This window comes from Pseudophryne corroboree, chromosome 12 (genome assembly GCF_028390025.1).
Source record: "Pseudophryne corroboree isolate aPseCor3 chromosome 12, aPseCor3.hap2, whole genome shotgun sequence".
NCBI classification, from domain to species: domain Eukaryota; kingdom Metazoa; phylum Chordata; class Amphibia; order Anura; family Myobatrachidae; genus Pseudophryne; species Pseudophryne corroboree.
The window spans coordinates 172,275,004-172,417,958 of NC_086455.1; the positions used below are offsets into that span (position 1 = coordinate 172,275,004).

Genomic DNA, 142,955 nt, shown 5'->3' on the forward strand with positions numbered 1-142,955 from the left:
TCAGCATGACGCTGGGGCCTCTCAAGCGGACTCGGGGACAGTGGGGGGCCGTCTCAAAAATTACAGCGCGCAGTGGGCTCACTCGCAGGTAGACCCCTGGATCCTGCAGATAATATCTCAGGGGTACAGGTTGGAATTAGAGACGGATCCTCCTCATCGTTTCCTGAAGTCTGCCTTACCAACCGTCTCTTCCGAAAGGGAGAGGGTGTTGGAAGCCATTCACAAGCTGTACGCTCAGCAGGTGATAGTCAAAGTACCCCTATTACAACAAGGAAAGGGGTATTATTCCACTCTATTTGTGGTACCGAAGCCGGATGGCTCGGTAAGGCCTATTCTAAATCTGAAGTCCTTGAACCTCTACATAAAAAAGTTCAAGTTCAAGATGGAGTCACTCAGAGCAGTGATAGCGAACCTGGAAGAAGGGGACTTTATGGTATCCTTGGACATCAAGGATGCGTATCTACACGTTCCGATTTACCCCGCACACCAGGGGTACCTCAGGTTCATTGTTCAAAACTGTCACTATCAGTTTCAGACGCTGCCGTTCGGATTGTCCACGGCGCCTCGGGTCTTTACCAAGGTAATGGCCGAGATGATGATTCTTCTTCGAAGAAAAGGCGTATTAGTTATCCCATACTTGGACGATCTCCTAATAAGGGCAAGGTCCAGAGAACAGCTGGAGACAGCTTTAGCACTATCTCAAGAGGTGCTAAAACAACACGGGTGGATTCTGAATATTCCAAAATCCCATTTAATCCCGACAACTCGTCTGCTGTTCCTAGGAATGATTCTGGACACGGTTCAGAAAAAGGTTTTCCTTCCAGAGGAAAAAACCAAGGAGTTATCCGATCTGGTCAGGAACCTCCTAAAACCAGGAAAAGTGTCAGTACATCAATGCACAAGAGTCCTGGGAAAAATGGTGGCTTCTTACGAAGCAATTCCATTCGGCAGATTCCATGCAAGAATATTCCAAAGGGATCTGTTGGACAAATGGTCAGGGTCGCATCTGCAGATGCACCTGCGAATAACCCTGTCACCAAAGACAAGGGTGTCACTTCTGTGGTGGTTGCAGAAGGCTCACCTATTAGAAGGCCGCAGATTCGGCATTCAGGATTGGATCCTGGTGACCACGGACGCCAGCCTGAGAGGCTGGGGAGCAGTCACACAAGGAAGAAATTTCCAGGGAGTATGGACGAGTCTGGAAAAGTCTCTTCACATAAACATTCTGGAACTAAGAGCAATCTACAATGCTCTAAGCCAGGCGGAACTTCTCCTGCAAGGAAAGCCGGTGTTGATTCAGTCGGACAACATAACGGCGGTCGCCCATGTAAACAGGCAGGGCGGCACAAGAAGCAGGAGTGCAATGGCAGAAGCTGCCAAGATTCTTCGCTGGGCGGAGAATCACGTGATAGCACTGTCAGCAGTGTTCATCCCGGGCGTGGACAACTGGGAAGCAGACTTCCTCAGCAGACACGATCTTCATCCGGGAGAGTGGGGTCTACATCCAGAAGTCTTCAACATGTTAATAGACCGTTGGGAAAGACCAATTGTAGACATGATGGCGTCTCGCCTCAACAAGAAACTGGACAAATATTGCGCCAGGTCAAGAGATCCACAGGCAATAGCTGTGGACGCACTGGTAACTCCTTGGGTGTACCAGTCAGTGTATGTGTTTCCTCCTCTGCCGCTCATACCAAAGGTATTGAAGATCATACGGCAAAGAAGAGTAAGAACAATACTAGTGGTTCCGGATTGGCCGAGAAGGACTTGGTATCCGGAACTTCAAGAGATGCTCACGGACGAACCGTGGCCTCTACCTCTGAGAAGGGACCTGCTACAGCAGGGTCCCTGTCTTTTTCAAGACTTACCGCGGCTGCGTTTGACGGCATGGCGGTTGAACGCCAGATCCTAAAAGGGAAAGGCATTCCAGAAGAAGTCATTCCTACCTTGATTAAGGCACGGAAGGAAGTCACCGTGAAACATTATCACCGCATTTGGCGAAAATATGTAGCGTGGTGCGAGGATCGGAGGGTTCCGACGGAGGAATTCCAACTGGGTCGTTTCCTACATTTCCTGCACTCAGGATTATCTATGGGTCTCAAATTGGGATCCATTAAGGTTCAAATTTCGGCCCTGTCAATATTCTTCCAAAAAGAATTGGCCTCTGTCCCTGAGGTCCAGACTTTTGTCAAGGGAGTACTGCATATACAGCCTCCTGTGGTGCCTCCGGTGGCACCGTGGGATCTAAATGTAGTTTTAGATTTCCTCAAATCCCATTGGTTTGAACCATTGAAAAAGGTGGATTTGAAATATCTCACATTGAAAGTGACTATGTTACTAGCCCTGGCCTCTGCCAGGAGAGTATCTGAATTGGCGGCTTTATCTTATAAAAGTCCTTATCTAATCTTCCATTCGGATAGGGCAGAACTGCGGACTCGTCCGCATTTTCTCCCTAAAGTGGTATCAGCATTTCATCTGAACCAACCTATTGTGGTGCCTGCGGCCACTAGCGACTTGGAGGACTCCAAGTTGTTGGACGTTGTCAGAGCCTTAAAAATATACATTGCAAGGACGGCTGGAGTCAGAAAATCTGACTCGCTGTTTATATTGTATGCACCCAACAAGTTGGGCGCACCTGCTTCTAAGCAGTCGATTGCTCGTTGGATTTGTAACACAATTCAACTTGCACATTCTGTGGCAGGCCTGCCACAGCCTAAAACTGTAAAAGCCCACTCCACAAGGAAGGTGGGCTCATCTTGGGCGGCTGCCCGAGGGGTCTCGGCATTACAACTCTGCCGAGCAGCTACGTGGTCGGGGGAGAACACGTTTGTAAAATTTTACAAATTTGATACCCTGGCAAAGGAGGACCTGGAGTTCTCTCATTCGGTGCTGCAGAGTCATCCGCACTCTCCCGCCCGTTTGGGAGCTTTGGTATAATCCCCATGGTCCTTTCAGGAACCCCAGCATCCACTTAGGACGATAGAGAAAATAAGAATTTACTTACCGATAATTCTATTTCTCGGAGTCCGTAGTGGATGCTGGGCGCCCATCCCAAGTGCGGATTATCTGCAATACTTGTACATAGTTATTGTTAACTAATTCGGGTTATTGTTAAGGAGCCATCTTTAAGAGGCCCTTTCTGTTGTCATACTGTTAACTGGGTTTAGATCACAAGTTGTACGGTGTGATTGGTGTGGCTGGTATGAGTCTTACCCGGGATTCAAAATGCCTCCCTTATTGTGTATGCTCGTCCGGGCACAGTACCTAACTGGAGTCTGGAGGAGGGTCATAGGGGGAGGAGCCAGTGCACACCACCTGACCTAGTAAAGCTTTACTTTTTTGTGCCCTGTCTCCTGCGGAGCCGCTATTCCCCATGGTCCTTTCAGGAACCCCAGCATCCACTACGGACTCCGAGAAATAGAATTATCGGTAAGTAAATTCTTATTTTTTTGCGTGTGTACTTAAATTGTAATTCATTGTAGTGAGCACCATTTTTTCACTGACTGCGTGACTACGGTATGATAAACCGATCAGTCACGCACAGTCGGAGCTAGAACCCGCTGTTCTTCTGTGTAATGATTCACGGATCTGAGACGTTGTACATAAGTATCATACTGTATTTATTTCTGCTTTCTTTGTGGGTAAGGTGCAAATATTCTAGAACCAAACTGTTCCCCACGCGGTGGAAGCTGGCGCATTCTCATGACAATGCACCCGATGGATTCACAACAACGCCATCAATGGCATCCTCTACTTAGTGCAGGAAGAAGCGGCTTGTCCACCCCAGGCTGCGGTGTCCACCTACACTTTTTTGGGGGGGGGGGGGGGGGCTGGGGGGAGGGTTACACCACAGACTTGTAAATCTGGAAACACTGTTGAAACACATTTTAAATTATTAATCGTCAAACGGTAAGATGAGTTTTAGCCCGTTTTCTAGTGCGGCAGCTCAGGGAGGGCGTACGTTTTGCATATACTGATCAGGGTAACGCTGGTTGGATCATACGAGATGACCTTCCTACACAGCTGAACAAACTATCATCATGAATTATTAATGCTCCAGTTATCGGACTTTACATTTAGGGATGAGCATGAGTTTTACATCCAGTGTGATTGATGTATTGCAAGTCCTGAAATAAACTTTCACTCAATGCAATTCCTATAGAATGCAAAGCACAATAGCCGGTAGGCTTTGTACAGTGAGAAGACGGCTCTGTCCAGGGGTAAGCGGCTTTTGGCTACAGTTGTCTCGGAATGACACCTCCTGTCAGTAACTAGCAAAGGGGATGACGGGGGATGTAGTGCAGCTGACGTACAGAAGGCTGCTTACCTGTGGCTTGGACTATGCATGTTGTATAATAGGGTGTTTACATATTTTACATTGAATTTATACTGGAGTGTATGATATTCCATTATGTCGGAATGAAACCATTTTATGCTTACAATTTGCTACGGGGTTACAGGATAAGAGTGACATGCAATACTTGTAGAGTAAGTATAAAATAGCTACAGAAGGGTTAAACATGGCGTGTTGTGATTTAGACGTGTTTGTAAGTAAACTTATTGCTTGTTCTCTTTTCTACTTTACTCGTGATGAATGTCCTCTGCTTAGCGAGCCTGCTTAGTCACTATTTTCTTTTCTTTTTTTACTTTGTTTATATTTTACTGTAAAATATAGTGGAAGCTGAATTTGTGATCTTACATAATTAAATATATTCTTTATACATGAATAAATGCGTCTTATTTTTTACTAATTTAAATAGTTAATTCCATCTGGTTTCTTTCCCTCGTACAGTAACATCGGTGGCATTGTCCATCGGTGTTTTATGCAAATGGCGTTTTATATTGGGGAGAGGGGGAACACCTGCCACAGATGCCAATCATGCAATCTAGTGTCACTGTGTGTTATACAGCCACCTAGGCAGATGTCCTGTGGGGCCTCCTTAGGTTTGTGTGCACCTTTTTATTTCTTTGGTAAATTGATACACCTCTTGAAATCTCCCATCTCGCATGTAATCTGGCTTTGCAATACATAACATGAGCATGAATGAGCACCCGTAGGAAACCGATGCAAGTACGGGGAGAATATACAAACTCCACACAGTTAGGGCCGTGGTGGGAATTGAACCCATGACCTCAGTACTGTGAGGCAGTAATGGGCAATGTGAGAGTAAATGATGGATGTGTGATGGCGATCTGATGATGTAATTGCAGATAGTGATCGTGTGAATGGTGTAGGTGTGGGTATTAAATACTGAGGTTGGTCTCTGGGCATTGTAGCATCCAATGATTGTGGCTTGGCACACAAACTCCCCACACTTTTGTAATTACGCTGAACTGATCGGTTCAGTTCCTTTCATTCCTATCAGAGTGACTTTGGTCAGGGATGTGAGGGACAAACAACACTGGTTAGAGGAAAACGTATTACTGCTGCATGTAGCGTGATGGGCTATATAGAGATAGAAGGGCAGTGCAGTATGCGAGTCCTAGTGATTTCGGCATAGGAGAGGTCTATTTAGAACGGGGTGAGCTCGGGAAATATCACCGCGATACAGAAGTCTATTAACATTTAGCAGTTAGGTGTTTTTAGCATCAAAAGAGTTTCTTATGTTTCACAAACATTTTACTGACAATTCCAAATCCTAATGGTATCTTCAAAGCCAAACCTGTTCCAGGAATCACTTTGGGAATATTATAAGCATTCATATGGTGCCTACAGCCACTGGCCAAATAACTAAGATCACCAGGCAATTTTATGCAAAGTTACTATGCCGCAGATAACAGTGACGCAGGATGTCCGGGTCTGTATAAGAACAGAAAGGCGCAGGTAGGTAGAGAATAATGGGTAAATGACGCAATCTGATGGACTTTGAACAGGGAATGATTGTTAGCACTGGCTGCAGTGGTGCGAGCATTACCTAAACGGCTGCGCGGGTGAATTGTTCAAGGGCAGCAGTTGTTGACGCGTACACAGAGGGGACCAGCAGACCGGAAACTGGGTCTGAGCGGAAAGTCTGTGGTCATAGGTGGCTCATACGGCAGAGCCGATGCTTCATAGGCAGCTGGGCCCTTTGGCGAAAAATGGACTACCAGCCTCAAAGCTGCCAACTGCAAAACAAACTAATTCTAGGCGCATGGAATATCTGATCTGGCTGTGAACCAGGCAAAATAATCCTTTTAGCTGATGACCTTGAGAAATACAACATAGATGTGGCTGCAATAACAGAAGCTAGAATTCCTAGTCAAGGAAAATGAGCTGTTCACAATTCCAAATGCACAACAAGCTTTAATGTGTATTACTCAGGTGGAGATAATTTTACTAGAGTCGCTTTCCTGCTACTTTCCAAACTAAAGAAGTTTGTCACCTGTTTCCAGGCAATATCAGACCGTATTGCCATTCTAGAACTTCCTGCAACTGTGCCCGTGGCCTTAATTGGAGTCTGTGCGCCAACGGAGCAAGGTAATGATCAAGACAAAGATAATATTCAATGAGGAACCGCCGACATTTTTAGACCAGTACCAATAATGAAATCGTATAACCATAGTATGTTGCGCCCTGACTGGCTGGGTTGGGAAAGAACACTAGGCACATATGGATGTGGTCCTCTAAATGATAATGGTCTTCGCTTTGGTTGCCAACCACATCTTGACATATGTAACGCCTGATTCCAACACTCACAAACCATCTCTTAACATGGTTCTCTAATAATGGAGGAGACAAAAGTATGCTGGATTATTTCCTCATCCAAAAACTGTTTCAGATTGCCTTCCATGACGTGAGAGCAATGCGTGGAGCATCAACTGAATCAGATCATAATTTTAGGTTGAGCAAAGCTAAAATTTCACCTAAAAAAGCCAAACTCCTTGAAACCCTCACCAATTTTAGTCTTTAACATCTTAAAAGACCTCAATACCCAGGTGAACTATCACATTCTGCTCAAAAACAAGTTCACACTCTTATCACCTAATGATGGTGTAAACCACAGCTGGGCTGACTCAAAAATGGTCCCTCAGACAGACATGCTCAATTAAATGGAGCAAGATTAAACCAAGGATCTCTAACAGTACCTTAGACTTCATGGAAGAATGTGTGCAAGTGAAAAACATTAACCATAAAATATCTGTGCCTGAATTTAAAAAAACAACTCAAAGCGGATAGACACACTTGGTGGTAAGGAAAATACCAAGCAATGGAAGAGGCCAGTAGAAAGCATGATTCACGGCTGCTTTACGGGATATTACGCAGCTGCAATGAAAAATTTAGAGCCTCCGCTACAAACCTACAAAGATCTAAATGGCCAGCATATTAAATTAATGAGCGGCAACGTTAAAAGATGGCAAAAACACTTCAAATTGCTCCAGGCCTGAAAACGTAGACCCGAGTTATTTGGAAAATTATGACTTTCAGTATTGTAGTGACATAACGGATAACACGCCAAATGCTGACTAAATTTAGACAAGAAATTAAAAAGCTGAAGAATGGAAAAGCACCAGGCACTGATAACATCCCAGCATATGGTTTAAAAGCTGGAGGAGAGGTAATGACCTATATGCAATTGCCTGGAAAGACTGCTGCGTGCCAGAAGACTCCGAAGATGCCATAATTCCCACTCACAAAAAGGTGACCCTACAAACTAAAAGCTACAGAGGGATAAGGTTACTAACCCCATCCAGCTAAATATTATCAATTCTACACTCAAGGCTACTAAAAACAACACGAGAAAGCAACGGTAGAGGACAAGCTGGATTTAGGCCCAGTAGAAGATCCAGTGGCCATATTTTTGTTCGGGCAAATACTTGAATCATGTCTACAATCAAAGAGAACCTTTTTTCTAGTTTTTGTTAACTTTAAATGTGCCTTTGACAGTGTCGGCCGAGAATTTGTTTGGTGTGCCCTCAAGGCGGAGAATATTCCACATCACAAGGTGCTTCTAGCTCTCCACAATAAAGGATCAAACAAAGTTAAATATGCGTGGCCAAATGTCCTAACCGTTCACAACTGGCATCAAGCAACGTTGTGTAGTATTGTCCATGCTCTTCAACATAGCTATGGACTGGATTTTTTTCTAATTGAAATGGGCCTCCTTTACTGGCATGCATACATCCCTCACAGATCTAGTCTATGCCGATGATATTGTCTTCCTAGCTGAAAACGTACAGGGTGCCCAAAACATCCTAAATACACTCCGCACAAATGCAGCAAAACTTGGCTTACAAATAAATGCGGGGAAAAAACAAGTACATTGTTACTGCAACTACGCCTGTGCAGCTAATCCTAGACGGAAACCTCATGGAACAAGTGGATACCTTTTTTATATACCTGGGTTCAGGTGGTTTATATATCAGTGCTCAACCGATAACTGCTACAAGCGACATCACGCGTCGTATAGGTTGTGACACAGCTGCTTTTGCATCTCTGAAAAAATTCTTCTGAAACCACCAGGACATTTCATTGCCAAAACAATTAAGGTATTCAACGCATTGGTTAGAGCAATATTACTTTATGGTTCAGAATCAAGGACCATCATTAAAGACAGCGAAACAAGGTTGGAACGGTTCCTCATGAGGTGTTTACGAAATATACTACAAGTAAAAATAAGAGATGGCTGGTGAAATGAAAACATCCGAAATCTATGCCTAGACCACCCCCACATCTGAATACTATATTAAAAGTAGCATTTAAAGCAGGGCTGGCCAAACCGGTCCTCGAAATCTACCAAGAGGTCATGTTTTCCAGGCCTCCTGGAGATCTGTAGAATTGTCAGTTAGGAATGAATGCAGCACATCTTAATTTAGTAATGACTACACCTGTGCACCAGCTAGGTGGTCTGGAAAATGTGAACTGTTGGTAGATCTTGACGACTGGTTTGGCCAGCCCTGGTTTAAAGTGTTTCAGACATATCTGCATAATGGAGCCTAAAAGAATACCATAGCAGGGCCTAAATAAAACACACCCGGGTGGATGGAAAACATGAGTAAAGCAGATTGCCCAAGACCGTCAACCGTTGTACTTCTGTATTATTATTAGCGATTCCCGGCCTTTGGCTGTCACAGTGCCAGCAAACCCTACCAACGCTAATGGCAATTAAGTGTAAAGTCATAAGTGGTTACTGGAGGCCTAGGCGGATAGACTCCATTGCTATCTGCTGCAAACAGGGTGAGACGTCCCAAGTTTGCTCAGGAACAGAGGAATTATTTGTGGTCCATTCCAATCAGGATGCAGGAGAAGACATAGCACTGATACAGCCCTAGTATGTGTGCTTAATGATGTTCTAATGACAAGAGGCAGATGTGACCGTTGAATCTTAATCCTTCTGAATCTCTCTGCAGCATTTGATACCATGGACTGAGGGATTCCTGTGGACTAGATGGCACAGTCCTAAGCTGGTTCAAATCCATTCTCATGGGCAGGTCACAGGGTTTATTTTGGAGTATGCTTATCCGTCACCAGTACCACTCCCATGTGGTGTCCCACAGGGATCTATGCTATCCCCCATGCTTTTTACAGTATACATGCTACCAATGGATGAGATTATCAGACGCCTGGTCTATCACTGCGATGCAGATGATACATAACTGTACCTGTCCTTTGCTCCAGGTACTGAGATCCCTATAACAAGTGTAAGTGGCTGTCATGCTGAGCTCCAGGAGTGGATGAGTGCCAGTTTGATGCAACTGAACCCTGATTAAAAAAAAGGTCCTTATGATAAGTCACAGGAGAAGGCTGCTGCATGGCCAACCAACTGGATTTAAGCTTGAGGTTCAGAACTACAAGACACGGAACATGTGCAGAATCTTGGTGTCGTGTTGGATGGTCGCAACTGACACTTAAACATCAGATATCGGCCACAATCACATCCTGATTCTTTCATCAGAACATAGCCAGAATCAAGCACTTCAATCCCTCAGAAGGTCTACCTAGACTACTGCAATGCCCTCTACCTGAGTCTCCCAGCAGAAGAATTGCACCGCTTGCAAAATTCAACTGTCCGTCTATTAACCAGCCAGCCCCGTTCCAGCCACATAACACCCATTTTCTGCTCCCTACACTGGCTGCAAGATGGCGAATCATTATCAAGACTGACTTATTTCCTTTCATGACCAGGGCCCAATGTACCTGAAGCAGCTTCTGCTTCCATATTCCCCCACTCGCTTACTGTGATCTGTAGATGAAGGACTATCAGCAGGGCATAGAATCTCCCTGAATTTAGCTGGGAAGGGGGGGGGTCGAGCTCTCAGCTTTGTGGCTCCGACTCTATGGAACTCTCCTCCCTGCACAGTGCCAGAGGCCTCCACTCTAGAAGCCTTCAAAAGTAGACTCAAGACTTCCCTACAGTATTTACTCAGCATTTCACTAATATTTATAGAGGCAGATGTAAGGCACTGGGAGTCCTATTAGAAGAAAAGTGCTGTATAAATAACTATACAGTAAGTAATTGGAATGGGGTCATGTGGTTTGATGAGTCACATGATGATATGGATCCTCACATGGTAATCTCTTCAGGCTGGCGGCGGCAACGTTATGGAGATGGAGTAATCGCATCTGGGCTAATATTCCCCAGGAAACATACCCACAGTTGGCAGAACCTACGGCTAGATAAATGCAAGCCATGTTAATGGCAAATGGTGGCCCAATAAAATGAGATTTATGGTAAGAACTTACCGTTGTTAAATCTTTCTGCGAGGTACACTGGGCTCCACAGGGAATGACATTGGGGTGTAGAGTAGGATCTTAATCTGAGGCACCAACAGGCTAAAAGCTTTGACCTTCTTCCTAGAACGCATAGCGCTGCCTCCTCTATAGCCCTGCCTACGTGCACAGGAGCTCAGTTTTTGTTAACCAGTCCAATGCAGTAGCAGGCAAGAGAGACGACAACCGTTAGTAGCCACATACACCACACACGAAAGGAGAAGGTGTCAGCGGCTAATGCCTTACCAACCCAAAGAAGCCAAGTGTGTTAGCGTGGGCGCCCTGTGGAGCTCAGTGTACCTCGCAGAAAGAGATTTAACAACAGTAAGTTCTTACCATAAATCTCATTTTCTGCTGCGGGGTACACTGGGCTCCATAGGGAATAACATTGGGGATGTCCTAAAGCAGTTCATTATGGGAGGGGGACGCACTGTAGCGGGCACAAGAACCCGACGTCCAAAGGAAGCATCCTGGGAGGCGGAAGTATCGAAGGCATAGAACCTTGTGAACGTGTTCACTGAGGACCACATAGCCTCCTTGCACAATTGTTCAAGGGTCGCACCACGGCGGACTGCCTAAGAAGGTCCAACAGACTGAGCAGAATGGGCCTTAATGGTAGCAGGAGATGGAAGGCCAGCCTGTACATAAGCATGTGCAATTACCATTCTAATCCATCTGGCCAGGGTCTGCTTGTGAGCAGGCCACCACGTTTGTGAAAACCAAACAGTACAAAGAGAAAATCAGACTTCCGAAGGGAAGCAGTTCTCTTCACATAGATACGGAGAGTCCGTACCACATCCAAAGACCGCTCTTTGGAAGACAATTCAGGAGAGGCAAAGGCCGGAACCACAATCTCCTGATTAAGGTGGAAAGAAGACACCACCTTAGGTAAAGACCCTGGACGTGTTCTAAGAACCGATCACGGTGAAAAATCCGATATGGTGACCTACAAGACAAGGCACCCAAATCCAACACCCGTCTAGCAGAGGCAATAGCCACCAGAAACAGAACCTTAAGAGAAAGCCACTTAAGGTCTGCAGATACAAGAGGCTCAAACGGAGACCCTTGCAACGCCTCCAGAACCGCCGACAAGTCCCAAGGAGCCACAGGTGGGACATAGGGTGGTTGAATCCGCAACACACCCCGATTGAACATATGCACATCAGGTAAAGTCGCAATTTTTCTCTGGAACCAAACCGACAAGGCAGAAATATGAACCTTGATGGAGGCCAGACGAAGGCCTAAGTCCAGGCCCTGTTGTAGAAAGTCCAAAAAGTTGGCCGTACTAAACTTGTAAGCGTCATAATTGTTAGATGCGCACCAAGCACCAAAGTAAGAATTCCAGACCCTATGCTAAATCCGAGCAGAAGCCGGTTTCTGGGCCTTCAACATGGTTTGAATGACCGCCTCAGAAAATCTTTTGGCCCTCGATGGAAACTTCAAGAGCCACGCCGTCAAAGCCAAATGGGCTGAATCCTGATTATACTCAGGGGCCCTGAACGAGGAGATCTGGACGCTGTGGAACTAGAAGGAAACGCTCTATCGAGAGACCCTGAAGGTCTGAGAACCAATGCCATCTGGGCCACGTGGGAGCGATCAAAATTAGAATTCTTCCTTCTTGCTTGAACTTCCTTATTACTCTGGACAGGAGTGACACTGGAGGGAACACATATGGCAGCTGAAAGTTCCATGGAAATGCCAGTGCTTCCACGAACACTGCTTGAGGATCCATTGTCCTTGCTCGAAAGACCGGAACCTTGTGATTGTGTCGAGACGCAATCAGGTCCACATCTGGAAGGCCCCACCTGTCCACGAGAAGTTGAAACACTTCTGGATGGAGGCTCCATTCTCCGGCGTGTACACCCTGACAACTGAGAGTCCGCTTCCCAGTTTAGGACCCCTGGAATGAACACTGCCGCTATGGCAGGCAGATGGCGTTCCGCCCACTGAAGAATCCTTGATACTTCCCTCATTGCCATGCGGCTTCGGGTGCCGCCTTGATGATTTATGTATGCCACCGTGGTGGCACTGTCCGACTGTACTTGAACAGGTCTGTTCTCTATTAAATGCTGGGCCAGGTTCAGACCATTGAATACTGCCCGCAGTTCCAGAATGTTTATCGGGAGGAGAGACTCCTCCTTGGTCCACCGACCCTGAAGGGAGTGTTGCTCCAACACCACACCCCAACCTCTCAGACTGGCATCAGTCGTCAGAAGGACCCAGCTGGAGATCCAGAAGAGACGATCCCTGTTCAATCGTTGGTCCTGAAGCCACCAGCTCAGCGACAGACGGACCGGAGACAAGGAGATCATTTGAGACCTGAGCCGGTGAGGCAGGCCATCCCACTTGGCAAGAATCAGCTTCTGCAGAGAGCGGGAATGGAATTGAGCGTACTCCACCATGTCAAAAGCCGACACCATGAGACCTAGTACTTGCATTGCCGAATGCATCGACACTTGCAGACGAGATAGGAAGCATCGAATCCTGTCCTGAAGCTTCAGGACCTTCTCCTGAGACAAGAACAACCGCTGGTTGTGAGTGTCCAACAACACCCCCAGGTGCACCATGCTCTGAGCAGGGACCAGGGACGATTTCTTGCAGTTGATGAGCCACCCGTGGGCTTGCAGAAACCAGATTGTCAGATCCAGATGGCGTAGGAGAATTTCTGGGGAATTTTGCCAGGATCAACAAGTCGTCCAGATACGGTAGGATCCTGACCCCTTGACGGCGGAGTACAGCCGTCATGACCTTGGTGAAAACTCCTGGAGCTGTGGTCAAACAAAAAGGTAACACCTGAAATTGGTAATAGAGGTTGCCAACTGCAAACCTCAGGTATTGCTGATGCGATATTGCAATAGGAATATGCAGGTAAGCATCCTGTATGTCCAGGGAGACCATATAATCCCCAGGTTCCAAGGCCAGAACAATAGAGCAAAGAGTTTCCATACGAAACTTGGAGACCCTCACAAATTTGTTCAAGGACTTGAGGTTGTGAATGGGTCGGGAAGACCTATTCGGTTTCGGGACTAGGAACAGCGGTGAATAGTACCCCTTGCCTCTCTGAGCCAGAGGCACCTGTATTACCACTCCTGTGGCCAGGAGGGACTGTACCAGCGAATGAAGAGTTTTTGCCTTCACCTGATCCGAATGGACGTCTGTCAGGCAAAATCGATGAGGGGGACGATTTCTGAAGGATACGGCGTATCCTCGAGTGACGACTTCCCGTACCCAGGCAGCGGAAATGGTCTTAAACCATTCCTGGGTATACCCTAGAAGTCGGCCTCCCACCCTGGGATCCCCCAGAGGCAGGCCTGCCCCATCATGTGACAGGCTTGTCGGTCTTGGAAGCAGGCTGACGGGCAGCCCAGGCCCGTTTGGGCTTATTAGGTTTGGAAGTGAGAGCCTGTTTTGGGTACGCCTGACCCTTTGCTTTCCCTGAAGGATGAAAGGTGCGAAAGGAAGTACTCTTAGCCTTCGATACCGAAGGGGCAGTACTAGGTAGACATGCTGTTTTAGCAGAAGCTAAGTCAGCCACTATCTTGTTGAGGTCCTCTCTGAAAAGGAATGTCTCCCTTAAAAGGGAGTACCTCCAGGGTTTTCTTAGAGTCCAGATCCACTGACCAGGACCGCAGCCAGAGAATCTAGCGCGCCAGTATGGACGTAGTAGAAGCCTTGGCTGCCAGAATACCGGCATCAGAAGCCGCCTCCTTAACGTAATGAGAGCCTGTGAGAATATATACGATAGACATTGTCTAGCATTATGAGAAGTGTTGGAAGACATCTCTGCTTCCAACTCCTGAGCCCACGCTTCAATAGCCTCTGCAGCCCATGTCCCTGCAATAGTGAGTCGATGCACAGCACCTGCTAGGGTGTAAATCGCCTTTAAACAACCCTCCAAACGCTTATCCGTCGGTTCTTTCAGAGACGTGACGGTAGTTACAGGCAGAGCAGAGGAAACCACCAGCTGTGCCACCTGCGAATCCACTGGCGGGGGTGTCTCCCAATTTTTACTAAGTTCCGCCGCGAGGGGATAGCGAGCCAGCATCTTCCAGTCAGGTGTGAATTTCTTTCCTGGATTTTCCCAGGATTCCTGACATATGTCAACTAAATGGTCAGAATGAGCTGAAACTTGTTTAACCACTTTCTGACGTTTAAACTTGTCCAGTTTATTAGGGGTAGCATCTGGCTCTGGGTCATCAGTAATTTGAAGAATTATCCTGATAGCCTCCAACAAGTCAGGAACATCCACCTGTGAAACAGATTCCCCATCAGAAGCGTCAGGATCAGAATTTGTGGGGTCAGTATATACGCCATCCTCATCCGACGAGGTGTATGGGACGTTGGTGGATTGTGAGGAAGTAATTGCCCGCTTAGAGGACCCCGTGGTCTTGGTCGGGCAAGGGTTAGATTTCTGTTTAGTCGGTGATTGGTTCAATTGCTGTAACTGAGAGGACAGTTGATCTGCCCATGACTGATTAACCGCAGGGACCATAAGCGGTTGTACCAGCACAGGAGATCCCATAGGGGGCGCAAGTCTAGTTACTAGCATACTCAATAGGGTTGGAAAAGTAGCCCAAGGCGGGTCATTTTGATCCCCCGTTGCTACGGTCCCACTGGGGGGGTAAGGAACCCCCAGAACCCTCAGCTGCTATATTCTCCTCAAACGTGTCTGCAGCGTCACCACCACGCAATGTGGGATCAGCCCCAGCTCTGTCGCCCCTTGTAGCTGACACATCTGAAAGCTCAATGCAAGGCAACCCAGTACAATATCAGCAGCACAATACCTGACAAGAACCCCCTGTGTAGTGTATCGGCACAAACGGAGAGTTCCAGAGGTATATGGTGACTAAAAATCACAGAGAAAAAATAGGATTTTGGTTACCTACCGGTAAATCCTTTTCTTGTAGTCCGTAGAGGATGCTGGGGTCCATATTAGTACCATGGGGTATAGACGGGTCCACCAGGAGCCATTGGCACTTTAAGAGTTTAATAGTGTGGGCTGGCTCCTCCCTCTATGCCCCTCCTACCAGACTCAGTCTAGAAACTATGCCCGAGGAAACAACATACTTCGAGAGAAGGAATTAAACAAATAGTGGCAAGATTCATACCAGCTCACACAAACAAGAGAATCCGGCCAACATGCCGGAACAACTCCAGCAACAGCTGAAACAGTAAATAACGCAGAACTTTTACCTATGAACCAGGTAACACAACCATAAAACCAATGCAGGAAAGCAAAGCGCTGGGTGGGCGCCCAGCATCCTCTACGGACTCGAGAAAAGGATTTACCGGTAGGTAACCAAAATCCTATTTTCTCTTATTTCCTAGAGGATGCTGGGGTCCATATTAGTACCATGGGGATGTACCAAAGCTCCCAGTATGGGAGGAAGAGCGCGGAGGCTCCTGCAACACTGCTTGACCAAACTTTAGGTCATCAGTGGCCAAAGTATCGAACTTGTAAAACTTGGCAAACGTGTTTGACCCAGACAAAGTAGCTGCTCGGCAGAGTTGTACCGCCGAGACACCCCGGGCAGCCGCCCAGGATGAGCCCACTTTACGAGTAGAGTGGGCCTTTACCGATTTCGGACATGGCAATCCTGCCATGGAATAAGCATGCTGGATAGTGAACCTGATCCAGCGTGAAATCGACTGCTTAGAAGCAGGACATCCAATTTTCTTTGGATCATAGAGGTCAAACGGAGTCACTTTTCCTGTGACGAGCCATCCTTGTCACGTAAATCTTCAAAGTCCTCACTACATCCAAGGCCTTTGAAGTAAGTGAGGTGTCAGTAGCCACTGGCACCACAATAGGTTGGTTGATATGGAAAGCCGAAACAACCTTAGGCAGGAACTGGGGACGAGTCCTAAGTTCCGCCCCCAATTCTGACACAAGTCGGGCAGAAGCCAAGGTCAACAAGGTGACTGCCTTCCACGTGAGAAACTTGAGATCAGCCTCCTGTAAAGGCTCAAACCAAGCAGATTGCAGGAACTGCAACACCACATCAAGATCCCATGAAGCCGTAGGCGCCACAAAGGGAGGCTGGATGTGCGGAACCCCTTTCAAAAAGGTCTGAACTTCAGGAAGAGCAGCCAATTGTTTTTGGGAGAAGATGGACAAAGCAGAGATCTGGACCTTGATGGAGCCCAGCCTCAGTCCCACATCCACCCCTGCTTGTAGGAAAAGGAGAAAACGTCCAAGTTGAAACTCCACCACCGGAAACTTCTTGGCCTCCCACCAAGAAACATATTTCTTCCAAAGGCGATGGTAATTCTTAGATGTTACCCTGTTCCTAGCCCGTATCAGGGTAGGAATGACTTCACTCGGAATACCTTTCCGAGCTAATATCTGGCTTTCAAGCGCCATGCCGTCAAACGCAGTCACGCTAAGTCACCAAACACCGCACACTACTACCACATCACACACCACCACATACTGCACACTACCGCAACATCACTTGCTGTCATATGCTGCACACTACCACACCAAACCCCGCCACACGCTGTACACTACTACCACATGCTGCACACTACCACACACTGCACACTACATCACAAACTACCACACGCATGCCCACTACCACATGGCCACACGCTGCATACTACTACCACATCACATGTTACACACTACAACACACACAACGCCACACGCTGCACACTACCACATCACACACCACCACATGCTGCCCACTACCATACCACACTGCACACTACCACATCACATACCGCCACAATATTGACACTACCACATCACCACATCATTCATTGCACACTACAATATCATATACCATCACACTCTGCACCCTACCACATCAAACACCGCACACTACTAGCAAATAACACACCGCCAGCAGTATCCCCCGCACTGTAGTTACACGTCTCTATGGTGACACGAACCCCGCATCCCGCACCCTGCCGGCAACCGCAATGACCCCGCTTCTGCCCTCAGTCATCATGGCGTCACACGTCTCGTATCATGTGATCTAATAGGGGTCACCTGACAGCATGTGCGCGGCCCATATTGCCACGTGACTTACCCTGGCTCTTCTATTGGCTAATGCGCAGCCGGCACTTCGTGACGTAAGCTGGAGGGGCGTGGCCTGCGGGGAGACACATAAACATGGAGGTGATCTTTCATGAGAAAGTAAGTTGTGAGCTGGGAGGCCGGATAGTGGCGGGGCCGGTGCCCGGGGGCGTCCGGGTGTATGGCTGAGGCAAGCGGGAGTGCCCGGGGGTGTGTCTGACCCCACCTGAGGTATGGGGTGTATCCGGGTGTGTGTGTGTCTGACCCCCACCTAATGTATAGGGTGTATCCGGGTGTGTGTGTCTCACCCCACCTAATGTATAGGGTGTATCCGGGTGTGTGTGTGTGTGTCTCTCACCCCCACCTGAGGTATGGGGTGTATCCGGGTGTGTGTGTGTCTCTCACCCCCACCTGAGGTATGGGGTGTATCCGGGTGTGTGTGTGTGTGTGTGTGTGTGTGTCTCACCCCCACCTAATGTATAGGGTGTATCCGGGTGTGTGTGTGTCTCTCACCCCCACCTGAGGTATGGGGTGTATCCGGGTGTGTGTGTGTCTCTCACCCCCACCTGAGGTATGGGGTGTATCCGGGTGTGTGTGTGTGTGTGTGTGTGTGTGTGTGTGTGTGTGTGTGTGTGTGTGTGTGTGTCTCACCCCCACCTAATGTATAGGGTGTATCCGGGTGTGTGTGTGTGTGTCTCACCCCCACCTAATGTATAGGGTGTATCCGGGTGTGTGTGTGTGTCTCACCCCACCTAATGTATAGGGTGTATCCGGGTGTGTGTGTGTCTGTGTGTGTCTCACCCCCACCTGAGGTATGGGGTGTATCCGGGTGTGTGTGTGTGTCTCTCGCCCCCACCTGAGGTATGGGGTGTATCCGGGTGTGTGTGTGTGTGTATGTGTCTCTCACCCCCACCTGAGGTATGGGGTGTATCCGGGTGTGTGTGTGTCTCTCACCCCCACCTGAGGTATGGGGTGTATCCGGGTGTGTGTGTGTGTCTCACCCCCACCTAATGTATAGGGTGTATCCGGGTGTGTGTGTGTGTGTGTGTGTCTGTCTCACCCCACCTAATGTATAGGGTGTATCCGGGTGTGTGTGTGTGTGTGTGTGTGTGTGTCTCTCACCCCCACCTGAGGTATGGGGTGTATCCGGGTGTGTGTGTCTTTCACCCCCACCTGAGGTATGGGGTGTATCCGGGTGTGTGTGTGTCTGACCCCCACCTAATGTATAGGGTGTATCCGTGTGTGTGTGTGTGTGTGTGTGTGTGTCTGACCCCCACCTAATGTATAGGGTGTATCCGGGTGTGTGTGTGTCTGACCCCCACCTAATGTATAGGGTGTATCCGGGGGTGTGTGTGTCTGACCCCCACCTAATGTATAGGGTGTATCCGGGGGTGTGTGTGTGTCTCTCACCCCCACCTGAGGTATGGGGTGTATCCGTGTCTCTCACCCCCACCTGAGGTATGGGGTGTATCCGGGGGTGTGTGTGTGTCTGACCCCCACCTAATGTATAGGGTGTATCCGGGTGTGTGTGTGTGTCTCTCACCCCCACCTGAGGTATGGGGTGTATCCGGGTGTGTGTGTGTGTCTCACCCCCACCTAATGTATAGGGTGTATCCGGGTGTGTGTGTGTCTCACCCCACCTAATGTATAGGGTGTATCCGGGTGTGTGTGTGTCTCTCACCCCCACCTGAGGTATGGGGTGTATCCGGGTGTGTGTGTGTGTCTCTCACCCCCACCTGAGGTATGGGGTGTATCCGGGTGTGTGTGTGTGTCTGACCCCCACCTAATGTATAGGGTGTATCCGGGTGTGTGTGTGTGTGTGTGTCTCACCCCCACCTGAGGTATGGGGTGTATCCGGGTGTGTGTGTGTCTCTCACCCCCACCTGAGGTATGGGGTGTATCCGGGTATGTGTCTCACCCCCACCTAATGTATAGGGTGTATCCGGGTGTGTGTGTGTGTGTGTCTCACACCCTATACATTAGGTGGGGGTATCTGGGTGTGTGTGTCTCACCCCACCTAATGTATAGGGTGTATCCGTGTGTGTCTCTCTCACCCTCACCTGAGGTATGGGGTGTATCCGTGTGTGTGTGTCTCTCACCCTCACCTGAGGTATGGGGTGTATCCGTGTGTGTGTGTGTGTGTCTCTCACCCCCACCTGAGGTATGGGGTATATCCGGGGGTGTGTGTGTGTCTCACCCCCACCTGAGGTATGGGGTGTATCCGGGTGTGTGTGTGTGTGTCTCACCCCACCGAATGTATAGGGTGTGTTTGTGTGTGTCTCACCCCACCTGAGGTATGGGGTGTATCCGGGTGTGTGTGTGTGTCTGACCCCCACCTGGGGTATGGGGTATATCCGGGGGGTGGGGGGGTGTCTGACCCCACCTCAGGTATGGGATGTATCCGGTTGTATGTGTGCCTGACTCCGTCTGAGGTATGGGGTGTATCTGTGTTTGACTCCGCCTGAGGTATGGGGCTGTACCGGATGTGCTCCTGAGGTACAGTATAAGATGTATCTGGGTGTAGCCGGGTGTGTGTATCTGACCCCACCTGAGGTATAGAGTGTACGTGTGAGGTATGGGGTTGTATCGGGGTGTACGTATGAGGTATAGAGTGTATGTGTGAGGTATGGGGTTGTACGTATGAGGTATAGGGTGTATAATATCAGGGCGTACGCCTGAGGCACGGGGCTGTACCGGGGCGTACGCCTGAGGTATGGGAGTACACAGGTTTAGGTGGGGGACTGGGACTGCTGCCATCTTCTTGTTACATGTATGACAGGTGTACGTGTCACATGACGGGCCTGTTCCTTCTCCTGTCTTCCAGCAAGAGGGCTCCCTGTGCGCCCAGCACTGCCTCAACAACCTGCTGCAGGGGGAGTACTTCAGCCCTGTGGAATTATCCTCCATAGCGATGCAGCTGGATGAGCAGGAGCGGATGCGGATGGCGGAGGGGGGGCTGACCAGCGAGGAGTACAGGACCTTCATGCAGGTAAGGGGAAACCTGTTCCAGGTGCTGTGTCAGGGAACTCTGGGTATGACGTTACACATACAGGCAGAGGGTCCTGCTGGGCATGGCTGTGTGTCCTGGCAGTATTCATGCTAGTGATCTGTCCCTGTGTGGTGCTAACACAGTATCTCACACTCTGCGGGACACAATATAACTCGCGTCTTGTTACTATTACTGTGGCAGCGGGGTCTGCTTTACTCACGCATTGCATGCTCTGCTGTGTTCTGCATTGCATGCTCTGCTGTGTTCTGCATTGCATGCTCTGCTGTGTTCGCCCGCAGCCTAGCCCTGGCCGCCTCCCCTCCTCCCGCAGCTTAGCCCCGGCCACCCCTCCCATAGCTTAGCCCCGGCCACCAACCCCCCCCCCCCCCCCTCCCACAGCCTATCCCTGGCCACCTCCCGCAGCCTATCCCTGCCCCCCTTCCCCCCCCCCCCCCCCTCCAGCAGACTAGCCCTGGCCTCCCCGCCCCCCCAGTCTAGCCTTGGTCCCCTCCCCCCCTCTCGCAGCCTAGCCCTGCGCCCCCCCCCCCCCATCCTCTCGCTGCCTAGCCCTGGCCTCCTCCACCCCTCTCGCAGCCTAGCCCTGGCCTCCTCTCCTCTAACCCCCCCCCCCCCCCCCCCCTCTCTCGCAGCCTAGCCCTGGCCTCCTCCTCCTCCCCCCCACTCCCACAGCCTAGCCCTGGCCTCCTGCCCCCCTTTTGCCCCGCAGCCTAGCCCTGGCCGTTTCCCATCTCCCCCCTCCTGCAGCCTAGCCCTGGCCGCCTCCCCTTACAGTAAATTCACCATGTTTTGCTTCCTTTTGATCTTTAATACACTGAGAAATAATTATGTGGCAGCGTGCCTGTCTGGAGAATATTTTTTAGTGTAACGTCTTATTTTCATTGTTTGGTTTGTGTTCCCTATTGTAATGCTTATAGAGTGCAGTTTATAGAGTGCAGCTTATAGAGTGCAGCGCGAAGGAGCTTTTATGTTGTGACTCGTCCCATTGAGCACATTTTTATTCTAACCCCAACATATTTGATAAGAAAAACATGGTAGAATTACATAAACATCTGAACTAGCCCCAGATTGTCGACACTGGCCATACTGAAACTGATAAAATGTCGACCTGCAAACAATGCCAGCAATCGGCTATGTTGTCTGTTCCGGTGGTAAGTACCCTAAATATAACCCAGTGGCTGCAGCTGATGTCCCGGCGTTTGCAGCTGCAGGTTGCGGCGTTTGCTGCAGTAAGTTCCTGACCCTAAACCTGATGTTGGCATTTTGAAAAAATGTCAGCACTTGTTGATATTTGCAATGTCAACAGTGTGATTACGTCGGCACTTCAGAAGTCAGCATCTCAGCCGATTGATATTTCTGTAATGCCAGTATTGTACTGTCGACACGAATGCCAACATTGTGTCCGTTGACATCTCGTGACCACATCCCGTTTTACCGACCCTTTAGCTTCATGTGTTTGTCTCTTGTGTTATATAATTACTGTGCTTCCGTCTGTCACCATTGCAGCAGCCGTCTGGGAACATGGATGACAGCGGGTTCTTTTCTATCCAGGTGAGTGATTATCACAGATTTATAATGCTGGTCGGTGGGGTACGTAATCCTGGCAGTCTGGATCCCGACACACAGAATCCTGACCCCTTGCCGTAGCCTCGCCCTGACCCGTCTTCCCCCTGCCGCGGCCTCGCCCTGACCCGTCTTCCCCCTGCCTCGCCCTGACCCGTCTTCCCCCTGCCGCGGCCTCGCCCTGACCCGTCTTCCCCCTGCCGCGGCCTCGCCCTGACCCGTCTTCCCCCTGCCGCGGCCTCGCCCTGACCCGTCTTCCCCCTGCCGCGGCCTCGCCCTGACCCGTCTTCCCCCTGCCGCGGCCTCGCCCTGACCCGTCTTCCCCCTGCCGCGGCCTCGCCCTGACCCGTCTTCCCCCTGCCGCGGCCTCGTCCTGACCCGTCTTCCCCCTGCCGCGGCCTCGCCCTGACCCGTCTTCCCCCTGCCGCGGCCTCGCCCTGACCCGTCTTCCCCCTGCCGCGGCCTCGCCCTGACCCGTCTTCCCCCTGCCGCGGCCTCGCTCTGACCCGTCTTCCCCCTGCCGCGGCCTCGCCCTGACCCGTCTTCCCGCGGCCTCGCCCTGACCCGTCTTCCCGCGGCCTCGCCCTGACCCGTCTTCCCCCTGCCGCGGCCTCGCCCTGACCCGTCTTCCCCCTGCCGCGGCCTCGCCCTGACCCGTCTTCCCCCTGCCTCGCCCTGACCCGTCTTCCCCCTGCCTCGCCCTGACCCGTCTTCCCCCTGCCTCGCCCTGACCCGTCTTCCCCCTGCCTCGCCCTGACCCGTCTTCCCCCTGCCTCGCCCTGACCCGTCTTCCCCCTGCCTCGCCCTGACCCGTCTTCCCCCTGCCTCGCCCTGACCCGTCTTCCCCCCTGCCTCGCCCTGACCCGTCTTCCCCCCTGCCTCGCCCTGACCCGTCCTTCCCCCTGCCTCGCCCTGACCCGTCTTCCCCCTGCCTCGCCCTGACCCGTCTTCCCCCTGCCTCGCCCTGACCCGTCTTCCCCCTGCCTCGCCCTGACCCGTCTTCCCCCTGCCTCGCCCTGACCCGTCTTCCCCCTGCCTCGCCCTGACCCGTCTTCCCCCTGCCTCGCCCTGACCCGTCTTCCCCCTGCCTCGCCCTGACCCCGTCTTCCCCCTGCCTCGCCCTGACCCGTCTTCCCCCTGCCTCGCCCCTGACCCGTCTTCCCCCTGCCTCGCCCTGACCCGTCTTCCCCCTGCCTCGCCCTGACCCGTCTTCCCCCTGCCTCGCCCTGACCCGTCTTCCCCCTGCCTCGCCCTGACCCGTCTTCCCCCTGCCTCGCCCTGACCCGTCTTCCCCCTGCCTCGCCCTGACCCGTCTTCCCCCTGCCTCGCCCTGACCCGTCTTCCCCCTGCCTCGCCCTGACCCGTCTTCCCCCTGCCTCGCCCTGACCCCGTCTTCCCCCTGCCTCGCCCTGACCCGTCTTCCCCCTGCCTCGCCCTGACCCCGTCTTCCCCCTGCCTCGCCCTGACCCGTCTTCCCCCTGCCTCGCCCTGACCCGTCTTCCCCCCCTGCCTCGCCCTGACCCGTCTTCCCCCTGCCTCGCCCTGACCCGTCTTCCCCCCTGCCTCGCCCTGACCCGTCTTCCCCCTGCCTCGCCCTGACCCGTCTTCCCCCTGCCTCGCCCTGACCCGTCTTCCCCCTGCCTCGCCCTGACCCGTCTTCCCCCTGCCTCGCCCTGACCCGTCTTCCCCCTGCCTCGCCCTGACCCGTCTTCCCCCTGCCTCGCCCTGACCCGTCTTCCCCCTGCCTCGCCCTGACCCCGTCTTCCCCCTGCCTCGCCCTGACCCGTCTTCCCCCTGCCTCGCCCTGACCCGTCTTCCCCCTGCCTCGCCCTGACCCGTCTTCCCCCTGCCTCGCCCTGACCCGTCTTCCCCCTGCCTCGCCCTGACCCGTCTTCCCCCTGCCTCGCCCTGACCCGTCTTCCCCCTGCCTCGCCCTGACCCGTCTTCCCCCTGCCTCGCCCTGACCCGTCTTCCCCCCTGCCTCGCCCTGACCCGTCTTCCCCCCTGCCTCGCCCTGACCCGTCTTCCCCCTGCCTCGCCCTGACCCGTCTTCCCCCTGCCTCGCCCTGACCCGTCTTCCCCCTGCCTCGCCCTGACCCGTCTTCCCCCTGCCTCGCCCTGACCCGTCTTCCCCCCTGCCTCGCCCTGACCCGTCTTCCCCCTGCCTCGCCCTGACCCGTCTTCCCCCTGCCTCGCCCTGACCCGTCTTCCCCCTGCCTCGCCCTGACCCGTCTTCCCCCTGCCTCGCCCTGACCCGTCTTCCCCCTGCCTCGCCCTGACCCGTCTTCCCCCTGCCTCGCCCTGACCCGTCTTCCCCCTGCCTCGCCCCTGACCCGTCTTCCCCCTGCCTCGCCCTGACCCGTCTTCCCCCTGCCTCGCCCTGACCCCGTCTTCCCCCTGCCTCGCCCTGACCCGTCTTCCCCCTGCCTCGCCCTGACCCGTCTTCCCCCTGCCTCGCCCTGACCCCGTCTTCCCCCTGCCTCGCCCTGACCCGTCTTCCCCCCTGCCTCGCCCTGACCCGTCTTCCCCCTGCCTCGCCCTGACCCGTCTTCCCCCCTGCCTCGCCCTGACCCGTCTTCCCCCTGCCTCGCCCTGACCCGTCTTCCCCCTGCCTCGCCCTGACCCGTCTTCCCCCCTGCCTCGCCCTGACCCGTCTTCCCCCCTGCCTCGCCCTGACCCGTCTTCCCCCCTGCCTCGGCCCTGACCCGTCTTCCCCCGGCCTCGCCCTGACCCGTCTTCCCCCGGCCTCGCCCTGACCCGTCTTCCCCCGGCCTCGCCCTGACCCGTCTTCCCCCGGCCCCTGACCCTTCTCCCCCGGCCCTGGCCCTGACCCCTCTCCCCCTGCCGCGGCCTCGCCCTGACCCGTCTTCCCCCTGCCGCGGCCTGACCCCTCTCCCCCTGCCGCGGCCTCTGGCCCTGACCCCTCTCCCCCTGCCGCGGCCTCGCCCTGGACCCGTCTTCCCCCGGCCTCGCCCTGACCCGTCTTCCCCCGGCCTCGCCCTGACCCGTCTTCCCCCGGCCCTGACCCTTCTCCCCCCGGCCCTGACCCGTCTTCCCCCGGCCCCTGACCCTTCTCCCCCCGGCCCTGACCCTTCTCCCCCGGCCCTGACCCTTCTCCCCCGGCCCTGACCCTTCTCCCCCGGCCCTGGCCCTGACCCCTCTCCCCCTGCCGCGGCCTCGCCCTGACCCCTCTCCCCCTGCCGCGGCCTCGCCCTGACCCTTCTCCCCCTGCCGCGGCCTCGCCCTGACCCCGTCTTCCCCCTGCCGCGGCTTCCCCCCTGCCGCGGCCTGACCCCTCTCCCCCTGCCGCGGCCTCGGCCTGACCCCTCTCCCCCTGCCGCGGCCTCGCCCTGACCCCTCTCCCCCTGCCGCGGCCTCGCCCTGACCCTTCTCCCCCTGCCGCGGCCTCGGCCCTGACCCCTCTCCCCCTGCCGCGGCCTCGCCCTGACCCCTCTCCCCCTGCCTCGCCCTGACCCCCTCTCCCCCCTGCCTCGCCCTGACCCCTCTCCCCCTGCCGCGGCCCTGACCCTTCTCCCCCGGCCCTGGCCCTGACCCCTCTCCCCCCTGCCGCGGCCTCGCCCCTGACCCTTCTCCCCCCTGCCGTGGCCTCGCCCTGACCCTTCTCCCCCTGACCCTTCTCCCCCTGCCGTAGCCTCGCCCTGATCCTTCTCCCCCTGCCGCGGCCTCGCCCTGACCCTTCTCCCGCGGCCTCGGCCCTGACCCTTCTCCCCCCTGCCTCGGCCCTGACCCTTCTCCCCCTGCCTCGGCCCTGACCCTTCTCCCCCTGCCGCGGCCCTGACCCTTCTCCCCCCTGCCGCGGCCCTGACCCTTCTCCCCCCTGCCGCGGCCCTGACCCTTCTCCCCCTGACCGCGGCCTCGGCCCCGGACCCCTTCTCCCCCTGACCGCGGCCTCGGCCCGGACCCTTCTCCCCCTGACCGCGGCCTCGGCCCTGACCGCGGCCTCGCCCTCCCCCTAGTGCCTAAACCCATTTTTTACTGTTGGGATTCTGTCTGTTGATCTTGTGACTGCCAGGATCTGATGGCATCCCATGCTGGCAACCTGTAATACAGATGACCCTCTGGGGCTTCACCCCGCAGATGATGATGATTGTGTCCCCACTGTGTTCCCTGTACAGGTTATAAGTGACGCGTTGAGAGTGTGGGGGTTAGAGCTGATTCTATTCAACAGTCCGGAGTATCAGACCCTCGGCATAGACCCTATGTAAGATCTGTGTGTTGTACTGTGGCGTTCTTGTTATATATAGTGACGGTTTAGTTGAGCAAGTGACCTGGTATTAAGGTGACTGTGAAGAATCCAGAAAGATTAGGATGATTGTGATAAAATGTCAGATTTGTTTTCTTTTTATTTCCAGAAATGAGCGCGCCTTTATCTGTAATTATAAGGAGCACTGGTTTACAGTGAGGAAGCTGGGAAAACAGGTACGTTACTGTCTGAGCAATCGTTACATAGAACAAGTGTTATCATGTGATGTCAGCACTTAGAGTGTGGTGAAATGTTTCATCTTACTGGACAAAGAAAAAGGGGGAAACCCCATGTCCTGTACTCATTCTATTGGTGGTACTAGGAGCAGGTCTGGGGTTCCACGTTCTGCAGTGTTTCCGGCTTTATAAAATGTCATTATGTCTCTATTTTCTGCAAAACCTTTATGTTCCGTGCGTGTCTTAAGCTCCACGTCGTCTTAGTGGAGGAATGTGGTCCTCTGTGAAGCAGTCATGTGGGAACAACACGTGAAGGCAACGTTTCAGAACACACTTAGGGGTCAATCCAATTAAGTGCGAGTCTGCATATTACCAGTGGAGCTTACAATCTATTTTCCCTACCACATGTACACGCACACACATTCACACTAGGGTTAATTTTGTCGCGAGCCAATTAACCTACCAGTATATGATTGGACTGTGGGAGGAAAGCGGAGGCAAGCACGTGGAGAATATACAAACTCCACACAGTTGGGGCCATGGTGGGAATGGAACCCATGACCTCAGAGCTGTGCGGCAAAGAGGCTAACCACTACACCATCCGAATACGACTCGCAGACAAGGATTTGCAGATCCCATTAGAAATGCTTTTTCATGGTACTCAGGGTGTGTGTGGGATTGGGGGGGGGGGGGGGGGGGGTTGCTTTCTGGATCTCAGGGAAGTGACAATTAGTGGGCATAAGGATAGCGCTAGACGTCTTCAGAAGGTGTCCAATAACTGATTTGTGCATTTTTTTTAAACAGTAAAAGGAATGTAAAAATGATTACGAGTTTTGTTTAATTACAAAGGAATGAATGGAAAATGCAATAATAAAAACAAAAAAAAAGAGTAAAAGGTGCTTTTTGGGCGATTTTTAAGGAAAAAAGAAAATGTTAAATAAAAATAAATGATCCGATGCAGTTATTTTTTTTGTTCAAATAAATGCTTTCATTCAATTTTTGGTGTATGATCTAATGAAAAAGTTAGTCCTAGGGGGGAGGTTAGCAAGAGGTTCTGGAGCAGGTCCGACATTTTAACATTTAAATAATGATTTTCCTTTACTTTTCACACCGTCAGGAGTGCACATGAAAAAATGTGAATTTCCTCTGATAGAAGCAATGTGAGTTTGGAATTGGATTGCAAATGCAGCTCACACCTAATTGGATTGACTCGAAAGTGTTCTTTCTTCATGGTGGCGTAACATGTTATAGCATGCTGGTTAAAATATACATTTATACCGTCTGAAACAAGACCCTGAGCGTTGCTTTTATCTGGATTTATCTATGCTTCCTGTATGTCAGGGCTTATTTATACATTGGCAGATGTTGCATCAAAGTTAATGAATTAAAAATGTAGGAACATGAGGAGTGAGATTTGTTATGTGATATTGATATATTTGTTTGTCCACCCCCTCCGTCCCCCCACATTCCGTATAACTTTTGCAGTGGTTCAACTTGAATTCCCTGCTAACAGGCCCGGAGCTGATCTCGGACACCTACCTCGCACTCTTCCTGGCTCAGCTGCAACAGGAAGGTATTTTTAGGTCTCATGGTTTGTTTGTTTTTAATACAATTTTCACTGTCCGTATGGTCTTTTTCTTCTTCTTAACCATTGGGGGGGGGGGGGGGGGGGGGGAGGCAGGCAGGCAGGCAGGCAGGCACATTATCTCCAAGCAGTATAGAGTAAAACCTAAGCCATTGTATTAATTACATGACTGGAGGATGCATGCATCTAGAAAGGATATGCTATGTGGCCAAGCTAAATGTTAAGCTAGATACACGCTCTCTGCAGCGGGGTACACAGGTATTCCACAGGGAATAACATCGGGGTGTAGAGTTGGATCTTGATCCGAGGCACCAACAGGCTAAAGCTTTGACTGTTCCCAGAATGCACTGCACCACCTCCTCTATAACCCCGCCTCCAGGCACTGGAGCCCTGTTTGTAAGTTGGTGCCTGCAGTGCAGGTCACTAACAGGTAGGGCTGCGCCAGGAAGCCCTGAAAAGAGCTTTTTAAGAAGACTACAAGGGCTGCAGCACTGTTTATGTCAGTCTGCCGTACTGTGCTGCGGCTCCAAAACCTCCCCAGCAGCGCTGCATACTCCCACAGCCGGGTTCCCGGGTGCTTGCAGCGGAAGCGCACCGGTAATCAGGCACACCACCGCTGACGCTCTCCAGGATCGCGTAGCTGCACATCAGGGAGGAGGTAAGAGGGTCCCCCAGGTGGGACCCGCCGGTTAATTGCGGTCCCAGGAGACGGATCGTGCCACTAGCGTGGACACTGTACTGAACAGGGACCCCACTATATCCACCAGGGCAAGGGAGCACAGGTCGGATTTACTAAAGTACGTTTAATATAGCCTCCACAGTACCCGGTGGTGAGGACCGGCAGATGGGATAAGGCGCTGACCTGTAGCCCCGCCCCCAGCTCCGGGCGCCATCTACTGCTGGTGTTCCTGCCCTGGAGCTGCATTTCACTCTCCCTCACTCCCTGAAGAGATTTTGGCGCCATTCCATAGCTGGGCTGATCTCCAGGGCTCTGTCTCCTCTGTAATGCCGCCTGCTTCATCAGTGCTGTACATTTACAGACCGATACGATGTGGTATATTTCCTGTGTTTTTCAGTCCCCTTATACCGCTTAAATCCTCTGTTCTGTGTCCTGTATTTCCTGTCACATTACATAGAGGATTATTTGCAGGTTTTGTGTTTGTCCTGCTATATTGTACTGATACGCCCTAAGGCTACATTCCTTATAATGTCTGCTACACAGGGCGGGAAATCCGCGGACACTTCTGCATCCTGCAGTGCTGGCACCACAGATTTACCTGAGGGAGAAGTTTTAGCTGCTGGTTAAGGGGCACCCAGTCAACCTGCAGCACCTGTGGCTAATCAGGACCCACCTTGGGCAGCGTTCTCAAGTATGCCGACTACACTTGTGATACTTCTTACGCCTCCTGTGGGACCTCATGTGCCATTACAGCCACATATTGTCCCCATAGTTAATCCGCCCTGGGTGGATGCACTGTCTACCCAATTACAACAATTAAATCAATCTTTGGTTAGGCAAAAGGTCTACCCCACGCCCCTCTGGGGCCAAGGGGTCATCTAAAAGGGCCATTTCTTCCTCACAATCCACTAATATTTCGGGTAATTCCTCCGATGAGGATGGAGAATATACTGATCCGTCAGACACTGATGCAGCTGCTTCTGATGAGGAGTCTACAATGCAGGTTGATGTTCCTGACCTAGTGGAGGCTATTAAGCTAATTCTTCAAATAGATGATGAGATCGAGCCCACTTCTGCGTCTAAGAAACCTGGTAAGTTCAAACGTCAGAAGGTTGCTAAAGTAGTCTTACCACATTCTGACCATTTAATTGACATATGTCAGGAATCCTGGTCATCTCCAGGAAAGATGTTTTCCCTGTCTAAAAAGATGCTAGCTCGTTATCCTATCCCTGCGGAGTTGAGTAACAAGTGGGGAAACTCCACCGCCGGTGGACTCTCATGTTGCCCGTCTTGTGGTGTCCTCTACTCTGTCTGTCACCACTGTCACCTCACTGAAGGAACTGACAGATAAGCGTGTGGAGGGATGCCTGAAGTCTATTTACACTCTTACCGGTGCTGTACATAGACCCACTATGGCTGCCTCTTGGGCGGCAAAAGGAATTGAAGCCTGGGTTCAGGCAATTGAGGATGAGCTGCCTCAGGATTTTTCGGACACTGCCAGACAATATCTGTCGTATATTACCACAGCCTCCCACTAGATTGAGGAGGCGGCCTCTGACGTAGGTGTTATGGCGGCCAAGGCGTCTACTATGTCTATCCTGGCTCGTCGTATTATGTGGTTAAGGTCCTGAAAGGTGGACCTGGACTCTAAGAAGACCTTGGAGGTGCTCCCTTTTAAGGGAGACATCCTATTTGGGGAGGATCTGAACAAGGTTGTGACTGACTTAGCGTCTGCTAAGACTGCCTTTCTCCCAAGTACTAATCCTTCTGCTCCGAAGGGTAAGAGTACCACTTTTCGTTCCTTTCGACCTCCAGGGAAAGCAAAAGGTCAGGCGTACCCGAGACAGGCTCGTGCTTCCAAAACCACTAAGCCCAAAACAAAACAATCCTGGGCTGCCTGTCAGCCTGCTTCCAAACAAGACAAGCCTGCTGCATGACGGGGCGGGCCTTCCCCTGGGGGATCCCATGGTGGGAGGCCAACTTCTGCAGTTCGCCCAGGTCTGATTAAAGACCACTTCGGACGCCTGGGTGCGGGAAGTTGTCTCTCACGGGTATGCAATCTCTTTCAAGAAACGTCCCCCTCGCCAGTTCTGCTCAACGGTTATCCCTTCGGATCCGTTGAAAGCGCAAGCTCTACACTTGGTTGTGCAATCCCTCCTGGACACAGGAGTGGTAGTGCTGGTACCTCTGACCCAGAGAGGCAGGGGATACTATTCGACCCTGTTTCTCGTTCCGAAGCCAAATGGGTCCTTCCGGCTGATACTCAACCTCAAATCGTTGTACAAATTTGTGAGAGTGTCCAAATTCCATATGGAAACTCTAAACTCTATTGTACTGGCTATGGAACCCGAGAACTACATGGTATCCCTGGACATACAGGATGCTTACCTGCATATACCTATTGCCATTTCACATCAGCAATATCTGCGGTTTGCTATTGGCAACCTACATTATCAGTTCCAGGCTCTGCCATTTGGATTGGCCACGGCCCCTCGGATCTTCACCAAGGTCATGGCGGTGATGACGTCCCTTCTCCGCCATCAGGGAATCAGGATCCTGCCGTATCTGGACGACTTGCTGATCCTGGCGAACTCCCAAGAGGTTTTCTTTGTCATCTGGAACTGACGGTCCAATTCCTACAAGCCCACAGGTGGCTCATCAACTTGAAAAAGTCCTTGCTGGTCCCTGCTCGGAGCATGGTGCACCTGGGGGCACTGTTGGACGCACTCAACCAAAGGTTGTTTCGGTCTCCAGAGAAAGTCCTGAAACTTCAGGACAGGATCAGATACTGCCTGGCTCGCCCCAGAGTGTCGATACACTCTGCAATGCAAGTACTAGGCATCATGGTGTCTGCTTTCAACATGGTAGAGTATGCTCAATTTCATTCTCTTTCTCTTCAGAGGTTAATCCTTTCCAAGTGGGACGGCCTGCCTCACCAGATCAGATCTGAAATGATCTCCTTGACTTCAGAGGTTCATGTGTCAATGAGCTGGTGGCTACAAGACAAACAGTTGAGCTGGGGCCATCCCTTCTGGATCCCCAACTGGGTCCTGCTGACGAAGGACGCCAGTCTGTGAGTGTGGGGCGCGGTGTTGGAGCAACACTGTCTCCAGGGTCGGTGGACCAGGGAGGAATATCTCCTCCCGATAAACATTCTGGAATTGCGAGCTGTGTTCAATGCATTGACACTAGCCTTGCCTCTGTACTTGAACAGGCCTGTTCTGTACCAACCAGACAACGCCACCACAGTGGCATACATAAATCAATATGGCACTCGAAGCCGCATGGCAATGACGGAAGTGTCAAAAATCCTTGGTTGGGTAGAATGCCATCTGCCAGCGATATCGGCAGTGTTCATTCCGGGAGTCCTCAACTGGGAAGCGGATTTCCTCAGTCATCAGGATGTGCACGCCGGAGAGTGGAGTCTTCATCAAGAAGTCTTTCAACTTCTAGTGGACAAGTGGCGCCTACCAGATGTAGACCTGATGGCGTTTCGACACAATCACAAAGTTCCGGTCTTAGGATCAAGGACAAGGGATCCTCAAGCAGCATTCTCCTGCCCAGGGTTCTACAGAAGTTTGAGCAAGAAGGAGGAATACTACTTCTAGTTGCTCCAGCGTAGCCCAGACTGCATTGGTTCTCAGACCTGCAGGGTCTCTCGATAGAGCGTCCTCTTCTACTTCCTCAACGCCCAGACCTCCTCGTTCAGGGCCCTTTTGTCTACCCGGACCTGAACAGACTGGCTTTGACGGCGTGGCTCTTGAAGCTTCCCTCCCGAGAGCCAAAGGATTTTCCGAGGCGGTTATCCAAACTATGTTGAAGGCCCACAAACCGGCTTCGGCACGGATTTACTATAGGGTCTGGAATTCTTACTTCACCTGGTGTGCTGCTAAGAATTCCGATGCTTCCAAGTTTAGTACTTCCATACTTTTGGCTTTTTTGCAACAAGGCCTGGACTTAGGACTTTGTCTGCCCTCCCTCAAGGTTCACATATCTGCCTTGTCGGTGTGGTTTCAGCGGAAAATTGTCTATTCCTGACGTTCATACATTCACTCAGGGCGTATTGCGAATTCAACCTCCCTATGTCCCTCCTGTGGCTCCATAGGATTTGTCTGTCCTGAAACCCCTATAGAGTCTCCATTTGAACCTCTTGAGACGGTGGACCTTAAGTGGCCCACTGCCAAGGTCCTTTTTTCTTTTTCTTTTTTTCTTTTTTTTGCTGGCTATTGCCTCTGTTAGAAGGGTTTTGGACTTGGGCGCATTGTCCTGCCGTCCACCCTTTCTGATATTTCATCGTGATCGGGCGGTTCTTAGGATTTGCCTAACGTGGTGTCATCTTTTCACCTTAACCAAGAGATTGTGGTTCCGGCCTTTATCTCTTCTGACTTGTCCTCCAAAGAAGCGGTCTTTGGATGTGGTGTGGCCTCTCCGTATATATGTGGAAGAGACTGCCTCTATCAGGAGGTCCGATTCTCTTTCTGTACTTTTTGGTTTTCAAACATGGCTGGCCTACTAATAAGCAAACCTTGGCCAGATGGATTAGAATGGTGATTGCGCATGCTTATGTACAGGCTGGTCTTCCAGCTCCTGCTGCGATCAAGGCCCATTCTACTCGGTCTGTTGGACCTTCTTGAGCGACCCACCATGGCGCGTCCACAGAACAATTGTGCAAGGCGGCTACGTGGTCCTCAATGAACACGTTCATTAGGTTCTATGCCTTTGATACTTCCGCCTCCCAGGATGCTTCATTTGGATACCGGTTTCTTGTACCCGCTACAGTGCGTCCCCTCCCATGAGGAACTGCTTTAGGACATCCCCGATGTGATTTCCTGTGGAATCCCAGTGTACCCCGCTGCAGAAAAGGAGATTTATGGTAAGAACTTACCTTTGTTAAATCTCTTTCTGCGAGGTACACTGGGTTCCACAGGGCGCCCACCCTGACGCACTTAGCTTCTTTGGATTTATATGGCATTAGCCGCTAGTACCTTCTCCTGTCGTGAGAACGTGGTTCTATGTGACTAACATCTGCCGTCTCTTTTACCTGCTCCTGCATTGGACTGGTTAACAAAACTGAGCTCCAGTGCCTGGAGGCGGGGTTATAGAGGAGGCGGTACAATGCATCCTGGGAACACTCAAAGCTTTATCCTGTTGGTGCCTCGGATCAAGATCCAACTCTACACCCTGATGTTATTCCCTGTGGAATCCAGTGTACCTTGCAGAAAGAGCTTTAACCATGGTAAGTCTACCATAAAATAAGAATTTACTTACCGATAATTCTATTTCTCGGAGTCCGTAGTGGATGCTGGGGTTCCTGAAAGGACCATGGGGAATAGCGGCTCCGCAGGAGACAGGGCACAAAAGTAAAGCTTTTACAGGTCAGGTGGTGTGTACTGGCTCCTCCCCCTATGACCCTCCTCCAGACTCCAGTTAGGTACTGTGCCCGGACGAGCGTACACAATAAGGGAGGATTTTGAATCCCGGGTAAGACTCATACCAGCCACACCAATCACACCGTACAACTTGTGATCTAAACCCAGTTAACAGTATGATAACAGAGGAGCCTCTGAAAGATGGCTTCCTAAACAATAACCCGAATTAGTTAACAATAACTATGTACAAGTATTGCAGATAATCCGCACTTGGGATGGGCGCCCAGCATCCACTACGGACTCCGAGAAATAGAATTATCGGTAAGTAAATTCTTATTTTCTCTATCGTCCTAAGTGGATGCTGGGGTTCCTGAAAGGACCATGGGGATTATACCAAAGCTCCCAAACGGGCGGGAGAGTGCGGATGACTCTGCAGCACCGAATGAGAGAACTCCAGGTCCTCCTTTGCCAGGGTATCAAATTTGTAAAAATTTACAAACGTGTTCTCCCCTGACCACGTAGCTGCTCGGCAGAGTTGTAATGCCGAGACCCCTCGGGCAGCCGCCCAAGATGAGCCCACCTTCCTTGCGGAATGGGCCTTAACAGATTTAGGCTGTGGCAGGCCTGCCACAGAATGTACAAGTTGAATTTTGTTACAAATCCAACGAGCAATCGACTGCTTAGAAGCAGGTGCACCCAACTTGTTGGGTGCATACAGTATAAACAGCGAGTCAGATTTTCTGACTCCAGCCGTCCTTTAAATGTATATTTTTAAGGCTCTGACAACGTCCAACAACTTGGAGTCCTTCAAGTCGTCTGTAGCCGCAGGCACTACAATAGGCTGGTTCAGGTGAAACGCTGATACCACCTTAGGGAGAAAATGCGGACGCGTCCGCAGCTCTGCCCTATGTCGAATGGAAAATTAAATAAGGGCTTTTATAAAACAAAGCCGCCAGTTCAGATACTCTCCCGGCCGAAGCCAGGGCCAGTAACATAGTCACTTTCCATGTGAGATATTTCAAATCCACATTCTTTAGTGGTTCAAACCAATTGGATTTGAGGAAATCCAAAACTACATTTAGATCCCACGGTGCCACCTTAGGCACCACAGGAGGCTGTATATGCAGTACTCCTTTGATAAAAATCTGGACCTCAGGGACTGAGGCCAATTCTTTTTTTGGAAGAATATTGATAGGGCCGAAATTTGAACCTTAATAGATCCCAATTTGAGACCCATAGACAATCCTGATTGCAGGAAATGTAGGAAAACGACCCAGTTGAAATTCCTCCATCGGAGCACTCCGCTGCTCGCACCACGCAACATATTTTCGCCAAATACGGCGATAATGCTTCGCGGTGACTTCCTTCCTTGCCTTTATCAAGGTAGGAATGACTTCTTCTGGAATGCCTTTTCCTTTTAGGATCTGGCATTCAAACGCCATGCCGTCAAACGCAGCCGCGGTAAGTCTTGAAAAAGACAAGGACCCTGCTGAAGCAGGTCCCTTCTCAGAAGTAGAGGCCACGGATCGTCCGTGACCATCTCTTGAAGTTCCGGGTACCAAGTCCTTCTTGGTCAATCCGGAGCCACTAGTCTTACTCCTCTTTGCCGTATAATCCTCAATACCTTTGGTATGAGAGGCAGAGGAGGAAACACATATACCGACTGGTACACCCAAGGTGTTACCAGCGCGTCCACAGCTATTGCCTGCGGATCTCTTGACCTGGCGCAATACCTGTCCAGTGTTTTGTTGAGGCGAGACGCCATCATGTCCACCATTGGTTTTACCCAACGGTTTAATAGCATGTGGAAAACTTCTGGATGAAGTCCCCACTCTCCCGGGTGAAGGTCGTGTCTGCTGAGGAAGTCTGCTTCCCAGTTGTCCACGCCCGGGATGAATACTGCTGACAGTGCTATCACGTGATTCTCCGCCCAGCGAAGGATCCTGGCAGCTTCTGCCATTGCCCTCCTGCTTCTTGTGCCGCCCTGTCTGTTTACATGGGCGACTGCCGTGATGTTGTCCGACTGGATCAACACCGGTCTTCCTTGAAGCAGAGGTTCCGCCTGGCTTAGAGCATTGTAGATTGCTCTTAGTTCCAGAATGCTTATGTGAAGAGACTTTTTCAGGCTCGACCACACTCCCTGGAAATTTCTTCCCTGTGTGACTGCTCCCCAGCCTCTCAGGCTGGCATCCGTGGTCACCAGGATCCAATCCTGCATGCCGAATCTGCGGCCCTCCAATAGATGAGCCTCCTGCAACCACCACAGAAGGGATACCCTTGTCCTCGGCGACAGGGTTATCCGCAGGTGCATCTGAAGATGCGACCCTGACCATTTGTCCAACAGATCCCTTTGCATGGAATCTGCCGAAAGGGATTGCTTCGTAAGAAGCTACCATTTTTTCCCAGGACTCTTGTGCATTGATGTACAGACACCTTTCCTGGTTTTAGGAGGTTCCTGACCAGGTCAGATAACTCCTTGGCTTTTTCTTCGGGAAGAAAAACCTTTTTCTGAACTGTGTCCAGAATCATCCCCAGGAACAGCAGACGAGTTGTCGGCATTAATTGGGATTTTGGAATATTCAGAATCCATCCGTGCTGCTTTAGCACCTCTTGAGATAGTGCTAAACCCATCTCTAGCTGTTCTCTGGACCTTGCCCTTATTAGGAGATCGTCCAAGTATGGGATAATTAATACGCCTTTTCTTCGAAGAAGAAATATTATCTCGGCCATTACCTTTGTAAAGACCCGAGGTGCCGTGGACAAACCAAACGGCAGCGTCTGAAACTGATAGTGACAGTTTTGTACAACGAACCTGAGGTACCCCTGGTGTGAGGGGTAATTGGAACGTGGAGATACGCATCCTTGATGTCCAAGGATACCATAAAGTCCCCTTCTTCCAGGTTCGCTATCACTGCTCTGAGTGACTCCATCTTGAACTTGAACTTCTTTATGTACAGGTTCAAGGACTTCAGATTTAGAATAGGCCTTACCGAGCCATCCGGCTTCGGTACCACAAAAAGAGTGGAATAATACCCCTTCCCTTGTTGTAGAAGAGGTACCTTGACTATCACCTGCTGAGAATACAGCTTGTGAATGGCTTCCAAAACCGTCTCCCTTTCTGAGGGGGACGTTGGTAAAGCAGACTTCAGGAAACGGCGAGGTGGCTCTGTCTCTAATTTCAACCTGTACCCCTGAGATATTATCTGCAGGATCCAGGGATTTACCTGCGAGTGAGCCCACTGCGCGCTGTAATTCTTGAGACGACCGCCTACCGCCCCCGAGTCCGCTTGCGAAGCCCCAGCGTCATGCTGAGGCTTTTGTAGAAGCCGGGGAGGGCTTCTGTTCCTGGGAAGGAGCTGCCTGTTGCTGTCTCTTCCCTCGTCCTCTGCCTCGTGGCAGATATGAATAGCCCTTTGCTCTCTTATTTTTAAAGGAACGAAAGGGCTGCGGTTGAAAGGTCGGTGCCTTTTTCTGTTGGGGAGTGACTTGAGGTAGAAAGGTGGATTTCCCGGCCGTAGCCGTGGCCACCAAATCCGATAGACCGACCCCAAATAACTCCTCTACGCATCGCCTGTCCACTGTCGTGTCCATAAAGCTCTTCTGGCCGAAATGGACATAGCACTTACCCGTGATGCCAGTGTGCAGATATCTCTCTGTGCATCACGCATATAAAGAAATGCATCCTTTATTTGTTCTAACGACAGTAAAATATTGTCCCTGTCCAGGGTATCAATATTTTCGATCAGGGACTCTGACCAAACTACCCCAGCACTGCACATCCAGGCAGTCGCAATAGCTGGTCGTAGTATAACACCTGCATGTGTGTATATACCTTTTTGGATATTTTCCATCCTCCTATCTGATGGATCTTTAAGTGCGGCCGTCTCAGGAGAGGGTAACGCCACTTGTTTTGATAAGCGTGTTAGCGCTTTGTCCACCCTAGGAGGTGTTTCCCAGCGCTCCCTAACCTCTGGCGGGAAAGGGTATAAAGCCAATAACTTCTTTTGAAATTAGCAGTTTTTTATCGGGGCACCCCACGCTTCATCACACACGTCATTTAATTCTTCTGATTCGGTAAAAACTACTGGTAGTTTTTTCACACCCCACATAATACCCTGTTTAGTGGTACCTGTAGTATCAGCTAAATGTAACATCTCCTTTATTGCCAAAATCATATAACGTGTGGCCCTACTGGAAAATACGGTTGATTCGTCACCTTCACCACCGGAATCAGTGCCTGTGTCTGGGTCTGTGTCGACCGACTGAGGCAAGGGGCGTTTTACAGCCCCTGACGGTGTTTGAGGCGCCTGGACAGGCACTAATTGAGTGTCCGGCCGCCTCATGTCGGCAAACGACTGCTTAAGCGAGTTGACGCTATCCCGTAATTCCACAAATAAAGGCATCCATTCTGGTGTCGACCCCCTAGGAGGTGACATCCTCATATTTGGCAATTGCTCCGCCTCCACACCAATAACGTCCTCATACATGTCGACACACACGTACCGACACACAGCAGACACACAGGGAATGCTCTATACGAAGACAGGACCCACTAGCCCTTTGGGGAGACAGAGGGAGAGTCTGCCAGCACACACCAAAAAGCGCTATATATGACAGGGATAGCCTTATGATTAAGTGCTCCCTTATAGCTGCTTTTATATTAATATATTGCCATTTATTTTGCCCCCCCTCTCTGTTATACCCTGTTTCTGTAGTGCAGTGCAGGGGAGAGACCTGGGAGCCTTCCTGACCAGCGGAGCTGTGACAGAAAATGGCGCCGTGTGCTGAGGAGATAGGCCCCGCCCCTTTTTCGGCGGGCTCGTCTCCCGCTATTTAGTACATTTAGGCAGGGGTAAATATCTCCATATAGCCTCTGGGCTATATGTGAGGTATTTTTAGCCTTTTTAAAGGTTTTCATTTGCCTCCCAGGGCGCCCCCCCCCCCAGCGCCCTGCACCCTCAGTGACTGCCGTGTGAAGTGTGCTGAGAGGAAAATGGCGCACAGCTGCAGTGCTGTGCGCTACCTTAAGAAGACTGCAGGAGTCTTCAGCCGCCGATTCTGGACCTCTTCTTGCTTCAGCATCTGTGAGGGGGCCGGCGGCGTGGCTCCGGTGACCATCCAGGCTGTACCTGTGATCGTCCCTCTGGAGCTTCATGTCCAGTAGCCAAGAAGCCAATCCATCCTGCACGCAGGTGAGTTCACTTCTTCTCCCCTCTGTCCCTCGTTGCAGTGATCCTGTTGCCAGCAGGAATCACTGTAAAATAAAAAACCTAAGCTAAACTCTCTAAGCAGCTCTTTATGAGAGCCACCTAGAATTGCACCCTTCTCGGCCGGGCACAAAAATCTAACTGGAGTCTGGAGGAGGGTCATAGGGGGAGGAGCCAGTACACACCACCTGACCTGTAAAAGCTTTACTTTTGTGCCCTGTCTCCTGCGGAGCCGCTATTCCCCATGGTCCTTTCAGGAACCCCAGCATCCACTTAGGACGATAGAGAAATCTCCTTTTTGCGATCACTCAGGTAAACGTTGAGTGCTATGTACCCAGCTTGATCTCCTGTGTTCCCCGTACACACTCTGCTAGGTCTTTTATGGGATGGGGAGGTCGGGCAGATACATTTAAACTGCACATAAGATGCAACCTCCCAATCCCGGCCATTGCAGGAGCATTATAAGGCGTTTATTGGCTAGCGCTCCAGTAACAGTACAGCATACACACCTATGCAGTCATTGGCCCGTTCACCCAAGACCAGGAAAGATACCTCAATCCCGACTAGATATGTCTGTGATATGTTTGCCAGCCGGCTACATGTGCCAGTCCAGAACTACGAGATAACTTGGTCACCTTGGAGAAAGTGAGCATCTTCTAAGGGCAAGGCATGCCACAGGACTACCCCCCCCCCCCTCCCCCTCCTAAATAAATAAATGGTTCACTGCGTGCCAGATAATTTTTTTTACACATAAGGGGGCATATTTACTACTTTATCGGTTTTGAGACCTCATAGTTAGAATTTCCTATCGCCACCATCTATGCCAATACGAAATTAACATTCCACCTAATGTACTGAAAATCTCATTCAGGGAAAGGGGCTTCAATTCAGACCGTCCCTGCGATGTGTAAGGAAGTGAAATGATTGGAGCCAGGGCCGTTCTGCACCTCCGTGGCCTACTGACCACACGTGCGCCAGATATTGCCTGGAGGGGGTTCCGGAGGATTTATGCAGAATGTAGGCTACAGAGGCAAACGCCGTACTTAGTGGGTAATTCCAAGTTGATCGCAGCAGGAAATTTTTTAGCAGTTGGGCAAAACCATGTGCAGTGCAGGGGGGGCAGATATAACATGTGCAGAGAGAGTTAGATTTGGGTGGGTTATTTTGTTTCTGTGCAGGGTAAATACTGGCTGCTTTATTTTTACACTGCTAATTAGATTGCAGATTGAACTCACCCCACCCAAATCTAACTCTCTCTGCACATGTTATATCTGCCCCCCCTGCACTGCACATGGTTTTGCCCAACTGCTAAAAATATTCCTGCTGCGATCAACTTGGAATTACCCCCTTAGTGGGGCGGGGCTGGTGTAGTGTAACAGTGACTGGTAGATGGGTGGCTGGGGACGTGGGGCGGGGCTGGTGTAGTGTAGCAGTGACTGGCAGGCGGGTGGCTGGGGACGTGGGGCGGGGCTGGTGTAGTGTAACAGTGACTGGTAGATGGGTGGCTGGGGACGTGGGGCGGGGCTGGTGTAGTGTAACAGTGACTGGCAGGCGGGTGGCTGGGGACGTGGGGCGGGGCTGGTGTAGTGTAGCAGTGACTGGCAGGCGGGTGGCTGGGGACGTGGGGCGGGGCTGGTGTAGTGTAACAGTGACTGGTAGATGGGTGGCTGGGGACGTGGGGCGGGGCTGGTGTAGTGTAACAGTGACTGGCAGGCGGGTGGCTGGGGATGTGGGGCGGGGCTGGTGTAGTGTAACAGTGACTGGCAGGTGGGTGGCTGGGGACGTGGGGCGGGGCTGGTGTAGTGTAACAATGACTGGCAGGTGGGTGGCTGGGGATGTGGGGCGGGGCTGGTGTAGTGTAGCAGTGACTGGCAGGCGGGTGGCTGGGGACGTGGGGCGGGGCTGGTGTAGTGTAACAGTGACTGGTAGATGGGTGGCTGGGGACGTGGGGCGGGGCTGGTGTAGTGTAACAGTGACTGGCAGGCGGGTGGCTGGGGATGTGGGGCGGGGCTGGTGTAGTGTAACAGTGACTGGCAGGTGGGTGGCTGGGGACGTGGGGCGGGGCTGGTGTAGTGTAACAATGACTGGCAGGTGGGTGGCTGGGGATGTGGGGCGGGGCTGGTGTAGTGTAACAGTGACTGGTAGATGGGTGGCTGGGGATGTGGGGCGGGGCTGGTGTAGTGTAACAGTGACTGGTAGATGGGTGGCTGGGGATGTGGGGCGGGGCTGGTGTAGTGTAACAGTGACTGGTAGATGGGTGGCTGGGGACGTGGGGCGGGGCTGGTGTAGTGTAACAGTGACTGGCAGGTGGGTGGCTGGGGATGTGGGGCGGGGCTGGTGTAGCGTAACAGTGACTGGTAGATGGGTGGCTGGGGATGTGGGGCGGGGCTGGTGTAGCGTAACAGTGACTGGTAGATGGGTGGCTGGGGACGTGGGGCGGGGCTGGTGTAGTGTAACAGTGACTGGCAGGTGGGTGGCTGGGGATGTGGGGCGGGGCTGGTGTAGCGTAACAGTGACTGGTAGATGGGTGGCTGGGGACGTGGGGCGAGGCTGGTGTAGTGTAACAGTGACTGGCAGGTGGGTGGCTGGGGATGTGGGGCGGGGCTGGTGTAGCGTAACAGTGACTGGTAGATGGGTGGCTGGGGACGTGGGGCGGGGCTGGTGTAGCGTAACAGTGACTGGCAGGTGGGTGGCTGGGGATGTGGGGCGGGGCTGGTGTAGCGTAACAGTGACTGGTAGATGGGTGGCTGGGGATGTGGGGCGGGGCTGGTGTAGCGTAACAGTGACTGGCAGGTGGGTGGCTGGGGATTTGGGGCGGGGCTGGTGTAGTGTAACAGTGACTGGCAGGCGGGTGGCTGGGGACGTGGGGCGAGGCTGGTGTAGCGTAACAGTGACTGGCAGGTGGGTGGCTGGGGGCGGGGCTGGTGTAGCGTAACAGTGACTGGCAGGTGGGTGGCTGGGGATGTGGGGCGGGGCTGGTGTAGTGTAGCAGTGACTGGCAGGCGGGTGGCTGGGGACGTGGGGCGAGGCTGGTGTAGTGTAACAGTGACTGGCAGGTGGGTGGCTGGGGATGTGGGGCGGGGCTGGTGTAGCGTAACAGTGACTGGTAGATGGGTGGCTGGGGACGTGGGGCGGGGCTGGTGTAGCGTAACAGTGACTGGCAGGTGGGTGGCTGGGGATGTGGGGCGGGGCTGGTGTAGCGTAACAGTGACTGGTAGATGGGTGGCTGGGGATGTGGGGCGGGGCTGGTGTAGCGTAACAGTGACTGGCAGGTGGGTGGCTGGGGATTTGGGGCGGGGCTGGTGTAGTGTAACAGTGACTGGCAGGCGGGTGGCTGGGGACGTGGGGCGAGGCTGGTGTAGCGTAACAGTGACTGGCAGGTGGGTGGCTGGGGGCGGGGCTGGTGTAGCGTAACAGTGACTGGCAGGTGGGTGGCTGGGGATGTGGGGCGGGGCTGGTGTAGTGTAACAGTGACTGGCAGGTGGGTGGCTGGGGACGTGGGGCGGGGCTGGTGTAGCGTAACAGTGACTGGCAGGTGGGTGGCTGGGGACGTGGGGCGGGGCTGGTGTAGTGTAGCAGTGACTGGTAGATGGGTGGCTGGGGACGTGGGGCGGGGCTGGTGTAGTGTAACAGTGACTGGCAGGCGGGTGGCTGGGGACGTGGGGCGGGGCTGGTGTAGCGTAACAGTGACTGGCAGGTGGGTGGCTGGGGACGTGGGGCGGGGCTGGTGTAGTGTAACAGTGACTGGCAGGTGGGTGGCTGGGGACGTGGGGCGGGGCTGGTGTAGCGTAACAGTGACTGGTAGATGGGTGGCTGGGGACGTGGGGCGGGGCTGGTGTAGCGTAACAGTGACTGGTAGATGGGTGGCTGGGGATGTGGGGCGGGGCTGGTGTAGTGTAGCAGTGACTGGCAGGCGGGTGGCTGGGGATGTGGGGCGGGGCTGGTGTAGTGTAACAGTGACTGGCAGGCGGGTGGCTGGGGATGTGGGGCGGGGCTGGTTTAGCGTAACAGTGACTGGCAGGCGGGTGGCTGGGGACGTGGGGCGGGGCTGGTGTAGCGTAACAATGACTGGCAGGTGGGTGGCTGGGGACGTGGGGCGGGGCTGGTGTAGTGTAGCAGTGACTGGCAGGCGGGTGGCTGGGGACGTGGGGCGGGGCTGGTGTAGCGTAACAATGACTGGCAGGCGGGTGGCTGGGGACGTGGGGCGGGGCTGGTTTAGCGTAACAGTGACTGGCAGGCGGGTGGCTGGGGACGTGGGGCGGGGCTGGTGTAGCGTAACAATGACTGGCAGGTGGGTGGCTGGGGACGTGGGGCGGGGCTGGTGTAGTGTAGCAGTGACTGGCAGGCGGGTGGCTGGGGACGTGGGGCGGGGCTGGTGTAGCGTAACAATGACTGGCAGGCGGGTGGCTGGGGACGTGGGGCGGGGCTGGTGTAGTGTAACAGTGACTGGCAGGTGGGTGGCTGGGGATGTGGGGCGGGGCTGGTGTAGTGTAGCAGTGACTGGCAGGCGGGTGGCTGGGGACGTGGGGCGGGGCTGGTGTAGTGTAACAGTGACTGGCAGGTGGGTGGCTGGGGATGTGGGGCGGGGCTGGTGTAGCGTAACAATGACTGGCAGGCGGGTGGCTGGGGACGTGGGGCGGGGCTGGTGTAGTGTAACAGTGACTGGTAGATGGGTGGCTGGGGATGTGGGGCGGGGCTGGTGTAGTGTAACAGTGACTGGCAGGCGGGTGGCTGGGGATGTGGGGCGGGGCTGGTGTAGCGTAACAGTGACTGGTAGATGGGTGGCTGGGGACGTGGGGCGGGGCTGGTGTAGCGTAACAGTGACTGGCAGGTGGGTGGCTGGGGACGTGGGGCGGGGCTGGTGTAGTGTAGCAGTGACTGGTAGATGGGTGGCTGGGGACGTGGGGCGGGGCTGGTGTAGTGTAACAGTGACTGGCAGGCGGGTGGCTGGGGACGTGGGGCGGGGCTGGTGTAGCGTAACAGTGACTGGCAGGTGGGTGGCTGGGGACGTGGGGCGGGGCTGGTGTAGTGTAGCAGTGACTGGTAGATGGGTGGCTGGGGATGTGGGGCGGGGCTGGTGTAGTGTAGCAGTGACTGGCAGGCGGGTGGCTGGGGATGTGGGGCGGGGCTGGTGTAGTGTAACAGTGACTGGCAGGCGGGTGGCTGGGGATGTGGGGCGGGGCTGGTTTAGCGTAACAGTGACTGGCAGGCGGGTGGCTGGGGACGTGGGGCGGGGCTGGTGTAGCGTAACAATGACTGGCAGGTGGGTGGCTGGGGACGTGGGGCGGGGCTGGTGTAGTGTAGCAGTGACTGGCAGGCGGGTGGCTGGGGACGTGGGGCGGGGCTGGTGTAGCGTAACAATGACTGGCAGGCGGGTGGCTGGGGACGTGGGGCGGGGCTGGTGTAGTGTAACAGTGACTGGCAGGTGGGTGGCTGGGGATGTGGGGCGGGGCTGGTGTAGTGTAGCAGTGACTGGCAGGCGGGTGGCTGGGGACGTGGGGCGGGGCTGGTGTAGTGTAACAGTGACTGGCAGGTGGGTGGCTGGGGATGTGGGGCGGGGCTGGTGTAGCGTAACAATGACTGGCAGGCGGGTGGCTGGGGACGTGGGGCGGGGCTGGTGTAGTGTAACAGTGACTGGCAGGTGGGTGGCTGGGGATGTGGGGCGGGGCTGGTGTAGTGTAGCAGTGACTGGCAGGCGGGTGGCTGGGGACGTGGGGCGGGGCTGGTGTAGTGTAACAGTGACTGGTAGATGGGTGGCTGGGGACGTGGGGCGGGGCTGGTGTAGCGTAACAATGACTGGCAGGTGGGTGGCTGGGGACGTGGGGCGGGGCTGGTGTAGTGTAGCAGTGACTGGCAGGCGGGTGGCTGGGGACGTGGGGCGGGGCTGGTGTAGCGTAACAATGACTGGCAGGCGGGTGGCTGGGGACGTGGGGCGGGGCTGGTGTAGTGTAACAGTGACTGGCAGGTGGGTGGCTGGGGATGTGGGGCGGGGCTGGTGTAGTGTAGCAGTGACTGGCAGGCGGGTGGCTGGGGACGTGGGGCGGGGCTGGTGTAGTGTAACAGTGACTGGCAGGTGGGTGGCTGGGGATGTGGGGCGGGGCTGGTGTAGCGTAACAATGACTGGCAGGCGGGTGGCTGGGGACGTGGGGCGGGGCTGGTGTAGTGTAACAGTGACTGGCAGGTGGGTGGCTGGGGATGTGGGGCGGGGCTGGTGTAGTGTAGCAGTGACTGGCAGGCGGGTGGCTGGGGACGTGGGGCGGGGCTGGTGTAGTGTAACAGTGACTGGTAGATGGGTGGCTGGGGACGTGGGGCGGGGCTGGTGTAGCGTAACAATGACTGGCAGGTGGGTGGCTGGGGACGTGGGGCGGGGCTGGTGTAGTGTAGCAGTGACTGGCAGGCGGGTGGCTGGGGACGTGGGGCGGGGCTGGTGTAGCGTAACAATGACTGGCAGGCGGGTGGCTGGGGACGTGGGGCGGGGCTGGTGTAGTGTAACAGTGACTGGCAGGTGGGTGGCTGGGGATGTGGGGCGGGGCTGGTGTAGTGTAGCAGTGACTGGCAGGCGGGTGGCTGGGGACGTGGGGCGGGGCTGGTGTAGTGTAACAGTGACTGGCAGGTGGGTGGCTGGGGATGTGGGGCGGGGCTGGTGTAGCGTAACAATGACTGGCAGGCGGGTGGCTGGGGACGTGGGGCGGGGCTGGTGTAGTGTAACAGTGACTGGCAGGTGGGTGGCTGGGGATGTGGGGCGGGGCTGGTGTAGTGTAGCAGTGACTGGCAGGCGGGTGGCTGGGGACGTGGGGCGGGGCTGGTTTAGCGTAACAGTGACTGGCAGGTGGGTGGCTGGGGATGTGGGGCGGGGCTGGTGTAGTGTAACAGTGACTGGCAGGTGGGTGGCTGGGGATGTGGGGCGGGGCTGGTGTAGTGTAACAGTGACTGGCAGGTGGGTGGCTGGGGATGTGGGGCGGGGCTGGTGTAGCGTAACAGTGACTGGCAGGCGGGTGGCTGGAGATTTGGGGCGGGGCTGGTGTAGCGTAACAGTGACTGGCAGGTGGGTGGCTGGGGACGTGGGGCGGGGCTGGTGTAGCGTAACAGTGACTGGTAGGTGGGTGGCTGGGGACGTGGGGCGGGGCTGGTGTAGCGTAACAGTGACTGGTAGATGGGTGGCTGGGGATGTGGGGCGGGGCTGGTGTAGCGTAACAGTGACTGGTAGATGGGTGGCTGGGGACGTGGGGCGGGGCTGGTGTAGCGTAACAGTGACTGGCAGGCGGGTGGCTGGGGACGTGGGGCGGGGCTGGTGTAGTGTAACAGTGACTGGCAGGCGGGTGGCTGGGGATGTGGGGCGGGGCTGGTGTAGTGTAGCAGTGACTGGCAGGTGGGTGGCTGGGGATGTGGGGCGGGGCTGGTGTAGCGTAACAGTGACTGGTAGATGGGTGGCTGGGGATGTGGGGCGGGGCTGGTGTAGCGTAACAGTGACTGGCAGGCGGGTGGCTGGGGACGTGGGGCGGGGCTGGTGTAGCGTAACAGTGACTGGTAGATGGGTGGCTGGGGATGTGGGGCGGGGCTGGTGTAGTGTAACAGTGACTGGCAGGCGGGTGGCTGGGGACGTGGGGCGGGGCTGGTGTAGCGTAACAGTGACTGGCAGGCGGGTGGCTGGGGACGTGGGGCGGGGCTGGTGTAGTGTAACAGTGACTGGCAGGTGGGTGGCTGGGGATGTGGGGCGGGGCTGGTGTAGCGTAACAGTGACTGGCAGGCGGGTGGCTGGGGACGTGGGGCGGGGCTGGTGTAGTGTAACAATGACTGGCAGGTGGGTGGCTGGGGATGTGGGGCGGGGCTGGTGTAGTGTAACAGTGACTGGTAGATGGGTGGCTGGGGGCGTGGGGCGGGGCTGGTGTAGCGTAACAGTGACTGGCAGGTGGGTGGCTGGGGATGTGGGGCGGGGCTGGTGTAGTGTAACAGTGACTGGTAGATGGGTGGCTGGGGATGTGGGGCGGGGCTGGTGTAGTGTAGCAGTGACTGGCAGGTGGGTGGCTGGGGATGTGGGGCGGGGCTGGTGTAGTGTAACAGTGACTGGTAGATGGGTGGCTGGGGATGTGGGGCGGGGCTGGTGTAGTGTAACAGTGACTGGCAGGTGGGTGGCTGGGGACGTGGGGCGGGGCTGGTGTAGCGTAACAGTGACTGGCAGGCGGGTGGCTGGGGACGTGGGGCGGGGCTGGTGTAGCGTAACAGTGACTGGCAGGTGGGTGGCTGGGGACGTGGGGCGGGGCTGGTGTAGTGTAACAGTGACTGGTAGATGGGTGGCTGGGGATTTGGGGCGGGGCTGGTGTAGCGTAACAGTGACTGGCAGGCGGGTGGCTGGGGACGTGGGGCGGGGCTGGTGTAGCGTAACAGTGACTGGCAGGTGGGTGGCTGGGGACGTGGGGCGAGGCTGGTGTAGTGTAACAATGACTGGCAGGTGGGTGGCTGGGGACGTGGGGCGGGGCTGGTGTAGTGTAACAATGACTGGCAGGTGGGTGGCTGGGGATGTGGGGCGAGGCTGGTGTAGTGTAACAGTGACTGGCAGGTGGGTGGCTGGGGACGTGGGGCGGGGCTGGTGTAGCGTAACAGTGACTGGCAGGTGGGTGGCTGGGGACGTGGGGCGGGGCTGGTTTAGCGTAACAGTGACTGGCAGGCGGGTGGCTGGGGACGTGGGGCGGGGCTGGTGTAGCGTAACAGTGACTGGCAGGTGGGTGGCTGGGGACGTGGGGCGGGGCTGGTGTAGTGTAACAGTGACTGGTAGATGGGTGGCTGGGGACGTGGGGCGGGGCTGGTGTAGTGTAACAGTGACTGGCAGGCGGGTGGCTGGGGACGTGGGGCGGGGCTGGTGTAGCGTAACAGTGACTGGCAGGTGGGTGGCTGGGGACGTGGGGCGAGGCTGGTGTAGCGTAACAGTGACTGGCAGGTGGGTGGCTGGGGATGTGGGGCGAGGCTGGTGTAGTGTAACAATGACTGGCAGGTGGGTGGCTGGGGATGTGGGGCGAGGCTGGTGTAGTGTAGCAGTGACTGGTAGATGGGTGGCTGGGGACGTGGGGCGGGGCTGGTGTAGCGTAACAGTGACTGGCAGGTGGGTGGCTGGAGATTTGGGGCGGGGCTGGTGTAGTGTAACAGTGACTGGCAGGTGGGTGGCTGGGGACGTGGGGGCGGGGCTGGTGTAGCGTAACAGTGACTGGCAGGTGGGTGGCTGGAGATTTGGGGCGGGGCTGGTGTAGTGTAACAGTGACTGGCAGGTGGGTGGCTGGGGATGTGGGGCGGGGCTGGTGTAGCGTAACAGTGACTGGCAGGTGGGTGGCTGGGGACGTGGGGCGGGGCTGGTGTAGTGTAACAGTGACTGGTAGATGGGTGGCTGGGGATGTGGGGCGGGGCTGGTGTAGCGTAACAGTGACTGGCAGGTGGGTGGCTGGGGACGTGGGGCGGGGCTGGTGTAGTGTAACAATGACTGGCAGGTGGGTGGCTGGGGACGTGGGGCGGGGCTGGTGTAGCGTAACAGTGACTGGCAGGTGGGTGGCTGGGGACGTGGGGCGGGGCTGGTGTAGTGTAACAGTGACTGGCAGGTGGGTGGCTGGGGACGTGGGGCGGGGCTGGTGTAGCGTAACAGTGACTGGCAGGTGGGTGGCTGGAGATTTGGGGCGGGGCTGGTGTAGTGTAACAGTGACTGGCAGGTGGGTGGCTGGGGATGTGGGGCGGGGCTGGTGTAGTGTAACAGTGACTGGCAGGCGGGTGGCTGGGGACGTGGGGCGGGGCTGGTGTAGCGTAACAGTGACTGGCAGGTGGGTGGCTGGAGATTTGGGGCGGGGCTGGTGTAGTGTAACAGTGACTGGCAGGTGGGTGGCTGGGGACGTGGGGCGGGGCTGGTGTAGTGTAACAGTGACTGGCAGGCGGGTGGCTGGGGATGTGGGGCGGGGCTGGTGTAGTGTAACAGTGACTGGCAGGCGGGTGGCTGGAGATTTGGGGCGGGGCTGGTGTAGTGTAACAGTGACTGGCAGGTGGGTGGCTGGGGACGTGGGGCGGGGCTGGTGTAGTGTAACAGTGACTGGCAGGTGGGTGGCTGGGGACGTGGGGCGGGGCTGGTGTAGCGTAACAGTGACTGGCAGGTGGGTGGCTGGGGACGTGGGGCGGGGCTGGTGTAGTGTAACAGTGACTGGCAGGTGGGTGGCTGGGGATGTGGGGCGGGGCTGGTGTAGTGTAACAGTGACTGGCAGGTGGGTGGCTGGAGATTTGGGGCGGGGCTGGTGTAGTGTAACAGTGACTGGCAGGTGGGTGGCTGGGGATGTGGGGCGGGGCTGGTGTAGTGTAACAGTGACTGGCAGGCGGGTGGCTGGGGACGTGGGGCGGGGCTGGTGTAGCGTAACAGTGACTGGCAGGTGGGTGGCTGGAGATTTGGGGCGGGGCTGGTGTAGTGTAACAGTGACTGGCAGGTGGGTGGCTGGGGACGTGGGGCGGGGCTGGTGTAGTGTAACAGTGACTGGCAGGCGGGTGGCTGGGGATGTGGGGCGGGGCTGGTGTAGTGTAACAGTGACTGGCAGGCGGGTGGCTGGAGATTTGGGGCGGGGCTGGTGTAGTGTAACAGTGACTGGCAGGTGGGTGGCTGGGGACGTGGGGCGGGGCTGGTGTAGTGTAACAGTGACTGGCAGGTGGGTGGCTGGGGACGTGGGGCGGGGCTGGTGTAGCGTAACAGTGACTGGCAGGTGGGTGGCTGGGGACGTGGGGCGGGGCTGGTGTAGCGTAACAGTGACTGGCAGGTGGGTGGCTGGAGATTTGGGGCGGGGCTGGTTTAGCGTAACAGTGACTGGCAGGTGGGTGGCTGGAGATTTGGGGCGGGGCTGGTGTAGTGTAACAGTGACTGGCAGGTGGGTGGCTGGGGACGTGGGGCGGGGCTGGTGTAGTGTAGCAGTGACTGGTAGATGGGTGGCTGGAGATTTGGGGCGGGGCTGGTTTAGCGTAACAGTGACTGGCAGGCGGGTGGCTGGGGACGTGGGGCGGGGCTGGTGTAGTGTAACAGTGACTGGTAGATGGGTGGCTGGGGACGTGGGGCGGGGCTGGTGTAGCGTAACAGTGACTGGCAGGTGGGTGGCTGGAGATTTGGGGCGGGGCTGGTGTAGCGTAACAGTGACTGGTAGATGGGTGGCTGGGGACGTGGGGCGGGGCTGGTGTAGTGTAACAGTGACTGGCAGGTGGGTGGCTGGGGATGTGGGGCGGGGCTGGTGTAGTGTAACAGTGACTGGCAGGTGGGTGGCTGGGGACGTGGGGCGAGGCTGGTGTAGTGTAACAGTGACTGGCAGGTGGGTGGCTGGGGACGTGGGGCGAGGCTGGTGTAGTGTAGCAGTGACTGGCAGGCGGGTGGCTGGGGACGTGGGGCGGGGCTGGTGTAGTGTAACAGTGACTGGTAGATGGGTGGCTGGGGGCGGGGCTGGTGTAGCGTAACAATGACTGGCAGGTGGGTGGCTGGGGACGTGGGGCGGGGCTGGTGTAGTGTAACAGTGACTGGCAGGTGGGTGGCTGGGGACGTGGGGCGGGGCTGGTGTAGTGTAACAGTGACTGGCAGGTGGGTGGCTGGGGATGTGGGGCGGGGCTGGTGTAGCGTAACAGTGACTGGTAGATGGGTGGCTGGGGACGTGGGGCGGGGCTGGTGTAGTGTAACAGTGACTGGTAGATGGGTGGCTGGGGGCGGGGCTGGTGTAGCGTAACAATGACTGGCAGGTGGGTGGCTGGGGACGTGGGGCGGGGCTGGTGTAGTGTAACAGTGACTGGCAGGTGGGTGGCTGGGGACGTGGGGCGGGGCTGGTGTAGTGTAACAGTGACTGGCAGGTGGGTGGCTGGGGATGTGGGGCGGGGCTGGTGTAGTGTAACAGTGACTGGTAGATGGGTGGCTGGGGACGTGGGGCGGGGCTGGTGTAGTGTAACAGTGACTGGTAGATGGGTGGCTGGGGATGTGGGGCGAGGCTGGTGTAGCGTAACAGTGACTGGCAGGTGGGTGGCTGGGGACGTGGGGCGAGGCTGGTGTAGTGTAACAGTGACTGGCAGGTGGGTGGCTGGGGATGTGGGGCGAGGCTGGTGTAGCGTAACAGTGACTGGTAGATGGGTGGCTGGGGATGTGGGGCGGGGCTGGTGTAGTGTAACAGTGACTGGCAGGCGGGTGGCTGGGGACGTGGGGCGGGGCTGGTGTAGTGTAACAGTGACTGGTAGATGGGTGGCTGGGGATGTGGGGCGGGGCTGGTGTAGTGTAACAGTGACTGGCAGGCGGGTGGCTGGGGACGTGGGGCGGGGCTGGTGTAGCGTAACAGTGACTGGCAGGCGGGTGGCTGGGGATTTGGGGCGGGGCTGGTGTAGTGTAACAGTGACTGGCAGGTGGGTGGCTGGGGACGTGGGGCGGGGCTGGTGTAGTGTAACAGTGACTGGCAGGTGGGTGGCTGGGGATTTGGGGCGGGGCTGGTGTAGCGTAACAGTGACTGGCAGGCGGGTGGCTGGGGATGTGGGGCGGGGCTGGTGTAGCGTAACAGTGACTGGCAGGCGGGTGGCTGGGGATGTGGGGCGGGGCTGGTGTAGTGTAACAGTGACTGGCAGGCGGGTGGCTGGGGATGTGGGGCGAGGCTGGTGTAGCGTAACAGTGACTGGCAGGCGGGTGGCTGGGGATGTGGGGCGGGGCTGGTGTAGTGTAACAGTGACTGGCAGGCGGGTGGCTGGGGATTTGGGGCGGGGCTGGTGTAGTGTAACAGTGACTGGCAGGTGGGTGGCTGGGGACGTGGGGCGGGGCTGGTGTAGTGTAACAGTGACTGGCAGGTGGGTGGCTGGGGACGTGGGGCGGGGCTGGTGTAGCGTAACAGTGACTGGCAGGCGGGTGGCTGGGGATTTGGGGCGGGGCTGGTGTAGTGTAACAGTGACTGGCAGGTGGGTGGCTGGGGATGTGGGGCGGGGCTGGTGTAGTGTAGCAGTGACTGGCAGGTGGGTGGCTGGGGACGTGGGGCGAGGCTGGTGTAGTGTAACAGTGACTGGCAGGTGGGTGGCTGGGGACGTGGGGCGGGGCTGGTGTAGTGTAACAGTGACTGGCAGATGGGTGGCTGGGGACGTGGGGCGGGGCTGGTGTAGCGTAACAGTGACTGGCAGGCGGGTGGCTGGGGATGTGGGGCGGGGCTGGTGTAGCGTAACAGTGACTGGCAGGCGGGTGGCTGGGGATTTGGGGCGGGGCTGGTGTAGTGTAACAGTGACTGGCAGGTGGGTGGCTGGGGACGTGGGGCGGGGCTGGTGTAGTGTAACAGTGACTGGCAGGCGGGTGGCTGGGGATGTGGGGCGGGGCTGGTGTAGCGTAACAGTGACTGGCAGGCGGGTGGCTGGGGACGTGGGGCGGGGCTGGTGTAGTGTAACAGTGACTGGCAGGTGGGTGGCTGGGGGCGGGGCTGGTGTAGTGTAACAGTGACTGGCAGGCGGGTGGCTGGGGACGTGGGGCGGGGCTGGTGTAGTGTAACAGTGACTGGCAGGTGGGTGGCTGGGGATGTGGGGCGGGGCTGGTGTAGTGTAACAGTGACTGGCAGGTGGGTGGCTGGGGATGTGGGGCGGGGCTGGTGTAGTGTAACAGTGACTGGCAGGTGGGTGGCTGGGGATGTGGGGCGGGGCTGGTGTAGCGTAACAGTGACTGGCAGGCGGGTGGCTGGGGACGTGGGGCGGGGCTGGTGTAGTGTAACAGTGACTGGCAGGTGGGTGGCTGGGGATGTGGGGCGGGGCTGGTGTAGTGTAACAGTGACTGGCAGGTGGGTGGCTGGGGATGTGGGGCGGGGCTGGTGTAGTGTAGCAGTGACTGGTAGGTGGGTGGCTGGGGATGTGGGGCGGGGCTGGTGTAGCGTAACAGTGACTGGCAGGCGGGTGGCTGGGGATTTGGGGCGGGGCTGGTGTAGTGTAACAGTGACTGGCAGGTGGGTGGCTGGGGACGTGGGGCGGGGCTGGTGTAGTGTAACAGTGACTGGCAGGTGGGTGGCTGGGGATGTGGGGCGGGGCTGGTGTAGTGTAACAGTGACTGGCAGGTGGGTGGCTGGGGACGTGGGGCGGGGCTGGTGTAGCGTAACAGTGACTGGCAGGCGGGTGGCTGGGGATTTGGGGCGGGGCTGGTGTAGTGTAACAGTGACTGGCAGGTGGGTGGCTGGGGACGTGGGGCGGGGCTGGTGTAGTGTAACAGTGACTGGCAGGTGGGTGGCTGGGGATGTGGGGCGGGGCTGGTGTAGTGTAACAGTGACTGGCAGGTGGGTGGCTGGGGACGTGGGGCGGGGCTGGTGTAGTGTAGCAGTGACTGGTAGGTGGGTGGCTGGGGACGTGGGGCGGGGCTGGTGTAGCGTAACAGTGACTGGCAGGCGGGTGGCTGGGGATTTGGGGCGGGGCTGGTGTAGTGTAACAGTGACTGGTAGATGGGTGGCTGGGGACGTGGGGCGGGGCTGGTGTAGTGTAACAGTGACTGGCAGGCGGGTGGCTGGGGACGTGGGGCGGGGCTGGTGTAGTGTAGCAGTGACTGGTAGGTGGGTGGCTGGGGACGTGGGGCGGGGCTGGTGTAGCGTAACAGTGACTGGCAGGCGGGTGGCTGGGGATTTGGGGCGGGGCTGGTGTAGTGTAACAGTGACTGGCAGGTGGGTGGCTGGGGATTTGGGGCGGGGCTGGTGTAGTGTAACAGTGACTGGCAGGCGGGTGGCTGGAGATTTGGGGCGGGGCTGGTGTAGTGTAACAGTGACTGGCAGGCGGGTGGCTGGGGATGTGGGGCGGGGCTGGTGTAGTGTAACAGTGACTGGCAGGCGGGTGGCTGGAGATTTGGGGCGGGGCTGGTGTAGCGTAACAGTGACTGGCAGGCGGGTGGCTGGAGATTTGGGGCGGGGCTGGTGTAGTGTAACAGTGACTGGCAGGTGGGTGGCTGGGGACGTGGGGCGGGGCTGGTGTAGTGTAACAGTGACTGGCAGGCGGGTGGCTGGGGACGTGGGGCGGGGCTGGTGTAGTGTAACAGTGACTGGCAGGTGGGTGGCTGGGGATGTGGGGCGGGGCTGGTGTAGTGTAACAGTGACTGGCAGGTGGGTGGCTGGGGATGTGGGGCGGGGCTGGTGTAGTGTAGCAGTGACTGGCAGGTGGGTGGCTGGGGACGTGGGGCGGGGCTGGTGTAGTGTAACAGTGACTGGCAGGTGGGTGGCTGGGGATGTGGGGCGGGGCTGGTGTAGTGTAACAGTGACTGGCAGGTGGGTGGCTGGGGATGTGGGGCGGGGCTGGTGTAGTGTAGCAGTGACTGGTAGGTGGGTGGCTGGGGACGTGGGGCGGGGCTGGTGTAGCGTAACAGTGACTGGCAGGCGGGTGGCTGGGGATTTGGGGCGGGGCTGGTGTAGCGTAACAGTGACTGGCAGGTGGGTGGCTGGGGATGTGGGGCGGGGCTGGTGTAGTGTAACAGTGACTGGCAGGTGGGTGGCTGGGGATGTGGGGCGGGGCTGGTGTAGTGTAGCAGTGACTGGCAGGTGGGTGGCTGGGGACGTGGGGCGGGGCTGGTGTAGTGTAACAGTGACTGGCAGGCGGGTGGCTGGGGATTTGGGGCGGGGCTGGTGTAGTGTAACAGTGACTGGCAGGCGGGTGGCTGGAGATTTGGGGCGGGGCTGGTGTAGTGTAACAGTGACTGGCAGGCGGGTGGCTGGGGATGTGGGGCGGGGCTGGTGTAGTGTAACAGTGACTGGCAGGCGGGTGGCTGGAGATTTGGGGCGGGGCTGGTGTAGCGTAACAGTGACTGGCAGGTGGGTGGCTGGAGATTTGGGGCGGGGCTGGTGTAGCGTAACAGTGACTGGCAGGTGGGTGGCTGGGGACGTGGGGCGGGGCTGGTGTAGCGTAACAGTGACTGGCAGGTGGGTGGCTGGAGATTTGGGGCGGGGCTGGTTTAGCGTAACAGTGACTGGCAGGCGGGTGGCTGGGGACGTGGGGCGGGGCTGGTGTAGTGTAACAGTGACTGGCAGGCGGGTGGCTGGGGATTTGGGGCGAGGCTGGTGTAGTGTAACAGTGACTGGCAGGTGGGTGGCTGGGGATGTGGGGCGGGGCTGGTGTAGTGTAACAGTGACTGGCAGGTGGGTGGCTGGGGATGTGGGGCGGGGCTGGTGTAGCGTAACAGTGACTGGCAGGCGGGTGGCTGGGGACGTGGGGCGGGGCTGGTGTAGTGTAACAGTGACTGGTAGATGGGTGGCTGGGGATGTGGGGCGGGGCTGGTTTAGCGTAACAGTGACTGGCAGGTGGGTGGCTGGGGACGTGGGGCGGGGCTGGTGTAGTGTAACAGTGACTGGTAGATGGGTGGCTGGAGATTTGGGGCGGGGCTGGTTTAGCGTAACAGTGACTGGCAGGCGGGTGGCTGGGGACGTGGGGCGGGGCTGGTGTAGCGTAACAGTGACTGGCAGGCGGGTGGCTGGAGATTTGGGGCGGGGCTGGTGTAGTGTAACAGTGACTGGCAGGTGGGTGGCTGGAGATTTGGGGCGGGGCTGGTGTAGCGTAACAGTGACTGGCAGGTGGGTGGCTGGGGACGTGGGGCGGGGCTGGTGTAGTGTAGCAGTGACTGGCAGGTGGGTGGCTGGGGACGTGGGGCGGGGCTGGTGTAGTGTAACAGTGACTGGCAGGCGGGTGGCTGGAGATTTGGGGCGGGGCTGGTGTAGCGTAACAGTGACTGGCAGGTGGGTGGCTGGAGATTTGGGGCGGGGCTGGTGTAGCGTAACAGTGACTGGCAGGTGGGTGGCTGGGGACGTGGGGCGGGGCTGGTGTAGCGTAACAGTGACTGGCAGGTGGGTGGCTGGAGATTTGGGGCGGGGCTGGTTTAGCGTAACAGTGACTGGCAGGCGGGTGGCTGGGGACGTGGGGCGGGGCTGGTGTAGTGTAACAGTGACTGGCAGGCGGGTGGCTGGGGATGTGGGGCGGGGCTGGTGTAGTGTAATAGTGACTGGCAGGTGGGTGGCTGGGGACGTGGGGCGGGGCTGGTGTAGCGTAACAGTGACTGGCAGGTGGGTGGCTGGGGACGTGGGGCGGGGCTGGTGTAGCGTAACAGTGACTGGCAGGTGGGTGGCTGGAGATTTGGGGCGGGGCTGGTTTAGCGTAACAGTGACTGGCAGGTGGGTGGCTGGGGACGTGGGGCGGGGCTGGTGTAGTGTAATAGTGACTGGCAGGTGGGTGGCTGGGGACGTGGGGCGGGGCTGGTGTAGCGTAACAGTGACTGGCAGGCGGGTGGCTGGGGATGTGGGGCGGGGCTGGTGTAGTGTAACAGTGACTGGCAGGTGGGTGGCTGGAGATTTGGGGCGGGGCTGGTTTAGCGTAACAGTGACTGGCAGGCGGGTGGCTGGGGACGTGGGGCGGGGCTGGTGTAGTGTAACAGTGACTGGCAGGCGGGTGGCTGGGGATGTGGGGCGGGGCTGGTGTAGTGTAGCAGTGACTGGCAGGTGGGTGGCTGGGGATGTGGGGCGGGGCTGGTGTAGCGTAACAGTGACTGGTAGGTGGGTGGCTGGGGACGTGGGGCGGGGCTGGTGTAGCGTAACAGTGACTGGCAGGTGGGTGGCTGGAGATTTGGGGCGGGGCTGGTTTAGCGTAACAGTGACTGGCAGGTGGGTGGCTGGGGATGTGGGGCGGGGCTGGTGTAGCGTAACAGTGACTGGCAGGTGGGTGGCTGGGGACGTGGGGCGGGGCTGGTTTAGCGTAACAGTGACTGGCAGGTGGGTGGCTGGGGACGTGGGGCGGGGCTGGTGTAGCGTAACAGTGACTGGCAGGTGGGTGGCTGGAGATTTGGGGCGGGGCTGGTTTAGTGTAACAGTGACTGGCAGGCGGGTGGCTGGGGACGTGGGGCGGGGCTGGTTTAGCGTAACAGTGACTGGCAGGTGGGTGGCTGGGGACGTGGGGCGGGGCTGGTGTAGTGTAATAGTGACTGGTAGATGGGTGGCTGGAGATTTGGGGCGGGGCTGGTTTAGCGTAACAGTGACTGGCAGGTGGGTGGCTGGGGACGTGGGGCGGGGCTGGTGTAGTGTAATAGTGACTGGTAGATGGGTGGCTGGAGATTTGGGGCGGGGCTGGTGTAGTGTAACAGTGACTGGCAGGCGGGTGGCTGGAGATTTGGGGCGGGGCTGGTTTAGCGTAACAGTGACTGGCAGGCGGGTGGCTGGGGACGTGGGGCGGGGCTGGTTTAGCGTAACAGTGACTGGCAGGTGGGTGGCTGGGGACGTGGGGCGGGGCTGGTGTAGTGTAACAGTGACTGGTAGATGGGTGGCTGGAGATTTGGGGCGGGGCTGGTTTAGCGTAACAGTGACTGGTAGATGGGTGGCTGGGGACGTGGGGCGGGGCTGGTGTAGTGTAACAGTGACTGGTAGATGGGTGGCTGGAGATTTGGGGCGGGGCTGGTTTAGCGTAACAGTGACTGGTAGATGGGTGGCTGGGGACGTGGGGCGGGGCTGGTGTAGTGTAGCAGTGACTGGTAGGTGGGTGGCTGGGGACGTGGGGCGAGGCTGGTGTAGTGTAACAGTGACTGGCAGGTGGGTGGCTGGGGATGTGGGGCGGGGCTGGTGTAGTGTAACAGTGACTGGTAGATGGGTGGCTGGGGATGTGGGGCGGGGCTGGTGTAGTGTAACAGTGACTGGTAGATGGGTGGCTGGGGACGTGGGGCGGGGCTGGTGTAGTGTAGCAGTGACTGGTAGGTGGGTGGCTGGGGACGTGGGGCGAGGCTGGTGTAGTGTAACAGTGACTGGCAGGTGGGTGGCTGGGGATGTGGGGCGGGGCTGGTGTAGTGTAACAGTGACTGGCAGGCGGGTGGCTGGGGATGTGGGGCGGGGCTGGTGTAGCGTAACAGTGACTGGCAGGCGGGTGGCTGGGGACGTGGGGCGGGGCTGGTGTAGCGTAACAATGACTGGCAGGTGGGTGGCTGGGGATGTGGGGCGGGGCTGGTGTAGCGTAACAATGACTGGCAGGTGGGTGGCTGGGGATGTGGGGCGGGGCTGGTGTAGCGTAACAGTGACTGGCAGGTGGGTGGCTGGGGACGTGGGGCGGGGCTGGTGTAGTGTAACAGTGACTGGCAGGTGGGTGGCTGGGGACGTGGGGCGGGGCTGGTGTAGCGTAACAGTGACTGGCAGGTGGGTGGCTGGAGATTTGGGGCGGGGCTGGTGTAGTGTAACAGTGACTGGCAGGCGGGTGGCTGGGGACGTGGGGCGGGGCTGGTGTAGTGTAACAGTGACTGGCAGGCGGGTGGCTGGGGACGTGGGGCGGGGCTGGTGTAGCGTAACAGTGACTGGCAGGCGGGTGGCTGGGGACGTGGGGCGGGGCTGGTGTAGCGTAACAGTGACTGGCAGGTGGGTGGCTGGGGGCGGGGCTGGTGTAGTGTAACAGTGACTGGCAGGCGGGTGGCTGGGGACGTGGGGCGGGGCTGGTGTAGTGTAACAGTGACTGGCAGGTGGGTGGCTGGGGATGTGGGGCGAGGCTGGTGTAGTGTAACAGTGACTGGCAGGTGGGTGGCTGGGGACGTGGGGCGGGGCTGGTGTAGCGTAACAGTGACTGGCAGGTGGGTGGCTGGGGATGTGGGGCGGGGCTGGTGTAGTGTAACAGTGACTGGCAGGCGGGTGGCTGGGGACGTGGGGCGGGGCTGGTGTAGCGTAACAGTGACTGGCAGGCGGGTGGCTGGGGACGTGGGGCGGGGCTGGTGTAGCGTAACAGTGACTGGTAGGTGGGTGGCTGGGGATGTGGGGCGGGGCTGGTGTAGTGTAACAGTGACTGGCAGGCGGGTGGCTGGGGACGTGGGGCGGGGCTGGTGTAGCGTAACAGTGACTGGTAGATGGGTGGCTGGGGACGTGGGGCGGGGCTGGTGTAGTGTAACAGTGACTGGCAGGCGGGTGGCTGGGGACGTGGGGCGGGGCTGGTGTAGCGTAACAGTGACTGGTAGATGGGTGGCTGGGGACGTGGGGCGGGGCTGGTGTAGCGTAACAGTGACTGGTAGATGGGTGGCTGGGGATGTGGGGCGAGGCTGGTGTAGTGTAGCAGTGACTGGTAGATGGGTGGCTGGGGACGTGGGGCGGGGCTGGTGTAGTGTAACAGTGACTGGTAGATGGGTGGCTGGGGGCGGGGCTGGTGTAGTGTAGCAGTGACTGGCAGGCGGGTGGCTGGGGACGTGGGGCGGGGCTGGTGTAGTGTAGCAGTGACTGGCAGGCGGGTGGCTGGGGATGTGGGGCGGGGCTGGTGTAGCGTAACAGTGACTGGTAGATGGGTGGCTGGGGACGTGGGGCGGGGCTGGTGTAGTGTAGCAGTGACTGGTAGATGGGTGGCTGGGGGCGGGGCTGGTGTAGTGTAGCAGTGACTGGTAGATGGGTGGCTGGGGGCGGGGCTGGTGTAGTGTAGCAGTGACTGGTAGATGGGTGGCTGGGGACGTGGGGCGGGGCTGGTGTAGTGTAACAGTGACTGGTAGATGGGTGGCTGGGGGCGGGGCTGGTGTAGTGTAACAGTGACTGGTAGATGGGTGGCTGGAGATTTGGGGCGGGGCTGGTGTAGCGTAACAGTGACTGGCAGGCGGGTGGCTGGGGATGTGGGGCGGGGCTGGTGTAGTGTAACAGTGACTGGTAGATGGGTGGCTGGAGATTTGGGGCGGGGCTGGTGTAGCGTAACAGTGACTGGTAGGTGGGTGGCTGGAGATTTGGGGCGGGGCTGGTGTAGTGTAACAGTTACTGGTAGATGGGTGGCTGGGGACGTGGGGCGGGGCTGGTGTAGCGTAACAGTGACTGGCAGGTGGGTGGCTGGGGACGTGGGGCGGGGCTGGTGTAGCGTAACAGTGACTGGCAGGTGGGTGGCTGGGGACGTGGGGCGGGGCTGGTGTAGTGTAACAGTGACTGGTAGATGGGTGGCTGGGGGCGGGGCTGGTGTAGTGTAACAGTGACTGGCAGGCGGGTGGCTGGGGACGTGGGGCGGGGCTGGTGTAGTGTAGCAGTGACTGGTAGGTGGGTGGCTGGGGACGTGGGGCGGGGCTGGTGTAGCGTAACAGTGACTGGCAGGCGGGTGGCTGGGGACGTGGGGCGGGGCTGGTGTAGTGTAGCAGTGACTGGTAGGTGGGTGGCTGGGGACGTGGGGCGGGGCTGGTGTAGCGTAACAGTGACTGGCAGGCGGGTGGCTGGGGATGTGGGGCGGGGCTGGTGTAGCGTAACAATGACTGGTAGATGGGTGGCTGGGGACGTGGGGCGGGGCTGGTGTAGCGTAACAGTGACTGGCAGGCGGGTGGCTGGGGACGTGGGGCGGGGCTGGTGTAGTGTAACAGTGACTGGCAGGCGGGTGGCTGGAGATTTGGGGCGGGGCTGGTGTAGCGTAACAGTGACTGGCAGGTGGGTGGCTGGAGATTTGGGGCGGGGCTGGTTTAGCGTAACAGTGACTGGCAGGCGGGTGGCTGGGGACGTGGGGCGGGGCTGGTGTAGTGTAGCAGTGACTGGTAGGTGGGTGGCTGGGGATGTGGGGCGGGGCTGGTGTAGTGTAACAGTGACTGGCAGGTGGGTGGCTGGGGATGTGGGGCGGGGCTGGTGTAGTGTAGCAGTGACTGGTAGGTGGGTGGCTGGGGACGTGGGGCGGGGCTGGTGTAGTGTAACAGTGACTGGCAGGCGGGTGGCTGGGGACGTGGGGCGGGGCTGGTGTAGTGTAGCAGTGACTGGTAGGTGGGTGGCTGGGGACGTGGGGCGGGGCTGGTGTAGTGTAACAGTGACTGGCAGGCGGGTGGCTGGGGACGTGGGGCGGGGCTGGTGTAGCGTAACAGTGACTGGTAGATGGGTGGCTGGGGGCGTGGGGCGGGGCTGGTGTAGCGTAACAGTGACTGGTAGATGGGTGGCTGGGGACGTGGGGCGGGGCTGGTGTAGCGTAACAGTGACTGGCAGGCGGGTGGCTGGAGATTTGGGGCGGGGCTGGTTTAGCGTAACAGTGACTGGCAGGTGGGTGGCTGGGGACGTGGGGCGGGGCTGGTGTAGTGTAGCAGTGACTGGCAGGCGGGTGGCTGGGGACGTGGGGCGGGGCTGGTGTAGTGTAACAGTGACTGGCAGGTGGGTGGCTGGGGACGTGGGGCGGGGCTGGTGTAGTGTAACAGTGACTGGCAGGTGGGTGGCTGGGGATGTGGGGCGGGGCTGGTGTAGCGTAACAGTGACTGGCAGGCGGGTGGCTGGGGACGTGGGGCGGGGCTGGTGTAGTGTAACAGTGACTGGCAGGCGGGTGGCTGGGGACGTGGGGCGGGGCTGGTGTAGCGTAACAGTGACTGGCAGGCGGGTGGCTGGGGACGTGGGGCGGGGCTGGTGTAGCGTAACAGTGACTGGCAGGTGGGTGGCTGGGGGCGGGGCTGGTGTAGTGTAACAGTGACTGGCAGGCGGGTGGCTGGGGACGTGGGGCGGGGCTGGTGTAGTGTAACAGTGACTGGCAGGTGGGTGGCTGGGGATGTGGGGCGAGGCTGGTGTAGTGTAACAGTGACTGGCAGGTGGGTGGCTGGGGACGTGGGGCGGGGCTGGTGTAGCGTAACAGTGACTGGCAGGTGGGTGGCTGGGGATGTGGGGCGGGGCTGGTGTAGTGTAACAGTGACTGGCAGGCGGGTGGCTGGGGACGTGGGGCGGGGCTGGTGTAGCGTAACAGTGACTGGCAGGCGGGTGGCTGGGGACGTGGGGCGGGGCTGGTGTAGCGTAACAGTGACTGGTAGGTGGGTGGCTGGGGATGTGGGGCGGGGCTGGTGTAGTGTAACAGTGACTGGCAGGCGGGTGGCTGGGGACGTGGGGCGGGGCTGGTGTAGCGTAACAGTGACTGGTAGATGGGTGGCTGGGGACGTGGGGCGGGGCTGGTGTAGTGTAACAGTGACTGGCAGGCGGGTGGCTGGGGACGTGGGGCGGGGCTGGTGTAGCGTAACAGTGACTGGTAGATGGGTGGCTGGGGACGTGGGGCGGGGCTGGTGTAGCGTAACAGTGACTGGTAGATGGGTGGCTGGGGATGTGGGGCGAGGCTGGTGTAGTGTAGCAGTGACTGGTAGATGGGTGGCTGGGGACGTGGGGCGGGGCTGGTGTAGTGTAACAGTGACTGGTAGATGGGTGGCTGGGGGCGGGGCTGGTGTAGTGTAGCAGTGACTGGCAGGCGGGTGGCTGGGGACGTGGGGCGGGGCTGGTGTAGTGTAGCAGTGACTGGCAGGCGGGTGGCTGGGGATGTGGGGCGGGGCTGGTGTAGCGTAACAGTGACTGGTAGATGGGTGGCTGGGGACGTGGGGCGGGGCTGGTGTAGTGTAGCAGTGACTGGTAGATGGGTGGCTGGGGGCGGGGCTGGTGTAGTGTAGCAGTGACTGGTAGATGGGTGGCTGGGGGCGGGGCTGGTGTAGTGTAGCAGTGACTGGTAGATGGGTGGCTGGGGACGTGGGGCGGGGCTGGTGTAGCGTAACAGTGACTGGTAGATGGGTGGCTGGGGACGTGGGGCGGGGCTGGTGTAGCGTAACAGTGACTGGCAGGCGGGTGGCTGGAGATTTGGGGCGGGGCTGGTTTAGCGTAACAGTGACTGGCAGGTGGGTGGCTGGGGACGTGGGGCGGGGCTGGTGTAGTGTAGCAGTGACTGGCAGGCGGGTGGCTGGGGACGTGGGGCGGGGCTGGTGTAGTGTAACAGTGACTGGTAGATGGGTGGCTGGGGGCGGGGCTGGTGTAGCGTAACAATGACTGGCAGGTGGGTGGCTGGGGACGTGGGGCGGGGCTGGTGTAGTGTAACAGTGACTGGCAGGTGGGTGGCTGGGGACGTGGGGCGGGGCTGGTGTAGTGTAACAGTGACTGGCAGGTGGGTGGCTGGGGATGTGGGGCGGGGCTGGTGTAGTGTAACAGTGACTGGCAGGTGGGTGGCTGGGGACGTGGGGCGGGGCTGGTGTAGCGTAACAGTGACTGGCAGGCGGGTGGCTGGGGATTTGGGGCGGGGCTGGTGTAGTGTAACAGTGACTGGCAGGTGGGTGGCTGGAGATTTGGGGCGGGGCTGGTGTAGTGTAACAGTGACTGGCAGGTGGGTGGCTGGGGACGTGGGGCGGGGCTGGTGTAGCGTAACAGTGACTGGCAGGCGGGTGGCTGGGGACGTGGGGCGGGGCTGGTGTAGTGTAACAGTGACTGGCAGGTGGGTGGCTGGGGACGTGGGGCGGGGCTGGTGTAGTGTAATAGTGACTGGTAGATGGGTGGCTGGGGATGTGGGGCGGGGCTGGTGTAGTGTAACAGTGACTGGCAGGTGGGTGGCTGGGGATGTGGGGCGGGGCTGGTGTAGTGTAACAGTGACTGGTAGATGGGTGGCTGGGGACGTGGGGCGGGGCTGGTGTAGTGTAACAGTGACTGGCAGGCGGGTGGCTGGGGATGTGGGGCGGGGCTGGTGTAGCGTAACAGTGACTGGTAGATGGGTGGCTGGGGACGTGGGGCGGGGCTGGTGTAGCGTAACAGTGACTGGTAGATGGGTGGCTGGGGGCGGGGCTGGTGTAGTGTAACAGTGACTGGCAGGTGGGTGGCTGGGGATGTGGGGCGGGGCTGGTGTAGTGTAACAGTGACTGGCAGGTGGGTGGCTGGGGATGTGGGGCGGGGCTGGTGTAGCGTAACAGTGACTGGTAGATGGGTGGCTGGAGATTTGGGGCGGGGCTGGTGTAGTGTAACAGTGACTGGCAGGCGGGTGGCTGGGGATGTGGGGCGGGGCTGGTGTAGTGTAACAGTGACTGGCAGGTGGGTGGCTGGGGGCGTGGGGCGGGGCTGGTGTAGCGTAACAGTGACTGGTAGATGGGTGGCTGGGGATGTGGGGCGAGGCTGGTGTAGTGTAACAGTGACTGGCAGGTGGGTGGCTGGGGACGTGGGGCGGGGCTGGTGTAGTGTAACAGTGACTGGCAGGTGGGTGGCTGGGGATGTGGGGCGAGGCTGGTGTAGTGTAACAGTGACTGGCAGGTGGGTGGCTGGGGACGTGGGGCGGGGCTGGTGTAGTGTAACAGTGACTGGCAGGTGGGTGGCAAGGGATGTGGGGCGAGGCTGGTGTAGTGTAACAGTGACTGGCAGGTGGGTGGCTGGGGACGTGGGGCGGGGCTGGTGTAGTGTAACAGTGACTGGCAGGTGGGTGGCAAGGGATGTGGGGCGAGGCTGGTGTAGTGTAACAGTGACTGGCAGGTGGGTGGCTGGGGACGTGGGGCGGGGCTGGTGTAGTGTAACAGTGACTGGCAGGTGGGTGGCTGGGGACGTGGGGCGGGGCTGGTGTAGCGTAACAGTGACTGGCAGGTGGGTGGCTGGGGACGTGGGGCGAGGCTGGTGTAGCGTAACAGTGACTGGCAGGTGGGTGGCTGGGGACGTGGGGCGAGGCTGGTGTAGCGTAACAGTGACTGGCAGGTGGGTGGCTGGGGATGTGGGGCGGGGCTGGTGTAGTGTAACAGTGACTGGCAGGTGGGTGGCTGGGGACGTGGGGCGGGGCTGGTGTAGTGTAACAGTGACTGGTAGATGGGTGGCTGGGGATGTGGGGCGGGGCTGGTGTAGTGTAACAGTGACTGGCAGGTGGGTGGCTGGGGATGTGGGGCGGGGCTGGTGTAGTGTAACAGTGACTGGCAGGTGGGTGGCTGGGGATGTGGGGCGGGGCTGGTGTAGTGTAACAGTGACTGGCAGGTGGGTGGCTGGGGATGTGGGGCGGGGCTGGTGTAGTGTAACAGTGACTGGTAGATGGGTGGCTGGGGATGTGGGGCGGGGCTGGTGTAGTGTAACAGTGACTGGCATGTGGGTGGCTGGGGACGTGGGGCGGGGCTGGTGTAGCGTAACAGTGACTGGCAGGTGGGTGGCTGGGGACGTGGGGCGAGGCTGGTGTAGTGTAACAGTGACTGGCAGGTGGGTGGCTGGGGACGTGGGGCGGGGCTGGTGTAGTGTAACAGTGACTGGCAGGTGGGTGGCTGGAGATTTGGGGCGGGGCTGGTGTAGTGTAACAGTGACTGGCAGGTGGGTGGCTGGGGACGTGGGGCGGGGCTGGTGTAGCGTAACAGTGACTGGCAGGCGGGTGGCTGGGGATGTGGGGCGGGGCTGGTGTAGTGTAACAGTGACTGGCAGGTGGGTGGCTGGGGACGTGGGGCGGGGCTGGTGTAGTGTAACAGTGACTGGCAGGTGGGTGGCTGGGGACGTGGGGCGGGGCTGGTGTAGTGTAGCAGTGACTGGCAGGTGGGTGGCTGGGGATGTGGGGCGGGGCTGGTGTAGTGTAACAGTGACTGGCAGGCGGGTGGCAGGGGATGTGGGGCGGGGCTGGTGTAGCGTAACAGTGACTGGCAGGTGGGTGGCTGGGGACGTGGGGCGGGGCTGGTGTAGCGTAACAGTGACTGGCAGGTGGGTGGCTGGGGATGTGGGGCGGGGCTGGTGTAGTGTAACAATGACTGGCAGGTGGGTGGCTGGGGACGTGGGGCGGGGCTGGTGTAGTGTAACAGTGACTGGCAGGTGGGTGGCTGGGGACGTGGGGCGGGGCTGGTGTAGTGTAACAGTGACTGGCAGGTGGGTGGCTGGGGACGTGGGGCGGGGCTGGTGTAGTGTAACAGTGACTGGCAGGTGGGTGGCTGGGGACGTGGGGCGGGGCTGGTGTAGTGTAACAGTGACTGGCAGGCGGGTGGCTGGGGACGTGGGGCGGGGCTGGTGTAGTGTAACAGTGACTGGCAGGTGGGTGGCTGGGGACGTGGGGCGAGGCTGGTGTAGCGTAACAGTGACTGGCAGGCGGGTGGCTGGGGACGTGGGGCGGGGCTGGTGTAGTGTAACAGTGACTGGCAGGTGGGTGGCTGGGGATGTGGGGCGAGGCTGGTGTAGTGTAACAGTGACTGGCAGGCGGGTGGCTGGGGGCGTGGGGCGGGGCTGGTGTAGTGTAACAGTGACTGGCAGGTGGGTGGCTGGGGACGTGGGGCGGGGCTGGTGTAGTGTAACAGTGACTGGCAGGTGGGTGGCTGGGGATGTGGGGCGGGGCTGGTGTAGTGTAACAGTGACTGGCAGGTGGGTGGCTGGGGACGTGGGGCGGGGCTGGTGTAGTGTAACAGTGACTGGCAGGTGGGTGGCTGGGGACGTGGGGCGGGGCTGGTGTAGTGTAACAGTGACTGGCAGGTGGGTGGCTGGGGATGTGGGGCGGGGCTGGTGTAGCGTAACAATGACTGGCAGGTGGGTGGCTGGGGATGTGGGGGCGGGGCTGGTGTAGTGTAACAGTGACTGGTAGATGGGTGGCTGGGGACGTGGGGCGAGGCTGGTGTAGTGTAATAGTGACTGGTAGATGGGTGGCTGGGGACGTGGGGCGGGGCTGGTGTAGTGTAACAGTGACTGGCAGGCGGGTGGCTGGGGACGTGGGGCGAGGCTGGTGTAGTGTAACAGTGACTGGCAGGTGGGTGGCTGGGGACGTGGGGCGGGGCTGGTGTAGCGTAACAGTGACTGGCAGGCGGGTGGCTGGGGACGTGGGGCGGGGCTGGTGTAGTGTAATAGTGACTGGTAGATGGGTGGCTGGGGATTTGGGGCGAGGCTGGTGTAGTGTAATAGTGACTGGCAGGTGGGTGGCTGGGGACGTGGGGCGAGGCTGGTGTAGCGTAACAATGACTGGCAGGTGGGTGGCTGGGGACGTGGGGCGAGGCTGGTGTAGTGTAATAGTGACTGGCAGGTGGGTGGCTGGGGACGTGGGGCGGGGCTGGTGTAGCGTAACAATGACTGGCAGGTGGGTGGCTGGGGACGTGGGGCGAGGCTGGTGTAGTGTAATAGTGACTGGTAGATGGGTGGCTGGGGATTTGGGGCGAGGCTGGTGTAGTGTAATAGTGACTGGCAGGTGGGTGGCTGGGGACGTGGGGCGAGGCTGGTGTAGCGTAACAATGACTGGCAGGTGGGTGGCTGGGGACGTGGGGCGAGGCTGGTGTAGTGTAATAGTGACTGGTAGATGGGTGGCTGGGGGCGTGGGGCGGGGCTGGTGTAGCGTAACAGTGACTGGCAGGTGGGTGGCTGGGGACGTGGGGCGAGGCTGGTGTAGCGTAACAATGACTGGCAGGTGGGTGGCTGGGGACGTGGGGCGGGGCTGGTGTAGTGTAACAGTGACTGGCAGGTGGGTGGCTGGGGACGTGGGGCGGGGCTGGTGTAGTGTAACAGTGACTGGTAGATGGGTGGCTGGGGACGTGGGGCGGGGCTGGTGTAGTGTAACAGTGACTGGCAGGTGGGTGGCTGGGGATGTGGGGCGGGGCTGGTGTAGCGTAACAGTGACTGGCAGGTGGGTGGCTGGGGACGTGGGGCGAGGCTGGTGTAGTGTAATAGTGACTGGTAGATGGGTGGCTGGGGGCGTGGGGCGGGGCTGGTGTAGCGTAACAGTGACTGGCAGGCGGGTGGCTGGGGACGTGGGGCGGGGCTGGTGTAGTGTAATAGTGACTGGCAGGTGGGTGGCTGGGGGCGTGGGGCGGGGCTGGTGTAGCGTAACAGTGACTGGTAGATGGGTGGCTGGGGACGTGGGGCGGGGCTGGTGTAGTGTAACAGTGACTGGTAGATGGGTGGCTGGGGACGTGGGGCGGGGCTGGTGTAGTGTAACAGTGACTGGCAGGTGGGTGGCTGGGGATGTGGGGCGGGGCTGGTGTAGCGTAACAATGACTGGCAGGTGGGTGGCTGGGGACGTGGGGCGAGGCTGGTGTAGTGTAATAGTGACTGGTAGATGGGTGGCTGGGGACGTGGGGCGGGGCTGGTGTAGTGTAACAGTGACTGGCAGGCGGGTGGCTGGGGACGTGGGGCGAGGCTGGTGTAGTGTAACAGTGACTGGCAGGCGGGTGGCTGGGGATGTGGGGCGGGGCTGGTGTAGTGTAACAGTGACTGGCAGGTGGGTGGCTGGGGACGTGGGGCGGGGCTGGTGTAGTGTAACAGTGACTGGCAGGTGGGTGGCTGGGGATGTGGGGCGGGGCTGGTGTAGTGTAACAGTGACTGGCAGGTGGGTGGCTGGGGATGTGGGGCGGGGCTGGTGTAGCGTAACAGTGACTGGCAGGCGGGTGGCTGGGGATGTGGGGCGAGGCTGGTGTAGTGTAACAGTGACTGGCAGGTGGGTGGCTGGGGACGTGGGGCGGGGCTGGTGTAGTGTAACAGTGACTGGCAGGTGGGTGGCTGGGGACGTGGGGCGGGGCTGGTGTAGTGTAACAGTGACTGGCAGGTGGGTGGCTGGGGACGTGGGGCGAGGCTGGTGTAGTGTAATAGTGACTGGTAGATGGGTGGCTGGGGACGTGGGGCGGGGCTGGTGTAGCGTAACAGTGACTGGCAGGCGGGTGGCTGGGGACGTGGGGCGGGGCTGGTGTAGTGTAACAGTGACTGGTAGATGGGTGGCTGGGGATGTGGGGCGGGGCTGGTGTAGTGTAACAGTGACTGGCAGGTGGGTGGCTGGGGACGTGGGGCGGGGCTGGTGTAGTGTAACAGTGACTGGTAGATGGGTGGCTGGGGATGTGGGGCGGGGCTGGTGTAGTGTAACAGTGACTGGCAGGTGGGTGGCTGGGGACGTGGGGCGGGGCTGGTGTAGTGTAATAGTGACTGGTAGATGGGTGGCTGGGGATTTGGGGCGAGGCTGGTGTAGTGTAATAGTGACTGGCAGGTGGGTGGCTGGGGACGTGGGGCGAGGCTGGTGTAGCGTAACAATGACTGGCAGGTGGGTGGCTGGGGACGTGGGGCGAGGCTGGTGTAGTGTAATAGTGACTGGCAGGTGGGTGGCTGGGGACGTGGGGCGGGGCTGGTGTAGCGTAACAATGACTGGCAGGTGGGTGGCTGGGGACGTGGGGCGAGGCTGGTGTAGTGTAATAGTGACTGGTAGATGGGTGGCTGGGGATTTGGGGCGAGGCTGGTGTAGTGTAATAGTGACTGGCAGGTGGGTGGCTGGGGACGTGGGGCGAGGCTGGTGTAGCGTAACAATGACTGGCAGGTGGGTGGCTGGGGACGTGGGGCGAGGCTGGTGTAGTGTAATAGTGACTGGTAGATGGGTGGCTGGGGGCGTGGGGCGGGGCTGGTGTAGCGTAACAGTGACTGGCAGGTGGGTGGCTGGGGACGTGGGGCGAGGCTGGTGTAGCGTAACAATGACTGGCAGGTGGGTGGCTGGGGACGTGGGGCGGGGCTGGTGTAGTGTAACAGTGACTGGCAGGTGGGTGGCTGGGGACGTGGGGCGGGGCTGGTGTAGTGTAACAGTGACTGGTAGATGGGTGGCTGGGGACGTGGGGCGGGGCTGGTGTAGTGTAACAGTGACTGGTAGATGGGTGGCTGGGGACGTGGGGCGGGGCTGGTGTAGTGTAACAGTGACTGGCAGGTGGGTGGCTGGGGACGTGGGGCGGGGCTGGTGTAGTGTAATAGTGACTGGCAGGCGGGTGGCTGGGGATGTGGGGCGGGGCTGGTGTAGCGTAACAGTGACTGGCAGGTGGGTGGCTGGGGACGTGGGGCGAGGCTGGTGTAGTGTAATAGTGACTGGTAGATGGGTGGCTGGGGGCGTGGGGCGGGGCTGGTGTAGCGTAACAGTGACTGGCAGGCGGGTGGCTGGGGACGTGGGGCGGGGCTGGTGTAGCGTAACAGTGACTGGCAGGTGGGTGGCTGGGGACGTGGGGCGGGGCTGGTGTAGTGTAACAGTGACTGGCAGGCGGGTGGCTGGGGACGTGGGGCGGGGCTGGTGTAGTGTAATAGTGACTGGCAGGTGGGTGGCTGGGGGCGTGGGGCGGGGCTGGTGTAGCGTAACAGTGACTGGCAGGTGGGTGGCTGGGGATGTGGGGCGGGGCTGGTGTAGTGTAACAGTGACTGGCAGGTGGGTGGCTGGGGACGTGGGGCGGGGCTGGTGTAGTGTAACAGTGACTGGCAGGTGGGTGGCAGGGGATGTGGGGCGAGGCTGGTGTAGTGTAACAGTGACTGGTAGATGGGTGGCTGGGGGCGTGGGGCGGGGCTGGTGTAGTGTAACAGTGACTGGCAGGTGGGTGGCTGGGGACGTGGGGCGAGGCTGGTGTAGTGTAACAGTGACTGGTAGATGGGTGGCTGGGGGCGTGGGGCGGGGCTGGTGTAGCGTAACAGTGACTGGCAGGTGGGTGGCTGGGGACGTGGGGCGAGGCTGGTGTAGTGTAATAGTGACTGGTAGATGGGTGGCTGGGGATGTGGGGCGGGGCTGGTGTAGTGTAACAGTGACTGGCAGGCGGGTGGCTGGGGACGTGGGGCGGGGCTGGTGTAGTGTAACAGTGACTGGCAGGTGGGTGGCTGGGGATGTGGGGCGAGGCTGGTGTAGTGTAATAGTGACTGGTAGATGGGTGGCTGGGGATGTGGGGCGGGGCTGGTGTAGTGTAATAGTGACTGGCAGGTGGGTGGCTGGGGACGTGGGGCGGGGCTGGTGTAGTGTAACAGTGACTGGCAGGTGGGTGGCTGGGGACGTGGGGCGAGGCTGGTGTAGTGTAACAGTGACTGGTAGATGGGTGGCTGGGGGCGTGGGGCGGGGCTGGTGTAGCGTAACAGTGACTGGCAGGTGGGTGGCTGGGGACGTGGGGCGAGGCTGGTGTAGTGTAATAGTGACTGGTAGATGGGTGGCTGGGGATTTGGGGCGAGGCTGGTGTAGTGTAACAGTGACTGGCAGGTGGGTGGCTGGAGATTTGGGGCGAGGCTGGTGTAGTGTAACAGTGACTGGCAGGTGGGTGGCTGGGGACGTGGGGCGGGGCTGGTGTAGTGTAACAGTGACTGGCAGGTGGGTGGCTGGGGACGTGGGGCGGGGCTGGTGTAGTGTAACAGTGACTGGCAGGTGGGTGGCTGGAGATTTGGGGCGAGGCTGGTGTAGTGTAACAGTGACTGGCAGGTGGGTGGCTGGGGACGTGGGGCGGGGCTGGTGTAGTGTAACAGTGACTGGCAGGCGGGTGGCTGGGGACGTGGGGCGGGGCTGGTGTAGTGTAACAGTGACTGGCAGGTGGGTGGCTGGGGGCGAGGCTGGTGTAGCGTAACAGTGACTGGCAGGTGGGTGGCTGGGGACGTGGGGCGGGGCTGGTGTAGCGTAGCAGGGAACTGGCAGGTGGGTGGCTGGGAACGTGGGGCGGGGCTGGTGTAGTGTAACAATGACTGGCAGGTGGGTGGCTGGGGACGTGGGGCGGGGCTGGTGTAGTGTAACAGTGACTGGCAGGTGGGTGGCTGGGGACGTGGGGCGGGGCTGGTGTAGTGTAACAGTGACTGGCAGGTGGGTGGCTGGGGACGTGGGGCGGGGCTGGTGTAGCGTAGCAGTGACTGGCAGGTGGGTGGCTGGGGACGTGGGGCGGGGCTGGTGTAGTGTAACAGTGACTGGCAGGTGGGTGGCTGGGGACGTGGGGCGGGGCTGGTGTAGTGTAACAGTGACTGGCAGGCGGGTGGCTGGGGACGTGGGGCGGGGCTGGTGTAGTGTAACAGTGACTGGCAGGTGGGTGGCTGGGGGCGAGGCTGGTGTAGCGTAACAGTGACTGGCAGGTGGGTGGCTGGGGACGTGGGGCGGGGCTGGTGTAGCGTAGCAGGGAACTGGCAGGTGGGTGGCTGGGAACGTGGGGCGGGGCTGGTGTAGTGTAACAATGACTGGCAGGTGGGTGGCTGGGGACGTGGGGCGGGGCTGGTGTAGTGTAACAGTGACTGGCAGGTGGGTGGCTGGGGACGTGGGGCGGGGCTGGTGTAGTGTAACAGTGACTGGCAGGCGGGTGGCTGGGGACGTGGGGCGGGGCTGGTGTAGTGTAACAGTGACTGGCAGGTGGGTGGCTGGGGACGTGGGGCGGGGCTGGTGTAGTGTAACAGTGACTGGCAGGTGGGTGGCTGGAGATTTGGGGCGAGGCTGGTGTAGTGTAACAGTGACTGGCAGGTGGGTGGCTGGGGACGTGGGGCGGGGCTGGTGTAGTGTAACAGTGACTGGCAGGCGGGTGGCTGGGGACGTGGGGCGGGGCTGGTGTAGTGTAACAGTGACTGGCAGGTGGGTGGCTGGGGGCGAGGCTGGTGTAGCGTAACAGTGACTGGCAGGTGGGTGGCTGGGGACGTGGGGCGGGGCTGGTGTAGCGTAGCAGGGAACTGGCAGGTGGGTGGCTGGGAACGTGGGGCGGGGCTGGTGTAGTGTAACAATGACTGGCAGGTGGGTGGCTGGGGACGTGGGGCGGGGCTGGTGTAGTGTAACAGTGACTGGCAGGTGGGTGGCTGGGGACGTGGGGCGGGGCTGGTGTAGTGTAACAGTGACTGGCAGGTGGGTGGCTGGGGACGTGGGGCGGGGCTGGTGTAGTGTAACAGTGACTGGCAGGTGGGTGGCTGGGGACGTGGGGCGGGGCTGGTGTAGCGTAGCAGTGACTGGCAGGTGGGTGGCTGGGGACGTGGGGCGGGGCTGGTGTAGTGTAACAGTGACTGGCAGGTGGGTGGCTGGGGGCGAGGCTGGTGTAGCGTAACAGTGACTGGCAGGTGGGTGGCTGGGGACGTGGGGCGGGGCTGGTGTAGTGTAACAGTGACTGGCAGGTGGGTGGCTGGGGACGTGGGGCGGGGCTGGCTGGTAGTGTAACAGTGACTGGCAGGTGGGTGGCTGGGGACGTGGGGCGGGGCTGGTGTAGCGTAGCAGTGACTGGCAGGTGGGTGGCTGGGGACGTGGGGCGGGGCTGGTGTAGTGTAACAGTGACTGGCAGGTGGGTGGCTGGGGGCGAGGCTCGGTTGTAGCGTAACAGTGACTGGCAGGTGGGTGGCTGGGGACGTGGGGCGGGGCTGGTGTAGCGTAGCAGGGAACTGGCAGGTGGGTGGCTGGGAACGTGGGGCGGGGCTGGTGTAGTGTAACAATGACTGGCAGGTGGGTGGCTGGGGACGTGGGGCGGGGCTGGTGTAGTGTAACAGTGACTGGCAGGTGGGTGGCTGGGGACGTGGGGCGGGGCTGGTGTAGTGTAACAGTGACTGGCAGGCGGGTGGCTGGAGATTTGGGGCGGGGCTGGTGTAGTGTAACAGTGACTGGCAGGTGGGTGGCTGGGGACGTGGGGCGAGGCTGTGTAGCGTAACAGTGACTGGCAGGTGGGTGGCTGGGGATGTGGGGCGGGGCTGGTGTAGTGTAACAGTGACTGGCAGGTGGGTGGCTGGGGACGTGGGGCGGGGCTGGTGTAGTGTAATAGTGACTGGTAGATGGGTGGCTGGGGACGTGGGGCGAGGCTGGTGTAGCGTAACAATGACTGGCAGGTGGGTGGCTGGGGACGTGGGGCGGGGCTGGTGTAGTGTAACAGTGACTGGCAGGTGGGTGGCTGGGGACGTGGGGCGAGGCTGGTGTAGCGTAACAGTGACTGGCAGGTGGGTGGCTGGAGATTTGGGGCGGGGCTGGTGTAGTGTAACAGTGACTGGCAGGTGGGTGGCTGGGGACGTGGGGCGAGGCTGGTGTAGCGTAACAGTGACTGGCAGGTGGGTGGCTGGGGATGTGGGGCGGGGCTGGTGTAGTGTAACAGTGACTGGCAGGTGGGTGGCTGGGGACGTGGGGCGGGGCTGGTGTAGTGTAATAGTGACTGGTAGATGGGTGGCTGGGGACGTGGGGCGAGGCTGGTGTAGCGTAACAATGACTGGCAGGTGGGTGGCTGGGGACGTGGGGCGAGGCTGGTGTAGCGTAACAGTGACTGGCAGGTGGGTGGCTGGGGACGTGGGGCGGGGCTGGTGTAGCGTAACAGTGACTGGCAGGTGGGTGGCTGGGGACGTGGGGCGGGGCTGGTGTAGCGTAACAGTGACTGGCAGGTGGGTGGCTGGGGACGTGGGGCGAGGCTGGTGTAGCGTAACAATGACTGGCAGGTGGGTGGCTGGGGACGTGGGGCGGGGCTGGTGTAGTGTAATAGTGACTGGTAGATGGGTGGCTGGGGACGTGGGGCGGGGCTGGTGTAGTGTAATAGTGACTGGTAGATGGGTGGCTGGGGATGTGGGGCGGGGCTGGTGTAGCGTAACAGTGACTGGCAGGTGGGTGGCTGGGGACGTGGGGCGGGGCTGGTGTAGTGTAATAGTGACTGGTAGATGGGTGGCTGGGGATGTGGGGCGGGGCTGGTGTAGTGTAACAGTGACTGGCAGGCGGGTGGCTGGGGGCGGGGCTGGTGTAGTGTAACAGTGACTGGCAGGTGGGTGGCTGGGGACGTGGGGCGGGGCTGGTGTAGTGTAACAATGACTGGCAGGCGGGTGGCTGGGGATGTGGGGCGGGGCTGGTGTAGTGTAACAGTGACTGGCAGGCGGGTGGCTGGGGACGTGGGGCGAGGCTGGTGTAGTGTAACAGTGACTGGTAGATGGGTGGCTGGGGACGTGGGGCGGGGCTGGTGTAGCGTAACAGTGACTGGTAGATGGGTGGCTGGGGATGTGGGGCGGGGCTGGTGTAGTGTAACAGTGACTGGCAGGCGGGTGGCTGGGGACGTGGGGCGGGGCTGGTGTAGCGTAGCAGGGAACTGGCAGGTGGGTGGCTGGGAACGTGGGGCGGGGCTGGTGTAGTGTAACAGTGACTGGCAGGTGGGTGGCTGGGGACGTGGGGCGGGGCTGGTGTAGTGTAATAGTGACTGGTAGATGGGTGGCTGGGGATGTGGGGCGGGGCTGGTGTAGTGTAACAGTGACTGGCAGGCGGGTGGCTGGGGACGTGGGGCGGGGCTGGTGTAGCGTAGCAGGGAACTGGCAGGTGGGTGGCTGGGAACGTGGGGCGGGGCTGGTGTAGTGTAACAATGACTGGCAGGTGGGTGGCTGGGGACGTGGGGCGGGGCTGGTGTAGTGTAACAATGACTGGCAGGTGGGTGGCTGGGGATGTGGGGCGAGGCTGGTGTAGTGTAACAGTGACTGGCAGGTGGGTGGCTGGGATGTGGGGCGAGGCTGGTGTAGTGTAACAGTGACTGGCAGGTGGGTGGCTGGGGACGTGGGGCGAGGCTGGTGTAGCGTAGCAGGGAACTGGCAGGCGGGTGGCTGGGAACGTGGGGCGGGGCTGGTGTAGTGTAACAGTGACTGGCAGGTGGGTGGCTGTTGTCTAGGGCCACCTACCTTGATATAAAGCATAGATGATATGCCAGGTCTCTGTGGTACGTTGTGTGACCACCATAACACCCTTATTGTTGTTCCTTTTTCAGGTTACTCCATATTTGTGGTGAAGGGCGACCTTCCTGACTGTGAGGCCGACCAGCTCCTGCAGATGATAGAGATCCACCAGAGTCAGCGGCCGCGGCTGATAGGAGAGGACGCAGCGGCCAGAGACCTCAGGTGCCAATAACAGCCCTGCCCAGTGTGATGTCTGACCACGTGCGCTGTTACCCCCCTTACTAGGCGTATTCAGGCCCTGCTATAGACCACATGCGCTGTTACCCCTCCCCTCCCCCCCACTAGGCGTATTCAGGCCCGCTGTAGACCACATGTAGCTGACATTGCTGTGTCCATTACTAGATGACTTAGAACTATTGAAATCCATCCACCAGTTAGCCAGGGACGGGTTATGTGCATGCAGTCATGCAGTGGGGTCTTGGGATCTGGTGCATGACCTTACCACCAGATGGCCGAATCCGCCCTATGTGGCCAATATGGACAGGTCAGTGTGATTGTCCCAATCATGATAGAGGATGGGCGCGCAGGCTGAGGGGGACGGGTGGGCGCGCAGTCTGAGGGGGACGGGTGGGCGCGCAGTCTGAGGGGGACGGGTGGGCGCGCAGTCTGAGGGGGACGGGTGGGCGCGCAGTCTGAGGGGGACGGGTGGGCGCGCAGTCTGAGGGGGACGGGTGGGCGCGCAGGCTGAGGGGGACAGGTGGGCGCGGAGGCTGAGGGGGACGGGTGGGCGCGGAGGCTGAGGGGGACTGGTGGGCGCGGAGGCTGAGGGAGACGGGTGGGCGCGCAGGCTGAGGGGGATAGGCGCACAGGATGAGTGTTATTTTTATTCAACCAGGGGATGGTCTCATGAGCCACAACAGATTCTTGTGCATCTCCGCTGTAACCTGGAGCTAGTAGATGAGCCGCCATCTGCGTACAAGAGTCTCCAGTAGTGACTGGATTGCTGGCTGGTGTCACCATTATCAGCAGCTTTCCGCAGACCACGCTGAAGCGTATTGCTCCCACCGTGACTTTGCTACACGACGGATTCAGCTGGAAAGTGACAGAACATAACCGTCGCGTTTTGCGTAATTGTGAATGGATGCTTATACAGAATAGGGAACAGGCTGCGTCACGTGTCCGGTGATAATATAGGCTTCTATCTAATGTCTGACACAGAGTACAGAGGAGCGAGGCCGCCATGGAGGCGGGGAGACTGTATGAAGGACCCACCGCAATGGACGAGGATGAAGAGAACCTGCAGAAAGCCCTTGCGCTCAGCCGGCAACAGATAGACATGGAGGACGAGGAAGCCGATCTACGCAGAGCCATTCAGCTCAGCATTCAAGGTACCATGCAGTGCAGAGCGTGTCCAGGCTCCTTTCCCATCCTAGCTATGGATCCTGCGTTATGTATCATGAGTGATGAGAAGATAGGGCTGTAACTGACAAGTGTTCCAGTGTAGGACATTGTGCCCCGTATACTTTTATGGCTACTGAAAGTCTCAAAGTACTTCCAGTACAAGCCGCAGGGCAAGCAATGTAATACTGTGGCAGATCTTCCAGCTGAGGCTGCTGTCACTCTGATACAGGGAGCCACAGACTGAGAGTTACATAGTGGTGAGAGCAGGGTTCCCAGCAGCACAGAGCAGTGATGTCAGGCTCCTGTCACACTGATACAGGACTCCACAGACTGAGAGTTATATAGTGGAAGGAGCAGGGTCCCCAGCAGCACAGAGCAGTGATGTCAGGCTCTTGTCACACTGATACAGGACTCCACAGACTGAGAGTTATATAGTGGGAGGAGCAGGGTCCCCAGCAGCACAGAGTATATCAGGAGATGAGTGATGTGTCAGTAAGGACAGGGCTACATGTGTCAGGGGCAGTGACATGATGTGAGGAGGGGAATGGAGGCAGCAGGAAGCCACAGACTGAGAATTACATAGTGGAAGGAGCAGGGTCTCCAGCAGCACAGAGCAGTGATGTGAGGCTGCTGTCACACTGATACAGGGAGCCACAGACTGAGAGTTTTATATAGTGGAAGGAGCAGGGTCTCCAGCAGCACAGAGCAGTGATGTGAGGCTGCTGTTACACTAATACAGGACTCCACAGACTGAGAGTTATATAGTGGAAGGAGCAGGGTCTCCAGCAGCACAGAGCAGTGATGTGAGGCTGCTGTCACACTGATACAGGGAGCCACAGACTGAGAGTTTTATATAGTGGAAGGAGCAGGGTCTCCAGCAGCACAGAGCAGTGATGTGAGGCTGCTGTTACACTAATACAGGACTCCACAGACTGAGAGTTACATAGTGGGAGGAGCAGGGTCTCCAGCAGCACAGAGCAGTGATGTGAGGCTGCTGTCACACTGATACAGGGAGCCACAGACTGAGAGTTATATAGTGGAAGGAGCAGGGACCCCAGCAGCACAGAGCAGTGATGTGAGGCTGCTGTCACACTGATACAGGACTCCACAGACTGAGAGTTATATAGTGGAAGGAGCAGGGTCCCCAGCAGCACAGAGTATATCAGGAGATGAGTGATGTGTCAGTAAGGACAGGGCTGCATGTGACAGGATATGAGTGGGGGAATGGAGGCAGCAGGAAGCCACAGACTGAGCGTTATATAGTGGAAGGAGCAGGGTCTCCAGCAGCACAGAGTATATCAGGAAACGAGTGATGTGTCAGTGAGGACAGGGCTGCATGTGACGGGCAGTGACATGATGTGAGGAGGGGAATGGAGGCAGCAGGAAAACACAGACTGAGAGTTATATAGTGGAAGGAGCAGGGTCCACAGCAGCACAGAGCAGTGATGTGAGGCTGCTGTCACTCTGATACAGGGAGCCACAGACTGAGAGTTACATAGTGGAAGGAGCAGGGTCTCCAGCAGCACAGAGTACTGAGCAATGAAGAAACATTGCTGTCAAAGACACCTCTAAATGAAACCAAGATTTATGCTACCAACTTATTCGTTCCACTTCTTTGTTTTATTTTTCTCTCTGCATTTTTCTGCAGAAACGTCCGATTACCTCTAAAGGTCTATAAATACGTCAAACTTGTATGTCACAGTAAAATCTTTCCAGGAGTGAATGCTTCGCAGCTATAAAGTGAGAGACAAGCTTTGTCTGTTACATCACTTCCAGGAAACTGTTAGGTATTTTGGGTTCTACATATTTGTGTTTCCGCTGACCAATGACCCTGCTGTGAGTCCACATTTGTAAATCTGGAAGTCATTGCAAACGTATCTTTCTTGTTTTCATTCCAGGAGGAAACAGCAGTGAGTCTGCAGACTCTCTATCATCCCCTAACCTGCCACAGAGCTCAGGGTCCTGCAAACAGGAGTCGCTGACACAGGAGGAGCTGCGGCAAAGGAGACAGATGTATTTTGAAAAGTAATGACCCTAGAATTCGGTGTACAATGAGATCCCACATTTTATGTCTACAACATGTTCTTCTGTTTTTAGCGGTATTAGTTATATTTATGCACAATTGATCCAGATTTCATTTTATTTTCATGACCGCCATTAACCCTTTCCTGCGCAGATTGGCCCCCGTCTTTGTATGTAGCTCTCACAGACCCATTGTGTTATTTTAGGCAGCAGCAGATGAAGCATGATCATCAGTCCTCGGATGAGATTAAGGCAGCAGCAGAGACGGGTATAGAGCTCATTTCTTCCCTTTTACTAGTAGTGCTGAGAGTGTGCTGGCCAGTGGTAGTGTGCAGGACGCAAGACACCCCCATAGCACAACATGTGACACTATGGAAATAACTGTATCCCTGAGACCGGCAGTGCACACCAGTCACATATATTACCAAAAAAGTACTGATCTGTAGAAAAAAATATATAGTGTGTGTGTGTGTGTGTGTGTGTGTGTGTGTGTGTGTGTGTGTGTGTGTGTATACACGGAGACTCTGTTATCATGAATGATCCCAACAGGGTGGTTTATTAGTGGTCTGCGTTTTGGGGAAAGTATCCCCTTTCCCAGGACAAAGCTTGTCGTGGAACGTAGACCACCAATAAAACACCCTGTTGGGATCATTCACGTTTACAGAGTCTCAGAGTGCCGCCTGTTGTCTTGCTTGCATATTTGGGGGCGCATATCCCCTAAGATGGCAACGGAACTTGTTTAGGACCTATTAGGGTCCTGTACTGCCATATAGATGTGCAGATAGACTGCGCTCCCAGTGATGTCACTGGCTCCTAGTGACTGGATAGGTTGCACTCTCAGTGATGTCACTGGCTCCTAGTGACTGGATAGGCTGCACTCTCAGTGATGTGACTGGATAGGCTGTGCTCTCAGTGATGTCACTGGCTCCTAGTGACTGGATAGGCTGTGCTCTCAGTGATATCACTGGCTCCTAGTGACTGGATAGGCTGCATTGCATTGAATATGGGTATGGAATACAGCAGCCTGCACTGAATGAGGGATATGCTTTGTGTAAGTCTCCTCTGCACTGTATTGCATTGGGTTGTGGGTGATGTATCCACGTTAATATTTGCTGCTCTTCTTCTTCTTCTAGATTCTGGAATGAGTGAAGAGGACATGCTAAGAGCAGCCATGAATATATCTCTAGACACGGGTGGGACCAGTCAGGCCATGCAGGAAAAATGACCATTGCTTCCCGGCCTGTCCACTATACACTGTCCTGCCGGTCACGCAGGTAGTCAGGATGTACATATTGAATTTCTGGACAGGCATTTGCATTAGATATTTTTTTGATGCTTTTACGAATGTCTTTTTAAAGATACCTGCGTGTGTTTCCATCTTCACTTCTGGAGCAGCACTCTGTCCTGCATTTCCCAGTCTCTCCATCTCCACCGCTCTGGCGTGTGTAAGCATCATTGAACTCTGTGTGACATTGGCAAAAAGGCTGAACCCCAACACGACTAAACTAAGCTTGCAGCACACAGCTCTCCGTTGCCCATCAACTACAGCACATTCCTCATTAACGATCCTCCCGGTGCCGGGATTGGCCAGCAGTGTGTGCCCACGTCATGCCAGGCTGGCGTCTCTGCCAGAGAGAGGATTACTGGTGCTTTTATCCCCACTTCCGCAGGAAGGCCGTTTTTTAATATTGTGGTTTGTCTTTAAAGGAGCATTATTACATTCACAAATACATAAGATATATAATAGAAGTTTCGGAAACTTGTCAAAGTGAGAGGTTTGTCATAATTAAAGGAGGGTTTTACACTTCAAAGCTTGTGTCATTAATACAGTTGGACCACCATAAGGGTTAGGATTGCTCTGCTGGATGCCTGAGATGTTCCAATACCAGGAGAGTGCTGGAAAAATAGGAATTGAATACCTACCGGTGAATCCTTTTCTCCTAGTCCGTAGTAGATACTGGGGTCTTTACTTTAGTACCATGGGGTATATATCGGGTCCACTGGAGCCTGGCATTTTAAAAACCTGTAGTGTGTGCTGGCTCCTCCCCTCTATGCCCCTCCCACCACATTTAGTCTAGGAAAACTGTGCCCGAGGGGACGGACATAATATGAGAGAAGAACAATACAACAGCGGTGAGGCAACAAGTCAAACACACAACCATGAATGAAAGGAGGGCGCTAACCAGAATAGAGGATAGCAAAGTGATGAAGACGAGCACCCACCTGAAAATCACCTTGCTGCTGGGGCCAACTGTCACATGGAGGGCTTAGAGGCAGGGGATCCGGTGGTCTGGTCCAGGGAGGCAGCAGCTGTGGGCTTATGGGACTTACCACGAGATCCTCTCGGAGTGGTGGAGACTCCCCAGCCCCTGCCTCTGAACCTTGCCACATGAAAGGACTGCAAGGAGGGTCCGGTGTAAGAACGTCTAGCAGGGGGCGCAGCCGACGGCAGATAGGTAGACTTACCCGCCGTTGCCTGAGAGATCCATTTAATTTATCTCCAAACAAGGCATCACCTGTAAAGGGAAGATTTTCTACACCCTTTTTGGAATCGGCATCCGCTGACCACTGACGTAACCACAGAGCTCTGCGCGCCGAAACAGCCATAGCAGTAGTGCGGCCATTTATCTTACACAACTCTTTTATAGCCTCGCTCATAAACTTAGCAGCATCCTGTATGTGTTGCAGCAGAGAAATGACCTCATGCTGGGGCAGAGTGTGTTAAACCATCAGTAACAGAATCAGACCACTTTACCATTGCCCTGGAAATCCACCCACAAACTATTGTGGGACACTGTGCTGCTCCCGCTGCCGTATAAATTACTTTTAGAGTAGTCTCAATTTTATGGTCAGCCGGTTCTTTAAGGGATATAGCCCCTGGTGCCGGCAGTACCAATTTCTTAGACAGTCTGGATACAGACAAGTCAACTGACAGTGGGTTTTCCCTTACCTTCCTGTCCTCCGCAGGGAGAGGAAAAGTAGATGAAAACCTCTGAGGAATTTACATTTTTTTTATCAGGGTTTAACCGTGCCTCCCTGGCCAGGGAGTTTAATTCCCAAGACACAGGAAAAGTGGCTGAGGTCTTGGGTCTAACATTAAAGTACAACTCCTCATCTGGTTCTGTCTCCTGATCCGGTATGTGAAGAACCTCTCTTACAGCATAAATGAGGGCCTCCACCCCAGGTGACAGAGAGCTGTCCTCATCCATATCATCATCCACATCAGACTGGAGCACCTGTGGCAGTGAGCGTTTATGTGAAACCACTAGAGGGGGCTGAGAAGCCTTTCTGGTATCTGCTGCTTTTTCCACACAATCAGTAGTGTCTAAACACCTGTCTCTCCTTTTTAGCTGCAGCTACTTCTGAATTTTCATTCTGAATCATGCTCTTAAAACTATCTAGCCAGTCAGGTGCCTGTGAACTGTGTCCCTGTGGAGATGAGGAACATTGTTCACACACGAGGGACCCCGCTGATGAAGGGGTAGGGTTACAAGCGGCACACATCACCATGTCAACAGCCATCTTACACCACTGTAATACAGCACAGTTCACTGACAAACACCTCCACACAGACCCTAGAGAGCCCCTGGAGTGACACTGAGGAGTGGACACCAGCACACAGAACACAGCAGTACAGTGTGTAAAATATGTGTATGACCTGATGGCAGTGCAGCGGCGTTACCGCTGGCGTGCCCCCCCCCCCCCCCTTCTATGACCCCCTGGTACCAGTACAGAGTCTGTAACAACGTGGGTCCCTGGAGGAGCAGCGTGCATGCAGCCTTGATGACCCGCAGCAGCGGGAAATGGTCCTTCCCGCCTCTGGTCCTGCTCTGGGAAGCCCCGCCCCCTGCAATGGCACGCGATCCCTGTAAATTTATTTATACTGGCCACGTTAACAACTGAGCAAATATGCAAAAAAACGTACACACAAAGCCTTAGATGACAGTGAGCACTGCGGGGCATTCAGCCCAGAGCCAGTTTCGTCCACAGCGGGCACCGCAGCTCGTGGCCCGTGACCGCCGCATGACATGCCGCCAAAACTGCATCGGGGACCCGCTAACCAGGACACCGGTGTAACACTCACCGCACCTTGTACTTTGGCATCTGTTAGAGGGTGGCGGCTAGCTGCCAGCGTGGGCACACATACTAACGATGTGTGATCAGCACCGCAGGAGCTCAGTGTCCTGTCAGCTGGGATTACGAACCATTAACCCTCAGGAGGTTGGTTCGGTCTCCCCTCTAAGTCCCACGAACCAGGGCTATCTGAAAATAACATACTAAAATAAAAATAAAGGAAACTCGCTGGAGCTCCAGTGAAATGCTCCCGGCTCCTTGGGCACATTTTTCTAAACGGAGTCTGGTAGGAGGGGCATAGAGGGGAGGAGCCAGCACACACTTACACACACTAAAAGTTTTTAAAGTGCCAGGCTCCAGTGGACCCGATCTATACCCCATGGTACTAAAGTAAAGACCCCAGTGTCCACTAGTAAGAGAAAGTTAGATAATATGTAACGACACCTGACCATGTCATGGAAACTTACAGACCAATCGGTGACTGTTATTGGATGTAATAGTTTAGCGCATCCTGCTTATGTGTTTGTAGCGTATTAGACCGGGGTTGTAACAATGCTAGTGACCTATCTCTGCTATGTCCTAGGTTTAACGAGCAGCGTGCAATCCACAATTCAATTACTGGTGTAGACTCTAGGACCGTATTATATGTTCTTACGGTGATTGAGTGTGTTTAAATCTCAAGGCTTTGATCTGGTTTATTTTGTCACCGTATCCTGGAGACTGCTACTTGTAAGGTGACTGCATCGTAGAAATCGGACAGGGCTCAGATCCCTGGCTAGACTACATCGGTCCGAATCAGATTTAAGTAGATCTAGTATGGTTTGTAAGTAGAACAGCTGCTCCTTTTCTTAAAGCAGGGGTGGGGAATCTTTGGCCCTCCGTCGGTTATTGAACTACACATACCAGCCTGCCCTACTATAGTTTTGCCATTTGGCCATGCTATAACTGTTGCAGGGCATGCTGGGATATGTAGTTAAACAACAGCTGAAGTGCCGCAGGTTCCCCACCCCTGTCTTAAAGTATGAGTTTATTTTTACTGCAATCACTTAGATGGAGGCACCCGGATTTCTCGGAAAATGAAATGCATTTTATAAAGCTTCAGTATCACTGAATCCAGCTCCTACTTTGTAGTCCACAGACGCTGCTGCCTTGAGGACCACAGATACCTAGAATGGATTATGGTGGATCAGAACCACCTTTGCCATGAACGACAAAAGCGAAGGCACATTTCATTTTTTTGTGCACATCTGACTTGAGGTTTGCCCATATTTTTTGCAAATGATTTCAGTATTCAACTAAATATAAGTTCCTTGCATCACTAGGAATGAGATCATGAGCGTGGTTGTCTGTTACAGGATGCTGACATCGGACCTAACTCGCTGATAGTGGAGAAGCCACAACTGATTATGATGTATCATAAGTTTCAATGTATGGCAACTTGTACAACTGTATTTAAAAAGAACCTTTTTTTTCTACTGGATGAGTTTGTGATTTGTGTTCATTTAAGGGCACTGCAGGGAGTCCGTCATTGCCAAATGGGGCGGGTAACAGTGAGTTTGCATTGACAATAGCCCATATCTTACCTCCTGTCAAGGTATGAAAACTTTTATAAATACACCTTTCTATAAATCTTCAATGGAATATTCAAAAACTGGGGGCCTAGTTCAGACCTGGGGGTATATTTTACTAAGACTCGTGTTTCTGCCAATTTGGTGGGAGTTTGATCTCAAATTTATATCGGATGTATTTTTCTGCAACTTTTTGTAATCATTTTCGGGAATTTTTACTAAGCTGCAGATATTTTGTTTTTCGCATTTTCCAATGCTGATGCTATTCGTATTGTGGGGCAGTGTTTTACGGGAGTGATGAGTAAAACACTGACGGACATAACACAATGAAGCCCGGCCGGATCAGTGAGACCCATGCAGGGCTTCATTGTGTACAGTATTAAAAGAGACAAAAGTGTAGAAAAATAAATTGTGTGGGGTACCCCCTCCGAAGCATAACCAGCCTCGGGCTCTTTGAGCCGGTCCTGGTTGTTTAAATACCGGGGGAAAATTGACTGGGCTCCCCCAGTATTTAGACAACCAGCACCGGGCTCTTGGGCCAGCCCTGGTTCCAGAAATATGGGGGACAAAAGACGTAGGTGTCCCCCGTATTTTTATAACCAGCACCGGGCTCCACTAGCCAGAGAGATAATGCCACAGCCAGGGGACAATTTTATACTGGTCCCTGCGGCTGTGGCATTCCCCCCCCAACTAGTCACCCCCAGCTGTGGTACCCTGGAGGAGTGGGGATCCCTTAAATCAAGTGGTCCCCCCTCCAGGCACCCAAGGGCCAGGGGTGAAGCCCAAGACTGTCCCCAGCACCCCAAGGCAGTGGGTGCCGGGCTGATAGCCTTTTTGTTTGTAAAAATAAAAAGAATATTGTCTTTTGTTTTAGAACTACAAGTCCCAGCAAGCCTCCCCCGCTTGCTGGTACTTGGAGAACCACAAGTACCAGCATGCAGGGAAATAGGCCCGTTGGTACCTGTAGTTCTACAACAAAAATACCCAAATAAAAACACACACACACCGTGACAGTACAATTTTAATAAAACGCACTTACACACTCATACATACTTACTTAGATCCCACGCCGACCAATCACGTCCACTTGTCCAGTAGCAATCAATCGTTTACCTGTAAATCCAAAATTCCAATATGCTCACCTATTATCCAGTGATGATCGGTCCTCTTCTGTCCAGAAGTAATCCATGGCCTTGCAAAAAATAAAAATCTAAATCCCGGTCCACGCCACTAAAGGGGTTCCATGTTTACACATGGAACCCCTTTCCCCGAATGCTGGGACCCCCCGTGACTCCGGTCACTGGTGATCCCAGCAGCCAATCAGGGAGTGCCATGTCATGGCGCTCTCCTGATTGACAGGCTAGTAGCGCACAGCCAATCAGACAGCTTGGCGCAGCTCCATTCTGACCTATGATGGGAACTTTTTGGTCTGCGGCTAACCGCGGGGTTGAGGTCACTCTTGTGGGTGACCCCAATTAACTTCGCGGTTAACCGCAGACCAGAAAGTTCCCATCATAGGCTAGAATGGAGGAGCGCGATCCTCCATTCTAGCCGGTGCACTACTCCTGACTGACAAGCTAGTAGCACACTCCCAATCAGGAGAGCGCTATGACGTGGCGCTCCCTGATTGGCTGCTGGGATCTCCAGTGACAGGAGTCACGGGGGTTCCCAGCATTCGGGGAAAGGTGTTCCATGTGTAAACATGGAACCCCTTTCGTGGCGTGGACCGGGATTTCGATTTTTTATTTTTCTCTTACGTCCCAGGGGATGCTGGGGTCCACATTAGTACCATGGGGTATAGACTGGTCCACCAGGAGCTATTGGCACTTTAAGAGTTTGAGAGTGTGGGCTGGCTCCTCCCTCTATGCCCCTCCTACCAGACTCCGCTTAGAAAATGTGCCCGGAGGAGCCGGTCACAGCTAGGGGAGCTCTACAGAGCTTTTCTGGTAAAGTTTATTTTAGAGTTTATTATTTTACAGCGAGGGACTAAGGGGGGGAGCAGTGTCCGCCCTGCGGGGTCTGAGCCACTATCTCCGCTGACTGGACACTGAGCTCCAGAGGGGACAGATCGTTCCCCGCCGCAGGGGATCGCTCGCCCCAGCAGCCAACCCCTTACAGAGCTGAAGAATCGCTGGCGAGTGAGTCACCGACCCCCCCCTAGCAAGCGGGGGTCTGGTGTGAAGATGGCGGCATCAGGGTAGGAGCGCAGTATTAACTGCGCTCCGGAGGCTCAGCGGTACATAGTGCGACACTGTGAGGGGCGCCCTGAGCTAGCGCCTACACTCTACACTGGTCACAAAGCCTGTCGGGGTTCTGGGATCTCAGCCAGCATAAATCCTCAGGCCAGTATAATCCTATGAAGAGCGGGAAGACAGTGCCATTTTGGGGTCGGAGCTTCTCAGAGCGGACCTAGCTGCATTCAGCGCCATTTTCCTGCCTGCACAACGCTGTCGGTGAAGAGCAGTCCCTCCAGAGCACCTTCAGCTATCTCTTACGGTACCAGGGGGTTGTAGAAGGGGGGGGGGGGCTGCAAAACGGCTGTGTAACCTATTAAGGTGCACAGTCAGCGCTGATAGGGGGTCTCCCTTTATATTAAAAGCGCTGTGTGTGGGTTGGCTCCAATCTCTGCGTCTCTCTTGCCATTCTTGGGGGTGAAACTCTGTCTGCCCTCCCCTGTGTGTGTGTGGAGTGTCTGTGGTCTCCATTAAGCTATGTTCAGGGACACTGTGTCATATGCTGCAGAGGATATGTCCTCTCAGGATGATCCCATTCCATGTAATCAGGATTGCACTGGTTTAGCACAGGTTCCAGCAAGGGAGCCTGAGTGGTTATCCTCTATCAAATCTATGATTTATCAGATTTCAAATAGGGTTGCACAAAATGAATCTGCAACTCAGGCTTTACAGAACTCTATGGCAGTCTGGCCCAGTTCTGGTACATCAGGGCTCCCTGCTGTATATTCACATAAACGTGCTCTTGCACAGATCATGCAGGATGATACGGATTCTGATACTGCAGACAGTGACGGGGATGTGTTGCGGGGGGCAGCATCTCTTGCAAAAAGGGGTGCAGTTGATGATAGAGGCTATTAGGGATGTGTTGAATATTGCTGATACAACACCCGAGCAGGGTGAGGAGGCTTACTGCTTACGTCACTGAAAATAAGAAAGCCTCGCTAACTTTCCCTGCGTCAAAGGAATTAAATGCTATATTTAAAAAAGGCTTGGGAAAACCCGGATAAAAAATTCCAGATACCCTAAAGGGTTCTGGTAGCGTTTCCTTTCCCGGTAGAGGCTAGAAAAAAAATGGGAAAACCCACCTATTGTTGACCCGTCAGTATCCAGACTCTCAAAAAAGGTGGTTTTACCTGTTCCAGGATCTACTGCCTTGAAAGAGCCGGCTGATCGTAAAATTGATAATACGCTCAAATCCATGTACACGGCTTCTGGGGCTGTACTGCGTCCCACTATTGCCAGTGCTTGGATTGCCAAAGCTATAGTAAAGTGGTCAGGCACGTTACTTGAGGGTTTGGATACTATGGAAAAATGTGATGTTGAATTGTTTTTACGTAACATTCAGGATTCGGCAGGATTTCTGGTAGAATCCATGAAAGACCTGGGTTCCATGGCTGCGGGAATTTCCTCCATGTCAGTATCAGCTCGTTGAGGACTGTGGTTGCGTCAGTGGTCTGCCGACGTGGAATCCAGGAGAAGTGTGGAGACCCTACCCTACACAGGTCAGGCTCTCTTTGGGGAAGTGTTAGATGCGTGGATCTCCACGGCTACGGCTGGTAAGTCTCCGTTTCTTCCCTCAGCTGCACCTGCTCCGAAGAAACCCTTATATTCAGTTACATTACAGCCCTTTCGGTCTACCAAGCCCAGAAAGGTGAAGCCGTCCAACACCTTCTTTCGGGGAGGTCGGCCCAAGTCCAAGAAACCTGCGGCTTCAGGTTCCCAGGAACAGAAACCTGCTTCAGGTACACCAAAGTCCTCCACATGATGGTGGACTGCACGCCCCGGAGGTGGGGCTGGTGGGAGCGAGACTCGGACATTTCAGTCATGTCTGGGTGTCCTCCGGCCTGGACCCCTGGGTGCAAGATATTGTGTCCCAGGGGGTACAGGCTGGAATTTCAAAACTCCCTCCTCACCGATTTTTCAAATCAGGCTTGCCAGCTCTGCTGGCAGACAGGACTGTCCTGCAAGAAGCCGTCCAGAAGTTGGTGGAGGCACAGGTCTTTGTGCCAGTACCACCTCATATGCAATACACAGGTTACTATTCAAACTTTTTTGTGGTACCGAAACCGGATGGTTCGGTCAGGCCCATTCTGACCTTAAAATCACTAAACCCCTTTCTGAGGGAGTTCAAGTTCAAAATGGAGTCTCTAAGGGCAGTGATATCAGGTCTGTAGGAGGGGGAATTACTAGTATCCCTGGATATCAAGGATGCGTACCTCCACATTCCGATTTGGCTGCCGCATCAAGCTGATCTTCGATTCGCACTGTTGGTCTGTCACTTTCAGTTCCAGGCCCTCCCATTCGGCCTCTCCACAGTACCGAGGGTTTTCACCAAGGTGATGGCGGAAATGATGATTCTCCTCCGCAGACAGGGGGTGAACATAATTCCGTATTTGGACGATCTGCTGATGAAGGCATCGTCCAAGGAGAAGCTGTTGCGGTCCATAGCACTCACGACCCAGCTTCTCAGGGAACATGGTTGGATCCTGAATCTTCCAAAATCACATTTGGAACCAACCAGGAGGTTGTCCTTTCTGGGAATAATCCTCGACACGGAGGTGCAGAGGGTGTTTCTCCCAGAGGAAAAGGTGTTGGTGATTCAAACGATGGTTCGGGATGTCCTGAAGCCAGCCTGGGTGTCAGTTCATCAGTGCATTCGCCTTCTGGGGAAGATGGTGGCCTCTTACGAGGCTCTGCCGTACGGGAGGTTTCAGACTCGGTCCTTCCAACTAGATCTCCTGGACAAGTGGTCGGGATCCCATCTACACATGCACCAGAGAATACGTCTGTCGCCAAAGGCCAGGATTTCACTCCTCTGATGGCTGCAATTACCTCACCTTCTGGAGGGCCGCAGGGTCGGGATTCAGGACTGGATCCTTCTAACCACGGATGCAAGTCTCCGGGCCTGGGCACAGTCATTCAAGGGTTAACCCCACAAGGAAGGTGGTCGAGTCCGGAAGCCGGACTGCCGATAAACATTCTGGAACTAAGAGCCGCCTACAACGGTATTCTCCAAGCGACCCATCTTCTGAGAAATCGGGCCTTTCAAGTGCAGTCGGACAATGTGACAACAGTGGCTTACATAAACCAACAGGGCGGAACGAAGAGCAGAGCTGCAATGGCGGAGGTAACAAGAATCATCCTCTGGGCAGAAAAACACGCGTTGGCGCTGTCAGCAATCTTTATTCCGGGAGTAGACAACTGGGAAGCAGACTTCCTCAGCAGACACGATCTCCATCCGGGGGAGTGGGGTCTCCATCCGGAGGTGTTCAAGGAGGTAACATCTTTGGGTGTACCCCAGATCGACATGATGGCCTCTCGTCTCAACAATAAGCTTTGTCGGTATTGTTCCAGGTCGAGGGACCCGCAAGCAGTGGCGGTGGATGCCCTAGTGACTCCGTGGGTGTTCCAGTCGGTGTACGTGTTTCCTCCACTTCTACTCATCCCAAGTGTTCTAAAGCTCATAAGGAGAACAAAGGGTTCAAGCGATCCTCATTGCTTCAGACTGGCCAAGAAGGGCTTGCTACACGGATCCTCTGGATCTACTGCAAGAAGAGCCGAGGCCTCTTCCTCTTCGGGAGGACCTGCTGCAGCAGTGGCCATTCGCCTATCAAGACTTACAGTGGCTACGTTTGACGGCATGGAGGTTGCACGCCTGATACTAGCTCGAAAGGGCATTCCGAACAAGGTTATTCCTACCCTGATACAGGTTAGGAAAGGAGTAACGTCTAAACATTACCATCGAATTTGGAAAAAATATGTATCTTGGTGTGAGTCCAAGAAATTTCCTGCGGTGGAGTTTCAACTGGGACGGTTTCTCCACTTCCTACAAGCTGGTGTGGATATGGGCCTGAAGTTGGGATCTGTGAAGGTCCAGATTTTGGCCCTCTCCATTTTCTTCCAGAAACAATTGGCTGCCCTCCCTGAGGGGGAAGGGGGCCCTAATTTGCACACCATAATTAGGTGAGGTGTTACTCTGCTTGAGACTTAATACAGTGTACAGAGGGAAAAAGTAGCAGGTGCACTGTCTCACACTAGCTCAACCTGTAATAACCAGAGGCGTTTAGCATATTCCTGGCCAGGGCTATGAGCTTACCCACTGCACCAAGGTAGCCTCTCAGTGGATAAGTCCCTAACACTAATTACAGGGGTTCAGGGGGAGGGGGGGGGGCAGGGCTCCCCATAGCCACCCAGCCAGACAACCCCAGGGCACCACAAGAGTGATACAGTTGGGGGAAAGGGGATCCATGTGTAAACGTGGATCGGGTTTTTCGTTTTGTTATTTTAATCAAGTACGTGGATTACAAAGATAAGAGGACAGATCTACACCGGATTCTTTGTAAGTATATTTTTTATTTACAGATCCCCCGGGATTCTACTGGACAAGGGGACCGAGGTGCTCCGTGTCAATATAGGTAAGTATATGTGTGTGTGTAAGTTTGCATGGTTCTCCAAGTACCAGCTTGCGGAGAGGCTTGCTGGGACTTGTAGTTCTACATGAAAAAATATTCTTATTTTTAACACAAAGGCCATCACCCCCCCCCCCATCCACCGCCCAGGGATGGGGGGGGGGGCAGCCTCGGGCTTCATCCCTGGCCCTTGGGTGGCTGGAGGGGGGGGGGGACCTCTTGATTGAAGGGGTCCCCACTCCTCCAGTGTTCCCCGGCCAGGGGTGACTAGTGGGGGTAATGCCATGGCCGCAGGGGCCGACATAAAAGTGCCCCCCCCCCCGGCTGTGGCATTATCTCTCTGGCTTATATGAGCCTGGTGCTGGTGTTTAAAATACGGGGGACCCCTACGTTTTTTGGCCCCCATATTTTTTGGACCAGGCGCAGAGCCCGGTGCTGGTTGTTTAAATATGGGGGGGGACCCTATGCAATTTGTCCCCTATATTTTTACAACCAGGACCGGCTCAAAGAGCCCGAGGCTGGTTATACATAAGAGGGGGGCCCCACACAAAATTTTTTACATTTTTTAACCCTTTAAACACTTCTAATCATGCACACAATGAAGCCCTGCACGGATCACACTGACCCGGCCGGGATTCATTGTCTTAAGTCCGGCAATGTTTTACTAATCACTCCTGTAAAACACTGCCAGACATTACGAATGACATCGACATCGGAAAATACAAAATACGACAGCATAGTAAATGACACGTTAAAAAAAAAAAAAAAGTTCCAAATTCACACAACCGATCTCATTCGTGTTTAATCTCCCACCAAATCCCTACAAATACGAACCTTAGTAAATATACCCCCTGGAATTTACTCCAGACCTTTTACCTGCTTAATTGATGATGACATAAAGAGGGAATAGCCCACTCCTGTCCATGAAATAGCTTTTGAGTCAATTGTCCCATTACTTTTGGTCCCTTAAAAAGTGGGAGGCACATATAGAAACCGTAATTCCTACACCGTCCACCTGATTTGGATGTAAATACCCAGAGCCGGCCTTAGGCATATGCAAACTAGGCAAATGCCTAGGGCATTTGGTATGCTTAGGGGCACCAGCAGCTTCTGCTGATTAAAATGATATGCGGCATGCCTATATTCTGTGTGTGACTGTGGCTGTATCTGCATACAAAATGCTACATATATTCCTGGAAATCACTGTAATGTAGCATTTCATATGCAGATACAGCTGCACTGGCATACTTGCCTACCTGACCCTCTCCATGAGGGAGAAAATGCTCTGTTCCTGGACTTTCCTGGTAATGTATGATTGCCATCACCTGTGGTGAGCTAATTAATTGATAAGAAAGGTGTTTCACCACAGGTGGTGGCAATCATACATTACCAGGAAAGTCCAGGAACAGAGCATTTTCTCCCTCATGGAGAGGGGCAGGTAGGCAAGTATGAGCTGCAGTCGCACACAGAATATAGGCATGCTGCATATCATTTTAATCAGCAGAAGCTGCTTGTGCATCCTAGCCACATAGTAATGCAAATAAGATGCATTTTCATAAACAAAAGGCACCCAATGTTAGCAGAGCTGCCAGCTGACTCATGCCAGGCATCTCCTGCAGAACTAGCGGCGGTGCTAGGGGGCACCAGCCAAAATCTTGCCTAGGGCTTCATATTGTTTAGGGCCGGCTCTGTAAATACCCTCAAACTAAAGCGCAAAATCTGCCTTTAAAGCACATCTTGTTTGTTTAATTTCAAATCCATTGTGGTGGTGCATAGAGCCCAAAATATGAGAACTGTGTCAATGTCCCAATATTTATGGACCTAACTGTATGTGGACAGGCAGTAATGTGCAAGATGACGGGTTGAGGGTGACTGGTGACTTGGGCAGGGAGTGAGGGTAGAGTGTAAGTTACAGGGGCAGAGGGTGAGGGTGGAGAGGGTGAGTGACCTGGGCAGGGGGTGAGGGTGGAAGGTGAGTGATCAGGGCAGTGAGTGACCTGGGCAGGGGGTGAGGATGGAGGGTGACAATGCTAAATTCCTTTGTCGTATAAACAACCCTTTATGAAGCTAAGAACACTGTACGCTGTTTACTTAAGAAGTACCGTAATGGTACGCTAGTTGCGTAACGATCGCTCAGCCGTAGGCGAGACGCTCAAGCGTCACGTTCGCTCACGGCCCAGGGATCACAGGACACGTTATTGGCTATGACTAGAGTAATGATTCGCTATGGCGTAGCTTACGCTCGAGACCACGAGGAGGTCACCAGCGGTGCAGACGCTCACAACGCTATACCTTAATGTTTAAACCTTATACCAGAGAAATACACTGAATACCTTAATGTGAGTACAGGGTGTAAGTGCAACCTTGTGTAACCTGACTAACTACAAAGCTGCTTGAGCGTCACCGACGCTCAAGTGAACACTTAACACTATAGAAAATACACAGATACTGGTTTAGGTTCCAAGGCCTATTAACTGTATTATATCTAATATACTTGTAAAAGGGGATAACAGTACAAATGATACACTACAATATAACAGAGACCTCCTAACCACAGAACTAAAATACAAAAAGACAATACTACTCTGACCTAAATGCAATACAATACAATGCTATAATACTATGAGAGATATAAGAGAAAAGAGGAGAGAGAGAGAGAGATAGAGAGAGAGAGCGAGAGATTGGCTCACAGAAAGACAATGATTACGGAGAGAAACTTACGCACAAAGGGTATGATCGCCTGCGCCTCGATATCCAGCTCCCGGCTATCAGCAGATAACCGTTGATGAGAGAGTGAGAGCTGGATGTGGTCGGCCTGCCTATTTATGCCCCGCACACAATGCAATCTCCTGGTCCTACAATCCCATTGTCCATTGGCCGAAGGAATTCGGCCCTGCATCATAACAAAAGGTCATAGGGTGATTCATACAGGTGGGCTGTGACGATTTCCAACAGCTCAGGTGGGTGGGAAACTGGGTTTCCCGCCGCATACCTGAGTATGTGTAAAGAATAGAAATGGACATAAACTTCTTATGTCCATAACTATTCGCACGAGCGATTAATACGCTCCAAACCAACACCGGAATATTGCTAATTAAATACTCTTCCGATGGGTACCAAACACTGCTGTATGATTCCTGTTAGACCCTTCGTACGATATAAAGAGGGATTCCTCAGCTCTGGGACATTGTATTTTAACCAAACTTTCAGAATCTATCAAAGGGACCATGATCTATAAACTACATTAATTGTGAACATTTGTAACGAATGAGTCGCACGCTACGACTACATAAACTCTACCGTAAATACGCATACCGCGCCTGCACGTTATTGCGGGTATGCGCATCCACGGGAGAGCGTACGCACGCGCAGCACGGACCAGTGTGCGGTGCAAATATGGCAACGTGCATGGAGACATTTTTCTGACTTTGACAGTCCACCCTTTGGCAGTCAATAATAACTGCCACAAAACATTTAAGGAGAAAAATGTAAGTCAGGGGTTAATTGATTTCCATGGTTGGGTAGGGGAGGAGAGAGGAGAAGGTGTGAAGAGGGTATGACCTAGTGAGATAGCAGAAGCATGTGTGTATGAATCCATGTTTGGGGGGTCATGTATCATCGTGCCGTACGTGTTGTAAATCAAGCTTCGAGGTATTGCGAAGTATACATTTGAATTCCTTCTTATCCTGTGGTACAGGTCTGTGGATGGGCTGTCAAACTTTACCGAGCTCATTTCGGCTGTGGTTGTAACAAAATGGGGATGCACATTTTAGTTGATGATACATGAATGGGGGAGGTATGTGGTTGCTGATATCTGTGCCTGTATTCCCTATCGTCTATGTGTGTCGTTACCTGAGGGTTGTAGAGATGAAGATAAAGAACACTTACGAAAAATGCAATGATATTCTATGTCAGGGAAATGTACATCTGTTGTTGAAGTTGTGTTCGGTATCTGTTGAGAGTCGTCTTCTTTGCGCTGTTTTGCTCCTTAGGCATGAGCAACAAGCTTTGTCAGTGCCATCAGATTTACAAAAATGTTGGGCTAGCGTGAGTTTAAAAATACTAGGGAAACTGGGGATCCATGGCAAAGTTCATCAAGTGTCCATATTTAAAGTTGTCAAATCTTCTTCTTTGGTCAATCCGTTGTCTGTATACATCTCGTCTCGTCAGCTTCCTCGTCCAAGGGGGTCTTTGTATCTTGGAGAAAAGCAGAAAAACAGGTGAAAGAAACGGACCGTATAATCGCATTTTCATCACATCCTGGTTTCTATCATTGGGTCATAAATCAAATCCAGGTTAATTACGGTTTCCTCATTCCTCAAGCTCATCACTTTTGTACTTTGTTTGCACCTCATTAAAGCCTGCCCGCATCTAAATATCAATCCAATCGATATAACGACACCCAAGATACATAGTAGAAACTTTCCAACATCCATTATGACTCCTTGAGCCCAGTCTCCCAAACCGGAGAACCAATTTCGCGGGTTCAACCATGACACCCAACCAGTCAGCTCATTACCTACAGCAGCAAGGGTGAGATTGTGTTTTCGACGAAATTCCCACTTCAATTGGAGAATATCGTCCATCTTTTGGTCTATGACCTCTACCGGATCCTCGGTGCTATTTGTGATATACGTGCAACACTTTATGCCGTACTGTGTTGCCAATGTAACACAATATCCGCCTGTTACTGCTGTAAGATAATTAAGAACCATCCTATGCTGAACTAGTTCTGTTTTGTAAGCTTGAAGTTCTCTTCCAGTGTATCTAAACGTGTCATCATACATTTCAGTGATATTATCTAACAAATTGGCGAGTGCGGAAATTATCTATAATTCATCACACCTCGAGCGGTGCGAGTGAAATCTAACGCTACCAGAACCTGAATCCCGGTGGATTCATGGATAAGATCAGAGGCCGGATGCTCTAACCTTTCTGACAGTTGTCTTTTAACTCGGTGCTCGTAATGAGTGTGAGTATAAGGAGCTTGGGCACCACGGTGTATGTCCTTCATTTTGTCATGTGTAACAGTCATCACTTCAGGCAATACTTTTCCAATATAACACAATCCTTCAGAGTTTGGGGCAAGCCACTTGTACGCCTTTCTCCCGCATATGAAATATGCATCATCGGGGAGAACATATGGGACGGAGAAGGACATGACCATGTTACAAACCTTCCAGGTGAAATCTCCTGACCCTAATTCTTCCATCTGCTTAATGCACGTATCGGTTTGTACGATATGTGCACAGTATCCTGGTGATACCTCTCCAACTCTAGTAATCCTATTTCCTAAGGTATATCGATACCGGAAAGATTTTCCTCTACTGGCTATATGGCGTACGAGCTCTGTATCTGTAGGCATTCTATCTGCTCTGTGTGAAAAGGTCATGGTAAGGTTGCTCCATGACACTTCCCAATTTCCCGGTTTTCTGGGATTGGAGATGTTAAAACATATGAGGGACCTATCCACATGGTATTGGTGGAGCTTCAAACTAGGAGGGCTGGAGATGTTAAACCTCCGGTCCACCGGTCTCCCACCACTTAGCTCAAGTACCTCCCCTAACGTTAAAGGAAATGGTACTAGCCCTGATTTACTGTGACCCTGAGGTACTTGAGAGCATACCCAACAATCTGTTTGGTTTAACACGTTACCCACTAAGGAGTGATAGTCACTCAATGGATGCCGGTCTATATGGATATTAAAACTAGATTGGCATTTCTTTATGCATCCATCTTCAACCAGATTATCACAGAGCCTACAGATACAATTTTCTTCAGCTAACAATCCATCACAATTTCTTCTATCGGATCGTTTTCTGATACTCGCCTTTGCTTGTTGGTTTGGTTGATCTTGGAAAACTACGCCTCCATCATCATAATCGGAACCCATTCCAGAACCTCTCTCGACCTCTATGGTACTCTCGCCGGAACAGACTGCTCTGGTCAACATCAAAATCCGGATCACAGTCTCTTGGGGCAAGTCCATCTTTGAGGAGGAAATAGAGAAGAATGAGAAGGGGGAAAAAGAAATTTTAAGGGAGAGGGGCTGGGAAGTGGAGAAAAACAATAAAAGGGAGAGGGGAGTCGACAGCTGCTTTCGATCTTCAAGGCTCAGGTGCCGCCTCAGTCCTCCTGGAACAGACACTCCAGTGATACAACCTCTACCGTCTGTTCCTTATCACGGGACTTCTCGGGATCAGCAACCTTCTTGCAGTGGGATGAATGGACCCAAGTCTCTCTCTCAGCAACCTTCAATGCTGTGGTGCTAGTCAATAAGACCTGGTATGGTCCTTCCCATCTATCAATAAGACAACCTGAGCGTAGAAAATTTCGTATCATTACATAATCCCCAGGTTCAATGTCATGACAATTACTATCTGGTAAATCAGGAATCATCAACTTCAGATTATCATTTTGATTCCTCAACTGCTTACTCATGTTAATCAAGTACTTTACAGTTACTTCATTGTTACATTTCAAATCATCCTGAGGGTTAATCATGACATGCGGTTGTCGACCAAACAAGATTTCAAAAGGAGACAGATTAAGAGGGGACCTGGGAGTGGTTCTGATGCTATACAAAACAATGGGTAAAGCTTCTGGCCACGTCAATCCTGTCTCTGCCATTACTTTACTCAATTTATTTTTAATAGTGCTGTTCACTCTTTCGACCTTCGCACTCGCCTGTGGACGGTACGGAGTGTGCAGCTTGCTATCAATACCCATCAACTTACACATTCCTTGAAAGACATCACCTGTAAAATGGGTACCCCTATCACTTTCAATGATTCTAGGGATACCATATCTACATACAAATTCCTGCACAATTTTCTTAGCTGTAAACATAGCGGTATTTGTAGCTGCTGGAAAAGCTTCGACCCAATTCGAGAAAACATCTATACAAACAAGTACATATTTCAAATTTCTACATGGGGGTAATTGAATGAAGTCAATTTGTATTACCTGGAAAGGGCCGCCGGCAGGTGGGATATGGGATGGTTCTGTAGGTATTGCTTTTCCAATATTCTTTCTCAGACAGGTAAGGCATGACATTGCTCTTTTACCCGCATGAGAGGAGAATCCTGGGGCGCACCAGTATGCTCTTACCAATTTGCACATCCCCTCCTTGCCTAGATGAGTCAGCCCGTGAGCTGCTTCAGCCAGACATGGAAGGTATGCCCTGGGGGCCACTGGTTTACCATGTCCATCCGTCCAGAGCCCTGAGGACTCCTGGCCATATCCCTTTGCCTTCCAGACTGCTCTTTCCTGTGTGGAACACAAATTCTGCATCTCACACAACTTCTGTGTGTTGATGGTATTAAATACCATCAACTGTGTGGTGTCTGTCCGTGTGGGGGTAGCAGCTGCAAGCTTTGCGGCTTCGTCTGCTCGGCTGTTACCAAGGGATACTGGGTCTTGGCTATATGTATGTGCTTTACATTTGATAACAGCCACTCTGTCGGGTTCCTGTATCGCTGTTAGAAGCCTTTTTATGTGAGCTGCATGCGCTATCGGTGTACCAGCTGCCGTCATGAAATTTCTGAGACGCCATAGCGCTCCGAAATCATGGACTACCCCGAACGCGTATCTGGAATCGGTGTAGATATTGGCTGACTTACCCTTAGCCAATTCACATGCTCTGGTTAGGGCGACCAGTTCAGCAACCTGGGCTGAGTGAGGTGGGCCTAGCGGTTCCGCTTCTATGGTGTCTTGGTCATCTACGACTGCGTATCCAGTACACAAGTCTCCAGAGTCTGACTGTCTGTGACAACTACCGTCCGTGTAGAACGTGAGTTCTGCATCTTTCAGTGGATTGTCACTGATGTCAGGCCTTGCGGTAAAATTTTGGGTCAAATATTCCATACAATCATGTGTATTTTCCTTTGCATTAAATCCTCCTTCCCCATCACTCTCACCTTCCACCCTTTGTGTCTGACCAGGCACACCTGGGAGAAATGTTGCAGGATTTAATGCACTGCATCTCCTTATGGTGATGTTTACTGGGGCCATTAATGCCAATTCCCATCTTGTAAACCTTGCAGATGAGACGTGTCTGGTTTGGGCAGAATTCAATAAGGCAGATACCGCATGCGGTGTATGGATTGTGAGGTTGTGGCCTAGCACGACATCTTCGCTTTTCGTCACTAGCAATGCCATCGCCGCAACGCTACGCAAGCATGTGGGGAGGGATCGCGCTACCGTGTCTAGCTGGGCGCTGTAGTATGCAATTGGCCTGCTGGCGTCACCGTGTTTTTGTGTTAGTACACCTGCTGCGCACCCAGCACTTTCTGTTCCGTATAGTTCAAAGGGTTTCCCATAGTCTGGCATACCTAGTGCTGGTGCCTGCGTTAGGCACTGTTTGAGTCTCTCAAATGCTGTTTCAGATTCGTCTGTATGCGAAATCCGATCAGGTTTGTTTGAAGAGACCATTTCCTGCAAAGGTAGCGCCAATATGGAAAACCCTGGGATCCAATTACGGCAATACCCACACATTCCTAAAAACGTCCTGATCTGTTGCTGGGTTTGTGGCAGTGTCATGTCTCTAATGGCTTGGATTCTATCAGCGGTCAGGTGTCTCAGTCCTTGTGTTAGACAGTGTCCCAAATATTTTACCTTAGCTTGGCATAATTGCAACTTGTCTTTGGAAACCTTGTGACCGGTGTCTGGAAGATGAAACAGGAGCTGTTTCGTATCCTTCAGAGATGCTTCCAGTGAATCTGAACACAGTAATAAATCGTCCACATACTGTATCAATACTGATCCACTGTCTGGTTGGAAAGACTGTAAACAATCATGCAAAGCCTGAGAAAATATACTTGGACTATCTATGAAACCTTGGGGTAACCGAGTCCACGTGTATTGGACTCCTCTGTATGTGAATGCAAACAAATATTGGCTGTCAGGGTGCAGAGGTACCGAAAAGAAAGCGGAGCAGAGGTCAATAACAGTGAAAAATTTGGCAGTGGGAGGAATTTGCATTAGGATGACAGCTGGATTAGGCACTACGGGGAACTGACTCTCAACTATTTTGTTAATCCCCCTTAGATCCTGCACTAGCCTGTAACCCCTCCCCCCACTCTTTTTAACAGGGAAGATGGGACTATTTGCGGTGCTGGACGTTCTTACTAGAATGCCCTGTTGTAGCAAGCGCTCTATTACGGGAAAAACTCCTAACTCCACCTCTGGCTTCAGAGGATACTGTGGGATTTTTGGAGCTATCCTACCATCTTTTACTTGTACAACTACTGGAGCTACGTTTGCCATTAATCCAGTGTCCTGTCCATCTTTTGTCCACAGTGACTCTGGTATCTGAGATATCATCTCTTCTACTTGGGATGGATTCCTATTTGTCATAATGGAATGTGACATTAATTTTGATGGGGAGTCTAACATGTCTCGTACTTCCTGAGCGTGATTCTCAGGAATGTCCAAGAATACACCTTCAGGAGTACAATAAATGACGCAACCCATTTTACATAGTAAGTCTCTTCCCAGGAGATTGGTTGGTGCCGATGCAGCCAGCAAAAAGGAATGCTTGGTATGCAAAGGCCCTATTGTAATCTCGGCTGGTTTGCTAACAGGGTAGTGCTGGACTACTCCTGTTACTCCCATGGCTGGAATTGTCCTACCAGTGGTTCTCATGCCCACTGTCGAATTTATCACTGACTTGGCCGCCCCTGTGTCTACAAGAAAGTTTAAAGTTTTACCAGCCACATTGATTGCAATCTCTGGTTCGCTTCCAAGACTGGCAATCAACTTAACTGGCTGCAGATTACAGGTATGGCCACACCCCTATTGGGTATGCTGACCTCCCTGAATCCCGCTGGCAGCAACTACTTGTGAGGGAGTTAGCTGGGAACTACCAGAGGCATGCCAATCTCTGTTCGGGGGATATCTTTTTGTTTCCCCTGTATGTGGCTCAAAACTCCGCCTCTGTGGACCCTGCTCCCAATGTCGTGTGTTGTGTTGTTGTCTAGGGGGTTGAAAAGATCTTTGTACATTCTTTGTTCTACATTCTCGTGCAAAGTGTCCCGGTCTGTTACAAGAAAAACATGTTATTACACTTGCCTTACCCACAGGATTCGGTGGTACATACGCAGGCTGCCTTGTGGTCAGCGCCTGTATACTTACGGACATCAACTTATCACTTTGCGATTCCCTGTGCCTAGTGATGTTTCTGTCGTGATCAATAGCAGCCTCTCTCAAGCCGGACACTGACAGACCTCGCCAGCATGGTTGCGTGGTCTGAACCCTAGTCTTTAATGTTTCCTTTAAACCATCCATCAGTACAGATACTGCTACTTCTCGATGGTTTGGGTTGGTCTTAATGTCTTCTATACCAGTGTACTTTGCCATTTCTAATAGTGCCCGGTGAAAATATTCTGTTGCCGTTTCGGACTCCTTTTGCTTAATGGAAAATATTTTATTCCATTTAACAACGGCTGGGAAATACTCCTTTAGCTGTAAATTTATCCTTTTTACATTATCCTTGTTGTACACGTCTGTAAGCGGTACATCTTTATCCAATGCACAGTCAGCTAAAAATTGAGTTGCGTCAACATTGGAAGGTAAACAAGCTCTTAGCAGTATCTGCCAATCCTTGTTGTTGGGTTCTACAGTGTTACCTAGATCCCTGATGTATTTTTGGCTAGCAACTAAATCCTTTCTGGGGTCAGGAAATTCGGACACTATTGTTCTTAATTCCATTCTGGAAAATGGAGTGTACATGGCAATGTTCCTTATGGGAGTGGCTCCAGACACATCTGTTTTTCCATTGGGAACTGCTATTACCCTTACAGGAGCAATTCTAACAGCCTCTTCCTGTGTAGATTCTACAGCTTGTTGTGGTACAATTGTTTCAGTGTAGTGCATGGTGCCGTACTTACCCGTTGACACGACCTCACCTATCCCTCCGCTAGGGGCTTTCACTAATCTCGTGGGTGTCGCTGTGCCTACTGTGGTCTCTGCTATGGTGGCTGCAAGAGAGAGAGCTGAAATTGTTGCTGAATCGTCTTCTTGATCACACTCCTGAGGAAGGTTCAAAACAGGGTACATCTTGCACGGGTTAATACTTGCATGAGTTATTTGGTTAACATCATTAACATTTACAGTGTTACTAAGAGTTTGTGTTTTACAACCCAGTGCGTTTCTCTCCGCAGTCAACTTCTCTCCTGCAATGTATGGTGGAGGAGGAGCTGTGGCAATCAACTTCCTGACTGCCCCAGATCCTGCCGCCAGAGCCAAACCTCTCTGTATCTCACCTTCCTGGTGCCATAACTGTAAATAATCATGATGTTGAATTCGTCTCTTTGCTGATTTTACGAGACATATCCTCCTCCTTAAATTTTGTAACACTTCTGGACTGAAGCTACCTATTCTTGGGAATTTGTCCCTGTCTTGTACAGTCATTCTCTCCCATTCATCACATAAAGATTCGGTGTGAATTCCATATTTTTCACACATTACATATCGTGCCGACCCAACTGGTCGGTTCACAGAATCAACCTGAACCAGGGTTGATCGCCCCCTACCTGAACAAATGGCCCCCATAATCTGCAGGCGTTGCTTATTCCTCCTTGAATATCAAGGCTTTCAGCGAACCCTTACAAACAAACCAAGATGTCCTTGGGCAGGCCGGCGGTGGTGGTTTATCAAGTACCCCACTTACTTCTCGCCCACGTTGGCCAGTACTGCAATCACTGTAACCAGAGCTGCTGTACCCAACCTAGGGCCCCTGTGAACCTTTATTTACTGGAACATATGAGGGTTACCCGCAGGACACTTACTCTTTCCAGTAAAGTTGGGGTTGTTAGATAGTTCCTGAGTGACCAGCGAACTTCCCTTCCAAAAATAAAAAATTACACAAATCACGTCAGAATGTACAGATAGCGTTTGTGACCACTTTACTCTAATGGTATTAGGTCAGATTACTAACTACTGCACACAATAACGTGCGGTCCAATCGTTCAGTATACGAGCACTACTTGTCATGTACTGAAAGATCAATGGAATCTATGTTTCCGGCTGCGATTCCTTCAGCCAGAGCTTGTATGGCCTATATGGGTTCTGCACCAACACCCCAGGCGTTGTGCCACTGGACTTTTATAGCGGACCTTTTACCTTACGACCTCCTGGTCTTGTTACCTTATGACCTCCTGGTCTTGTTACCTTATGGTCCGCTATACTCTAATGCTCAAATATTATTTAACCAGGGATGCCTCCCTAGCCACCGTATATGTCACTTACACGTATGTCCCTTGACGAGTACCCGGCTTTCCTTTTGGTTCCACCTTGAAGTTATATAAACTTTTGTATACAAAACACACTCACTCAACACAAGCACACTTTTGTTTCTATATCTATTTCTGCGCAGAAATTGTCTTTAGGCCAAAAGTGTTACCAATTAGGAGCAGGATCTGTTAAACTGAATTTCAGATTTTCCAAAAATAGATTTGCGTTATTTACCGTGTCGCGTTATCTACCGCTGTGCGTTACTTATCGCCTTGCGCTAATTATCGCTTTGCGCTAATTCAACTTTTTCACAACTTGAGCTACGTGGGCGTAACCGGACGCTACGTTGCGTAATGAACGCTGCGTGCGTCTGCCTTTTGGATTGCGTACGCTAGTCTTTGTTAGCGACACGTGTACGCAATGCAAAGGATCCACCGTAACACAATATATATTTTTATCAATGTAAATGATCCCTGATCATCTACCGCAATCCACACTGACTGCCTTGTATCTCAGACAAACCGTGTGTTTGTTCTATACTTTAACTATTACCTCTACTATGAAATAACAGCAAATCTCTTTTTAGCACTTTCTATCAACTATAAAATTTGGCAAACAGGAATAGTGATATACGAAAATGAAACAGAAAATGCAGATATATGTATGCGTGCGTGTATACGCAAGACAGAAGAGAAATAAAACAGTTTTAAAAGACACAAGCGTTTTGTTCTTACTTCCGGTTACCGGGTTCCTTCAGCACTCTTTATCTAAGCGAAGCAGACGCTTATCCCGCCAGCACTATGAGACAATCTCCCACCCTTTGCTGGGGGATAATGTCTGCTGATCTACCTAGTGCAGATGTGAGAAGTATAGGACGAGTCCCCAATTGACAATGCTAAATTCCTTTGTCGTATAAACAACCCTTTATGAAGCTAAGAACACTGTACGCTGTTTACTTAAGTAGTACCGTAATGGTACGCTAGTTGCGTAACGATCGCTCAGCCGTAGGCGAGACGCTCAAGCGTCACGTTCGCTCACGGCCCAGGGATCACAGGACACGTTATTGGCTATGACTAGAGTAATGATTCGCTATGGCGTAGCTTACGCTCGAGACCACGAGGAGGTCACCAGCGGTGCAGACGCTCACAACGCTATACCTTAATGTTTAAACCTTATACCAGAGAAATACACTGAATACCTTAATGTGAGTACAGGGTGTAAGTGCAACCTTGTGTAACCTGACTAACTACAAAGCTGCTTGAGCGTCACCGACGCTCAAGTGAACACTTAACACTATAGAAAATACACAGATACTGGTTTAGGTTCCAAGGCCTATTAACTGTATTATATCTAATATACTTGTAAAAGGGGATAACAGTACAAATGATACACTACAATATAACAGAGACCTCCTAACCACAGAACTAAAATACAAAAAGACAATACTACTCTGACCTAAATGCAATACAATACAATGCTATAATACTATGAGAGATATAAGAGAAAAGAGGAGAGAGAGAGATAGAGAGAGAGAGAGAGAGAGAGAGATTGGCTCACAGAAAGACAATGATTACGGAGAGAAACTTACGCACAAAGGGTATGATCGCCTGCGCCTCGATATCCAGCTCCCGGCTATCAGCAGATAACCGTTGATGAGAGAGTGAGAGCTGGATGTGGTCGGCCTGCCTATTTATGCCCCGCACACAATGCAATCTCCTGGTCCTACAATCCCATTGTCCATTGGCCGAAGGAATTCGGCCCTGCATCATAACAAAAGGTCATAGGGTGATTCATACAGGTGGGCTGTGACGATTTCCAACAGCTCAGGTGGGTGGGAAACTGGGTTTCCCGCCGCATACCTGAGTATGTGTAAAGAATAGAAATGGACATAAACTTCTTATGTCCATAACTATTCGCACGAGCGATTAATACGCTCCAAACCAACACCGGAATATTGCTAATTAAATACTCTTCCGATGGGTACCAAACACTGCTGTATGATTCCTGTTAGACCCTTCGTACGATATAAAGAGGGATTCCTCAGCTCTGGGACATTGTATTTTAACCAAACTTTCAGAATCTATCAAAGGGACCATGATCTATAAACTACATTAATTGTGAACATTTGTAACGAATGAGTCGCACGCTACGACTACATAAACTCTACCGTAAATACGCATACCGCGCCTGCGAGTGCACGTTATTGCGGGTATGCGCATCCACGGGAGAGCGTACGCACGCGCAGCACGGACCAGTGTGCGGTGCAAATATGGCAACGTGCATTGAGACATTTTTCTGACTTTGACAAGGGGGTGAGTGACCTGGGCAGTGGGTGAGGATGGAAGGTGAGTGACACGATCAGGGCAGTGAGTAACCAGGGAGGGGGTGAGTGACCTGTGCAGGGGGTGAGGATGGAGGGGGTGAGTGACCTGGGCAGGGGGTGAGGATGGAGGGGGTGAGTGACCTGGGCAGTGGGTGAGGGTGGAAGGTGAGTGATCAGGGCAGTGAGTGACCAGGGAGGGGGTGAGGGTGGAAGGTCAGTGATCAGGGCAGTGAGTGACCAGGGAGGGGGTGAGTGACCAGGGCAGGGGGTGAGGGTGGAAGGTGAGTGATCAGGGCAGGGGGTGAGGGTGGAGGGGGTGAGTGACCAGGGCAGGGGGTGAGGGTGGAAGGTGAGTGACCTGGGCAGGGGGTGAGGGTGGAAGGTGAGTGATCAGGGCAGTGAGTGACCAGGGCAGGGGGTGAGGGTGGAGGGGGTGAGTGACCTGGGCAGTGGGTGAGGATGGAAGGTGAGTGATCAGGGCAGTGAGTGACCAGGGAGGGGGTGAGTGACCTGTGCAGGGGGTGAGGATGGAGGGGGTGAGTGACCTGGGCAGGGGGTGAGGATGGAGGGGGTGAGTGACCTGGGCAAGTGGGTGAGGGTGGAAGGTGAGTGATCAGGGCAGGGGGTGAGGGTGGAGGGGGTGAGTGACCAGGGCAGCGGGTGAGGGTGGAAGGTGAGTGATCAGGGCAGTGAGTGACCAGGGAGGGGGTGAGTGACCAGGGCAGGGGGTGAGGGTGGAAGGTGAGTGATCAGGGCAGGGGGTGAGGGTGCAGGGGGTGAGTGACCAGGGCAGCGGGTGAGGGTGGAAGGTGAGTGATCAGGGCAGTGAGTGACCAGGGAGGGGGTGAGTGACCAGGGCAGGGGGTGAGGGTGGAAGGTGAGTGACCAGGGCAGGGGGTGAGGGTGGAGGGGGTGAGTGACCTGGGCAGGGGGTGAGGGTGGAGGGGGTGAGTGACCTGGGCAGGGGGTGAGGGTGGAAGGTGAGTGATCAGGGCAGGGGGTGAGGGTGGAAGGTGAGTGATCAGGGCAGGGGGTGAGGGTGGAGGGGGTGAGTGACCTGGGCAGGGGGTGAGGGTGGAAGGTGAGTGATCAGGGCAGGGGGTGAGGGTGGAAGGTGAGTGATCAGGGCAGTGAGTGACCAGGGCAGGGGGTGAGGGTGGAAGGTGAGTGATCAGGGCAGGGGGTGAGGGTGGAGGGGGTGAGTGACCAGGGGAGGGGGGTGAGGGTGGAGGGGGTGAGTGACCTGGGGTGGGGTGGGTGAGGATGGAGGGGGTGAGTGACCGGGGGAGGGGGTAAGTACTCTGAGCTGTGGCCCTGTCATGCTGCACCCCCGGGTTACACAGCACAGCGGCTGCGGCACTACAGATGTCAGCATGCCTGTGGAGGAGCGGCGCTGTCCCGGCATGCACCCGGCTCGGACACGTCATCACCATAGAGAGGCTCCTGTGTGATGATGATGATGGCGGCGTTGAGGTGGCAGGGACCGGGCCGGCGCTGAATAGCGGAGCGGGCAGCGCGGCCTGGCACAGGAAGGACGGGGCGCTGACACCGCGGGGATCCGGCCATGGCTTCCTGGTTCGGGGGTCTGGGCTCCGGCCTGGGCCAGTCCCTGGGACAAGTGGGGGGCAGCCTGTCCTCCCTGACCGGCCAGATCTCCACCTTCACCAAGGACATGTTACTGGAGGGGGCGGAGGAGCTGCCGGGTGAGAGGCCGGGTGTCTGACCCGCCATAGTGTGTGTGTCACATCTTCCATAGTGTGTGTGTCTTACCTGCTATAGGGTCTGTTACCTGCTATAGGGTCTGTGTTACATGCTATAGGGTCTCTGTGTGTGTCTTACCTGCTATGGGGTATGTGTTACATGCTATGGGGTCTGTGTTACATGCTATAGGGTCTGTGTGTGTTTCTTACCTGCTAAGAGGTCTGTGTTACATGCTATAGGGTCTGTGTGTGTCTTACCTGCTATAGGGTCTGTGTTACATGCTATAGGGTCTGTGTGTGTCTTACCTGCTATAGGGTCTGTGTTACATGCTATAGGGTATGTGTTACATGCTATGGGGGGGGGGGGGTGTGTGTGTGTGTGTGTGTGTGTGTGTGTGTGTGTGTGTGTGTGTGTGTCTTACCTGCTAATGGGTCTGTGTTACATGCTATAGGGTCTGTGTGTGTGTGTCTTACCTGCTAAGGGGTCTGTTACATGCTATAGGGTCTGTGTTACATGCTATAGGGTCTGTGTGTGTGTCTTACCTGCTAAGGGGTCTGTGTTACATGCTATAGGGTCTGTGTGTGTGTGTGTGTGTGTGTGTGTGTGTGTGTGTGTGTGTGTGTGTGTGTCTTACCTGCTAAGGGGTCTGTGTTACATGCTATAGTGTGTGTGTGTGTGTGTGTGTGTGTGTGTGTCTTACCTGCTAAGGGGTCTGTGTTACATGCTATAGGGTCTGTGTGTGTGTGTGTGTGTGTGTGTGTGTGTGTCTTACCTGCTAAGGGGTCTGTGTTACATGCTATAGGGTATGAGCCCCATGGATTACATGCAATAGGACCTGTGCGATATACTCTGTAGGGTCTTTATATTATGCGCTATGTGGTCTGATCTCTGTATGTTACACACTATAGGGTCTGTATGTTTCATGCTGTAGGGTCTGTGTATTATACGTATAGGGGCTGACATCTGTGTTTCACATGCTATAGAGGCTGAGCTCAGTATGTTACATGTTATAGGGCCTGACATCTCTGTATTACATGCTATAGGGCTTTAACACCATATGTGTGTTACATCCTATGTGCTCTGAACCTGGTGTGACACTTGCTATAAGGTCTGAGACCTGTGTATTACAGGGTCTTATACTAGAGGAATAGATGTGAAGCGCCCTTCACTGGTCACCTCATTATAAATTCCATGGTGAGGGTAATATTGTATGAACGCCTATAGATCCACCATGTGACTCACCCAGTGTTGGTGCACTATTACCACCATAGTATTAATAGGAATGCCAGTCCCATAGACCTCACAGATATGTATATCCCGCAGCAATGAGCTCTCTTGGTATTGCTCTTCTAATAGAAGTTCTTCACTTTCTGCACATCCATCATCACGTCCTAATTTGATCTCATCATCTTACATGTAATGGACATCACCCATACGTCACACATGCATATGTTTTTTTAATTGGTTACATTTGCGAACTATAGTAAATCAAATGAGTATAGCCTCCCACCAGATGGCACGCTTGAAAAATGCTACATGTTAGTAGCCAAAACATGTTGTAGCGTTCACTGTAGGTGCTGTCAGGGTGGAGGGTCTATTTTAATTTTTGAAGTGCTACATTTTATACGTGATGTGTCGCTGCAGTAGCTGTAGTGATACATTACTGTACGTCCAAAATGTCCATCAAATGTAAAATATGCCCTCCTCCCTGACCAGCACCCTGCACCTAGAGTGACTACTATGTTAGTGATAGGAGGTCATGACGGCAATCTGAGGTAGGCATGCCAGCTGTTTGGGAGTTTTGGCAAGATGTATAAAGGAGAGAGATTAAGTACTAGCCAATCAGCTCCTAACGCCCATGTTACATTCTGCATTTGAAAATGCAGAGAGAGAGGTATATCGGCACACTACTGATACTACATACTAATAGTAAGCCCCAATTTTGTGGTTTAATTCTTGAGTTGAGTCAATGGGGGTGCAGGCCAAATCCAACCAAATTAGGTATATCAAAAGAGGACGGGAACAAGGGGTTGTTTTTGATGGGTGCACAAATACAAGAGTATTTCTTGGAATCATTGAAGCCTTATAAAATATTACCTTTAATATCCTCAATCTAAAAATATCAGTTTTTCAACCATGATTAAGCTGTTTGTACAGTGAAACGTGCACGTAGACGTTTCAACAGGGTCCTCTATGTACTGTACTTAATAATGTGTATATTATTATTTGTACGAACATAAGATTAAGATTGGACTGGTATCTAGATTGCACAGGGCGGCTGATGCCGCAAATTAGTTAATCAGTCAAAGGAGATGCATTTATTACAGGGCTTTACCACCTCTGAATAGGTTTAATTGAGGCATCCTAAACCATCTATTATTTAATTAACTTGATGTCACAGTGTGCTCACAATGGGGGTAATGCAGAGTTGATTGCAGCAGCAAATTTGTTAGCAGTTGGGCAAAACCATGTGCACTGCAGGTGGGGCAGATATAATGTGCAGAGAGAGTTAGATTTGGGTGGGTTATATTGTTTCTGTGCAGGGTAAATACTGGCTGCTTTATTTTTACACTGCAATTTAGATTTCAGTTTGAACACACCCCACCCAAATCTAACTCTCTCTGCACATGTTATATCTGCCCCACCTGCAGTGCACATGGTTTTGCCCATTTGCTAACAAATTTGCTGCTGCGATCAGATCTGAATTAGACCCTATGTGCTCAGATTTCCACGCATGTTCATTATGTATGCATCCTGTGGCATTTGCGCTGCGCAGAGCATATGCATGGCGTAACACCTGTTCCAAGTCATGTGCATCTTTGCTTGCATCTCAGCAAGTATCACATGTTACATCTGCCCCACCTGCAGTGCAAATGGTTTTGCCCAACTGCTAACAAATTTGCTGCTACGATCAACTCTGAATTACCCCCCAATGTGTTTTACCTGATGTACCTATAGAGGTTTGCACCATGACAATAGTGAGACTGACCAATAGGCACTAAACGGGGGGAGGGGGGGGGATAATTTTTATACCTTACAGCTCAGCTGCCTTTAAACATTGCCCGGTAGCAAACATTCTGGCCAGTGAAACCACAGACGTGCTATATGACCTAATTACCCCCAAGTAGCTTCTAAGAAGGTAGCCCCTATTATTCTTTTTAAATAATAAACGCAGTGTTCTAATGTGCCCCTAATATGCTATATCTAATATTGTGATTACATTGTGGATATTAATACAGCAGTGAAACTGATACACCAGCACCAATGGAGAGACTTCAAGCTAACTAGTAATGTGAAGGATATTAACACCGAACGGTACAGCTACATTTGAACAGCATTTAATGTTGTAGTTGATAATATCTGTCACATAATAAATGTACGTTGAATGAAATGATGGTTTGACAGTTGTATAACACAATAAACATGGTTACTAACCATCTGTTAGATTGAATCATATCCGTGTATAACAGACTTAAAGGGGTATCCAATTAGAGAGAAAACAACTTCGGGTTGTTTTTCACACTTTTTTTCTGATGTTTCACTGATATTTGTTTACAGGCTAAGAATCACAGGTTCAGTGAAACGTGTGCATTTGGTAGAAACAGCCCCATTTTTGCATAAAATTGGGACTGTTTCTGGGGATTTTGTGGCAGGTGAAACAAAATCCTCGATAAACGAGGCGACCTGCGGTTTCCCTTGCCCGCTACTGCAGGGGGGGGGGGGGGCGGCGGCACTTGGCGCTGTGACCCACATCCTCCATCTTCCCCCGCCAGCAGTCACATGACGGGGGAGCGGTCATGTGACCAGGGGGGAGCCCGAGATGCAGCGTTGCATCGGGAGTTGTCAGGAGCCGGCACCTAGTGCAGCAACAGCTAATAGGATAGCCCCGGTAACTGACCAGGCCTAATTGGATATCCCCCTTATTATTCATAATATCCCTGTCATGGGGAAACACGAGTAATCAGTGCTGGCTACTATGTGCCTACTAAAGAAAGGACTTGATCTATGGGACTGTATTCCTAACCCATAGAAGGAGATAGAAGGTCTTTAATCATCCTCCTTGACGGATATAAATATCCTTCGTTCTATTCTATTCACCCTAGATCTCCTAATAGCAGGTGATATTATTAGATCTGGGGCATTAATATACATGATTGCCAGCATTTTATTATCATATGGAATTCATACTGATATACAGATGGCGCCTCGCTGATCTAGCCTTCACTGCTGCACCTAGGTGCACCAAGGTTTATTAGCATAAGCCTTTTATCTATTGTTCTCAGCTGCAATACAATACAGAGAGAATAATACAGCAGGGGATTAAGGGGCCTATTTAACACCATCAGCTTCTAGGATGCGGATGACAGGTGATAAAATCGCCCCAACTCGCACTGCGATAATTGACTACATCGCAGGGATGTATCAATTATCGCGTGCAGGGACAGAGCTTGTGGTCAAGCTCTGTCCCTGCGATGATACTCCGCAGCATCATCAGGGTATTTTTCGGAAAAAATACTACGATGTCCTGCTGCACCCATCCCCCGTCGCGACTACCCCCGTGCGCCGTGGCCCCCCCCCCCCTAGAAAAACAATATACTCACCAGTCCAGGGAGCCGGTCCACGCTGTTCCTGCTGGGCTGCCCGGCGCCGGATCCTGTGCGCTGCGGTGACCCCCGGTGCTGTAAAGTGCGCTGCCGCTTTGTAGCGTCACTTTACTTCACCGGGGTCACTTTGCAGCACATGGGGGACCCAGCGCCCGGCAGTGCTCACCGGAGCAGCGGACTCCGGCTCCCTGGACAGGTGAGTATGGTTTTTATTGGTTTTTTTTTTACACTGTGATCAGCTCTCCATCGGAGACACACATAGCTGATCTCTCTGCCGGGTCCCTGCTCAGCTTTTTCTGCCAGGGGCAGGGAAAGCTGGTCAAAAGGGTGCACATCGCAGTGCTGCCCGGTGATTACTCCAGCCTGAGCTGGCGAGATTATCACAGGGCACACTGCGGTATTTTTTCCCCCTTTTTTTTTTTTTTAGTAAGTTCGTCCACATCACATTTCCCATTATAAGTATGAGGAATGTGATGCGGGTTACTAAAAAAAAAAAAAAGTGAATTAAAGGGTTTGGAGCAGTTTTCCATGAAAACTGCTCCAAATGCCCTTTATTACATTCAGGTGATACTAAAACAATGTGAAAATGGGTGTTTTCTGTTTTCACACCCTTTTCACATTATTTTATAAAAAAAACCCTAAATCATTACAGCAGGGGATTAAGTCTGACTGCCCTGGTTCAATTACTCCTATTAAAGGGATAGATGAGCATGGCTCCATCTGTACAACATGACTTCTACACCACTAGTATGAGATTCTATGTAGACTAGAGTGAGCGCTGTATACCACTACATTATAAAAGGTAACAATTGTTGCTATTTAATAACAGCTGCTGTTCACTGTTACATATTGAGGCTTTTGATACATATATCCAGCACTGCTGTAATAATTTAGATACATTTAATAATATTACAAATCCACCTGCTAGGGAGGAGGGGTGTAATAAATAAACACATTCACTGGGAAAATATACATTTTTTCTCTGACGTCCTAGTGGATGCTGGGAACTCCGTAAGGACCATGGGGAATAGCGGCTCCGCAGGAGACAGGGCACATCTAAAGAAAGCTTTAGGATCACCTGGTGTGCACTGGCTCCTCCCCCTATGACCCTCCTCCAAGCCTCAGTTAGATTTTCTGTGTCCGACGAGAAGGGTGCACACTAGGGGCTCTCCTGAGCTCTTTGTGAAAGTTTTAGTTTAGGTTTATTATTTTCAGTGAGACCTGCTGGCAACAGGCTCACTGCATCGAGGGACTAAGGGGAGAAGAAGCGAACTCACCTGCGTGCAGAGTGGATTGGGCTTCTTAGGCTACTGGACATTAGCTCCAGAGGGACGATCACAGGTTCAGCCTGGATGGGTCACCGGAGCCGCGCCGCCGGCCCCCTTACAGAGCCAGAAGAGCGAAGAGGTCCGGAAAAATCGGCGGCAGAAGACTTTCCTGTCTTCAGATAAAGGTAGGCGCACAGCACCGCAGCTGTGCGCCATTGCTCTCAGCACACTTCACACTCCGGTCACTGAGGGTGCAGGGCGCTGGGGGGACAGCGCCCTGAGACGCAATAAACCTTTTATGGCTAAAATAAATGCATCACATATAACTCCTGGGCTATATGGATGCATTTAACCCCTGCCAAAACATACAAGAAAACGGATGATAAGGACGCCGAGAAAGGGGCGGAGCCTATCTCCTCAGCACACTGGCGCCATTTTCCCTCACAGCTCAGTTGGAGGGAAGCTCCCTGGCTCTCCCCTGCAGTCACTACACTACAGAAAGGGGTTAAAAAAGAGAGGGGGGCACAAATTAGGCGCAGTATAAACAATACAGCAGCTATAAAGGGAAAAACACTTATATAAGGTTATCCCTGTATATATATAGCGCTCTGGTGTGTGCTGGCAAACTCTCCCTCTGTCTCCCCAAAGGGCTAGTGGGGTCCTGTCCTCTATCAGAGCATTCCCTGTGTGTGTGCTGTGTGTCGGTACGTTTATGTCGACATGTATGAGGAGAAAAATGATGAGGAGACGGAGTAGAGTGTCTGTAATAGTGTTGTCACCCCCTGGGGGGTCGACACCTGAGTGGATGTACTGTTGAAATTGCGTGACAGTGTCAGCTTTGTATAAAAGACAGTGGTTGACATGAGACAGCCGGCTACTCAGCTTGTGCATGTCCAGACGTCTCATACAGGGGCTCTAAAGCGCCCGTTACCTCAGATACAGATGCCGACACGGATACTGACTCCTGTGTCGACGGTGAAGAGACAACCGTGATTTCCAATAGGGCCACACATTGCATGATTGAGGCAATGGAAAAAGTTTACACTCTTCTGATAATATAAATACCACCAAAAAAAAGGGGTATTATGTTTGGTGAGGAAAAACTTCCTGTAGTTTTCCTGAATCTGAGAAATAAAATGAGGTGTGTGATGATGCGTGGGTTTCCCCCCGATAACAATTGATAATTTCTAAAAAGTTATTGGCAGTATACCTTTTCCCGCCAGAGGTTAGGGTGCGTTGGGAAACACCCCCTAGGGTGGATAAGGCGCTCACACGCTTGTACAAGGGCTCTACCCTCTCTGGAGATGGCCGCCCTTAAGGATCCTGCTGATAGAAAGCAGGAGGGTATCCTAAAATGTATTTACACACATACTGGTGTTATACTGCGACCAGCAATCGCCTCAGCCTGGATGTGCAGTGCTGGGTTGGCGTGGTCGGATTCCCTGACTGGAAATATGATATCCTAGATAAGGACAGTATATTATTGCCTATAGAGCAATTAAAAGATGCATTTCTATATATGCATGATGCACAGCGGAATATTTGCCGACTGGCATCAAGTATAAGTGCGTTGTCCAATTATACCAGTAAAGTGGTCAGGTGATGCGGATTCCAAACGGCATTTGGAAGTATTGCCTTAAAAGAGGGGATGTACCCCAGGTCGCCTCTCAAAATAAGACGCCGTATTATCAGGCGCAGGCCTGGTTGGCAAGCGGACAAAAGGGTTCCTCTTTTCTGCTCGTGACAGAGGGAGAGGAAAATGGCTGCAGAGATCAGCCAGTTCCAAGGAACAGAAACTCTTTTCCGCCTCTGCCAAGCCCTCAGTATGACGCTAGGGCTTTACAAGTTCAGGCACGGTGGGGTCCCGTTCTCAATAAATTTCAGTGCGCAGTGGGCTCACTCGCAAGTAGACCCCTGGATCCTTCTGGTAATATTTCAGGGGTACAAATTGGAATTCGAGACGTATCCCCCTCGCCGTTTCCAAAGGTCTGTTTTACCGACGTCTCCCACTGACAGGGAGGCAGTTTTGGAAACCATTCACAAGCTGTATTCCCAGCAGGTGATAATCAAGGTACCCCTCCTGCAACAGGGAACGGGGTATTATTCCACACTATTGTGGTACCGAAGCCAGACGGCTCGGGGAGACCGATTTTAAAATCTAAAATCTTTGAACACTTGCATACAGAGGTTCAAATTCAAAATTGAGTCACTCAGAGCAGTGATTGCAAACCTGGAAGAAGGGGACTACATGATGTCTCGGGACATCAAGGATGCTTACCTTCAGGTCAAAATTTACCCTTCTCACCAAGGGTATTTCAGGTTATGGTACAGAACTGTCGCTATCAGTTCGGACGCTGCCGTAGGGATGGTCCACGGCACCCCGGGTCTTTACTGAAGTAATGACCGTAATGATGATTTCTCTATCGTCCTAGTGGATGCTGGGGTTCCTGAAAGGACCATGGGGGAATAGCGGCTCCGCAGGAGACAGGGCACAAACAGTAAAGCTTTAGGATCAGGTGGTGTGCACTGGCTCCTCCCCCTATGACCCTCCTCCAAGCCTCAGTTAGATTTTTGTGCCCGGCCGAGAAGGGTGCAATCTAGGTGGCTCTCCTAAAGAGCTGCTTAGAAAAGTTTAGCTTAGGTTTTTTATTTTACAGTGAGTCCTGCTGGCAACAGGATCACGGCAACGAGGGACTTAGGGGAGAAGAAGTGAACTCACCTGCGTGCAGGATGGATTGGCTTCTTGGCTACTGGACATTAGCTCCAGAGGGACGATCACAGGTACAGCCTGGATGGTCACCGGAGCCTCGCCGCCGGCCCCCTTGCAGATGCTGAAACGAGAAGAGGTCCAGAATCGGCGGCAGAAGACTCCTCAGTCTTCTTAAGGTAGCGCACAGCACTGCAGCTGTGCGCCATTTTCCTCTCAGCACACTTCACACGGCAGTCACTGAGGGTGCAGGGCGCTGGGAGGGGGGCGCCCTGGGAGGCAAATGAAAACCTTTTTTGGCTAAAAATACCTCACATATAGCCTCCGGGGGCTATATGGAGATATTTAACCCCTGCCAGAATCCGTTAAGAGCGGGAGACGAGGCCGCCGAAAAAGGGGCGGGGCCTATCTCCTCAGCACACAGCGCCATTTTCCCTCACAGAAAGGCTGGAGGGAAGGCTCCCAGGCTCTCCCCTGCACTGCACTACAGAAACAGGGTTAAAACAGAGAGGGGGGGCACTAATTTGGCGTTAGAAATATATAAAAAAGATGCTATAAGGGAAAACACTTATATAAGGTTGTCCCTATATAATTATAGCGTTTTTGGTGTGTGCTGGCAAACTCTCCCTCTGTCTCTCCAAAGGGCTAGTAGGTCCTGTCCTCTATCAGAGCATTCCCTGTGTGTGTGCTGTGTGTCGGTACGTGTGTCGACATGTATGAGGACGATGTTGGTGAGGAGGCGGAGCAATTGCCTGTAATGGTGATGTCACTCTCTAGGGAGTCGACACCGGAATGGATGGCTTATTTAGGGAATTACGTGATAATGTCAACACGCGCCAAGGTCGGTTGACGACATGAGACGGCCGACAAACAATTAGTACCGGTCCAGACGTCTCAAAAACACCGTCAGGGGTTTTAAAACGCCCGTTTACTTTAGTCGGTCGACACAGACACAGACAGGGACACTGAATCCAGTGTCGACGGTGAATAAACAAACGTATTCCTTATTAGGGCCACACGTTAAGGGCAATGAAGGAGGTGTTACATATTTCTGATACTACAAGTACCACAAAAGAGGGTATTATGTGGGATGTGAAAAAACTACCGTAGTTTTTCCTGAATCAGATAAATTAAATGAAGTGTGTGATGATGCGTGGGTTCCCCCCGATAGAAAATATGGGCGGTATACCCTTTCCCGCCAGAAGTTAGGGCGCGTTGGGAAACACCCCTTAGGGTGGATAAGGCGCTCACACGCTTATCAGAACAAGTGGCGGTACCGTCTATAGATAGGGCCGTCCTCAAGGAGCCAGCTGACAGGAGGCTGGAAAAATATCATAAAAAGTATATACACACATACTGGTGTTATACTGCGACCAGCGATCGCCTCAGCCTGGATGTGCAGAGCTGGGGTGGCTTGGTCGGATTCCCTGACTAAAAATATTGATACCCTTGACAGGGACAGTATTTTATTGACTATAGAGCATTTAAAGGATGTATTTCTATATATGCGAGATGCACAGAGGGATATTTGCACTCTGGCATCAAGAGTAAGTGCGATGTCCATATCTGCCAGAAGATGTTATGGACACGACAGTGGTCAGGTGATGCAGATTCCAAACGGCACAAAGGTGTATTGCCGTATAAAGGAAGAGGAGTTATTTGGGGTCGGTCCATCGGACCTGGTGGCCACGGCAACTGCTGGAAAATCCACCGTTTTTACCCAAAGTCACATCTCTGCAGAAAAAGACACCGTCTTTTCAGCTTCAGTCCTTTCGTCCCTATAAGAGTCATATCTGCCCAGGGATAGAGGAAAGGGAAGAAGACTGCAGCAGGCAGCCCATTCCCAGGAACAGAAGCGTTCCACCGCTTCTGACAAGTTCTCAGCATGACGCTGAGACCGTACAGGACCCCTGGATCCTACAAGTAGTATCCCAGGGGTACAGTTTGGAATGTCGAGACGTTTCCCCTGCGCAGGCTCCTGAAGTCTGCTTTACCAAGGTCTCCCTCCGACAAGGAGGCAGTATGGGAAAAAATTCACGAGCTGTATTCCCAGCAGGTGATAATTAAATTACCCCTCCTACTACAAGAAAAGGGGTATTATTCCACACTATATTGTGGTACTGAAGCCAGAAGGCTAGGTGAGACCTATTCTAAATCTAAAAAAATTTGAACACTTACAAAGGTTCAAATCAAGATGGAGTCACTCAGAGCAGTGATAACGAACCGGGAAGAAGGGGACTATCTGGTGTCCCGAGACATCAGGGATGCTTACCTCCATGTCCCAAATTTGCTCTTATCACTAAGGGTACCTCAGGTTCGTGGTACAGAACTGTCACTATCAGTTTCAGACGCTGCCGTTTGGATTGTCTACGGCACCCCGGGTCTTTACCAAGGTAATGGCCGAAATGATGGTTCTTCTTCGAAGAAAAGGCGTCTTAATTATCCCTTTCTTGGACGATCTCCTGATAAGGGCAAAGTCCAGGGAACAGTTGGAGGTCGGAGTAGCACTATCTCGGATACTGTTACAACAGCAGGGGTGGATTCTAAATATTCCAAAATCGCAGCTGATCCCGACAACAAGTCTCCTGTGCTTAGGGATGATTCTGGACACAGTCCAGAAAAAGGTGTTTCTCCCGGAAGAGAAAGCCAGGGAGTTATCCGAGCTAGTCAGGAACCTCCTAAAATCAGTGCATCATTGCACAAGGGCCATGGTAAAAAAATGGTGACTTCCTTCGAAGCAATTCCAGTCGGCAGATTTCATGCAAGAACTTTTCAGTGGGATCTGCTGGACAAATGGTCCGGATCGCATCTTCAGATGCATCAGCGGATAACCCTATATCCAAGGACAAGGGTGTCTCTCCTGTGGTGGTTACAGAGTGCTCATCTTCTAGAGGGCCGTAGATTCGGCATTCAGTTTTGGATGTTGGTGACCACGGAGGCCAGCCCGAGAGGCTGGGGAGCAGTCACACAAGGAAAAAATTTCCAGGGAGTGTGATCAAGTCTGGAGATTTTTCTCCACATAAATATAGCTAAGGGTAAAATTATAATGCTCTAAGCTTAGCAAGACCTCTGCTTCAAGGTCAGCCGGTATTGATCCAGTGGGATAAAACATCACGGCAGTCGCCCACGTAAATAGACAGGGCGGCACAAGAAGCAGGAGGGCAGTGGCAAAAACTGCAAGGACTTTTCGCTGGGCGGAAAATCATGTGATAGCACTGTCAGCAGTGTTTCATTCCGGGAATGGAAACTGGGAAGCAGACTTCCTCAGTAGGCACGACCTCCACCCGGCAGAGTGGGAACTTCATGGGGAAGTTTTCCACATAATTGTAAACCGTTGGGAATTACCAAAGGTGGACATGATGGCGTCCCGTCTGAACAAAAAACGGGACAGGTATTGCGCCAGGTTAAGAGACCCTCAGGCAATAGCTGTGGACGTTCTGGTAACACCGTGGGTGTACCAGTCGGTGTATGTGTTCCATCCTCTGCTTTTCATACCTAAGGTACTGAGAATTATAAGACGTAGAGGAGTAAGAACTATACTCATGGCTCCGGATTGGCCAAGAAGGACTTGGTACCCGGAACTTCAAGAGATGCTCACAGAGGACTTATGGCCTCTGCCGCTAAGAAGGGACTTGTTTCAGCAAGTACCATGTCTGTTCCAAGACTTACCGCAGCTGCGTTTGACGGCATGGCGGTGGAACGCCGGATCCTAAGGGAAAAGGCATTCAGGAAGAGGTCATTCCTACCCTGGTCAAAGCCAGAAAGGAGGTGACCGCACAACATTATCACCACATGTGGCGAAAATATGTTGCGTGGTGTGAGGCCAGGAAGGCCCCACGAAGAAATTTCAACTCGGTCGATTCCTGCATTTCTTGCAAACAGGAGTGTCTATGGGCCTCAAATTGGGGTCCATTAAGGTTCAAATTTCGGCCCTGTCGATTTTTCTTCCAGAAAGAATTGGCTTCAGTTCCTGAAGTCCAGAAGTTTGTCAAGGGAGTATTGCATATACAACCCCCTTTTGTGCCTCCAGTGGCACTGTGGGATCTCAACGTAGTTCTGGGATTCCTCAAAACACATTGGTTTAAAACCAGTCAAATCTGTGGATTTGAAGCATCTCACATGAAAAGTGAACATGCTCTTGGACCTGGCCTGGACCAGGCGAGTGTCAAATTGGTGGTTTTTTTCTCAAAAAAGCCCATATCTGTTTGTCCATTCGGACAGGGCAGAGCTGCGGACTCGTCCCCAGTTCTCTCCCTAAGGTGGTGTCAGTGTTTCACCTGAACCAGCTTATTGGGGTGTCTTGCGCCTACTAGGGACTTGGAGGACTCCAAGTTGCTAGATGTGGTCAGGGCCCTCAAAATATAGGTTCCAGGACGGCTGGAGTCAGGAAAACTGACTTGCTGTTATCCTGTATGCACCCAACAAACTGGGTGCTCTTGCTTTTAAGCAGACTTTTGCTAGTTGGATGTGTAATACAATTCAGCTTGCACATTCTGTGGCAGGCCTGCCACAGCCAAAATATGTAAATGCCCATTCCACAAGGAAGGTGGGCTCATCTTGGGCGGCTGCCCGAGGGGTCTCGGCTTTACAACTTTGCCGAGCGGCTATTTAGTCAGGGGCAAACACGTTTGTAAAATCCTACAAATTTGATACCCTGGCTAAGGAGGACCTGGAGTTCTCTCATTCGGTGCTGCAGAGTCATCCGCACTCTCCCGCCCGTTTGGGAGCTTTGGTATAATCCCCATGGTCCTTTCAGGAACCCCAGCATCCACTAGGACGATAGAGAAAATAAGAATTTACTTACCGATAATTCTATTTCTCGGAGTCCGTAGTGGATGCTGGGCGCCCATCCCAAGTGCGGATTATCTGCATTACTTGTACATTGTTACAAAAATCGGGTTATTATTGTTGTGAGCCATCCTTTCAGAGGCTCCGCTGTTATCATACTGTTAACTGGGTTCAGATCACAGGTTGTACAGTGTGATTGGTGTGGCTGGTATGAGTCTTACCCGGGATTCATAAATCCTTCCTTATTGTGTACGCTCGTCCGGGCACAGTACCTAACTGAGGCTTGGAGGAGGGTCATAGGGGGAGGAGCCAGTGCACACCACCTGATCCTAAAGCTTTACTTTTTGTGCCCTGTCTCCTGCGGAGCCGCTATTCCCCCATGGTCCTTTCAGGAACCCCAGCATCCACTACGGACTCCGAGAAATAGAATTATCGGTAAGTAAATTCTTATTATTCCTTCGAAGGAAGGGAATTTTAGTTATCCGTTACTTGGACGATTCCCTGATAAGGGTAAGATCCAGGGAACAGTTGGAGATCGGTGTAACACTATATCAGGTAGTGTTGCGGCAGCACGATTGGATTCTCAATATTCCAAAATCGCAGCTGGTTCCGACGTCTTGTCTTCTGTTCCTAGGGATGATCCTGGACACAGTCCAGAAAGAAGGTGTTTCTCCCGGAGGAGAAAGCCAGGGAGTTATCCGAGCTAGTCAGGAACCTCCTAAAACCGAACCAAGTCTCAGTGCATCAATGCACAAGGGTTCTGGGTAAAAATGGTGGCTTCCTACGAAGCAATCCCATTCGGCAGATTCCACGCAAGACTTTCCAGTGGAACCTACTGGACAAATGGTCCGGGTCGCATCTTCAGATGCTTCAGCGGATAACCCTGTCACCGGGGACGAGGGTATCCCTCCTGTGGTGGTTGCAGAGTGCTCATCTTCTAGAGGGCCGCAGATTCGGCATTCGGGACTGGGTCCTGGTGGCCACGGATGCCAGCCTGCGAGGCTGGGGAGCAGTCACACAGGGAAGGAATTTCCAGGGCTTATGGTCAAGCCTGGAGACATCTCTTCATATAAACATTCTGGAACTAAGGGCCATTTACAATGCCCTAAGTCAAGCGAAACCCCTGCTTCAGGGTCAGGCGGTATTGATCCAATCGGACAACATCACGTCAGTCGCCCACGTAAACAGACAGGGCGGCACGGGAAGCAGGGGGGCAATGGCAGAAGCTGCAAGGATTCTTCGCTGGGCGGAAAATCATGTGATAGCACTGTCAGCAGTGTTCATTCCGGGAGTGGACAACTGGGAAGCAGACTTCCTCAGCAGACACGACCTTCACCCGGGAGAGTGGGGACTTCACCCAGAAGTCTTCCACCTGATTGTAAACCGTTGGGAAAAACCAAAGGTGGACATAATGGCGTCCCGTCTAAACAAAAAACTAGACGGATATTGCGCCAGGTCAGGGGACCCTCAGGCAATAGCGGTGGACGCTCTGGTAACACAGTGGGTGTACCAGTCAGTGTATGTGTTCCCTCCTCTGCCTCTCATACCAAAAGTACTGAGAATCCTAAGAAGGAGAGGAGTAAGAACTATACTCGTGGTTCCGGATTGGCCAAGAAGGACTTGGTATCCGGAACTTCAAGAGATGCTCACGGACGAACCGTGGCCTCTACCTCTAAGAAAGGACCTGCTCCAGCAGGGGCCTTGTCTGTTCCAAGACTTACCGCGGCTGCGTTTGACGGCTTGGCGGTTGAACGCCGGATCCTGAAGGAAAAAGGCATTCCAGATGAAGTCATCCCTACCCTGGTCAAGGCCAGGAAGGACGTAACCGCAAAACATTATCACCGCATTTGGCGAAAATATGTTGCGTGGTGGGAGGCCAAGAAGGCCCCTACAGAGGAATTTCAACTGGGTCGTTTCCTCCATTTCCTGCAAACAGGACTGTCTATGGGCCTAAGATTAGGGCCCATTAAGGTTCAAATTTCGGCCCTGTCGATTTCTTCCAAAAGGAACTGGCTTCAGTGCCTGAAGTTCAGACATTTGTAAAAGGGGTACTGCATATACAGCCTCCTTTTGTGCCTCCAGTGGCACCTTGGGATCTCAATGTTGTGTTGAGTTTCCTAAAGTCACATTGGTTTGAACCACTCACCACTGTGGACTTAAAATATCTCACATGGAAGGTGACGATGCTGTTAGCCCTGGCTTCAGCCAGGCGTGTGTCAGAACTAGCGGCTTTATCATATAAAAGCCCTTATTTAATATTTCATTCTGACAGGGCAGAATTGAGGACTTGTCCTCAATTTCTACCTAAGGTGGTTTCTGCATTCCACATGAAGCAACCTATTGTGGTACCTGCGGCTACTAAGGACTTGGAGGATTCCAAGTTGCTTGACGTGGTCAGGGCCCTGAAAATATATGTTTCCAGGACGGCTGGAGTCAGAAAATCTGACTCGCTGTTTATCCTGTATGCACCCAACAAACTGGGTGCTCCTGCTTCTAAGCAGACGATTGCTCGTTGGATTTGTAGTACAATTCAGCTTGCACATTCTGTGGCAGGCCTGCCACAGCCAAAAATCTTAAAATGCCCACTCCACAAGGAAGGTGGGCTCATCTTGGGCAGCTGCCCGAGGGGTCTCGGCTTTACAACTTTGCCGAGCAGTTACTTCGTCAGGAGCAAATACGTTTGTAAACTTCTACAAATTTGATACCCTGGCTGAGGAGGACCTGGAGTTCTCTCATTCGGTGCTGCAGAGTCATCCGCACTCTCCCGCCCGTTTGGGAGCTTTGGTATAATCCCCATGGTCCTTACGGAGTTCCCAGCATCCACTAGGACGTCAGAGAAAATAAGAATTTACTTACCGATAATTCTATTTCTCGTAGTCCGTAGTGGATGCTGGGCGCCCATCCCAAGTGCGGATTGTCTGCAATACTGGTACATAATTATTGTTACCAAAAAATTCGGGTTATTGTTGTAGTGAGCCATCTTTTATAGAGGTTTCTCTATTATCATGCTGTTAACTGGGTTCAGATCACAAGTTGTACAGTGTGATTGGTGTGGCTGGTATGAGTCTTACCCGGGATTCAAAATCCTTCCTTATTGTGTACGCTCGTCCGGGCACAGTATCCTAACTGAGGCTTGGAGGAGGGTCATAGGGGGAGGAGCCAGTGCACACCAGGTGATCCTAAAGCTTTCTTTAGATGTGCCCTGTCTCCTGCGGAGCCGCTATTCCCCATGGTCCTTACGGAGTTCCCAGCATCCACTACGGACTACGAGAAATAGAATTATCGGTAAGTAAATTCTTATTATTAATCATCATTCAGTGACTATCTAAATACAGACCTGAGATGACGGTATACACCACAGACAGTCATTTCAGGCCAATACTAGCAGACAAAATGAACACCCTGATTTAGGGGCAGACTGTATATTGAACTGCGGTTCAAATGATCTTGATAGCGATTATTATATCGGTTTCCGCTCTCTAATTTTCGGGTTTCTCTAAATGATTATAGATTTATACCAAACGATACAGATTTTGTTTTTTGTTTTTTTTAAACAAATGTATCTACACATTTTTCTAACTTTTTCACCCCACAAAATGTTTGTTTGTTGATCAGCGATTTTAACCTCTATATTTCACTGTATCTTACCCACAGAATGTTATTTGTATATTATGAATATTAAAGGTTATATTTTATCAGTACTTAATAATAACTTCTGTCAAAGTCAGAAAAATGTCTCAATGCACGTTGCCATATTTGCACCGCACACTGGTCCGCGCTGCGCGTGCATGCGCTCTCCCGTGGATGCGCATACCCGCAATAACGTGCACTCGCAGGCGCGGTATGCGTATTTACGGTAGAGTTTATGTAGTCGTAGCGTGCGACTCATTCGTTACAAATGTTCACAATTAATGTAGTTTATAGATCATGGTCCCTTTGATAGATTCTGAAAGTTTGGTTAAAATACAATGTCCCAGAGCTGAGGAATCCCTCTTTATATCGTACGAAGGGTCTAACAGGAATCATACAGCAGTGTTTGGTACCCATCGGAAGAGTATTTAATTAGCAATATTCCGGTGTTGGTTTGGAGCGTATTAATCGCTCGTGCGAATAGTTATGGACATAAGAAGTTTATGTCCATTTCTATTAATTACACATACTCAGGTATGCGGCGGGAAACCCAGTTTCCCACCCACCTGAGCTGTTGGAAATCGTCACAGCCCACCTGTATGAATCACCCTATGACCTTTTGTTATGATGCAGGGTCGAATTCCTTCGGCCAATGGACAATGGGATTGTAGGACCAGGAGATTGCATTGTGTGTGGGGCATAAATAGGCAGGCCGACCACATCCAGCTCTCACTCTCTCATCAACGGTTATCTGCTGATAGCCGGGAGCTGGATATCGAGGCGCAGGCGATCATACCCTTTGTGCGTAAGTTTCTCTCCGTAATCATTGTCTTTCTGTGAGCCAATTTCTCTCATCTCATCTCTCTCTCTCTCTCTCTCTCTCTCTCTCTCTCTCTCTCTCTCTCTGTTCTGTTCTCTCATATCTCCCCTAGACTAGGCTAGTATTGTATTGTATTAGATAGTATTGTATTGTATTGCATTTAGGTCAGTGTAGTATTGTCTTTTTGTATTTATTGTTTAGATCTGTGGTTAGGAAGTCTCTGTTATATTGTAGTGTATCATTTGTACTGTTATCCCCTTTTACAAGTATATTAGATATAATACAGTTAATAGGCTTTGGAACCTAAACCAGCATCTGTGTATTTCCTATAGTGTTAAGTGTTCACTTGAGCGTCGGTGACGCTCAAGCAGCTTTGTAGTTAGTCAGGTTATACAAGGTTGCACTTACACCCTGTACTCACATTAAGGTATTCAGTGTATTTCATTGGTATAAGGTTTTAACATAAAGGTATAGTGTTGTGAGCGTCTGCATCGCTGGTGACCTCCTCGTGGTCTCGAGCGTAAGCTACGCCATAGCGAATCATTACCCTAGACATAACCAATAACGTGTCCTGTGATCACTGGGCCGTGAGCGAACGTGACGCTTGAGCGTCTCGCCTACGGCTGAGCGATCGTTACGCAACTAGCGTACCATTACGGTACTTCTTAAGTAAACAGCGTACAGTGTTCTTAGCTTCATAAAGGGTTGTTTATACGACAAAGGAATTTAGCATTGTCAATTGCGGGCTCGTCCTATACTTCTCACATCTGCACTAGGTAGATCAGCAGACATTATCCCTCCAGCAAAGGGTGGGAGGTTGTCTCATAGTGCTGGCGGGATAAGCGTCTGCTTCGCTTAGATAAAGAGTGCTGAAGGAATCCGGGAACCGGAAGTAAGAACAAAACGCTTGTGTCTTTTAAAACTTTTATTTCTCTTCTGTCTTGCGTATACACGCACGCATACATATATCTGCATTTCTGTTTCATTTTTCGTATATCACTATTCCTGTTTGCCAATTTTATAGTTGATAGAAAGTGCTAGAAAGAGATTTGCTGTTATTTCATAGTAGAGGTAATAGTTAAAGTATAGAACAAACACACGGTTTGTCTGAAATACAAGGCAGTCAGTGTGGATTGCGGTAGATGATCAGGGATCATTTACATTGATAAAAATAGAAATTGTGTTACGGTGGATCCTTTGCATTACGTACACGTGTCGCTAACAAAGACTAGCGTACGCAATCCAAAAGGCAGACGCACGCAGCGTACATTACGCAACGTAGCGTCCGGTTACGCTCACGTAGCTCAAGTCACGAAAAAGTTGAATTAGCGCAAAGCGATAATTAGCGCAAGGCGATAAGTAACGCACAGCGGTAGATAACGCGAAGCGGTAAATAACGCAAATCTATTTTTTGGAAAATCGGAAATTTAGTTTAACAGATCCTGCTCCTAATTGGTAACACTTTTGGCCTAAAGACAATTTCTGCGCAGAAATAGATATAGAAACAAAAGTGTGCTTGTGTTGAGTGAGTGTGTTTTGTATACAAAAGTTTATATAACTTTAAGGTGGAACCAAAAGGAAAGCCGGGTACTCGTCAAGGGACATACGTGTAAGTGACATATACGGTGGCTAGGGAGGCATCCCTGGTTAAATAATATTTGAGCATTAGAGTATAGCGGACCATAAGGTAACAAGACCAGGAGGTCATAAGGTAACAAGACCAGGAGGTCATAAGGTAACAAGACCAGGAGGTCATAAGGTAACAAGACCAGGAGGTCATGAGGTAACAAGACCAGGAGGTCATAAGGTAACAAGACCAGGAGGTCGTAAGGTACTAAAAGAGGTCCGCTATAAAAGTCCAGTGGCACAACGCCTGGGGTGTTGGTGCAGAACCCATATAGGCCATACAAGCTCTGGCTGAAGGAATCGCAGCCGGAAACATAGATTCCATTGATCTTTCAGTACATGACAAGTAGTGCTCGTGTACTGAACGATTGGACCGCACGTAATTGTGTGCAGTAGTTAGTAATCTGACCTAATACCATTAGAGTAAAGTGGTCACAAACGCTATCTGTACATTCTGACGTGATTTGTGTAATTTTTTATTTTTGGAAGGGAAGTTCGCTGGTCACTCAGGAACTATCTAACAACCCCAACTTTACTGGAAAGAGTAAGTGTCCTGCGGGTAACCCTCATATGTTCCAGTAAATAAAGGTTCACAGGGGCCCTAGGTTGGGTACAGCAGCTCTGGCTACAGTGATTGCAGCACAGGCCAACGTGGGCGAGAAGTAAGTGGGGTACTTGATAAACCACCACCGCCGGCCTGCCCAAGGACATCTTGGTTTGTTTGTAAGGGTTCGCTGAAAGCCTTGATATTCAAGGAGGAATAAGCAACGCCTGCAGATTATGGGGGCCATTTGTTCAGGTAGGGGGCGATCAACCCTGGTTCAGGTTGATTCTGTGAACCGACCAGTTGGGTCGGCACGATATGTAATGTGTGAAAAATATGGAATTCACACCGAATCTTTATGTGATGAATGGGAGAGAATGACTGTACAAGACAGGGACAAATTCCCAAGAATAGGTAGCTTCAGTCCAGAAGTGTTACAAAATTTAAGGAGGAGGATATGTCTCGTAAAATCAACAAAGAGACGAATTCAACATCATGATTGTTTACAGTTATGGCACCAGGAAGGTGAGATACAGAGAGGTTTGGCTCTGGCGGCAGGATCTGGGGCAGTCAGGAAGTTGATTGCCACAGCTCCTCCTCCACCATACATTGCAGGAGAGAGGTTGATTGCGGAGAGAAATGCACTGGGTTGTAAAACACAAACTCTTAGTAACCCTGTAAATGTTAATGATGTTAACCAAATAACTCATGCAAGTATTAACCCGTGCAAGATGTACCCTGTTTTGAACCTTCCTCAGGAGTGTGATCAAGAAGACGATTCAGCAACAATTTCAGCTCTCTCTCTTGCAGCCACCATAGCAGAAACCACAGTAGGCACAGCGACACCCACGAGATTAGTGAAAGCCCCTAGCGGAGGGATAGGTGAGGTCGTGTCAACGGGTAAGTACGGCACCATGCACTACACTGAAACAATTGTACCACAACAAGCTGTAGAATCTACACAGGAAGAGGCTGTTAGGATTGCTCCTGTAAGGGTAATAGCAGTTCCCAATGGAAAAACAGATGTGTCTGGAGCCACTCCCATAAGGAACATTGCCATGTACACTCCATTTTCCAGAATGGAATTAAGAACAATAGTGTCCGAATTTCCTGACCCCAGAAAGGATTTAGTTGCTAGCCAAAAATACATCAGGGATTTAGGTAACACTGTAGAACCCAACAACAAGGATTGGCAGATACTGCTAAGAGCTTGTTTACCTTCCAATGTTGATGCAACTCAGTTTTTAGCTGATTGTGCATTGGATAAAGACGTACCGCTTACAGACGTGTACAACACGGATAATGTAAAAAGGATAAATTTACAGCTAAAGGAGTATTTCCCAGCCGTAGTTAAATGGAACAAGATATTTTCCATTAAGCAAAAGGAGTCCGAAACGGCAACAGAGTATTTTCACCGGGCACTATTAGAAATGGCAAAGTACACTGGTATAGAAGACATTAAGACCAACCCAAACCATCGAGAAGTAGCAGTATCTGTACTGATGGATGGTTTGAAAGAAACATTAAAAGCTAGGGTACAGACTACGCAGCCATGTTGGCGAGGTCTGTCAGTGTCCACATTGAGAGAGGCTGCTATTGATCACGACAGAAACATCACTAGGCACAGGGAATCGCAAAGTGATAAGTTGATGTCCGTAAGTATACAGGCGCTGACCACAAGGCAGCCTGCGTATGTACCACCGAATCCTGTGGGTAAGGCAAGTGTAATAACATGTTTTTCTTGTAACAGACCGGGACACTTTGCACGAGAATGTAGAACAAAGAATGTACAAAGATCTTTTCAACCCCCTAGACAACAACACAACACACGACATTGGGAGCAGGGTCCACAGAGGCGGAGTTTTGAGCCACATACAGGGGAAACAAAAAGATATCCCCCGAACAGAGATTGGCATGCCTCTGGTAGTTCCCAGCTAACTCCCTCACAAGTAGTTGCTGCCAGCGGGATTCAGGGAGGTCAGCATACCCAATAGGGGTGTGGCCATACCTGTAATCTGCAGCCAGTTAAGTTGATTGCCAGTCTTGGAAGTGAACCAGAGATTGCAATCAATGTAGCTGGTAAAACTTTAAACTTTCTTGTAGACACAGGGGCGGCCAAGTCAGTGATAAATTCGACAGTGGGCATGAGAACCACTGGTAGGACAATTCCAGCCATGGGAGTAACAGGAGTAGTCCAGCACTACCCTGTTAGCAAACCAGCCGAGATTACAATAGGGCCTTTACATACCAAGCATTCCTTTTTGCTGGCTGCATCGGCACCAACCAATCTCCTGGGAAGAGACTTACTATGTAAAATGGGTTGCGTCATTTATTGTACTCCTGAAGGTGTATTCTTGGACATTCCTGAGAATCACGCTCAGGAAGTACGGGACATGCTAGACTCCCCATCAAAATTAATGTCACATTCCATTATGACAAATAGGAATCCATCCCAAGTAGAAGAGATGATATCTCAGATACCAGAGTCACTTTGGACAAAAGATGGACAGGACACTGGATTAATGGCAAACGTAGCTCCAGTAGTTGTACAAGTAAAAGATGGTAGGATAGCTCCAAAAATCCCACAGTATCCTCTGAAGCCAGAGGTGGAGTTAGGAGTTTTTCCCGTAATAGAGCGCTTGCTACAACAGGGCATTCTAGTAAGAACGTCCAGCACAGCAAATAGTCCCATCTTCCCCGTTAAAAAGAGTGGGGGGAGGGGTTACAGGCTAGTGCAGGATCTAAGGGGGATTAACAAAATAGTTGAGAGTCAGTTCCCCGTAGTGCCAAATCCAGCTGTCATCCTAATGCAAATTCCTCCCACTGCCAAATTTTTCACTGTTATTGACCTCTGCTCCGCTTTCTTTTCGGTACCTCTGCACCCTGACAGCCAATATTTGTTTGCATTCACATACAGAGGAGTCCAATACACGTGGACTCGGTTACCCCAAGGTTTCATAGATAGTCCAAGTATATTTTCTCAGGCTTTGCATGATTGTTTACAGTCTTTCCAACCAGACAGTGGATCAGTATTGATACAGTATGTAGACGATTTATTACTGTGTTCAGATTCACTGGAAGCATCTCTGAAGGATACGAAACAGCTCCTGTTTCATCTTTCAGACACAGGTCACAAGGTTTCCAAAGACAAGTTGCAATTATGCCAAGCTAAGGTAAAATATTTGGGACACTGTCTAACACAAGGACTGAGACACCTGACCGCTGATGGAATCCAAGCCATTAGAGACATGACACTGCCACAAACCCAGCAACAGATCAGGACGTTTTTAGGAATGTGTGGGTATTGCCGTAATTGGATCCCAGGGTTTTCCATATTGGCGCTACCTTTGCAGGAAATGGTCTCTTCAAACAAACCTGATCGGATTTCGCATACAGACGAATCTGAAACAGCATTTGAGAGACTCAAACAGTGCCTAACGCAGGCACCAGCACTAGGTATGCCAGACTATGGGAAACCCTTTGAACTATATGGAACAGAAAGTGCTGGGTGCGCAGCAGGTGTACTAACACAAAAACACGGTGATGCCAGCAGGCCAATTGCATACTACAGCGCTCAGCTAGATACGGTAGCGCGATCCCTCCCCACATGCTTGCGTAGCGTTGCGGCGATAGCATTGCTAGTGACAAAAAGCGAAGATGTCGTGCTAGGTCACAACCTCACAATTCATACACCACATGCAGTGTCAGCCTTGCTAAATTCTGCCCAAACCAGGCACGTCTCATCAGCAAGGTTTACAAGATGGGAATTGGCATTAATGGCCCCCGTAAACATCACCATAAGGAGATGCAGTGCATTAAATCCTGCAACATATCTCCCAGGTGTGCCTGGACAGGCACAAAGGGTGGAGGATGAGAGTGGTGGGGAAGGAGAATTTAATACAAAGGAGGACACACATGATTGTATGGAATATTTGACCCAAAATTTTACCGCAAGGCCTGACATCAGTGACAACCCACTGGAAGATGTAGATATTACCTTCTACACGGATGGTAGTTGTCACAGACAGTCAGACTCGGGAGACTTGTGTACTGGATACGCAGTCGTAGATGACCAAGGCACCATAGAAGCGGAACCGCTAGGCCCACCTCACTCAGCCCAGGTTGCTGAACTGGTCGCCCTAACCAGAGCATGTGAATTGGCTAAGGGTAAGTCAGCCAATATCTACACCGATTCCAGATACGCGTTCGGGGTAGTCCATGATTTCGGAGCGCTATGGCGGCTCAGAAATTTCATGACGGCAGCTGGTACACCGATAGCGCATGCAGCTCACATAAAAAGGCTTCTAACAGCGATACAGGAACCCGACAGAGTGGCTGTTATCAAATGTAAAGCACATACATATAGCCAAGACCCAGTATCCCTTGGTAACAGCCGAGCAGACGAAGCTGCAAAGCTTGCAGCTGCTACCCCCACACGGACAGACACCACACAGTTGATGGTATTTAATACCATCAACACACAGAAGTTGTGTGAGATGCAGAATTTGTGTTCCACACAGGAAAGAGCAGTCTGGAAGGCAAAGGGATATGGCCAGGAGTCCTCAGGGCTCTGGACGGATGGACATGGTAAACCAGTGGCCCCCAGGGCATACCTTCCATGTCTGGCTGAAGCAGCTCACGGGCTGACTCATCTAGGCAAGGAGGGGATGTGCAAATTGGTAAGAGCATACTGGTGCGCCCCAGGATTCTCCTCTCATGCGGGTAAAAGAGCAATGTCATGCCTTACCTGTCTGAGAAAGAATATTGGAAAAGCAATACCTACAGAACCATCCCATATCCCACCTGCCGGCGGCCCTTTCCAGGTGATACAAATTGACTTCATTCAATTACCCCCATGTCGAAATTTGAAATATGTACTTGTCTGTATAGATGTTTTCTCGAATTGGGTCGAAGCTTTTCCAGCAGCTACAAATACCGCTATGTTTACAGCTAAGAAAATTGTGCAGGAATTTGTATGTAGATATGGTATCCCTAGAATCATTGAAAGTGATAGGGGTACCCATTTTACAGGTGATGTCTTTCAAGGAATGTGTAAATTGATGGGAATTGATAGTAAACTGCACACTCCGTACCGTCCACAGGCGAGTGCGAAGGTCGAAAGAGTGAACAGCACTATTAAAAATAAATTGAGTAAAGTAATGGCAGAGACAGGATTGACGTGGCCAGAAGCTTTACCCATTGTTTTGTATAGCATCAGAACCACTCCCAGGTCCCCTCTTAATCTGTCTCCTTTTGAAATTCTGTTTGGTCGACAACCGCATGTCATGATTAACCCTCAGGATGATTTGAAATGTAACAATGAAGTAACTGTAAAATACTTAATTAACATGAGTAAACAGTTGAGGAATCAAAATGATAATCTGAAGTTGGTGATTCCTGATTTACCAGATAGTAATTGTCATGACATTGAACCTGGGGATTATGTAATGATACGAAATTTTCTACGCTCAGGTTGTCTTATTGATAGATGGGAAGGACCATACCAGGTCTTATTGACTAGCACCACAGCATTGAAGGTTGCTGAGAGAGAGACTTGGGTCCATTCATCCCACTGCAAAAAGGTTGCTGATCCAGAGAAGTCCCGCGATAAGGAACAGACGGTAGAGGTTGTATCACTGGAGTGTCTGTTCCAGGAGGATTGAGGCGGCACCTGAGCCTTGAAGACCGAAAGCAGCTGTCGACTCCCCTCTCCCTTTTATTGTTTTTCTCCACTTCCCATCCCCTCTTCCTTAAAATTTCTTTTTCCCCCTTCTCATTCTTCTCTATTTCCTCCTCAAAGATGGACTTGCCCCAAGAGACTGTGATCCGGATTTTGATGTTAACCATGATGTTGACCAGAGCAGTCTGTTCCGGCGAGAGTACCATAGAGGTCGAAAGAGGTTCTGGAATGGGTTCCGATTATGATGATGGAGGCGTAGTTTTCCAAGATCAACCAAACCAACAAGCAAAGGCGAGTATCAGAAAACGATCCGATAGAAGAAATTGTGATGGATTGTTAGCTGAAGAAAATTGTATCTGTAGGCTCTGTGATAATCTGGTTGAAGATGGATGCATAAAGAAATGCCAATCTAGTTTTAATATCCATATAGACCGGCATCCATTGAGTGACTATCACTCCTTAGTGGGTAACGTGTTAAACCAAACAGATTGTTGGGTATGCTCTCAAGTACCTCAGGGTCACAGTAAATCAGGGCTAGTACCATTTCCTTTAACGTTAGGGGAGGTACTTGAGCTAAGTGGTGGGAGACCGGTGGACAGGAGGTTTAACATCTCCAGCCCTCCTAGTTTGAAGCTCCACCAATACCATGTGGATAGGTCCCTCTTATGTTTTAACATCTCCAATCCCAGAAAACCGGGAAATTGGGAAGTGTCATGGAGCAACCTTACCATGACCTTTTCACACAGAGCAGATAGAATGCCTACAGATACAGAGCTCGTACGCCACATAGCCAGTAGAGGAAAATCTTTCCGGTATCGATATACCTTAGGGAATAGGATTACTAGAGTTGGAGAGGTATCACCAGGATACTGTGCTCATATCGTACAAACCGATACGTGCATTAGGCAGATGGAAGAATTAGGGTCAGGAGATTTCACCTGGAAGGTTTGTAACATGGTCATGTCCTTCTCCGTCCCATATGTTCTCCCCGATGATGCATATTTCATATGCGGGAGAAAGGCGTACAAGTGGCTTGCCCCAAACTCTGAAGGATTGTGTTATATTGGAAAAGTATTGCCTGAAGTGATGACTGTTACACATGACAAAATGAAGGACATACACCGTGGTGCCCAAGCTCCTTATACTCACACTCATTACGAGCACCGAGTTAAAAGACAACTGTCAGAAAGGTTAGAGCATCCGGCCTCTGATCTTATCCATGAATCCACCGGGATTCAGGTTCTGGTAGCGTTAGATTTCACTCGTACCGCTCGGGGAGTGATGAATTATAGATACATTTCCGCACTCGCCAATTTGTTAGATAATATCACTGAAATGTATGATGACACATTTAGATACACTGGAAGAGAACTTCAAGCTTACAAAACAGAACTAGTTCAGCATAGGATGGTTCTTAATTATCTTACAGCAGTAACAGGCGGATATTGTGTTACATTGGCAACACAGTACGGCATAAAGTGTTGCACGTATATCACAAATAGCACCGAGGATCCGGTAGAGGTCATAGACCAAAAGATGGACGATATTCTCCAACTAAAGTGGGAATTTCGTCGAAAACACAATCTCACCCTTGCTGCTGTAGGTAATGAGCTGACTGGTTGGGTGTCATGGTTGAACCCGCGAAATTGGTTCTCCGGTTTGGGAGACTGGGCTCAAGGAGTCATAATGGATGTTGGAAAGTTTCTACTATGTATCTTGGGTGTCGTTATATCGATTGGATTGATATTTAGGTGCGGGCAGGCTTTAATGAGGTGCAAACAAAGTACAAAAGTGATGAGCTTGAGGAGTGAGGAAACCGTAATTAACCTGGATTTGATTTATGACCCAATGATAGAAACCAGAATGTGATGAAAATGCGATTATACGGTCCGTTTCTTTCACCTGTTTTTCTGCTTTTCTCCAAGATACAAAGACCCCCTTGGACGAGGAAGCTGACGAGACGAGATGTATACAGACAACGGATTGACCAAAGAAGAAGATTTGACAACTTTAAATATGGACACTTGATGAACTTTGCCATGGATCCCCAGTTTCCCTAGTATTTTTAAACTCACGCTAGCCCAACATTTTTGTAAATCTGATGGCTCAGACAAAGCTATTTGCTCATGCCCAAGGAGCAATACAGCGCAAAGAAGACGACTCTCAACAGATACCGAAAACAACTTCGACGACAGATGTACATTTCCCTGACATAGAATATCATTGCATTTTTCGTAAGTGTTCTTTATCTTCATCTCTACAACCCTCAGGTAACGACACACATAGACGATAGGGAATACAGGCACAGATATCAGCAACCACATACCTCCCCCATTCATGTATCATCAACTAAAATGTGCATCCCCATTTTGTTACAACCACAGCCGAAATGAGCTCGGTAAAGTTTGACAGCCCATCCACAGACCTGTACCACAGGATAAGAAGGAATTCAAATGTATACTTCGCAATACCTCGAAGCTTGATTTACAACACGTACGGCACGATGATACATGACCCCCCAAACATGGATTCATACACACATGCTTCTGCTATCTCACTAGGTCATACCCTCTTCACACCTTCTCCTCTCTCCTCCCCTACCCAACCATGGAAATCAATTAACCCCTGACTTACATTTTTCTCCTTAAATGTTTTGTGGCAGTTATTATTGACTGCCAAAGGGTGGACTGTCAAAGTCAGAAAAATGTCTCAATGCACGTTGCCATATTTGCACCGCACACTGGTCCGCGCTGCGCGTGCATGCGCTCTCCCGTGGATGCGCATACCCGCAATAACGTGCACTCGCAGGCGCGGTATGCGTATTTACGGTAGAGTTTATGTAGTCGTAGCGTGCGACTCATTCGTTACAAATGTTCACAATTAATGTAGTTTATAGATCATGGTCCCTTTGATAGATTCTGAAAGTTTGGTTAAAATACAATGTCCCAGAGCTGAGGAATCCCTCTTTATATCGTACGAAGGGTCTAACAGGAATCATACAGCAGTGTTTGGTACCCATCGGAAGAGTATTTAATTAGCAATATTCCGGTGTTGGTTTGGAGCGTATTAATCGCTCGTGCGAATAGTTATGGACATAAGAAGTTTATGTCCATTTCTATTAATTACACATACTCAGGTATGCGGCGGGAAACCCAGTTTCCCACCCACCTGAGCTGTTGGAAATCGTCACAGCCCACCTGTATGAATCACCCTATGACCTTTTGTTATGATGCAGGGTCGAATTCCTTCGGCCAATGGACAATGGGATTGTAGGACCAGGAGATTGCATTGTGTGTGGGGCATAAATAGGCAGGCCGACCACATCCAGCTCTCACTCTCTCATCAACGGTTATCTGCTGATAGCCGGGAGCTGGATATCGAGGCGCAGGCGATCATACCCTTTGTGCGTAAGTTTCTCTCCGTAATCATTGTCTTTCTGTGAGCCAATTTCTCTCATCTCTCTCTCTCTCTCTCTCTCTCTCTCTCTCTCTCTCTCTCTCTCTCTCTCTCTCTCTGTTCTGTTCTCTCATATCTCCCCTAGACTAGGCTAGTATTGTATTGTATTAGATAGTATTGTATTGCATTTAGGTCAGTGTAGTATTGTCTTTTTGTATTTATTGTTTAGATCTGTGGTTAGGAAGTCTCTGTTATATTGTAGTGTATCATTTGTACTGTTATCCCCTTTTACAAGTATATTAGATATAATACAGTTAATAGGCTTTGGAACCTAAACCAGCATCTGTGTATTTCCTATAGTGTTAAGTGTTCACTTGAGCGTCGGTGACGCTCAAGCAGCTTTGTAGTTAGTCAGGTTATACAAGGTTGCACTTACACCCTGTACTCACATTAAGGTATTCAGTGTATTTCATTGGTATAAGGTTTTAACATAAAGGTATAGTGTTGTGAGCGTCTGCATCGCTGGTGACCTCCTCGTGGTCTCGAGCGTAAGCTACGCCATAGCGAATCATTACCCTAGACATAACCAATAACGTGTCCTGTGATCACTGGGCCGTGAGCGAACGTGACGCTTGAGCGTCTCGCCTACGGCTGAGCGATCGTTACGCAACTAGCGTACCATTACGGTACTTCTTAAGTAAACAGCGTACAGTGTTCTTAGCTTCATAAAGGGTTGTTTATACGACAAAGGAATTTAGCATTGTCACTTCATACAGGATATTTTCATTAGATGTAAGAAGTCCCAGTGTGACGATGGATGTGCGGAGTGTGAGGAACGTATTATAAGAGTAATAACAAGATAGAAAAGGCTGCAGCGTAGCACTCCATTCACAGATAAACACCCAGATGTACAAATGTCGCACACAAATTGTAAATCTAGCAGAGTAGTTTTGTCCTTTCCAGTTTTAGCTATATGAATAAGATGCACATCTGAGCAAGAAAGACACTCTGCCTGTCGCGGGGCCTGTGCGCTGCCTGTCGCGGGGCCTGTGCTCTGTGGGGCCTGAGCTCTTTGCAGAACGATCTGCACTTTATATGATATCTGTGCAGGCAGATTATTGCGGTGTACAATCCCTTTGCTTGTTGTGGGCGGTGTAGTGTCGGCAGACAGGAAGTACACGCTGCCTAGGGCAGACAGTCTGACAGCTGCTTATATCCTCCTGGTTTCCGGATTGGTGTGTTCCACCTGTCATACGATCCCTGCCTGTGGAGTATATATGAAATTACCTCCTAGATAAATGCATTGAATTACCCTGCATGTGTTCAGACTGCTGTAATGTGCAACTTTTACATCTTAAAGCACTTATTACATACAAAATAACTTGTCCCTTAAGGCACATTGGTCATGGAACAAGTTAAACCGTTCCACTGGTTTTTGCTTTGTGAGACTGTGAACTTGTATGGGCTGTTAGGGGGTAATTCAGATCTGATCGCAGCAGCAAATTTGTTAGTAAATGGGCAAAACCATGTGCACTACAGGGGGGGGGGGGCAGATGTAACATGTGCAGAGAGAGTTAGATTTGGGTGGATTATATTGTTTCTGTGCAGGGTATATACTGCCTGCTTTATTTTTACACTGCAATTTAGATTTCAGTTTGAACACACCCAACCCAAATCTAACTCTCTCTGCACATGTTACATCTGCTTCACCTGCACTGCACATGGTTTTGCCCATTTGCTAACAAATTTGCTGCTGTGATCAGATCTGAATTAGACCCTATGTGCTCAGATTTCCACGCATGTTCATTATGCTGTGGCATTATCCTGTGGCATTTGCGCTGCGCAGAGCATATGCATGGCGTAACACCTGTGCCAAGTCATGTGCATCTTCGCTTGTATCTCAGCCATTCACACAGTTTAAATGGCATATATATTAACAATTTTTTTTTTTCCGTGAAAAATACACCGATTTGGCTGCGGAGTGACATCACAGGGACATAGCTTGCGAGAAAGCATGTGATTATTGATACAACCATGCAATGTAATCAGTAATCTCATTGCAAATTGGGTCGATTTTATAACATCAGATCTGCACCCCCTTTTTCTACCGGCAGCCGCTAGATGGTTCCCAAACCGAGCTGTTCAATTGTATCTCTGTTCAGGTGCAAATGGCTGCCAGCATCTGCGTTTCAGCGCCCGAGCGGTGGTGAGCTGGAATGTGTAAAAAGAAACCCGTTTCCAAATGGCACTTTTCGCAATCGCGCCCAGCACTTTGGTCGGGTTTAGCTGCTTTACGTGGCTAAACCTGACATCTATGGGCGCGATAGCTGCGCTAAAAATGATCAATTGAATATCACCCTGTGATGTCACGTCATTTTAGGCGGGAGACCGGGTGCAATATAAACAATTGAATTCCGCCCCAAGTGTTCTGAGGGTGTGTTGCATTCATCTGTGTGGAGGTGGTTCCTTCTGATTAGTATGTAGAGTGTGTACTTGCATTGTCTCGTTTTTCTGTGTGGAACTACAAGTCTCAGCCTCGTAGCATCTCTTATTGGCCTAATTCAGGTTGGATCGCAAATCGCAATCTAACCGGAAATTTTTGCAGCCGGCCCGTGGGCGCATGTGCAGCACCCACACTTTCTGTGGGGGGGTTGCAGAAAATGCGATCGCCTGAGTCTGTCAATCAGGCAGAGGCGGTCGCTGGGCGTAGGGGGGGGGGGGGGGGGGGAAGGGGTGCAGCACTCCATTTCCAGGGAGGAGACGGAGCGTTGGGGGGCTGTGCAACGCGGACGAATGGGGGCGTGATCACGGCGGCTGCGTGACGTCACGCAGCCGCCGTGATCCGGAAACTGGCAGTGGGTCTCCTGCGGCCGCAGCTAAACTGCGCCGGCAGGAGGCTCCCACAGATTCTGCTAACAAGCAGAAATTGCAAACGCTTCGCAATTTCTGCTTGCTCAACTGGAGGAGGCTCCGGTCAGCATGTTGGGCGGTCTTACCCAGCGATAGGCGGCCCCCAGCATGCCATCCAAAGGATAGCAAATTCTGCTGATTAGCAGCATCCGCTATCCTTACTGAATGAGGCCCTATGTGTAGAATTAGGGTGCGCAGTCCAAGTCTCTTCTTCCCCGATGGACATTAGTCCCAGTCTCAATATAGATACTGCCCGCTGGGAGCGTGTTTCTCTTCCGTTACCTTTATCCCTTCATTATATGTTCTCACTGCTTAGAACAGTGCTCCTCAACCGTCCAGTGCCTCACTTCCTCCGGCCACACTGTGCGGGCGTAGGATTACTGATATTTGATTGATCTGTGAGCAATGGTGCATCTTTGTACGCAGCCGCTGGGACTCACAAAGTCGCCGGTGGGTGTCTTAATATGGGATCCGGTCTCTAGGTCGACACTGTCGGTCAACAGTAACTAGGTCGAAAGTGGTTTCTAGGTCGACATGAGTTTTTCACGATTTTTTTTCTTTTTTTGATCCTTTTCATATTTAACAATCCACGTGGACTACAGTTGGGAACGGTAACCTGGCCCGAAGCATGGCGAGCGAACACTGTGCACTAATTGGGGTTCCCGGTCACTGTACGAAGAAAACGACACAAACCCCCCCCCCCCCCAATAAAAAAACTGATGTTAACCTTTTGACCTGTTGACCTAGAACATGTCGACCTAGAGACCCTGTCGGCCAATAGTGGTCGACTTAGTTACTGTCTACCTTCCATACCACACCCCTTAATACATATCCAGGTGGCTGCAGCGTTTGCCTATTTTTGCAAGTTTCTGTACATATTTGCAGCTGCGGCAGCATTAGGTACAACTCTGAGTCAGACCCATAGCCCTGAATGTCCTCAGTCCTTCAGTATCATGGGTGAGAGGAGGAGTAAACACTACATCTAACAAAACATTCACTTCCTGGTAAAGGTACCTGAAAACATTCCATATATCCTACCCCCACCCCCACCCCCTTTCTCTATATCTAGATCTATATATAAAATATTTGCAGCAGACATTTGGTATTTACATAAAACAATACATATTTTCTTGTGCTGAGTAAAACAAGTCTTAACATGAGCATTCAGTTATTCAAACGTATAGATATGACATTTTTAATGTAAGAACTTTGTATCGATCATATTTAATAGCCGCATGATGCGATCTCTTCCGCAGCATTGCCAGAAGATTCCTGTTGAGATACAGAATAAGTACAATCAGTACATAGTTTTTATACTGTGTACACAAGTCACTTTTATCCCGATAGTTCACAATGGGTGGAATTCATATCCTATCCTGCCGGCAGCCACTTGATGGCGCCCAAACGGAGCTATTCAATTGTAGTTTCATTCAGGCGCGAAGGCTGGCGGCGTCTGCATTTTAGCTCGCAATTAAATCACATACAACCAAATCGCACACAATCAAGCCGAGCGATTTGTGACCTCTATTAAGAATTGCCTTCATCCAATATATCTGGCTCTGACGGGAGTTGCTGTTATCTGATTGTCTCATTTTGTTGCAGTTGTTACTCCTGAGCTGGGAGCGTCCAGTGTGCGAGACGTAGAGAGCCTGCAGTCTATGCAGAGATCAGAGGTGAGCACAGTGATGGGAGGAGGGGGGGACACACACTATACATTGCATCCCTCTGCCCTGCGGCCTCCTATATCTCACTCTGCTTCTGTCTTGTGCGCAGAATGAGCGGCAACGGAAAGTGTGCACAGAGCTGGAGGACAAGCTGGAGGCGGCAGAGCTACAAGTGAAGCAGCAGTCTCTGGACTACAGGAACCGGCTACAGCAGAAAGAGGTGCGGTGCAGCACTGCATGGCATATGTACATAACACACAGTCACAGGCCTCACACAGGTCATATTCCTGGCTCCATTACATAGGAGCTTCAGATCCTGATACCTGGCTGCCAATGGTATCTTGCGTGTTTCCGCACTGCGCATGCTTCAGGACCCAGTGCACGCAACTGCAGTCAGCACAAAGTGTAAAATACGCGTGTTTCCAGAGCTGTATGGAGCGCAGTACATCACTGCAGGCTGTATGGAGCGCGGTGCGCGCAGTACATCACTGCAGGCTGTATGGAGCGCGGTGCGCGCAGTACATCACTGCAGGCTGTATGGAGCGCGGTGCGCGCAGTACATCACTGCAGGCTGTATGGAGCGCGGTGCGCGCAGTACATCACTGCAGGCTGTATGGAGCGCGGTGCGCGCAGTACATCACTGCAGGCTGTATGGAGCGCGGTGCGCGCAGTACATCACTGCAGGCTGTATGGAGCGCGCAGTACATCACTGCAGGCTGTATGGAGCGCGCAGTACATCACTGCAGGCGGTATGGAGCGCGCAGTACATCACTGCAGGCGGTATGGAGCGCGGTGCGCGCAGTGCATCACTGCAGGCTGTATGGAGTGCGCAGTGCATCACTGCAGGCTGTGTGGAGCGCGGTGCGCGCAGTGCATCACTGCAGGCTGTGTGGAGCGCGGTGCGCGCAGTGCATCACTGCAGGCTGTGTGGAGCGCGGTGCGCGCAGTGCATCACTGCAGGCTGTGTGGAGCGCGGTGCGCGCAGTGCATCACTGCAGGCTGTGTGGAGCGCGCAGTGCATCACTGCAGGCTGTGTGGAGCGCGGTGCGCGCAGTACATCACTGCAGGCTGTGTGGAGCGCGGTGCGCGCAGTTCATCGGTAACCGTCATTGTTTCTCCCGTTCAGGTGGAAATCAGTCATCTGAAAGCCAAGCTGAATGCCCTGCAGGATGAAATGCAGAAGACGCAGGTGTCTGCACAGCTGTCCAGCGTCTCTCTCCAAGCGGCTCACCCTTCCCCTTTCATGTCCAGCATCCAGCCGTCTTCATCCAGCTTTCAGGGGGACGACATGGACTTCAGTGACGTTATCTGGTCTCAGCAAGAGATCAACACGCTGTCTAGTGAGGTGTCCAGGCTGCAGACGGAGGTGGCTCATTGGAAGAACGTGGCACAGGTGAGAACTAGGGAGGCCAATCCCAGGCCTTTTTTTCAATCCCAGGTACCGTGATGGAAAAAGTATAAATCCACTGGTGCAAGTCTTGTAGTAATGAAATATGTTTATGGAGTTGTGGGAAGTGTTCTGTATAATACATTGTATGGGATTCCAGAATGAGCGGACATTGGCCGCCCGGGTGCATGAGAGCCTGACCTGTGGTTGAGCACTTGTAGCTGATGTGTCTGATCTGTGTTGCAGTCTATGAAGAGTCAGGGGACACACAGCGCTGACCTGAGTGAGATCTGTACGTTACAGGACACTATTAAGGTACTGTCTCCCTCTGACAATTTGTCTCTTCAGTATATGAGATTGGGATGATACAAATATCGTACATGTTCAGCTACATGGAGAGAGATTTATGCGGCATACTTTCCACCTTTATATCTCAGTTTATAGTAGGGTTTATTTATCCCAGCTACCATTAGGCTA

General features: G+C 53.0%; 2 protein-coding genes across 8 annotated transcripts in view; both read left to right on the plus strand.

The window, feature by feature from the left end:
* Positions 1 to 17,749: 17,749 nt before the first annotated feature.
* Positions 17,750 to 84,465, plus strand: ATXN3 (ataxin 3). Of its 6 annotated transcripts, XR_010190530.1 has the most exons (13): positions 17,750 to 17,828; positions 20,533 to 20,697; positions 22,222 to 22,266; positions 26,415 to 26,500; positions 26,652 to 26,718; positions 28,204 to 28,291; positions 75,581 to 75,710; positions 76,707 to 76,876; positions 78,788 to 78,914; positions 79,118 to 79,179; positions 80,045 to 80,356; positions 84,117 to 84,242; positions 84,341 to 84,465. XR_010190530.1 is itself a non-coding variant. In XM_063948574.1 (12 exons), the coding sequence occupies exons 1-11, from the start codon at positions 17,805 to 17,807 to the stop codon at positions 80,134 to 80,136; spliced, it is 1,056 nt and encodes a 351-aa protein (XP_063804644.1). In that variant the 5' UTR covers positions 17,750 to 17,804; the 3' UTR covers positions 80,137 to 80,185; positions 84,117 to 84,465. The 6 variants fall into 6 exon arrangements, 4 of the variants coding, with proteins under 4 accessions (XP_063804644.1, XP_063804643.1, XP_063804642.1 ...); XR_010190529.1 differs by having other exon boundaries at positions 84,117 to 84,465; XM_063948574.1 differs by having other exon boundaries at positions 80,045 to 80,185; positions 84,117 to 84,465.
* Positions 84,466 to 107,170: 22,705 nt separating this feature from the next.
* The window catches only part of TRIP11 (thyroid hormone receptor interactor 11), a 109,107-nt gene continuing 73,322 nt past the window's right edge, over positions 107,171 to 142,955 (plus strand). The window contains exons 1-5 of one of the 2 annotated variants that reach the window (XM_063948577.1): positions 107,171 to 107,456; positions 141,030 to 141,100; positions 141,201 to 141,311; positions 142,218 to 142,484; positions 142,725 to 142,793. In XM_063948577.1, the coding sequence (XP_063804647.1) occupies positions 107,318 to 107,456; positions 141,030 to 141,100; positions 141,201 to 141,311; positions 142,218 to 142,484; positions 142,725 to 142,793 (657 nt within the window). In that variant the 5' untranslated portion in view covers positions 107,171 to 107,317. The remainder of the gene's footprint in view (positions 107,457 to 141,029; positions 141,101 to 141,200; positions 141,312 to 142,217; positions 142,485 to 142,724; positions 142,794 to 142,955) is intronic. The other variant, XM_063948576.1, reaches the window with a different exon arrangement.

Bases quoted from the DNA above. Each gene is read 5' to 3' on its own strand.
- ATXN3 (XM_063948574.1), top strand. From the start codon at position 17,805: ATGGAGGTGATCTTTCATGAGAAA. The intron at 76,877-78,787 runs GTACCATGCAGT...TTTTCATTCCAG, and splicing joins CATTCAGCTCAGCATTCAAG to GAGGAAACAGCAGTGAGTCT. The intron at 78,915-79,117 runs GTAATGACCCTA...GTGTTATTTTAG, and splicing joins AGACAGATGTATTTTGAAAA to GCAGCAGCAGATGAAGCATG.